General features: G+C 31.6%; 21 protein-coding genes across 26 annotated transcripts; 14 read left to right on the forward strand and 7 right to left on the reverse strand.

The window, feature by feature from the left end:
* Positions 1-2,199: 2,199 nt before the first annotated feature.
* LOC124936573 (protein disulfide isomerase-like 1-4) lies at positions 2,200-8,100 on the forward strand. Its single transcript, XM_047477081.1, has 12 exons — positions 2,200-2,824; positions 2,948-3,077; positions 3,432-3,597; positions 3,829-3,947; positions 4,043-4,123; positions 4,908-4,994; positions 5,102-5,176; positions 5,270-5,338; positions 5,430-5,510; positions 5,600-5,734; positions 7,555-7,608; positions 7,694-8,100. The coding sequence occupies exons 1-12, from the start codon at positions 2,253-2,255 to the stop codon at positions 7,850-7,852; spliced, it is 1,728 nt and encodes a 575-aa protein (XP_047333037.1). The 5' UTR covers positions 2,200-2,252; the 3' UTR covers positions 7,853-8,100.
* Positions 8,101-9,006: 906 nt separating this feature from the next.
* LOC124934020 (serine/threonine-protein kinase GRIK1) lies at positions 9,007-12,386 on the forward strand. 2 transcript variants are annotated; one of them, XM_047474475.1, is made up of 13 exons: positions 9,007-9,324; positions 9,484-9,665; positions 9,777-10,171; positions 10,322-10,396; positions 10,482-10,526; positions 10,605-10,679; positions 10,752-10,839; positions 10,912-11,036; positions 11,242-11,337; positions 11,640-11,706; positions 11,811-11,926; positions 12,011-12,089; positions 12,165-12,386. In XM_047474475.1, the coding sequence occupies exons 3-13, from the start codon at positions 9,788-9,790 to the stop codon at positions 12,269-12,271; spliced, it is 1,257 nt and encodes a 418-aa protein (XP_047330431.1). In that variant the 5' UTR covers positions 9,007-9,324; positions 9,484-9,665; positions 9,777-9,787; the 3' UTR covers positions 12,272-12,386. The 2 variants fall into 2 exon arrangements, with proteins under 2 accessions (XP_047330431.1, XP_047330432.1); XM_047474476.1 differs by lacking the exon at positions 9,484-9,665.
* Positions 12,387-14,199: 1,813 nt separating this feature from the next.
* On the forward strand, positions 14,200-15,593 carry LOC124934487 (probable pyridoxal 5'-phosphate synthase subunit PDX2). The gene is given in 7 exon segments (XM_047475025.1): positions 14,200-14,215; positions 14,323-14,402; positions 14,405-14,452; positions 14,538-14,625; positions 14,708-14,781; positions 14,879-15,147; positions 15,225-15,593. Coding segments are annotated over 7 exon segments (711 nt in total). The 3' UTR covers positions 15,361-15,593.
* Positions 15,594-22,772: 7,179 nt separating this feature from the next.
* Positions 22,773-25,355, reverse strand: LOC124934019 (isovaleryl-CoA dehydrogenase, mitochondrial). The gene is made up of 15 exons (XM_047474474.1): positions 25,160-25,355; positions 24,999-25,082; positions 24,862-24,919; positions 24,654-24,778; positions 24,513-24,557; positions 24,388-24,436; positions 24,192-24,301; positions 24,032-24,108; positions 23,897-23,947; positions 23,756-23,820; positions 23,517-23,671; positions 23,393-23,433; positions 23,188-23,242; positions 23,040-23,096; positions 22,773-22,943 (listed from the first exon to the last, which is right to left on the reverse strand). Exons 1-15 carry the CDS (start codon positions 25,259-25,261, stop codon positions 22,797-22,799), a joined length of 1,221 nt encoding a protein of 406 aa, XP_047330430.1. The 5' UTR covers positions 25,262-25,355; the 3' UTR covers positions 22,773-22,796.
* A 196-nt stretch (positions 25,356-25,551) lies between these two features.
* On the forward strand, positions 25,552-27,560 carry LOC124934018 (ribonuclease 2-like). The gene is made up of 9 exons (XM_047474473.1): positions 25,552-25,843; positions 25,932-25,960; positions 26,059-26,132; positions 26,259-26,360; positions 26,470-26,473; positions 26,682-26,773; positions 26,864-27,025; positions 27,101-27,185; positions 27,360-27,560. Exons 1-9 carry the CDS (start codon positions 25,650-25,652, stop codon positions 27,413-27,415), a joined length of 798 nt encoding a protein of 265 aa, XP_047330429.1. The 5' UTR covers positions 25,552-25,649; the 3' UTR covers positions 27,416-27,560.
* Positions 27,561-31,279: 3,719 nt separating this feature from the next.
* LOC124936669 (DNA-directed RNA polymerase III subunit RPC10-like) lies at positions 31,280-32,041 on the forward strand. The gene is made up of 3 exons (XM_047477187.1): positions 31,280-31,429; positions 31,515-31,605; positions 31,696-32,041. Exons 1-3 carry the CDS (start codon positions 31,316-31,318, stop codon positions 31,824-31,826), a joined length of 336 nt encoding a protein of 111 aa, XP_047333143.1. The 5' UTR covers positions 31,280-31,315; the 3' UTR covers positions 31,827-32,041.
* A 5,343-nt stretch (positions 32,042-37,384) lies between these two features.
* LOC124936880 (3-ketoacyl-CoA synthase 12-like) lies at positions 37,385-39,028 on the reverse strand. Its single transcript, XM_047477410.1, has one exon. The coding sequence runs from the start codon at positions 38,915-38,917 to the stop codon at positions 37,502-37,504; it is 1,416 nt and encodes a 471-aa protein (XP_047333366.1). The 5' UTR covers positions 38,918-39,028; the 3' UTR covers positions 37,385-37,501.
* An 11,577-nt stretch (positions 39,029-50,605) lies between these two features.
* Positions 50,606-51,195, reverse strand: LOC124933989 (histone H2B.2-like). Its single transcript, XM_047474444.1, has one exon. It carries the CDS (start codon positions 51,193-51,195, stop codon positions 50,749-50,751), a length of 447 nt encoding a protein of 148 aa, XP_047330400.1. The 3' UTR covers positions 50,606-50,748.
* A 12,827-nt stretch (positions 51,196-64,022) lies between these two features.
* Positions 64,023-64,695, reverse strand: LOC124933988 (probable histone H2B.1). The gene has a single exon (XM_047474443.1). It carries the CDS (start codon positions 64,620-64,622, stop codon positions 64,173-64,175), a length of 450 nt encoding a protein of 149 aa, XP_047330399.1. The 5' UTR covers positions 64,623-64,695; the 3' UTR covers positions 64,023-64,172.
* Positions 64,696-68,201: 3,506 nt separating this feature from the next.
* On the forward strand, positions 68,202-71,399 carry LOC124934001 (ras-related protein RABE1c-like). 4 transcript variants are annotated; one of them, XM_047474455.1, is made up of 9 exons: positions 68,202-68,344; positions 68,522-68,643; positions 69,471-69,543; positions 69,629-69,729; positions 70,349-70,414; positions 70,615-70,712; positions 70,786-70,848; positions 70,934-71,026; positions 71,097-71,399. In XM_047474455.1, the coding sequence occupies exons 2-9, from the start codon at positions 68,571-68,573 to the stop codon at positions 71,178-71,180; spliced, it is 651 nt and encodes a 216-aa protein (XP_047330411.1). In that variant the 5' UTR covers positions 68,202-68,344; positions 68,522-68,570; the 3' UTR covers positions 71,181-71,399. The 4 variants fall into 4 exon arrangements, with proteins under 4 accessions (XP_047330411.1, XP_047330412.1, XP_047330413.1 ...); XM_047474456.1 differs by having other exon boundaries at positions 68,206-68,344; positions 68,543-68,643; XM_047474454.1 differs by having other exon boundaries at positions 68,233-68,422.
* Positions 71,400-71,602: 203 nt separating this feature from the next.
* On the reverse strand, positions 71,603-72,279 carry LOC124935926 (probable histone H2A.2). Its single transcript, XM_047476368.1, has 2 exons — positions 72,036-72,279; positions 71,603-71,958 (listed from the first exon to the last, which is right to left on the reverse strand). The coding sequence occupies exons 1-2, from the start codon at positions 72,243-72,245 to the stop codon at positions 71,722-71,724; spliced, it is 447 nt and encodes a 148-aa protein (XP_047332324.1). The 5' UTR covers positions 72,246-72,279; the 3' UTR covers positions 71,603-71,721.
* Positions 72,280-76,294: 4,015 nt separating this feature from the next.
* LOC124935886 lies at positions 76,295-78,730 on the forward strand. Of its 2 annotated transcripts, XM_047476319.1 has the most exons (4): positions 76,295-76,824; positions 76,893-77,032; positions 77,827-78,163; positions 78,246-78,730. In XM_047476319.1, exons 3-4 carry the CDS (start codon positions 77,858-77,860, stop codon positions 78,483-78,485), a joined length of 546 nt encoding a protein of 181 aa, XP_047332275.1. In that variant the 5' UTR covers positions 76,295-76,824; positions 76,893-77,032; positions 77,827-77,857; the 3' UTR covers positions 78,486-78,730. The 2 variants fall into 2 exon arrangements, with proteins under 2 accessions (XP_047332275.1, XP_047332274.1); XM_047476318.1 differs by lacking the exon at positions 76,893-77,032 and having other exon boundaries at positions 76,296-76,824.
* A 208-nt stretch (positions 78,731-78,938) lies between these two features.
* LOC124934379 (putative pentatricopeptide repeat-containing protein At5g59900) lies at positions 78,939-81,882 on the reverse strand. The gene has a single exon (XM_047474902.1). The coding sequence runs from the start codon at positions 81,775-81,777 to the stop codon at positions 79,042-79,044; it is 2,736 nt and encodes a 911-aa protein (XP_047330858.1). The 5' UTR covers positions 81,778-81,882; the 3' UTR covers positions 78,939-79,041.
* Positions 81,883-89,662: 7,780 nt separating this feature from the next.
* LOC124936649 (histone H2B-like) lies at positions 89,663-90,425 on the forward strand. Its single transcript, XM_047477166.1, has one exon. The coding sequence runs from the start codon at positions 89,744-89,746 to the stop codon at positions 90,200-90,202; it is 459 nt and encodes a 152-aa protein (XP_047333122.1). The 5' UTR covers positions 89,663-89,743; the 3' UTR covers positions 90,203-90,425.
* A 3,102-nt stretch (positions 90,426-93,527) lies between these two features.
* Positions 93,528-95,171, forward strand: LOC124934488 (EPIDERMAL PATTERNING FACTOR-like protein 6). Its single transcript, XM_047475026.1, has 3 exons — positions 93,528-93,633; positions 93,690-93,781; positions 94,833-95,171. The coding sequence occupies exons 1-3, from the start codon at positions 93,528-93,530 to the stop codon at positions 95,169-95,171; spliced, it is 537 nt and encodes a 178-aa protein (XP_047330982.1).
* A 1,133-nt stretch (positions 95,172-96,304) lies between these two features.
* Positions 96,305-97,802, forward strand: LOC124934489. Its single transcript, XM_047475027.1, has one exon. The coding sequence runs from the start codon at positions 96,305-96,307 to the stop codon at positions 97,733-97,735; it is 1,431 nt and encodes a 476-aa protein (XP_047330983.1). The 3' UTR covers positions 97,736-97,802.
* Positions 97,803-99,567: 1,765 nt separating this feature from the next.
* Positions 99,568-101,960, reverse strand: LOC124937069 (protein DOUBLE-STRAND BREAK FORMATION). The gene is made up of 6 exons (XM_047477579.1): positions 101,907-101,960; positions 101,623-101,830; positions 101,027-101,170; positions 99,949-100,096; positions 99,695-99,874; positions 99,568-99,621 (listed from the first exon to the last, which is right to left on the reverse strand). Exons 1-6 carry the CDS (start codon positions 101,945-101,947, stop codon positions 99,614-99,616), a joined length of 729 nt encoding a protein of 242 aa, XP_047333535.1. The 5' UTR covers positions 101,948-101,960; the 3' UTR covers positions 99,568-99,613.
* Positions 101,961-105,463: 3,503 nt separating this feature from the next.
* Positions 105,464-107,942, forward strand: LOC124935279 (phenylacetaldehyde reductase). Its single transcript, XM_047475725.1, has 6 exons — positions 105,464-105,654; positions 105,742-105,914; positions 106,882-107,067; positions 107,164-107,326; positions 107,397-107,583; positions 107,659-107,942. Exons 1-6 carry the CDS (start codon positions 105,519-105,521, stop codon positions 107,801-107,803), a joined length of 990 nt encoding a protein of 329 aa, XP_047331681.1. The 5' UTR covers positions 105,464-105,518; the 3' UTR covers positions 107,804-107,942.
* Positions 107,943-108,605: 663 nt separating this feature from the next.
* On the forward strand, positions 108,606-110,894 carry LOC124937056 (gamma-interferon-responsive lysosomal thiol protein). The gene is made up of 5 exons (XM_047477565.1): positions 108,606-108,994; positions 109,084-109,149; positions 109,230-109,370; positions 110,348-110,440; positions 110,533-110,894. The coding sequence occupies exons 1-5, from the start codon at positions 108,707-108,709 to the stop codon at positions 110,746-110,748; spliced, it is 804 nt and encodes a 267-aa protein (XP_047333521.1). The 5' UTR covers positions 108,606-108,706; the 3' UTR covers positions 110,749-110,894.
* Positions 110,895-111,978: 1,084 nt separating this feature from the next.
* Positions 111,979-117,627, forward strand: LOC124934246 (ubiquitin-activating enzyme E1 1-like). The gene is made up of 6 exons (XM_047474747.1): positions 111,979-112,396; positions 112,589-112,806; positions 113,526-114,320; positions 114,796-115,664; positions 115,746-116,178; positions 116,792-117,627. Exons 1-6 carry the CDS (start codon positions 111,979-111,981, stop codon positions 117,386-117,388), a joined length of 3,330 nt encoding a protein of 1,109 aa, XP_047330703.1. The 3' UTR covers positions 117,389-117,627.
* Positions 117,628-130,003: 12,376 nt separating this feature from the next.
* Positions 130,004-132,488, forward strand: LOC124934490 (DNA ligase 1-like). The gene is made up of 6 exons (XM_047475028.1): positions 130,004-130,183; positions 130,457-130,648; positions 130,717-131,238; positions 131,305-131,679; positions 131,952-132,170; positions 132,258-132,488. The coding sequence occupies exons 1-6, from the start codon at positions 130,004-130,006 to the stop codon at positions 132,486-132,488; spliced, it is 1,719 nt and encodes a 572-aa protein (XP_047330984.1).
* Positions 132,489-142,201: the final 9,713 nt, after the last annotated feature.

Consider the following 142,201-nt stretch of genomic DNA (forward strand, 5'->3'; position numbering starts at 1 on the left):
CTGTTCTCTTACGTCATCAATGTCAAGTCCAACTCTATTTAACACATTCAGAAGTTACACATCCATCTTCAAAACTCAACCCAATATTCTTCTATTTTTGGTGTCTATCGAATCATCCACGCATCGTAGCACTAGAGACATTTGTTTTATGACTCGCATCTAGAGTACAATCAAGTATTGCTGAAAAATATTTTTTATTTCTAACTTTTGCAATGATTTCCCTTTTCACTTCATTTGTCAAAGTCTCTGTCAACTCATTCTGAATTTTGGGACTTAAATATGTATATTGTGATTCACTTGCTTCACAACGTCGAACATGCTCCTCCATCACTAGATCAAACTCAACAACCATTTCTATCATTTGCAAAAATAGTCCATTGTTCTCGACATAAAGTTTCTCATCATTTCCTCGGAAGGCCAAAGTTTTTTTGGCAAATATTTTTACAATGGAGATTATTCTTGTCAACCATTGCCTCCAATGTTGTCTTTCTTTGTTGATTTGAAGTTGCATATTGTCATCAATTGTTTGATTTTTTTTCAGCCTTTTTTCTATTTCAACCCAAGCAAACATGCAATTCATATAATCTCTACTAACTTAATGATGTTTAAGACTTCTATGTATATTATGCCAGTCTTTGTATCATTCATTACCCGAATTCCCCATTATACTCATCATTTGTTTAGTCTTGAATAAATTACAACAAAAGCAAAATATTTATCTAATGAAGTAGAATATACAAGCCATAGTCTATCAAATGTTTGTCCATTTGATATTATCCGTGTATAATGCGTTGAATCAAAATCCATATTGTTACTATCCTTAAGAAACAAAAAATCATCCACTCTTTTTGAACTCATATGTACCAAGTAATCTCTCAGTTTTTGACTAATGTTATTCCATTGTCTAAGATCCTCCAAATTCTAAGTCGAATTTAATTTTTCATGTCGAGAGTCATTCTCCAAGTTCTCATTCGATTCACCCAAATTGAAAGCCTCAACAATTCTTTATTTTCATAGCGACTTTGTTCTTCAATCACCAAACTATATTTTAATTCCTCGCTTTGTTATGTTATTTCTACTAAAATATTTGTTAATATCACCAGTTTTACTTTGAATTAGTGTCTCCTCCCTTTATTTCAGTTTTCTCTTTTTTGCTCTAAACAAATGTTTAGGAGGTATTTTACACAAAATTAATTCAAGTAGTTACAACAAATTTCTTGCAGTTAACAGATTCTTCTGAAATTAACACAATTTATAATTTCATCATATAAAGATTGAATTCATCTAACTCTTTTTAAACCAAGTTAATTTATTCAACACAACATAACTCAACAACACATTATTCATATCATGGAGCAATAGAAATATAGAACTAGGATTTCATCGTTTCAATAATATATTAGAGCATCTGTTATAATTAATTGCTATGAATTTTATTTTAAATTCTCACCTACACATTCTAAATATTTATTGATAATATAACAAAGAAAAAATATATATAATACAAATAAAGCACTAAAACTTACCTATTTCAAATATTTCATCAAAATCATATACGTTTAAATGACAAAATACTTCTTTATTCAACATGTAAGATCAATAAATTGAAGAATCAAACAAGATTTGAAGTAGATAATCGGATTGAGAATGATTTGAAATTGTTTGATATCTTCGAAGGCAATAAGATGGCCAAATGGAGTCGCGAGCTTTTTACCTCTTATTAAATATAATATAATATATATATATATATATATATATATATATATATATATATATATATTAATATTAAAAAAATTAGGTCCTTGATAGGCGGCAATGTATCTCGCCTCCATTTGCAAATAAATATCTAAGTTAATTAATTTTGTTTTTTAAAATATTCTATTGTATCTTATTTTGTTTACATATTTTAGAATCTATATTTATGTATAGAATAACAAATAAATATTTGTTAATGTAAACACAAATATTAGTATTCCAAATTTGTAAGTTGAGATTCATTTCAAATAATTTATTATTTAATTATTTAACAAACAAATTCAACTTAAATTATTGTAATTTTTTTATAACTTTATTTTAAAATAAAAATAATTCATAAATTTTAATATCATTCTTTATATTAAACATCATAATGAAATTGTAATAGAAAGAAATCATTCTAACGACGTCGTATTGACTGTACATTTCTCACTTAGCTCTCTTGCTTAAACGGCTAAACCCCAGATCTGAACTTCGAAGCTTGAACCCTTACAACAATGGCGAATCGATTACTTCAATTATCAATCTTTACTCTTCTTATCATCTCAATCACATTCTCTCACGCCATTTCCAAAGAATCAAACACTGATGACCTCGACGAAGATCTCAGTTTTCTCGAGCTAGATGACGACGAAGACAGCGAAGTACATTCTCATTCACCTCTCCACACAGATCCGCATAACTCCGATGTAGACGATGACGCCGATTACGACGATGCAGATTTCGAAAATTACGACGACTTTGAGGTCCCACCCAGTTTAGACCACGAGCTAATAAACGTGGACGAGAAGGATGTCGTCGTTTTAAAGGAGAGGAATTTCAGTGACTTCATTGAAAATCATAGGTATGTTATGGTTGAATTTTACGCTCCCTGGTGTGGACATTGTCAATCTCTAGCGCCGGAGTATGCGGCGGCTGCTACTGAACTCATGGGAGAGGAGGTGAAGCTTGCTAAGGTTGATGCGACGGAGGAAAATGATTTGGCTGAGGAGTATGAAGTTCAGGGATTTCCTACTGTTTATTTCTTCATAGATGGTGAACACATGACTTATACCAGTCAAAGAACAAAGTAAAAATCTCCATCCCTCTAAGTGTTTTTGTCATAATCTCAAATGAGAATTTGGTTTAAGTTTGCTATTATTTTGAAGATCATTTGTCCCATTGATGCATTTTTTTTGTAATTTCTATGCAGAGAAGCAATTGTAACTTGGATAAAGAAGAAAATAGGACCAGGTGTGTACAACTTAACCACAATCAAAGATGCAGAGCGTGTATTGACTTCTGAGAGTAAAGTTGTCGTGGGCTTCCTTGATTCTTTGGTGGTATATACTCGATTTTTTCGTGACTTCCCTTTGATTATTAATAGTCTCCAAACATCCAATTTTGTGTTTCTTCCTTCTTGTATCAATTCTGGTTAGTGGTTTAGACGGCTAAATAAATCTTGAGGTTTGTATAAAGTTCTTATACCCATGCTAATCATAGTTTGTCGGATATGCAATTTGACCTTGTAGAATTAGTTTCATGTATTAATGCAAAATTGAATATTTTCTCAGAAAAAATTATGTGCAAGAAGATGAAGTTTAGTCTTAGAGAAATGCTTATATGTTTATTTAATGTCACAGTTGATGTACTAGTAAATAGCTTAGACCTTGTTTCTTGACCCTCCATAATTACAGGGTCCTGAAAGTGAGGAGCTTGCTGCCGCGTCTAAACTTGCTGATGATGTCAACTTTTACCAAACCACAATTCCTGATGTGGCCACAGTTTTCCACATAGACACCAACTCTAAACGCCCTGGTTTGGTCTTGCTGAAGGAGGAGGCAGAAAAATTGAGTTATTTTGGTTAGTGGTTATTATTGGCATCATATTAGAATAATATCTCATAAATATAATATAACTATGAAACGATTGAAGATAATCATATGTGATTGGATTTAATAAGGATACTATTACCTTGTTCTGTCTTATGAATAGATTATATTTATCATGTAAATTAACACATTCTTAATAGCACAATTACTCGTTGGTTTTCTACACATACATTAGTTAACTTAGGCATTGTTGATTATGCAGATGGCAATTTTACCAAGTCTGAAATAGCTGAATTTGTGATTGCCAACAAGATTCCTCTAGTCACCATTTTTAGCAAAGAAAGTGCGCCTATGATTTTTGAGAGTTCTATAAAGAAACAGGTACTATGAATTTTTTATCAGTATCTTTGGTGGTTGAATAAGTCTATGCTGTTATGAGAACATTAATTGCTGACTATTTCAGTTTTCATATGCAGATATTGCTCTTTGCCCCCTTAAATGAGTCAGAAAAGGTTATTCAAACTTTTGAAGATGTTGCTAAATCTTTCAAGGGGAAGGTAATTGACATGCCGTGATGGGAGTTGTTATTTCTCTGGCAAGCACGAGTAAAACAGCATAGTAGTAGGATATGGGTAATCTCCTAGGACTTGTTTGATTTCATCCAAATAACCCCTTATCCCATTATCAATTACTTCATCAACCAAATTACCCTTACTTTTTTTTAACATTTAAATATTAAATACAAAGGATATTTTAGTCATAACTCAAATAATCCACTTTTTCACCAAACAAAGTTTTTTCAAAAATAAATCGGATTATTTGAAGAGAAAAACCTACATCAAACAAGATCCTAAAATTTCAGGACTTTTGTATTTTCTCATCTTCATCTTCATCTTCAGTTATATCCTTGATAGTAAAGTTTAGTCTTCTATGCACAATTTCATATTTAGTTGTTTAGTTAAATTTCTGCATATATTTGGCCTATGATGAGGCCTGGATATCTTCAACATAATTTTCATTTCATTATATATATGTCTATATTCTTGTACTGGTTTTGATGGATGGTAGCTTAATGGTTAACTAGCATAGGCTACTTATAAACTAGGATTTTGTCACAATATGTGTCTCACTCACGGTCTAACTAGAAAATCGCCAAAATTAAAATTGAAAGGGTTTTTCCCCATTTGGTATAAGATTCTTTTTGTATCATGATTAGATTATTTTTTAGATCATGATCCAGTTTCTTGTGTAGTTTTTGTTACTTCGCTTGGAACAAATTATTTTCTTGATGATGATGTAATTATTCAAATAGTAACAGCTAACCATTTTGCTCCTTTGCAGCTTATATTTGTGTATGTGGATATTGATAATGAGGAAGTTGGCAAGCCAGTGGCGGATTATTTTGGTATCACTGGCAATGCTCCAAAAGTAAAGTTCTTTTTCCGACATTGGATTTTGCATGTCAAATTGAGCTAATAATGATTGTTTGAACACAAGATGTACCTTGAGAATAATATTTGATGAATTCCTATCAGATTATCGGATATGCAGTAAATGATGAGGCTAGGAAATTTGTGTTTGATGGTGAAGTAGCAGTCGGTACTATCAAGGTTTCAGTTTTTATTTGATTTTCATGCTCTTCTCATTTACTATCATGCTTAACATTTTATGAAGAATACTAAATCATGTTCTTCTGTCTCTAGGATTTTGCGGCAAATTTCCTGGGAGACAAACTTAAACCCTTTTACAAGTCTGACCCAATTCCTGTGAATGTATGTCATTTTCGATACGTTATTTGGTTGTGTTTCTTGTTGGTATGCTCATCCAATCCATCATTCTCTCTGTTATTATGATGCCATCTAGAATGTTGGGAATGTGAAAGTAGTGGTTGGAAATAATTTTGATGAAATTGTCTTGGACGAATCTAAAGATGTTCTTCTTGAGGTACTCTAAGAAGCTTGTTGTCTTGTCCTAGCATATTTTTCTTCTTTTTATTGGTGACGTGCTAATGCCAAATTAAACCTTCACCACAGCTCTACGCGCCATGGTGTGGGCACTGTCAAGCTCTAGAACCCACGTTCAACAAACTTGCAAAGCATCTTTCTGAAATTGATTCTCTCGTCATTGCGAAAATGGATGGTACGACAAATGAACATCCTAGGGCAAAGGTAATATAACATATCAATGTTTCGACTTTCTATGTTTTAGTATCTGTCTATCAGCAAGTGTTGTTAATTGATTAAAAATAAAGCTTTTTCAAATACTGGAGCTTGTTTGATGAATGGGTATCCAAATAACCCCTAATCCCATCATCAATATAAACTAAAATAATACACTTACTTTATTTTTCATGACATTTTAAAATGTTAAATACAAAGGATATTTTAGTCATTTAACCCAAATAACTAAAATAATCTACTTATTCATGAAACGAGTTTTTTCTTCGAAAAAATCAGATTATTTCCAATAAAAAGGCCTGCATCAAACAAGCTCTAAGTATTTAATAAAGGAAAAGAAGGTTCATTGTTAATAGCAGAAACCAGAAATAATCACTGATTGATTCCAAATAGACACTGATTAGGAGATTTTTTGAAGTGGAATTAAATTCAAACAATCCAAATCATCCCATCAACACAATTATTCCCTTTAAATTCAAATAATGTCAAATCCTATCAACACAATTATTCCCCTTTAAATCACCATTTAAAAAGGCCAAAATACCCTTTTTTTGTATTATTATTATCATTCAAATAAAGTATAATGAAGGGCAAATAGTCTTTTACTATCAAATTATCAATAATCCATTTATCTTTCCAAAAATTGATGATTGATTGCAATCTACAATTAATTTAATCCAAATTAATCTTATGGATTGTTTGTTTTTGGTCTTGCCTATATGTTTTTTTTATAACTACGTGAGTATCTTTTCTCTTTACACTCGTCGTGCTTTTGTCGTTGTGCATAGATGATTATATTCATGGACCTTTTTAAAAATAACAAATATCCAAATAACCCTAAACCAAACAATGCCTAGAAAATACGACACTTGGCACTTGTCTATGGAGGTATTCCCAGTGAGTCTCTTCTCCTTACACTCGTCCATGCTTTTTTTCGTGTGCATGTATGTAATGATTCCTGACCTTTTTAACAATATAACACTATTATCCAAATAACCCTAAATACCAAAACAATGCCCTACGACACTTGGCACTTGTCTATGGAGGTATTCCCATGTGCGTTTTCAACACAACTAGTTACATTTTTCATCATGAATTTGATCTTGGATTATTTGAATAATCAAACTGCAAATAATCATGTTTGATGAATACTCGTAAAAAATCAGTTTTTTAGGTTAAATTATTACTTTAACTACCTTTTTTAATAATTGCCCTAATCATATAAATAGATTTAGGAAATGGTTGATGATTTTATTTTTGGAAACTTTTTTTTTTCAATATCCAAATAACCCTAGACCCTTGTTTGTCAACATCATTGTGGAGGTATCCTATGTGCATTTCAACTCAAATAGTTACATTTTCCTCATGAATCTCACCAAGATCTTGTTTGATCTTGGGTTCATTTGAATAATCAAGGATTATTTTGCTAATAGTCCTATTTGATGTATCCTTGTAAACAATCAGATTTTAGGTTAAATTGCTATTTTACCTTACCTTTTTTAATAATTGCCTAATATATAATAATTAGATTTAGAAAATGGAGGGCATTTTTGGTTGATGTTTATTTTGATTACCTTTGTTTTCCATATCCAATTAGCCCTAGGCCTGTTTGTCAACATCACTGTGGAGGTATTCCCATGTGTGATGGTTACATTTCTTCACGAATGCTCACAAGGTCTTGTTGATCTCGAGTTATTTGAATAACCAACCTATTATCCCGATTGATGTATCCTTCTGAAAAATCAGTTTTTTTAGGTTAAATGAGTACGCATTAATTTCACTCTTTCTAATTTCTGTTTCAAAATTTTCAGGCCGAGGGATTCCCACGTTCTTTTCTTTCCAGCTGGAAACAAGAGTTCAGATCCGTGAGTTAGAAATAATTCCTTTCGTTTATTTTGTGTGTTAACTAACTTCAAAGGTTACTGATGTTTTCTTCTTCTTTCTCGACAGATTGTAGTGGATGCTGAACGAACCGTGGTCTCTCTGTACAAATTTATCAAGAAACATGCATCTAAGCAGTTCAAGCTTCCTCGACCAGAATCAACATCAAAACCCGACATTAATCCCAAAGACATCGTCACTAGTAATGATGCCAAAGACGAGCTCTGAAAATATGAACTGGTAAACCATCAAAAACCGAAGTTTTACTACTAAATAGAATCCACTCAGTTCCTAGAGAAAGTTCAATAGAATTGATTATAGCGAAAACATTTCAATTATTGGTTATTGAATCTCTAGAACATTAGGGTATTAATTAATGTGTATTACTATTTATTTAAGTCCTGTTTGTGTTTTAATGATATTTGGTGGGTCTGTCTATTATTGGCAGTTGAGTTGATCTAATTTCTTACCAGTTATTCAAAGTGGTCCTTAGAAGTCATAACCGCAAGCATGTCTTGATCCTAATACAGTTGTTAGGTATCTGGCTTTATATAACGAATCCTGACCGTTGGATGGTTCATTTTTGACTCACTGTTATTGATGTGATTTTTTTTAATATTTATATAGATTGCATATTTAAATAATATAATTAGATCTCTTATTAATGATCACTAAATTTTAATCATATTCTATTAAATGACATTCAAGTTAATCATCTCTTTATAAAAGAAAGAAAAAAATCAACAAATTTATAGTGTTAGTAATAAAGTTAATTCATCATACAATTAATACAAACTTACAAAAAAAAAAAAAATTCTTATGAATCATTATTATATTAGGATTAGTATTAGTATAATAAAATTATTGGATAAACGTAAATTTTATCCCATTCTATATGAAATAGAGAATAAAATAATTAAATAAATTAATTTTTTTTAAAAACTCGAGGTTATGTAATAATTTTATAATAAAAAAATTCGGGAGGGCTGTCTAGAGGTCTCTTTCGGGAAACTAGTGGAGGTGATCGTTGAATTCATTAATTTTTTAAAAAAAAATTCGAGCTTAATAACGCTAAATTATGTTAGGTTGGTTTGTTGTTGATATTTTTTATGTGTTTTTATTATTCTCTTAAATGGTTATTATCGTTATATTTCGTGTGTACGATGACAATGTGAACATTCGTATTTTTGTATTACTTGTTAAAATAAATTATAATTTACACCATTACATTGACATTTTAAAATAAAAAATTGAGGTAAAATTATTTTTGAGTTGGAAATTAATATAATAAATAATTAAATTAAAATAACTTTAATTTTAGTTGTATCCATATTTTCCCCAAAAAAAATCTTGGTTTCCGTGAGTCAGCCGTTTCTTTTGGTCATCTTGTGAACCCGATTCTCTCAGACCGAACCTGTTCTTGACAACCTCAAAAGAAATTACCTTTTTTTCTGTGTTTCATTCATTATCCCGTCAATTTTTTGTTTGCCGCCCGCCCCCTGTTGTAAAATTTCTCCGATCTAGGGCTTCCCACAATTTAGATACCATTTTGTACAAGCTACATAGCTCATTTCGGTTTTCTTATTTGAAACTTTACGTCAGATCGAAAAGGGTTGATCCGTTTGAAGAAGAAGTTGAGAGATTTAAATTGGTATCTTGATTTAAAGCCTTTTTATGTTACATCTCAAACGGATTTGAAGGTGGGTTTGTTGTATATTATTATTATTATATGATTGAATTTCAATGAGTTAATATCTTCACTGTTGATCTACTGTGATGTGGGCCTAATAAGGTTGAATTCTTTGATTGTTTGATATTTCATTTGGATTTATTACTTATTGTTATTATAATTGTTGAAGGTTAAGTCACCGGTTTATTAAGGGCGGAGGAAGAGGAGAGATTCTCTTGCTCTTGTTGATATAAACTGGAGGAGTTCTTGATGCTGCCATCATTGATTAACTGCTTCTTTCATTTTGCTGAGTGGCATCCAGTTCAATACTGATTTTTTTGTTTTGTTTTGGGCGCTTGAATGTAAAATTAGGTTAGTTTTTGTTTTGTTTTTGCATATATTCTTAGTGTTTTGTGGTGATTCTAGTAAGAACATTCTTGATAAAGGGGACTAACTAATTCAGGTTGTTTTTTGTTTGGTTAGGTTTTGATTTCATGTTGAACAATAAATTTTCTTTAGCAAGAATAACCCAGATGGGCTGTTGTAGTTGTTTTGGATTTGCATTTGAGAGTGAACCGAAAAATGTCTCAAGAACAACAGCACCACGCAGAGACAATTACAATCCCCATGACTATTATAGGCTAGACAAAAACTTTGAAGAGGAAGAAGAAGATGAAGATGATGATGATGATGATGATGAAGAAAAAGATGATGATTTTTCTTATAATGGAAATATAACTGATTCTGGATATGGAGATGATCTTGATATAAAGAGCCCGACTAAACGTTCTGAAGAGATTCTTACATATAGGATAGAAAATGGATTGATTTGTCGCCAATTTCCTGTTAAGAAGACTACTAAACTTGTTCGCTCTGAGGTAATTAATTTCTCTTCATTTGGCCAAACAGTTATGCACCTGATCTATTTGTTCATGTTTAAAATGATATAAATCATGAACTTGATTGCATATTCTTCAGGCTATAGAGTATAGATTTCTTTATTTCTTTTTCGGTTCAATTAAATACAGGATGAATTTGGTAACAAGCTTGTCAATGAATATGTTCGTGAATATAAGATTGGTGCTGGAAGCTATGGGAAAGTGGTAAAAGATCATACTTTATTATTATTATTATTATTGTTATCTTATGTTTTGAAAAGATGGTTTTCCCCTCATTTTGCAATAATAGGTTCTTTACCGAAGCAGTATTGATGGGAAGCATTATGCAATCAAGGTTGTATTTCCTTAGTTTTCTCCCCCTTTACATAATTAGGTATATATATGTATATATATTTAAAATTGTAAATTGCAGGCATTTCACAAGTCGTATTTGTCAAAACTGCGAGTGGCACCTTGCGAAACTGCCATGACAGACGTGTTAAGAGAGGTAGTTATCTTGGCCGGATTCTAATTTTAGTTATTTTTCGTTAATAACTTTTCATATTGTTCTCTGGTTCAGGTATTAATAATGAAGATGTTGGAACATCCTAATATTGTTCATCTGTTTGAGGTTATAGATGATCCAACAATGGACCATTTCTATATGGGTATGTATCTATTATTGTTGTTTGCTTTTCATGTGTTATTATGGGTAGTTATGATTTTTTTTGTTTGTGCAGTTCTTGAATATGTAGAAGGTAAATGGGTTTGCGAGGGTTCTGGTCCACCCGGGGGCATGGGAGAAAACAAAGTACGCAAGTATTTGCGTGATATCGTTTCTGGATTGATCTACCTACATGCTCATGTAAGCCCTGTTTAGAAACACTTTTGTTTCTATTTATGTACTTGAATATGCTTGGAAACAAATTCTTATTATGTTTCTGTATTTGGAATGGTTTCTACATAGAGAAGTGTTTCCAAATGAGGATTTTTTATTTTTGAAATCACCAGCTGAGTATCGAGCTAAGTTGACAAATGTTATTATTAAAAAATATTTTATTTTCATCCAGAATATTGTGCATGGTGATATAAAGCCCGATAATCTCCTGGTCACTGCTTCCGGGAATGTTAAGATTGGGGATTTCAGCGTCAGCCAAGTCTTTGAGGTATATATGTTTTCCTTTTTGAGAAATTTGAGATTTTTGGGCTTAGTATGATTCAGCTTATCCAGTTTATTCGTTAATCTTTTGGGACTTAGTTTGATGCGCTTAATTGCTCAACTTATCTAGAGTTATTTTTCTTGCTTTCAAAATTGTGCAGGCCTGGTGGAGACTCATAGCTCTATCATGAGTTTGAGTCTTCACACTTGGACTGTTTAAAAAAAAAATGTGCAGGCCCATTTGATTCAGCTTATTTGCATTCGCAGCATGTTGCTATTACCTAACTCTTTTGTTGTTGGCAAATATAGGATGAAAATGACGAGCTTCGTCGTTCCCCAGGAACGCCTGTTTTTACTGCACCCGAGTGTTGTTTAGGTAAAAGAAAGAGATGGTTTTCTTTTCTTTTACATTTTCCTTGTATATAGAGAGGTGCGGAGAGTAATCTTTTGTTTTTTTACGGGGATGAAATAAATAAATAGGTATAACATACCATGGAAAGACTGCTGATACGTGGGCAGTTGGAGTTACATTATACTGTATGATATTTGGAAAGTATCCGTTTCTTGCAGAGACTTTGCAGGATACTTATGACAAGGTATTGTTTTTGGTTTGGTTTGGTTTGGTTTGGTTTTTGGTTGTTTTTGAATGCATGTTAACATGTTTTTTTCACTGTGGACAGATTGTTAATGATGTTTTAGTGTTTCCTACAAATATGAACCCTTTATTGAAGAACTTGTTAGAAGGAATTCTCTGCAAAGGTTGGTTTATCATATTTATTTGTTTAGTTTTGTTTATGGGTGAAATGTTGATAAGATTGAGCGATGTCTGTGCAGATCCGGATAAGAGGATGACATTGGCGATTGTGGCTGAGCACCCGTGGGTGATTGGCGAGTATGGACCAATTCCGCAGTATCTTTGCTGGTGTAAGCGGAAGCGATAGACATAATAATAGTGAAAGGATTTTAATTCATTGATTGATAGATTGTGATGAATTTTGCTTCAAAAGATTTATTAGTTTAAACCAATTTCATTTTAGTTTGGTTTTGATTTGACAATCTTGTGTGTGGTTTTTTTTTCACACTTGTATTAAATTTGTTGATTTTGTGGTGATGATTATGTGCATTTATTAGGTTTATATTGAACAAAAATATATTTATTTTTTTAATTAGGATTATGATTAACTATATGACTAATATTTTTCTAAAATATGATGGTTGCAAATTTAATAAAAAAACATCATTTTCAAATATGTTAAATGAAGTCAACTTGATTGTCCAGATGTAGTTTAATTTTATTGTTTTTTTTAATTAATTTTGGCAATTTTTTTCTTCTCTTGATTTTGTTGTTACTAGTATTGTGGGAGATTTGTCTTTTTATGCAAGACAAAAACAAAATAATAATAAAAACAAAGTGATGAAAAAAAATTGGCAAAAAATGTCTTCCAAAAATGATTATGGAGCTGAATAAAAAATGATAATAATATTTTATTTGATTTAGTTAAACTATATATTTTAAGCTAATCATAAAAAATCTTCCTATTTTATTTATCAATTTTAAATATAATTATGATAGTCAATGACCTGATAATTAACATAATATTTTTTTAAATGGTTAAAATATTAAACTAAAATAATTTAAATAATATATATACAATATGATGTTAAGTTTTTTCTTGGTTGATGTTAAGATTTTTTATTTATTTTTTAAAAATTATTATATTACTATCTTATTTATTGTCAATAATTTATTCAATTAATTTAACCATTTAAATACTTTCTTTTTAAAATAAATAAATTATTTTATTATTATATATTAATATATTTTCAGTTTTTTTATAAGAAATTATTATTAATTCCTCAAAATTAACCATTAACATTTTTTAAACAAACTAAGAATATGTTTGAATTAGTATAATTAGTACTGAAATTTTATTTACACTAAAATTGATATAAAATTACAATTGAATTTCTATGTTTGAAAAAACTCTATAATTTAATTCTAATTATTATGTTTTAAAAAGTTATAATAAAAACAATTTAAATATATTATTAAGACATATGTTTGAGAATAACTTGTGTCTAGAGTTTTTATCTATAGTTTGGAAACTCATTAAAAAAACAAAATATAAGTTTGATATATAATTTACCAAATAAAACTATATTGATATTTTAATTTTTTTAATTTAAAAAATAAATATATTTAATCTTCTAAATAAAAAAAAGTTCAAAACATTAATTTATTAAATTAAAAAGGAATATATATATATATATATATATATTTAACTTTATAAATTTTTAAAAAGAAAATGATTAGTTAGGACACTTATATTATTAATAATAATTTGGTTTTTCTTGAATTTAAACAGAGGAGAAGATAATTATGAGTGTCATTTTAATTCTCAAAAAAACAAAAGAATTATTTAAAAACTTTATAAAAAAAATATTAAAATTATAATTTAAAACTAAAAAAAATAGAATTAAAATTTATAAAATTCTATTGATTAAATTTAATAAAATTTCTAATCATAATTTCAATCCTCATGTAAAATTATACTCTAATTCTAATTCATTTTTTTTTTTTTTTTTTTTGATAGTTACCAAAATGCCAACACCATTAACAAATAAATATTAAAATATCTAAATTTATTAAAGATTAATTTATTTGAGTTGGTGGTTACAGAGGAAGTGGTGGGACCAACTCCGATGATAAGACACGTCCTTCTTCTTTGAAAGGCGGCCATGCTTTCTTCAACATAAATCACTGATTCCAAGTGGGCCCAAATTAGGGTTTTCTTTCTTTATTATCTATCATTCTCCTCCCTCTGATTCTTGATTCCGATTCCATCAAGAAAGAAAGAAAGAAAGAGAAATGACAGTAGTTGTTGGTGTTTCTCGCTTTGCAAGGCTCATATAACGAACACATAGCAGGGTTCTTCCTTTTCCTTCTCCTTCTCTTCTCATCTATCTCAGTATTGATTCCAGTTAATTTCAGTCCTTAGGAAACTGGGAGTGAAAGGAGTAGAGATAAAGAAGCCTGAACAACTTGATAATGTCTCGTCCCTTATCATCCCCTGGGTGGAGAGAGCACAACCATGGCCAAACTAGCAGAATATCATAACTTGGTAAATTTCTCATTTTCAAATGGATACCCAATTTCTAGATTCTTTATAATTGTTTGATTTCATTGATTTTTTTGGTTGATTGCAGTTTCCTGCTCTACGAGAATTCGTCAATACAGGAAAACCTGTTTGGGGCACATGTGCAGGGCTTATATTCTTGGCAAATAAAGCTGTTGGTTAGGGGCCTTTTCCTTTCCTTTCATTCATTGATGTTAATCATCCTCTGTCTGTTTATTTATGAATAGAATTTGATTTCAGGTCAAAAACTTGGTGGGCAAGAACTAATAGGTGGTCTTGATTGTACTGTTCATCGTAATTTCTTTGGTAGTCAGGTAGATACAATCAGGAAACAAAAAAGGGATTTTATTTGATTTGATTTAATGAATGGAATGGAATGGAATGGATGAACAAACACTCTTTATTAAACAGATTCAGAGTTTTGAAGCTGAGGTTGAAGTACCGGAGATTGCAGTTAAAGAAGGCGGGCCTCCGACATTTCGTGGAGTGTTCATTCGTGCACCTGGTGTTCTTGAAGTGGGTCCTGATGTTCAAGTGCTAGCTGATTATCCTACTGCAAATGCAAATGCAAATGAAGATGAAAATGATGACAATAAGAAGAAGAAGGTCATAGTTGCTTTGAAGCAAGGGAATTTACTAGCAACTGCATTCCATCCTGAACTAACTTCAGACACTAGATGGTACATTTTCTTTTCTTTTGATTGATGATTCAACATGTAAACTTTGAAACAATTTATTTATTCGATTTTGTATATAGGCATAGCTATTTCTTGAAGATGGTGGTTGAGGATGGAAGAACTTCAATAGCTTCTCATGGTGTTGAAGAAGAATTGAACCTGTTTCAGCAACAACAGTCTAACAAACCCGACTTACCCGACTTGCCAGTATTTTAATCAACAAAGAAGTTCATCATCATCATCTAGAGCATACAATTGTTACTACAAGGTACTTGCTTTATAAATCAAATTAAGAGAATAAAAAAAACTATGATTTTCCTTAAGTTTGATTATCTAATATACTTTTGTTGGGTAGGATTGATTGTTCTGTATAATTAAGATGTTAGGACATTGAGAAACTTATATAGAAGCGAAATGCATCACACATCGAATCATAATTCTCATTTTTATTGTTAGACTTATATCTAACACAACTTTAAAATTTAGTTAGACTTTATCATTAACCAGTTAGGTTAAACAATTTTTAATTACCTTATTACTCCTTTGATAACATTTGTCAATTCTAACTTTTTTTCCAACTAAAAAATTATTACTCCTTTGATACACATTAGTCTTCCTAGGTACATATTTTAGTTAAGTAGTTTCTATAAACTTAAATGTAGACACTAAATTTTTAGTTACTCCAATTTAAATAAAAAAAATTATAATAATAATTTCGACTATTTTAAAATAAAATAAAAAAACCAAACAAATATAAAATTAAAAGTATATGATAGAATAATTATAATATAAAACATAAATGAAAATTATAATATATAATTTTTTTTAATATAATTATTAATTAAATAATATTATTAATAAATATAAAATTAAATATGTTTTTATCAATCTTAATATAATTATTTATTTATACAATTTTGAATTTTAAATATTAATTTAATTATTAACTATAATATTTACATTATTAATAATTTAAATATGAATAATTATATTTTTATAATGTTTTATTGTGAGTAAATTTTAAATATTATATATCTATATATATTCTATATATTATTTATATTTAAATATTAAATAAAATAATAATGTTTTTTAATATAATCTATATTTTATTATGATTATATTAATTTATCTAGTTTTTTTTAATTTAATAAAATCATTTTATAACAAAAAAATTATATAAAAAAATTATTATATTATTCCCTTATTATTCTCTTATTATTCTTTATCTTCATAAATTAAAATTAAAAGAATCATATTATATTTTTTTATATAAAAACAACTATAATAATAAAATATTAAACAAATTAGAAATTAATTAATTTTAATATATATATATATTTAATAAATGCATATTAAGATGATTTATATTGTTTTATTATATAATATAAAAAAATAAAATATTTTAATTATTTATTTAAAGGAATATAATTATTTAATTAGTTTAAATAGAGAAAGATTTATGGTTCTTGTTTATAATTTACTGATTTAGTCTTTTTTATTTGGGTTATATAAATATCTTAAAATAATAAATATAACATTAATAATATAAAACTTATAAATATAAATATTACATTAATTTAAAATTTTAAAATTTAAAATTTTAATTAATAACAATATTTATTATTTTTAATAATATTTTTATTTAAATAATTAAAAATTATAATTATAAAAATTAAATTTGATTACTTTTATAAATAAATATAACTTTAAAAATTAAAAAGTTAAATATATTTATTTTATATAGTTTAAAGTTATAACTAGTTTTAAAAAATTATATAAAATAATAATATTTATTTTTCTAACTATTAATTCAATTTTAATTTTTTCTAATATTTTAACATTTTTCATTTTAATATATAATTTTTTAATTTTAATTAACAAATCTTATTTATTATTTATAGAATGTAATATTAATAAAAATATTTAAAATAATTTTATAAATTATAATTTAATTATAATTTTTTAATGATTTTAAATTACAAATAATGAAATATAGTAATAAAACAAAATTTTATAATTTAGTTATAAAAATTAATTATCATTTAAATTAAAAATTAATTCAAACTATAATATAAATAATTTTATTGAAATCCATAATATATTAATAAAATCAATTTATATAAAATATTTTAAAGTTTTGTTATATTACTATATTTGCATATTTATTGTAATTTAAAATTATTAAAAAATATTATTTTTTTATTTATAATCTGTAAAATTTTTAAAAAAAAATATATTTTTCAAAATTTTATATTTCTAATATTAATTTATATTTACACAAATATTTAAATGTTAAAATTTTTAAATAAAACAAAAAAAGTTATTATATATAGAATAATAATAATATAAAACATAAAAAGAATATAAATATATTTAAAAATCTTATAATATTATTATTAATTAAATAATATTGTATAAATATATAATAAAATATGTTTTTTTATAATTCTTAATATCATTATTATTTATAATTAATTTTAAATATTATAAATAATATTTATATTATTAATAATATAAATATAAATAATTATATTTTTATAATTTTTTTTATCGGAGTTTAAATTGTAAATATTATATATATATATATATATATTATTTGTATTTAAATATTAAATAAAAATTATTATTTTTATATATATAATTTATACTTTTATTATGATTATATTAATTTTATGTTGATTTTTTTTAATTTAATTAAAATTATTTTATAAAAAAAATAAAAATAAATTAAATAAAAATAATTATATTATTAACTTATTATTTTTATCTTCATAAATCAAAATTAAAAGTATCATAATAAGGTTTTTTATATATAAAAAACCAACTATAATAAATAAAATATTAAACAAAATAGAAATTAATTAATTTAATAAATGCATTAAAAATATTTATACAATATATAAAATGTTATATTTATTTCAAATGTTTTTATTTTATATTTAATTATTTAAAATTATTATTAAATTTATAATAAAAAGATTTATAAATATTATATAAAAGATAAAATAAATGTTATATTTTATTTCAAATTAAAAAAAAATATATATTATATATAGAATTGTTTAATACTAAATAAAATTGTATAAAATATTTTAATTTTTTATATTTAACTCTTTAAAATAATAAGAGGTGTGAAGAGAGATTGAACAAAATTCAACAATGTTTAATAATATAATAATGTTTTTTATCACAAATATATATATAAAATTATGCATCATTTTCTCTAACTCAAATTCAAATGTTTTCCCACCAAACTTAATAATAAGATTAAATTTTAAAACTTGTAACTCATAATCTTTAAATTTCACCGCAACAAAGAAATCCCAAACAAAATGTTCATTTTATTATGAAGCAAGTGAATTATATTGTCTATTCATCCTGTCAGTGATCATACATTGAATTTCACTTCTTTTCCCACTAAGACATTGAATAGCTAGTCTACAAAACAATAAAAAAAAATGTATTAAGAGTTATCATAATTGAACATTAACTTTCCACGAAATAAATTGTAGTATCATTCACTTGAAGAGACTTTTCATCAGTACATTATATACCACCGAGCTTAGAAAATAATGGGAAATTTGGAAGTAGAGTTGGGTCCAATTCTCAATCCTTATAACCTTAAGAAATTATAATTAGAATTGAATGATATGTCTTTTAAATTCAAATTTCTCTCTAAATATAATAACTGAATCGAGTAATTTAATTTAAATTCTTATAAATTTGGAATTATAAGTTTGTTAATCCTAACTTGGAAGACTGTAGGTATACATATCCGGGACTTTTCACTTTGAAAAACTAGAATAAACGTAAAAAAAAATTATTTTGAAGATTTAGTGATAGCTGACCATTTGAAAGCTGTATAAACTGAAATTCTCTTATTGAACGACCAAATTGTTCCCTTTGTCGAACATAGGGAAGAACTTCGTCGAGACAGAATTGCATGATTCCTTGGGATCCTCCCGACAGCACCAGCCTCTCTAAATCAAGACCCGGTGTCATAACATAAACTCCTGAAGAAAACAAAATTTAAAACATGAAAATAAAAGATTAAAACATTTTCATTTATTTGATCGTTACACACTCAAAGAATTCGTATGTAATCACGATTACCTTTCCCTTCCCGATCAAGAACATTCTCTTCGGGAACAAAATCAATTCTCAAACATGAGCTCGTTCAGTTTTCACGTAATCATTAACAACAACAAAAAAACATCTTAAATATACAAAACAACAAATTTACATCCGCGTGGCTTCCACGCATACCATGTTTATCCCACTTATGAAAAGTACTGAATCTAGTTACATAATGAAACCCCCGGTTGTTTAAACACATTCTTTCCATTAACAATAATTTCTATGATATTTCAACATAGTACCGGGCATCCTTTTTTCGAAGATGAATGCAATTATCCCTTTAGAGCCAACTGAAACATTTGTTTTCGCGTAAACAATCTCATTATATAAAACAAAGAAAATCAATGACGGTTTATAGCCAATTTCAATAACATATACATTACAGTTTTAAAATTTTGTTCCAAAGTTTGGGCAACCGGACCATTGGTGCACCCCATCTTGTTTCCATTCAAAACATAGCCTCCGTCTATTTGATCAGCTTTGGATTTCATACTAACAACATCAATCAAATCCAGCTGAAAACGCGAAAAAAAAATGTTTCAGCAGCAACAGTCCAACAAGCAGGGGCGGAGCCAGGATTTGAAACCTATTCGGGCTAATTTTTTATTAAAAAAATTTATCCGGGCTAGTTTTGTCGCCAACACCTTTTAGCGACGGGAAATAACCAATACCGTCGTTATTGATTAAATATATATAGTCTGTTTGGGGCTACTTGAACTACCGCCCGGACCGATTTATACTTGGCTCCACCCCTGCTAACAAGTCTGATTTGCCAGTGTTTTAATCAACAAAGAAGTTCATGATCATAACATCATCATAATCTTGAGCTTTTAAAATCAAATTAAGAGAATTAAAAAACTATGGTTTTCCTTAAGTTTGATTCTCTTATATATTTATTGGATAGGATTGATTATTCCATATAATTAAGATGTTAGGACATTGAGAAATAATTAAACTCACCCTTACATATTGAAGTAATTTTACCCTTTTCTAGTCACTATTTCATTACATATTACAACATTTCTAAATATTTCATACATATATACAAACTTAATTTTATTGTCAATTATCTATCTAATTACTCATACATATTCGAATATTGCAAGATGACAATCTCTTTTCAAACATGTAATTTCATTTATAAAGGTAATAATTAATTCTTTTAAAAATGATATACTTATATTTTTACTTAAATTAATAAATAATTGTAAAATTTTATGAAACTTCATCACAAACAACTAAACTTTAAATTTTAGTTTGACTTAATCATTAACTTAACTAGTTAACTTCATCAAATAACTTAAAAATAAATTAATTAATTCCAATATTATTTTTATAATATTTAAATACTTAAAATAATATTTTATAAAAATAATATTGGCAAAAAAAATATTTTTGTGTAATCATAAGTTAATATTTTATTAGATATTTATAAAATAAAATAAATATAATACATACTTTAATATACTTTTTCTTTTATAAATTTTAAACAATTCAAAATTACATTATTTATTTCAAACACAAATTAAAAAAAAATTGAAAAAACAATATATAAATTATTTTTAATATAAAAATTAACATTTATTTAGAATTTAAGAATAATATATATTATTTTATTATATATAATATAAATTTTTATTATTTCTAAAATTAATAAATATTTTAAAATAGTAATATATAATTATTATATTATTAATAAAATAATTTTTTTGTTAACAATTAAATCTAAATTTTAAATAAATGTTTTTAATATAAATTGTATTAATAATTATATATTTAAATATTTTATATAATATGAAAAATTAATTTATTTTCTATAATAATTTATTTATTTTAATAATCTTTAAATCATAAACATAATTTAATTATTAAAATTATATTTTTATATTTTAATTTAGCAAGTTATAATTTAATTTATTAAGTTATGACTTTAAGAATCTAAACCCTAAAATACCAGTAATTGAGTTATTTTAAACTATCTAAATATAATAATAATTATTATTATAATATTATTCATATTTATTTTTAAAAATTGTAATTAAAAATTAATATTAATTGTTTTATAAATAAATATAAATTTTAAAAAGTGAATATTTTAATAATAATTTTAAAAAATTAAAAAATTAAAAATTAAACATATAATATAAAAAAACATTTAAAAATATTATAAATAAAAAGAATTTATTATTTACAATACATAAAATATTTATAAAATATTTGATATAATATTAACTTTTATATAAAATATTAATTTTTTTTTTTCTCTAAAATTTACCTTTTCCAAAAAAAATATTATAAACTTTTTAAAATTTTATTATACAAAATTTATTTAATTATAATTAATAAATTTTGTTTATTATTTAAGAAATATAATAATAAAATATAAAAAGTAAATAAAATACCTAATTTTATATATATGTGAGTCAAAATTTTAATTAATCAATTTTAAAATGAAAATATATAATACATTATAATTTGATAAATTAGAAATAAATAAAATATTAAAATATTTTTATAACAATAATACTAATTAAATTAATTATTTTGAATTTAAATTTTATATTAATAAAATAAAAATAAAAATTATTTATAATATTAAATTATAAATAATTTAAAATTTTGATTAATAAATATTATTAAATTGTTTTATACTATTATTTTTAATGTTAATAGTTTAAAAAATAATAATATAAAACTTATATAAATTTAAAAAATTAAAAATATTATAACAAAATTAAACTTAATTATAAAAATAAAATTTTAAATAAATATAAAATAAGTACATGTTTTTATCACCTTTAATATAATTAATTTAAAATAATATTGTAGTTAATTATTTAAAATAATATTTTCATTATTAAAAATAAAAATATAATAATAATATTTCATAAAATTATTATATTATTTTATTTTCATTTAAAAATTAATTTTTTACTTATATTAAAATAATAATAATATTATTAAATTAATTATACATTTATTGTAATATATATTTAATAATATTTTAAATTTTTAAATATTATATCTTATATTTTAATTCTTTTTAAATATAATATAAAATAAATAAATATTTTTATTTTTTATTTTTTATGTAATTAATTTATATATTTTTAGTATTAAATTAATTTGAACTTAACTAATATAACTAAAACCATTTTATAAGAATATAATATAAAATATTAAATTAAAATAATTAAATTAAAATTATTATATTATTAACTTATTCTTTAATTTAGTATTTTAATATTATCATTTTTTAAATATAAATTTATATAACTGTATTATAGTTTTTTTAAGCAAATCAAATATAATAACAACGATAAATAAAATATAAAACCAATTATAAAAGTTAGAAATTAATATATTTATTCAAAATCCATATTTTTATATATATAATTAAATTTTAGAACTTGTACCTTACCATCTTTAAATTTAACCAAGTGTATAAATATCCAAATAGAAGCTTGGGGAATTATTGTCTATTATAGAAATCGAAACACTTGAATGGTTGTCTATTGATCTTTGAAGAGCTCTCGTCCGATGATCATACGCCGGATTTCACTTGTCCCTGCCCCAATCTCGTATAGTTTTGCATCACGTAAAAGTCGCCCCGTTGAATACTCGTTAACATAACCGTTCCCACCAAGACATTGAATAGCCTACAAAACCAATTGAAAAATGTCAAATAATGTCATATATAGAGTTATCACTAATTGAACATTATTTTTCACATAAATAAATTGCAATTCATTCACCTGAAGAGCAACTTGGGTTGCCCTTTCTGCAGCGCATAGTATAACTCCGGCACAATCCTTTTAAATTACAATCCATGAACCATTAAAATTCATATTATTTTTAGTCTAAAAAAGATTGCAATCAAAAGGAAAAGAAAACCGAGAAAACCTTTGGATCAACTTTCCCGTTATCACAGTCCCTCGCCACAGAATAGACGTAAGCTCTAATACACCACCCAGGTTATAACCATAAATGTCAGTCACAATATAAAAATAACAGGCAAAATTGAAATTATAATTGTTGTCCAATTCTCAATCCTTTTAAATTCAAATTCCTCTTGAAATATAAAAATTATAAAAATTTTAATCATGACCTGGAAGACTGTAGAGAAGTATACATATCAGCAACTTTTCCCTTCACAAACAAGAACCACATAAAATCGAAGAAACGCCAAACAAATATTTCCAAAAATTAAGTGATAGTTCACGATTTGAAACCTGTATAAACTGAAATTCCCCAATTGGACGTCCGAATTGTTCCCTTTGTCGAACATAGGGAAGAACCTCATCGAGACATGATTGCATGATTCCGAGGGGTCCTCCCGACAACACCAGCCTCTCTAAATCAAGACCCGACATCATAACATAAACTCCTGAAGAAAAGAAAAAATAAAAACATTTTCATTTGTTTGCAAATCGTTACTCACATCAACGAATTCTTGAGTCGTCATGAGTACCTTTCCCTTCCCGATCAAGAACATTCTCTTCGGGAACAAAACAATTCTCAAACACGAGTTCACATCTGTTCAGTTTTCATATCATCATCAACAAAAAAAACAACAAATATCTAAAACACACAAAGTAACAAATTTACATACGTGTCGCTTCCTCGCATACCAAGTTTATCCAATTTCTGAGCCGTACTAAATCTACATCATCACAAAATGAAGCCGCGGTTGTTTAAACACAACCTTTCCATTAACAATAATTTCTAAGATATTTCAACATAGTACCCGGGCATCCCTTTTTCGATGATGAATGCAGTTATCCCTTTAGAGCCAGCAGAAACATTCGTTTTCGCATAAACAATCTCATTATATAAAACAAATAAAATCAATGACTGCTTATAGCCAATTTCAATAACATATACATTAAACTTTAGAAATTTTGTACCAAAGTTTGGGCAACTGGACCATTGGTGCACCACATCTTGTTTCCATTCAAAACATAGCCTCCGTCTACTCGATCAGCTTTGCATTTCATACTAACAACATCAGATCCAGCTGAAAACACGCCAAAAAAAACTACCCATGTCATTAAAACCTCTACAAATACAATACAATTCTCAATTTCATCGTATATTAATCACCATTCGGTTCACTCATTGCAAGAGCTCCAATATGCTCCCCACTTATAAGCTTCAACAACAAGAATCAAGACAGCAATTAGCTTAAATTACATAGTTGTTAAGAATATACCACACCATTAAGAAACCTTTGGCAGGTATTTTTGCTTCTGGGCAGAGTTTCCATTCCTGACCTAAAACATGAACATTATTATTGCAGTAAAAACAGAAATTATCTTCTATCTTCTCCAGCAGCAACACAAATCCAACATATTTTAAAGAAATTTTACCAATTGATTGATGCATAGATTAGAATGGGCACCATAAGAAAGCCCAACTGATCCCGAAGCTCGGCTAATTTCTTCCATGGCAATACAGTGATATAAATACCCAAGTCCAAGACCACCATATTCCTCTGAAGTAAATTTCATTCAGTTAAACTAATCCCAAATGAGAGTTTCTACTTTCTACATGAAATCAATCTCTTTTAGTTCATACCTGGAGCAGTAATCCCATGAAGATTAAATTCCCCCATTTTTTCCCACAAATTAACCTCCTAAAATAAGAGAAAATATCAGCCATTTATGATCTTTGATCATTACAGAGTCTAAAGAGAGATGAAGATATCATATAACCTTGGGAAAGTAATTCGTATGATCTATTTTGGCTGCATGAGGAGCTATGTTTTCTTGAGAAAACTGAGCAACACTTTCTTTGAACTAAACAAAACAAAAAACAAAACAGGTCTCAACATCTTACAGAACAAAACCAATCAATCAAAGAGTGAAAAGAGAACCTGTAACTGGGTTTCATCGAAGAGTAAAGAAGTAGAGAAAGCAGCAGCAGCATATTGCGGCTTCTTTCGAAATAGGGTTCTAATACCCAACAATCGCTGCATTCTCTTCAACTATCGAAAACCCAGAAAGCTATGAATCTTGGAACAGAGAAGAATAGAGCCGTATGCTGATTGTAGTAAGGGTGAAGTTCTTTAGATGATCATTACTCCATTAATGGGGATCGTTTAGAAAGGATCCAATTTGACACGTTATTTGTACTTATCCTTAAATCTTGATAATTGAGTCATTTTAAAGTAAAATAAATAGTTAGGCATGATATAGGAGTTGGTGGGTTGGATTGATATTTTTATATTTCTCTCCGTTACTTTCGGAAAGTCTTTCCTTTTCATTCCTTCACGCAATAGCCATAGAGGTCCATATAAGTTTCGTTAGATCTTCTTCAACCTTCGTCAAATCTGAACCAAACAATCGAGAGGGAGAGAAAGGGAAATGGGTTTCTCTTCAATCAGATTTTCTCTTTCTCTAGGAACTGTACTCTTGCTGCTTTGGGTTTCTGATGCTGTATCTAGGGTTGAAGTGGGTCAACAAAGAGAGTTCGATTACTTCCTCTTAGCTCTACAATGGCCAGGAACTATCTGCAGAAGATCCCACCATTGTTGCTCCTCCAACGCTTGTTGCAGAGGGTACTTATTTAAGCTTGCATGTCTTTCTCTTTATCTTTTGAACTTTAACTCAATTCATTCTCATTCTCTGTTTATGATCATTTTCCAGGCAGAATGCTCCAACGGGATTTACAATTCGTATGTGATTTGAAGTTTTGAACTAAGGATTTAACATTTCTATGCTGTACTCTATGATATGTAATAGACTGAGTTGTTCCTATTGATTGTGTTTGCAGATGGATTATGGGCTGATTACAACGATGGGACATGGCCTGCATGCTGCAATGACACTCCTTTTGATCTAAAAAAGGTAATTTTCTTGATCTTCAAGCTTCATTGGTTCATTTGATTTGTGAAGGGAAACAGTTCCCCCAAATAGGGTATTTTATGATAGACAAAGATGGAATTTGATATGAACTTCCTTTTGTTTCTTTAGGTCTCGACATTGATGAGTGATATGGAGAAACATTGGCCTTCTTTAAGCTGTGGTGGGGTTTCAACCTGCCATGGTGGAAAAGGACTTTTTTGGGCTCATGAGGTCATTATTATTGAAAGTCTCTTGGATTTCGCTTATTTTGTACTAAATATATCATAGTACTAACTTTCTTGATTCTTGTCATGGCGAATTGGAATGGATTCACGGGCAGTGGGGTAATTTCTCTTGTCTAGTTCTTTTTTCCAATACAAAATTTGAATGGTTTTAAGTAGCAAGAATTTGACTATGCAATCATAATAGATGTAAAAAGATCATTCCACTGTTGTTCATAGTCTTTCAAATAGGCCTGCTTTAATGGGATTGTTTTGTTCTTCAAATTCATGGGTTCTCGAAAGAATAACATTTTGGATCAATTTGTTGCAGAGAAACATGGGACATGCTCATCTGCAGTTATCCGTGACGAATATGATTACTTTTATACAACACTAAATCTCTTCTTCAAGTATAACGTGACAGTAAGAATTACTACTCAGACCATGTATTTTTCAGTAAATTCCTTGTTGGTTTATGATTTTGATGATGAATATATGTGATGAACACAACAGAAAGTTCTGAATGAGGCTGGATACGTGGCTTCAAACTCGGAAAAATATCCTTTGGGTGGAATCATAACTGAAATTCAAAATGCCTTCCATGCAACTCCATTGATTGTCTGCTCTTCGGGTGCTGTTGAAGAACTGAGGTTATGCTTTTACAAAGATTTCAAGGTAAATTTATAATAAAAAAAATCAACTTCAAATTCAATTGTATAAATGTCTTGAAATCCATTTCATTACCTGCAGCCTCGAGATTGTGTAAAATCTAAGGATATAAATTCAAAGAACACATGCCCGAAGTATGTCAGTCTGCCAGCATCAGTCTCTTTAGGTGAGTAAGCTCCTCTACAATTCAGTTTTTAACTCGCAACATTGATATTGTTCTCGTTTGAATATTTTTATACCCATTTGAAAACACTTTCTGGAGCTGAATCTGAGTGTTTCCAAGGAATTTATCATGTTTTCTCTTTGAAATACATTTTCATGTTTGTTTGTTTGTTTGCAGGGATGGGAAACGATGAGACTGCGCTTCCGTTGTCTCAGGAAGCGAAAACCTTCTGAGAGATAACTGTCGTTTTCTCTCCTGGATGATGTTTCGTTTATTTTCATTTGTAATATTAGTCGGAAACATGGGTGTTTGATGATGGGAAAAACAAATTTCTCAGATTATATTAATATTATGAAATCAAATCACTTCCTCTGTAAATTTTCGAAATTGAAATCAAATGGTTTGAACTTTGAACTCGATTTTATAACACTCTTTCATTGAATTTAGTTGTGTCCATATATAACATATGCATCTAAAACAAATGTGACAACATAATTTCTATTATTTTTGTCTAATTAGGTTGGGCTGGTAATGGATAAAATCTTTTCTTTTGAGAATATTTGTAAGTTATATAGGGATCAAATATCTTGCTTAAGAGGGAAGATTAATTATTAAATTATATTTTAGTTAAACTAAATTTTGTTATAATGAAGGGAAGATTAATTATTAAATTATATTTTTGAAAAAAGATTATATTTTAGTTAAACTAAATTTTGTTATAATGATAGGAAACTGAAAATTTTGATATTTTAATTTTTTTTCATAAAAATATATTATTTTAATTAAAAATAATCTTCTAATTATAAAAAAAGGTTATATATATATAATAAATTTATATCTATAACAAATATATATATTTTTTTAAAATTTTTTATTTATTTTATTTTTTATATTTTATCTATGTCTTTAAAGATTATTATGATATTTAATATATATTAATCATTTAAATAATAATAATAATAAAATAAAATTAAATAATATAATTTAAAAATATTTTTATTAAAATATTTGATAACTTAACTTATCACTTAATTTAATATATTAAAATTTTATTTAATAACATATATTTATAATTTATTGATATAAGTCAAAATATGTTAAAAATAAAAACTAAAATTCATTTTAAAATTGGAAAAAATTAAATACTTCTCTCTCAACCAAATATAACCCTTACAAAAATAATCAAAATATCATCTTTCTAAATTTAATCAAATTATATATATATATATATATATATATATATATATATATATATATATATATATATATATATATATATATATATATATATATTAGGTTAATTAAATTACTGATATATATAAAGATATATATAAAGTTGTATTAATTTTTCTATTTTTTTCCATTTACAAATATAACCCATTTATTTTATTTCTCATAAAATTAATTTAAAAAGATTAATATCATAAAATAAAAATATAATCATATCTAAACTAATTATAAGATAGAAGTGGAAAAAAATGACTATAAATATATATAATTATATTACGTTAATAAATTATTTATATCTTAATTTTAAATTTTATAAAAAAACTAAACAATAAAATTGAATAAAGTTGTATTTATAGATAAAAATAAATATTTTAATTTATAAGTTCCATAATTTGACTATTAAATTATAAATAATAAAATAAAATAAAATAAAAGAACCTCTTACTTCTTTTTAAGGGTGTTTTACAAAAAGGAATTTATGTTTTAAATATTATTAATAATTATAATAAAATAAACTAAAATAAAAATATTATTTATAATATAAGTAAATATAAAAAATAATAATTAATAAAATTATCGTTATAAAAATAAATAAATATTTTTTAATTAAAATATTGAATTATTTTAAAAATATATATATTAAAAATGATTATATATAATAATAATAATATTAAAATTAAATAAAATATATTTAATATATGAGAAATGATTAGGTGAGAGAATTTGGTGAGGGAATGACTTAACATAATCTTCATTGAAAAAATCAAATAATTTTTCTTTTTTCTCTCTTTCCTTTCACTTTTACATTTTACAACTGATTACCTCACCAAATTTTTTCACTAAATTCTCAATCTATCTCTCCTCTAAATATATTATATACTAATAAGTTATATATATTATTAATAAAGAGTATAATAAAAAATAAAAAATTAAATAATATAAGAATAATGTTTACTTAATAGAACTAGTTACTGCTTATCGTATAATACCTTTTATACCATCAACATTATAATAATTAAATTTATTAAAAATGATATATTTAATTTAAATAAGTAAAAAAATTAACAAAAGAGCCCAAATATTTCGGGAAATTTGACGAAGGGTTATTTCCAAGTTTAGCATAGGCTAGATAATTTTTTAAAATTTAACCTTTTGTCAATGGGAAAAGACTCTTTTGCCCCTAAATTAAAAAAATAACATTTTCTCTTTTCTCTTTCCTTCTCTTTCCTTCTCTTTCCTTCCTTTTCCTTCCCCTTCTGTTTTCTCTCCCGGAGCCCCCTCTCCTCTTTTCATATTTTCAAAACAGGAAGCAACAAACGACCATCATCATCTTCTTCTTCTCCTCTCCTCCGACGACGAACCTCTCCTCCTCCGACGAAGCCGAAGGAACCAACTAAGCAACGAACGAACGAAGCAACAGTAAAAACACAATAATCTTGTTTAAAGTTATTATTGAGGTTGAGGGTGAGTTTTCTTCGACGCAACGAAGGTTGAAATGGGAGAATAATTTATGGTTTTAGTGTTTAGTGTTTGGGTTTAGGTTTAGGTTTAAGTTTATTGGCTGACTGAATCGTTTTGGGTTTAAAATGCATCTGTCGAAAGCTGTTGCAGGTTGTCGCAGACGAATGCGCATCTGTCGCAGACGAATGCGCATCTGTCGTCTGCGCCAGATGCGCATTCGTCTGCGACAGATGCGCATTCGTCTGCGACAGCCTGCAACAGCCTTCGACATATGCATTTTCAACCTTCGTTCGTTCGTTGCTTCGGAGAAAACTCACCTTCAACTTCAACCTTCGTTCGTTCTGCTTTTTTCCGTCGTCGGGAGGCGGATAGTCGTCGGGGGAGAGGAGAAGAAGAAGAAGATGATGATGGCTTCGTTCTGAGTTGTTTCGTTGGTTCTTTCAGCTTCGTCGTCGGGGGAGAGGAGAAAAAGAAGAAGATGATGGTGGCGTTGATTCCTTCAGCTTCGTCGTCATCGGTCTTCGAGGGTAGGGGAAGTTGAAAAGAGAGAGGAAAGGGAAAAGAAAAAGGAAATCATTTTTTTTTTAAATAAAGGGCAAAAGTGACATTTTGCCTTGGCAAAAGGTTAAAAATGAAAAAAATTAGTAAAAGCATATAACCCTTATGAAAAAAATTAGTAAAAGCATATAACCCTTATATGTGGTAATAACCCTCCTATGAGGGTTATTTCATCAAATTTCCCAATATTTCGCTATATGAGACTCTCTCTCCCTCTCCATTCTTATAAATCAAGCCCTAATAGAGACTCTGTCTCTCCTTAGAACGAATCTCGCCGGCGCCCATCATATCTCGCCGGCGCCAACAACATCTCGCCGGTTAGCTTGGTTCCTGCGCCCCGATACCCGATACCGATCTCGCCGCGTGATCCGTCCACTGTCTATCCTCCAGGTAACTACTTACGAATCCCAACACATTCTCTAGAGATTCATGAAATAATATCAAGATTATTGTTAGAGTTTTAGAAATCCAATGAAATAAAATTCTCACAGCACTTCTTCACTTCATTCAATTCAATGGCTTGTGGAGTTGTATATTTGTATCTTTGAGTGTTGACATCTTGTTTGATTACTTTAAATGTTAACAGTTGTTCTTCTCATGAGAATTTTAATAGAATTCTTGTCCTAATTTTAATTACCCTGCAAATCAATCTTCAAAAATCCCACTTTCATGGCAATCAAACCCTAAATCTGACCCATTATTTAGGTTTTGTGCTTTAGCTTCTTGATTTTGTTAGTAGACAAACTCGGGGAATTCGAATTACCTAGATGAAGAAATTCTTTAGTATTTTAGTGGGCTTGTTTTATAGGAGACTAATTGTTAGTTCTTTAGTTTCTTCTATGGTTGATAATAAGTTTGAAATTACAGGTGTTGGGTAGAGAAAGATGGAATTTTGTCCCGAATGTGGAATGATGTTGCAATTTCAGTTGCCTAATTTGGGGCGTCCCTCCAGATTCAAGTGTCCAGCATGTCCTTATGTTTATTACTTAGACAAGAATGTAAACACTCTTTCGAAACTGCATCATTTGGTAAAACTCTATTGATGTAGATTTGTTGATTGTTTGTCGCTCTAATTATTTGCAGGTTAAGATAAAGAAAAATATTCATTTGCCTAAGGCATCTGTAGATCCAATCTTCACTCAAGAAGACATAATGAATGGACAAAAAATTGATGGTAGTGTATATAAGACATCCTTATGTTTACATTTTGTTGAATGAGAGGAACAATGTGCTTTTATTTATTATTCTCTTGTTGATTTTGCAGGGCATTGTCTAAATTGCGGTCATGGAAAGTTAGTTTTTCAGGAACTTCAGATTAAGTCAGTTGATGAGCCGATCACAAAGATATATTGGTGTTTGAATGACAAGTGTAAGCACACTTGGCGCGAGGATTGACAGTGGCACGATAACAATCGCTTCTGCTTTTTTAAAGTATTTTTGTTTCGATAAGAACTCTTTAGTTAGTTCAGGTGAAAAGTGTGATATTTCAGAACTTTCCTTACAGCTTACATATTACATTGATAATGTCCTCAATTGAGTTATAATGATAGTTTATCTATCATTATCATTACTATTCGTATAATAAAAATAGAACTTTTTAGTGAAAAAAACGAAATAATTTGATCTATGGATGGTGTCGTGGTGTGGTAATCGAAACTATATTGTGTGGAATCATGTTAAATATTTGACGATACATTCTGTACTTCCTAAATAAACTTATTCAAACCTTGTTTATTCTGTACTTCCTAAATAAACTTATTCAAACCTTGTTTCTCCAATTCTTGGTGTTTCTGTCAAGATAACTTTCTTTCCACTTATGCCCAACACGGATCCCTCCCACCTCATTTGATTGATTTATAATAGACTGACTTTTGGTTTAAGATCATACCAAAAAAAAAAAAATCTTTATAAAAATTAAATTTTTATTTAAAATAAATTAAGTTAAAGTGAAAGATTATTATTATAATGTTGTTAAAATAATAATATTATTTATTAAAATGTTGAAAAGTAATCTAAATATTCCGAATAAAATAAGATATTATTATTTTATTTTTAAATAAGTTTCTTTAAGTTGTTATTCAATTCAATATTCTAATTAATTAATCAATGATTTTAAATATATAATTTGTTTTTTAAAATGATAGGAATATCTTGAAGGTAGAGTTATTGATATTTTCTTTTTGTTATTTTTTTTTATAAAACTTGTTTATATGATTTATAAATATGTATATTATTTTGGCCCTGAAAATATCAAGACTCCCTACTTTTGTAATTTTTTTGCTAAAATCTTATCATTTTTTACTATCTTGGTATATATGGTCTTTTTAAAGGTACAAATATATTGTTAATGTTGATCTATTTAAAAAATATAATTTTTTTCTTAAATTTAATATAAGAAAAATAATGATCAAATATTTATTATAATAATTCACATAATTTTATAAATAATTTATCGCATTGTATTATTATAATTAAAATTTTATAAAATTCTTAGGGTGTGTTTGATAACCCTGGAATTGGAATTGAAATTGGAATTGGAATTGGAGGGTCCAATTTCAATTCTTATGTTTGTTAAACACTTTAATATTAAGAATTGGAATTGGAATTAAAATTTTAATGAAATTCAATATAGCATAATTTGATAGTTTTCAATTTCAATCTTTTTAGGTCCGAATTTTAATTCTAAATTAACACGTTTTTCATGTTTTGGACATGTTTAACACGTTTTTCACACATTAAACATGTTTAATACATTTTTAACACGTTTTTCACATGTTTAATATATTTTCATATTTTGGCACGTTTAATACGTTTTTGGCACGTTTAACACGTTTTTGACACATTTAACACGTTTTTCACGTTCTTGACACGTTTAACATGATTTTCACGTTTTTAACACGTTTTTGACACGTTTAACATGTTTTTGACATGTTTAACACGTTTTTGACACGTTTAACATGTGTTGACACATTTAACACGTTTTTCACGTCCTTGAAAAGTTTAACACGTTTTTAACACATTTAACACGTTTTTCACGTTCTTGACACATTTAACACGTCCTTGACACATTTAACACGTTTAACATGATTTTTACGTTTTTAACACGTTTAACACGTTTTTGACACGTTTAACACATTTTTTTACATTTTGGCACATTTTGCATGTTTTGACACGTTTAACAAGTTTTCACATATTTAACACGTTTTTGAAACGTTTAACACGTTTTTGAAGCGTTTAACACGTTTTCACGTTTTTGACACATTTAACACGTTTTTTTTACGTTTTTGACACATTAACATGTTTTCATATTTTGACACGATTTTGGCATGTTTAACACGTTTAACACGTTTTTGACACATTTAACACGTTTATCACGTCCTTGACACGTTTAACATGTTTTTGACACGTTTAACATGATTTTCACATTTTTAACACGTTTAACACGTTTTTGACACGTTTAACATGTTTTTGGCACGTTTTGACACGTTTTGACACGTTTTTCACGTCCTTGACATGTTTAACACGTTTTTGACACATTCAACATGTTTTTCATGTCCTTGACACATTTAACACGTTTTTGACACATTTAACATGATTTTCATGTTTTTAACACGTTTAACATTTTTAACACGTTTTTTACATTTTGGCACATTTTGCACGTTTTGGCATGTTTAACAAGTTTTTCACATATTTAACACGTTTTTAAAACGTTTAACACGTTTTTTTATGTTTTTGACACGTTCATCATGTTTTCACGTTTTTGACATATCTAACACATTTTATGTTTTTGACACGTTTACAACATTTTTGACACGTTTAACACGTTTTGGCACATTTAGCAAGTTTTTCACATGTTTGAAACGTTTAATACGTTTTTGACACGTTTTTATGTTTTTTACATTTTGGCAAATTTTGCACATTTTGGCGTGTTTAACAAGTTTTTCACATATTTAACACGTTTTGACACGTTTTCACGTTTTTGACACATTTAACACGTTTTTTTACGTTTTTGACACGATTAACACGTTTTTGACATATTTAACACAATTTTTTACGTTTTTGACACGTTTACTTCATTATTTTACACGTTTAACACGTTTTTCACGTTTTGGCACATTTAACAAGATTTTCACATTTTTGGAATGTTTAACACGTTTTTGACACGTTTTCATGATTTTAACACGTTTAAAACATTTTTAACACGTTTAAAACGTTTTTAACACATTAAACACGTTTAACATGTTGACACGTTTCACATTTTTTTTACGTTTTTGACATGTTTGACACATTTTTAACACATTAAACACGTTTTTCACGTTTTGGCACGTTTAAAAAGTTTTTCACTTATTTGGCACGTTTAACACATTTTTGATACATGTAACACATTTTTATGTTTTTGCACGTTTAACACGTTTTAAACCTATCAAAACGTGTGAAAAACATGTTAAATATATTAAAAATGTCAAAATGTGTTAAATGTGCCAAAAATGTGAAAATGTGTAAAAAAAACATGAAAATCGTGTAAAAATATGAAAAACATGTTAAAACGTGTGCAAAACATGAAAAACGTGTGAAAACGTGTATAAACGTGAAAAATATGTTAAAACGTATGAAAACGTGAAAAACCGTGTAAAAAACGTGAAAACGTGTTAAACGTGCCAAAACATGAAAAACATGTTAAACGTGTCAAAAATGTATAAGATGTGTGAAAAACGTGTTAGACATGCCAAAAATGTGTTTAACGTGCCAAAAACGTAAAAAGCATGTTAAACGTGTGAAAAATGTGTTAAATGTGAAAAACGTGTTAAACGTGAAAAATATGTGAAAAACATGTTAAATGTGTCAATATGTGAAAAAACGTGTTAAACATGTCAAAAATGTGTAAAACGTGTTAGACATGCCAAAAACGTGTTAAACGTGTGAAAAACGTGAAAAACATGTTAAAAGTGTAAAAATGTATTAAACATGTTAAAAACGTGTCAAAAACGTTAGAAACGTGTTTAATTTGTTAAAACGTGTGAAAAAATGTTAAACGTATTAAAAATGTCAAAAACGTGAAAAATATGTTAAACGTGTGAAAATGTGTTTGAATTGTGAAAATGTGTTAAACATGTTAAAAACGTGTTAAAAATGTTAAAAACGTGTTAAACATGTTAAAAACGTGTTAAACATGTCAAAAACGTATTAAACGTGCAAAAAATGTGAAAACATATTTAAAAAGTTAACATTTTAAACCAATATTTTATTTTACAAACATATAAATTAGAATTGAATTACAATTCTATCCTTTTCTCAAACATAAAAATTGGAATTAAATTACAATTTCAATTCCTCTCATCAAACAAACACACATAGGTAACTCATCAAAATTCATTTCATAGGTTCGGTGAATGGCGGATCTATTAAGAGGATATGTTGGGCTTAAACCCGACCTACAATAAAAATCATTAATATGTTTTTATATTCAAGTCTCACTTTTTTTTTTCAAGCACCTTTCTTATAATGAATTTTCTTAAAAATAAAAAATGGTCATTTTGTTTATAATATAAAATCAAATATATTTATAATTATAAAAAAAAATAAAAACTCAATTATTAATTTATTATAATTACAAACTTGATATAAATTTATATTTTTTAATATATTAAAACGAAGTCCAGTTGTTGCATTAAATTTTTATGGGGGGTGTAATATTGGCATATTGCTGTATGTACCTAGTGAATTAAATGTTATCTTACCAAACATCTATTCAAAACAATCCCTAAAGATTAAATGAAAATAACTGTACCATAATTTGCTTTACATTTACTCATATTATGTAAGGTACATATTTTCATTTTTATTTTAATCCAAAAAAAAATCATAACCCTCAATTTCAAATTAAACATACTTTTATTCATTGTTTTTGTCATTTAAACTAACTAATAAATTTATAAATATTAATTTTATTTATTTGTTTGTTTGACTATATTATAAAAATATAAAGATCCCCTCTTTTATCATAGATAAAAAAAATATATATAAATATTTTTAGCCTCGCTTAAGTTCTTGGTTTCAGCCTCCTTAAGTCATCGGTTTCAGTACGTTAAGTTCTATTCGTCTAGTTAAATTGATGGAGTGAATTGATAAGTTAAACCGCTAAAAAATAAAAAAATACTCATTTAAAAATACAATAAATTATATGAAATATCTTATCCTAATTCTGATTTATATAGATAATGATAATATTTATTATTATTATTATTCAAACTCAATTAAATAAAATATTATTATTCAAAATTAATATATATATATATGAGAGCGAGAATTATGTATCATGATATCAGGAATGATGTGACAACACGTAATTAGACATTGAAATAAAAAAAATTCTCCTATTAGATTTAAGTCCAATCAGGGATGGTAATAGGGCGGTTCGAGACGGGGAATGCATTTACCATCCCCGTCCCGTTTTTATTTCGGGATTTTTTTTAATATCATCCCCGCTCTGTTCGGTTTTGTTTGGTTTCGGAGAATCCCCACGGGACACCGTTAATAATTATGTTTTATAGTATTCGGGGCATAATCAGGGTGAGATCGGGGCGGGTCGGGACGGAGAACACAAATATCATCTTCTCTCTATCCTCGTTCGGTTTCGAAGGAAAACTATCTCAAACAGGACAATTCGGTTCAATTTTCACGTGACGGTTTTAAATTGTCATCCTTAAGTCCAATCACGCGTTTATACATTATTCTCGATACCATTACCTCAAATTATTGCTCTCTATCATTACTCCCTTTTAAAATGTATAGTTTAAAAGTTAAATAATGTAAAATCAACATTAAAGTATTTAGAAAAGTCCTCAAAAACACTTCAATTTCAAAGATATTTGAAATAAAATAGTACCACCACCATTATTAACTCATTAAAGCACATACCTTCTTGTTGTGTGACATAAATTCATTTAAAATATATATATAATAAAATGTGACAAATGATTACATAGAATATTAAAAATTTATTTAAATGATTATATCATAAAGTTACAAATAAAATATTAGTCATATGAATAAAGAATGAATAATTAATTTCATACTCTAACCTTCATACGATCAAAGGTAACTTCATCTTCTTCGTTGAGCCATCCATACATTTCCATAAATGGATTCTCTACAGATCGAGGCGGATACATATCAATGGATTCATTCCAAACATTACTCCGATCATCATCTTTCAAATCTCTCATCACCTCCCATAAACAACTGTTACATTTGAATCCAGCTCCAAATCCAATCATGAACACCTTATCACTTTTCCTCAACCTCTTCTTCGCTTCCATGTAAGAAAGAACATACCAGAGACTACTCGCAGATGTATTTCCAAATCTATGTAACGTCATCCTCGCAGGCTCTAAATCATACTCATTCAGATTCAAACTCTTTCCAATTCCATCAATAACCGCTTTACCACCTGTATGAAGACAGAAATGATTCACACCAGTTTTCAGATTCACAATCGGACGAAAACCTAAACCTCGTTTTCTAGATCCGTAACCGTAAATCCATTTCCAAGCAAAAGAAGCGATTGAGAATCGGAGAAGTTCACGGATTGGAAGGATGTTTGGTATTATACGTTTCAGATTCTCGATGAATGCTTTCGTTGCTGCTTTTGGTAGATTCCGACCTAGATAGAATCCGATTCTGCCATTATCGTCTTCCTTCTGTAAACAGCATCCGTACGATTCATCTCTACCGCCGTGATGAACTCTGACTAACGATTTCAGTTTCAGCATTGCTTTCTGTTTCAACGATGATTTGTTCGTTAACAGAACAGCGCAACCGCCGAGCCGGAAAAGGCAGTTAGCTAGAATCATTGATCGATCGTTACCGGAGTACCAATTCGGTGTTAGAGATTCAGATGTCACCATTAATGCGAGCTTATCTTTCTCAGATTTGAAAATCGTTTCAATAATGTTAATCGAAATCAAGCTCGCACTGCATCCCATACCGGTGAGATTATACACCTTGATATCTTCTCTCATTTTGTAGCGGTTGATAATACGAGCGGTCAGAGAAGGAACAGCGGCGAGCATTGAGACATTGACGACTAAAACGTCGATTTCTGAAGGAGAAACGTTGGATCTGGTGAGTAATTTGTGGATGATATCATCGAACATGACGTCCATCTCTGATATGATATCATCGGAGGTAGGACAGTTTTCTCTGCCGTGGAAGACCATATTAGGTCCGTAGGTTTGTTCGCCGATGCCGGAGCTGACGATTGCTTTGAGTAGGAATTTGAACTCTTCTAGGCCGATGTTTTTGTTACGCATGACGATATCGCCGGAGAATTTGGTGGTGAGCATTTGGTTGTCGGAGGGTTTGAAACATTGATAATTGAGTATGTAACAGTGACGGTTTCTTCTTTGATTGATGAAGTTGAAGAGGTTGTAGAGAATGTATGTTAATGGAAGAATGTAGAACAGTAGTAGTAGAATTATCTCCATATGAGATGGAAAAAGAGAGAGATCTGGTTGGTTAATGGTTTTAGGGTTTTGCAGAGATTGGGAAGATGATGATGATGAAGAAGAAGATGTAGGCTTCCAATTGGAGGGAAAGCCTCTGCTGGCTATATATTTATGCAGAAAAAATTGGCCACTTTTAGTTTTTTATTTTATTTATTTTCACATGTTCACTTACTTTAATTAAATTTAACATAAAAATAAAATCACAATTTTAATAAATATAATACTTTATACATTTATCTAAATTTTAAATAATTATATTATGAAGTTGGAGCTATGTAGGAGTTTGATTAAGAAGCCATAAATAATTTTTGTATGAATTTAGTATGATAATAAGTTTAGTTGAAATGTATTGTTAGTTAATAAAAATAATTAATTTTTTAAACATAATCTTTTATTTTATGATATAAGAAAACTTTAATACTAATTAGTAATAATCACATTAAAATATTGGGATGAAAACATGAAAAAAGTTCACCCCATTGTTTAAAGTTGTGGTCACAATTTGAATGTTAAGGAATCTATAAATTTACTTCAATTTTTTATAATTAGACTATTTTTTTATATTTCAAAATAAATTAATTTAAAAAATATATATAAAAAACAATAAATTTTCAAAATTATTATTGATCAATATTTTTAAATAAATGTAATTATTTAAATAGCCTAATAAACTAACTAATAATAAATGTGTATGTGTGTGAGATGGTGGGAGTTGGAGTTAGGTCACATCTAGAGGTAAAGTCAAATTTGATATAAGTGTTTTTTTCAAACAAGGTTTGGACTTCAACTGTGGGGTTTAATGATTTTCAAAAGATTCAGCCATTATTGTTTGAAAGGGTTTTCTTTTTTATTATTTTTTTCTTAAATTACTCTTTGTACATTTACTTTTGTTTGAAATATTGATAGACTAAAATTTTGTCGCAAATTAAAAAAAAAAATTATGGGATCCCTCTTGGTAAAAAAAATCTTTTAGAAAGAAAAAAAAAAAAAGATGTGAGGGAAATTTATTGATAGCTCAATAACTTGTCATCCTATTGAATCAAATCAGGAAGATATTGAGATATTTAATGAGAAGTGTGTCACATGTCTACTTTAATTTTTTTCAATTTTAATAATCTAAGTATTGGAGAGTCGACACCTAATTTATAAAAAAAATAGAAAATTAAGATAAATGAGTTCGGCGTTTGGTTACGTGTAAAAAATAATTTTTTAGACGTTATGTCTCACAACGTCACTAAGGTCTCTATTAATTAATTTTGGCCGTTAAATTTCGATCACATAAACCACAAACATACATAAAATAAAGCCAACAAAAACCCAATGAAAAAACTAGTCTAGACAAGACAAAAATATCTATAAAAATAAGTAAAAGGATCGTGGTTAGCCTCCACGGTCGCAAAACCTGATTTCAATCGAGGTGTGAACCCGACTTAGTTGGAATATGCATCCTTGATCGAGCAGCGTGCAGCAGGTGCTCCAATCCTTGATCCTCGGTGTAGCAGGCTTCAATCATCAGACCTCGGGTGCAACAGGCTTCAATCCTCGATCCTTGGGTGTAGTAGGCTTCAATCATCAGTCCTCGGGTACAGTAGGATTCAATCATCGGTCCTAACGGGTGCACAAAGTAGGGTCCTGACTTTCAGCAACAGTAGGTGAAGGCTCTCGGTCAGGGTCTCCTATTGGGTGTAGAAACGTGTGACCAGCAGCAGGTTCGTCTTCTCGGTCTTAAGTGAGCATCGGGTCTTCATTGGGTTCAGAAATATAGCCCTAAGAGGTTAACCTAAGGGTGTAGAAAAATAACAAAAACCTATATATATATATATATATATATCTATATCGGTCTAAGGTGCAATTAAACTTAACTTGGGGTTTTCATCGCTCGGTCGGATGGAAACCTGTAATAGTAGCCCTTGGGTGAACCCCTTCCTCTGTTGGAAGAAGGTTCATCATTGCACTTCGGGTCCATTTTATCGGTCCTAAGCATCAAGAAAATTAATCAAGCACAAAGTCAAACTAGTTTTCTCGGTCATATGTGCGCAGTAACGTCCAGAAGCGTTGGAATCAACAGGAAAGCGTCAATCTCTACGTGTAGAGGAGCTCCTCGGTTGACATATGTGCGTGCTTTAAAGTGCATTTTTCTCAGTCTGATTTTCTTCCAACGCGCTTTAGGGTTCGTTTTTCTGGTCTTATACACCGCTACAACAAAATATATGTTGTTCTTCGGACTTTCTATCCTAACCTAACCCTAACTAACTAGGTTTTTGGTGATGCAAATGAATCCCATGCATGAAATTTTGCAGAATCTTTGTACATTAACAATCAATTATATAATATAAAATTCTAAGTCTAACATTCATAAAAAATAATTAAATTGAACAGTATAAAGCAAGGAATATTTTTTTATGGGTTAGCTTTTTAGGGTTTTATAAAAAAATTCAATCAAAAGTCTCGTATCTAACCTTAAATCTTAATCCTTTCGAGTCAAATCGTTTAAAACATTTATTTATTGTTTTTGACTCAAAAGGATCCAGATTCAAATCTAGATATAAAGTGTTTGACCCCTGGTTTTTCAAATGACTAATTCTTGAGCCAATTTTTTTAAGAAGGTTTTGGGTCAAAGACCCTTTTATAGTTTTAATTTCTAGTTTAATTTATTTTTGTTATTCTTGTTTTATTTATGTACATGATGAGTTTATTTATATATTTACATTGTTAAATGCATAAAGCTAAAACCTAATCTAACAATACATGCATGTAATTACATATTATAATGGAATAGGCAAAGACAAAGCATTTATTATTATGTAAAGACAAAGGTAGATGGAAAGAAAACAAGAACTTACAAAGAGGGTTCTTCTTGATTTTGGGAAAGGTGAATTCTTATGTCCTAAGCAATATTTGTGATCAATAAAATCTAATTAGTGTTTGCTTAGAATTTTTTTTAAAAGGGACAGTCTATGGACGTGAGAGTAGAAAATTCTAGGTCTTTTGCAAGTGCACTAGGTGGTTTAAATAGAGAAATAAAAAAATAAAAAAAACTCTTCTATCCAATGTTCATTTAACTACCTTATAAATTCGGAAATAATTTTTATTTAAACCTATTTTAAAATAGAGTATTCTCCATGACATGTCAAGTATTATCTAATGAGATTTAAGATCCTCTTAAATTTTGATGTAATACTTCTTAAAGCTCTTTTTTCCAAACTAACAGTTAAATACTTTTCACTCTTTCATTGATACCTTCTAAACCCTTTCATTATCTTCATTTGGTTGAAATTTTTGGACATGGTAAATTGCATAAAGTCTATACATTTTTTTTTCATATTCCTTTTTAAAATTAAATAATCTTATTTATTACTAATTTTTGAATTAGATAAATCATTTATAAATATATTTCTGTTAATGTGTAACTGAAAACTTTATTTTAATTAATAAGTTCGGTTGAAATATATTTTATTTATTTAACTAAAATTGATAATATTTAATTATAATTCAATGATATAATAAAAATAATTTATTTTTAAATATAATCTTTTATTATATTTGAATATTTTAATAATAATTAGTAATAATTTAAAAATCATAATATTACTAATGTGTTTGTTCACCTAATGTCACAATTTGAATACTAAAGAATCTCTATAAATTTAAATTAATTCTTTAAAATTATACTACTTTTCGTATTTTAAAATTATTGTTAATTTAAATATATATATATATATAATTAATGTCACATTAGTAATATATATATATATATATATATATATATATATATATATATATATATATATATATATTAACTATCGAAATATAAAACTAAATAATTTCTAGAAGCCTTCTAGAAACAAATTCGACCACAATAAAAAAAAAAATATCTATTCTATAATAATTATATTATTAAAATAATTAATCAAATTTTAAAATATTTTTATTTAAAATTTTATCCTTACAAATAATTAAATTTTCGAAATTACTACTGACCAATATTTTTTAAATAAATATGATTATTTAAACTAGAAATATCCTCGTGCGATGCAAACGGATAAAAATATATTGTTAAAACGTTCCGCGTCATCAAATTTGGTGTTGAACTAAAAATTTAAAGTGTTATTAGTCTAATTGGTTAAAGAGTTGTCCTTGTTTTATTAGGTTGCGAGTTTGAAACATACCGCATTTTTTATTTTATTTTTAACCGTTTTAAGTTTATGGGTAAGTCAACCTAGAATCCGACTAAAGTATTCATTTACTATCACATATATATATATATATATATATATATATATATATCCAAATTAACATTTACTATCACATATATCCAAATTAACCACAGCTCTCTCGACCAGCAATTCGGACACTTTCAAAATTAAGCATCATTATATATTTATATTTATATTTATATATATATATATATATATATATTAGTTAGTTAAAAAGTTGAACTTATATTGTTACAACCTCACGCGTTTATCAAATTTGGTGTTGAATTAAAAATATAAAGTGTTATTAGCTTAGTTGGTTAAAGAATTATACTTGTTTTTGTTAGGCTGCGAGTTCAAAAACATACCTATAACATTTTTTAATTTTATTTTTAACTGTTTAAAGTTTATGGGCGGGTCAACCTAGAATTCGACCCAAATATTCATTTACTCTCACATATATATTCAAATTAATCATATCTCTCAAACCGACAATTCGGACTCTTTTCAAAATTAAACATCATTATATATATATAGATACCTTAAATCAAACTAGCTCTAATAATCAATGTGTGAGACGGTGGGAGTTGGAGTTAGGCCCGCATGTGGTTGAGACAAATTTGATATAAGTGTTTACAAACAAGGTTTGGAGTTTGGACCAAATACTTATTTCGATGGGGTTTAAGGATTTTCAAATGATCTACTCATTATTGTTTGAAATGTTTTATTTATTTATTTTTGTTTGAAATTATTTTTTATATATTTATTTTTGTTTGAAATTATTTTTTATATATTTATTTTTGTTTGAAATAGTTAGACTTTTTAAAATACAAAAATGAAGAATTTAACTCTAAATATGAATAATTATTATTATATAGTTGAAATTTGATCCATTTTGTTAACTAATTTAAAATTAAGAATCGCCTAAGATTCCAACTAGGTTATAGGTTGTGTTTCTCATATTTGAATTAAAACTTATTTTGACTAATAAACATATTTTGTCTTCAATTCAAATTACATTCATTTTCACGTTCAATTCATTTTCACTCTCACTAAGGGGATAGTCGCTCTTTTGGTATAAGTCATGTTTAGCCGATCGATTCAATCATATTACGGATTTTATTTTACAATATTATATTTTATATTTCACTGTATGACTATTGAACATTTTTCTTATCTTTATGAACATTAATATTTTTTTAAATTATTTTTGGGATACAATATGGAGAAGACGAATGAGTAATGATTTTGTTTTACCTCTTAAACATTGTTGTAGGGAATTGGAAAAGAGTATATACATTTTCGTTTTGATTGAGAATGTAGTTGATAAAGTCATCTTAATACAAATGTGAAAGTTTTGCTTGTAGTAGAAGTTTGAAAAATAAATAGAACAAATATAAGAAATTTAAGAAATTTTTGTGTATGCTTTTAATATAAATTAATAATTTTATAACATTTTAAATAATTTTAGATATTTAGAGGATAAAGTCAAACAAGATTAAATATGTAAAAAATAATTTCAATAAAAATAAATATAAAATAAACAAAAATAATGTAAAATAAGATAATTTAAATTAATTAAATATATCCCATCAATCTACCCATCACCCATTTATAACAAAAACTAATTTTAATAAAAATAAATAAATAAAATTTAAATGTTAAGTGAACAAATAGCTATAATTATGATTAACATATATTTTGTTATATTATTTAAATAATTATAAAATTAATTTTAATATTAAATTAAAATAATATTTTCATATTTTATTTGTAATAATATATAGTTAATTTCTGAATTATTGTAATATAATTATTTAAAATGAAGGTCATCTAATAAATAATAACTAATATTATTATATCAAACTAATTAATTTATTGTCAAAATCATGTTTGATTAATAATGTATAAACAAATATTATATATTTTAATTTAATAAAATAACAATTGAATTGAAATAATAAATAAATTGATAATATATTTAAATAAGATAACAAAAATAATTAGACATAAATATATCATTCCAACAATGTAGTTTAAATTAAATAAAAATATTAATATATACTCTTGTAAAATACAATAATGGATATTTATTTATTTTTTGTTTCGATACACCAATCAAATATTAATTTAGGCATTATAGAGCCATTAATCTCACTCTATGATAATTTTTTAGACGGCTTAATATTATTAATTTAAATTTAATTAGATTCAATTAAACTTACACAGATATTTAAATTAATCAGAATTTGTGACCTAATAATTAATATTTAAGTATTAATTAATATATATATATATAATATTCTAGTTTTTAAACTTTATTTTGTTCACTTTGCCAAATAAAATTTATTTGAAAGAAATATTGTTAAGAAATGTAATTAAATATAAATTAAAAATAAAATAAAATATTAATATTAATATATGCTCTTGTAAAAATCAACTATGGATATTTAATTTTTTGTTTTGACACTAATATTATTAGTTTATAGTCAAATATTAGTTTGTAGTCATTATCGAGCCATTAATCTCACTTGTAAAATGATAATTTTTTAGACGACTTAATATTATTAATTTATATTTAATTACATTCAATTAATCAGAATTTGTGACCTAATAATTAATATTTAAGTATTATAATATATATATATATATATATAATATTCTAGTTTTTAAATTTTATTTTGTTCACTTTGCCAAATAATTTTAAACAAATATTGTTAAGAAATGTTTTTTTTTGTTAGAATGATGTGAAATTTTATCAAAAAACATATATTATTATTCTCTTTTGGCTAAAAATGATGCACTTTGATTCTATAATAACTTTTAAAAAGTAATTGTTATGATAATTATGACAAGTTAAATTAATTATAGTTTATTGAATTAAACTTTTTTATTTTGATTTTAATTAAATAATAGTTATCACATATCATTTTAAAAAACAATAAAAAATTTATAAGTGATATTTACACAAGGAATAAAATAAACTAGTATAATTGCATACTATCTTATTATAAATTAATTAAAAATATTGTTTATCAAGGGAGTTCTTATTATGCCATTTCTAAAAGCTCTCAAACAAAAAAATATATATATATATATTAAAATTTAATATTATTATTAAAAAAATCAAATTTTAATAAAATATGAAAAATAAATAAATATAAATATATTTTTATATACTTATTTGTTTTATGACAAAATTAAGATGAAGACAAAAATATAGTCTCCTTATCAAACCGAACCAAATCGTAACAAATTAAACCATTCAAATTAAATAGTATATTATAATTTTCATATATATCTTAAAAACCACTATACTATTAACAAACAAAAAAAAAAAGTTTTAAAGAAATATTTTTACAAAAATATTAAATAATAAATTCATATATATATATATATATATATATATTATTTTCTGTAATAAAAGTTACAGGTAAACAAGGACTATATCAGTCTGGCATCTTATGAAGCAAGATGTGATGGAAAGGAGAGGTGGAGAGGACTTTATTTGAAAATGTTTTTTTAACAAATTTTTAATGTACTTTAATTATTATTATAATCTTAGAGCTAGTTTGATAAAGATTTATTTAAATAAATTTGAATTATTTAAAAAATATGGATGCTTGTTAATTTTGAGGAGAATATATTATTTGGTAAAAAAATTAAAAGTTATTACTATTATAATGATAAAATGATTTTATTTTAATATATAATATTTTTATATTTTTGTTAATTAATAGAGTAATATGATTGATTAGAAGGTTCATGGAATTGATATTTGATTATAATTAGATAAAAAAAAAAATTCAAAGAAGGCTTTATATTTTCTTAAAATATTTTAAATGAGAATGAAATTTAAAAATTAATAAAAAAAAAAAAATCATTTCATTTGTAGACATTGAGCTCAATAAAGGAATTGGTAAGTAAATATGTGTGTTCATTTTATATTTAATTTTATCACTTTTTGTATCACATGACAAACATGAGTTCTTTAATTGAAGTGATCAAATTCAAGCTGGAGTCATATACAATGAATATATTTTTAAAAAAAAAAACATTAGTTGGATATTTTGATATTTTAAAAATTATTATTATTTAATTTTCTATCAAAATATGATATTTTTTTAACATGGATTGTGTAAAAATTATAAATTAAAAAACCCTCTTAGTCATTCTCAAATTAAATTCATATAAAAAACATCATACATTTTGTTTTTATTTTTATATATTTTTAATAACATTACCTGATATTTGCTTGATCTATTTTATTGTAATTTTTTTTTATTAAATTTAGATTTTCTGCAAACTATTGTAATATATTTTTTTATTAAATTTAGATTTTCTTTGTGAATAAAGAAATCGAAAATTGACCACGTACAATTAATGTGACAGATCAATTCAACGTCTAATTAGGTTTGAACGGTCCCTTTCAAAAATAACGTTAATAATATAATTATGTGATAAAGTTGTTTTTCGTTCCATCTTTCTTCTTCTTTGTATGTTTAAGATTTAATTAAAAATTATTGTTATTTATCATCACTAGTTTATAAAGTGAATTATTTCCACTATTTGTCTAATACCTTGTGTAAAATCATCTTAATTGGAAATTAGTTTATTAAAGTTGTTTTTTACAAAATTATCCAAGTTATTTTTAAACTAATGTATTTTAATTAATAATTTCATAAAATATTAATAAACTATAAAATAAGTTTATTGTCTAGATCTTGAATTCTAGATAGTTAATGAATAGACTCTACATTGATTGTTTATATCACAATTTTATAAATTATAATCTTTTAGTTAAGAACCTATTAAGTTATATTTTAAATAAATTAAAATACCTAGTTTGTATGTTAAACATATAAAAAACTAAAACTTTTTTTTTCAAGATAAACATTTTACATTAATATCAAAACTACACTATTTCTTCGATATTTATCATAAATTTACTTAAAAGAATAGGTAAGTTGAAATTCATTTAACCTCATATTTATTAGGATTATTATTTGTTATAGTTTTCACCTCGACATAGGAGGACCACAATATCCCCGATTTATACACATCAAGAGTTTCAACAAGCGCCCTTATAAATTATTCGCGGGCCTGCCTCGGCTTTATTTTCGGAGCCAGCCTGGTTCTTTCAGGCTTCTTAGTAATATATATGTTTGATTTCATGTTGGGCAGATGATGAAATTAATGTTAGAAACAACATCTGCATTATATAGGCACATGCAATTTAGTAGAATGTGATATGGTCCCTTCTCAACCATATAATAGGTCAACTCGGTGATAATATTTAAAGTAACTCGTTATCGATAGAATGTCGCAACCTAAAGATTGTTTGATTTCGATTTTACAAGTAAAGCGATTGGGTTTGAAAAGAGATTGAGGGAAGAAGATACACATGATTAATGTAAAAAAAAAAAAAAATTGCATTTTATAAAAGAGATACAACTATAAAGGAGGTTTGAAATTAAATTAACATTGGTGATACATGTGACAAGGCAAGTGGTGGGAATGCTTTAATTCATTAATGGAAGAAAGAAGGACAACTCTCTTAATGCACGAGAAAGAGAAATCAAAATAATAGTCATCTTTCCATTTAGATATTTTATGTATTTTATTCATAGAATTGTACATATTTACATTAAAGTTTCAATTTTAGTTGGAATCGAATTCAAAATTTATATATTGTAGATAAACTTATTACTACTTAAATAACATTATAAATGTAGTTTATATGAAATAGAATTAGGATAGGGTCTTAAAAAATGATCAATCACATGTAGCTCAAGTAGAGATTAAAATGGTGTAGATCGAAAAAAAAAGCGTTTATCATCTCCAGCTCATTTTACTTTAAAAAAAAAAAATCAATTATCTTTATTAACTCTCGTAGACAATCTCGTATACAACGTCATATCATATTATCGAAAAATAAATTAATTAAATTATATAAACGAATTTTTTAATATTATATATAATATAATATATTACAAAATTATATTATTATAAAAAATTAAACTTTTAAATTATATAATATTAAAATAAATATATATATATATTTGTGATTTTATATATTAATTATGTTTAATAGTGTTCTGATCAGAGTGAGAACATAAATATCATCCCACAAAACAGAAACGAATGGATATCATATATTAATTATGATCTTTATTCACATGTTTTGATGTTCTTAAATTAAAATTTTCTTTTTGAACTATATTTTTTTTTAAACACTAATGGTCTCGGATCATCATGAATCTTTTAAATGATTTTTTTTAGTTTAGAAAATGTTGTCGATAAAGTCATTATCCTCTTTACAGTCTTTTAAGTAAGAATCGAATTCGTAATTTTAAATTATTAAATAAGATTTTTATTTTGAAGTAACATTGTGTTAAAATTTAGTAATTAAACTAATGAAAATTTTAAATGATTATAAACCATATTAACAAATAAGAATGTTTGAATTTTATTATGTAAGTATTTTTTAATGAAAAAAGATAATGAAGTTGGGCCTTTACTTATTAAAGTCTATGCTTCTTGGGCTTTATCATATTGGGTTTTTTTTCTTTAATTAAAGTCATTACACTTATTAGGCTCTTTCTTATTAAACTATATTCACATTCTAGCCCATAGAGTCTGGACTCAAACAAATAATGTAGTTAAATTGTTCAAGTTTTCTTTTAATCTCTAAGACTCTAACCATAATAAAAATAAATAAAAAATAAAAATTCACATTCTTATTCAATTATGAGCTCTCTAATGGCTATTTTAGCATTGGAATGGTGGAGTATTTTAGCTTTCTCTTTAGTCTTCAGACTTTTTTTTAAAACGAAATAATACTTTCAATTTTATTTTTTTTTGTGAGTTTTCTATTAATTATACATTTCAATACGAGTGAATAGCGATCATTTCTTAAATCGCATTAAAAAAAATTAAAACCAAATAATACTTTCTATCTTTGAAATTTCTACTAATCATACCCGAAATCGTGTTTGTGAATAGTTACCATTTTTTAAATCAATGTTTATCTTCTTTTTTTTCAACCAAAGAGACTATATAAAATCTAAAATTCACATTTGACGTTTCATTTTTTTTATAGATTTCTCGATAAGTGAAGAGATTTTTTTGATAACAATTATCGAGAAAGAATCTTGCATTGATCTCTTTATTTGATTTAATAATAATAATTTTTTTAAATAGTTTTATATTTCAATCATGATTTAGAAATAATACAAATAAGACTAAATCCACCTACACAGCTAAAATCACAAATTTTCATATTTTATATAAAATAAAGTATTTATTGAAGATATAATATTCTACCTTTTTGAAAATAATCCATCAATATATAAATATATAAATTATGTTATTTATACTAATTAATATAAAAATATTTCAGCAAGTTTCACAAATTATTCAAGAAACCAAATCATAATCGTTCTTCAAAAACAAAATCGCAAAAATCCAATAGAACAATGACGAAATCTTCATCAAAATGAGCAAATTCAATCTGAGTTTAAAGACAATAAAGCCCTAGATATACATTCAATTAAAGACAAAAAACCATTATCAGCGCAAAAACCCTAACCCTAACCCTAGATTAGGAACAATCTAAGAGCTAGTAAACTTGGTAACAGCCTTAGTACCTTCAGAAACAGCATGCTTAGCCAATTCACCAGGAAGAACAAGCCTAACAGCAGTTTGAATCTCGCGAGAAGTAATCGTAGGTTTCTTATTGTAACGAGCGAGTTTAGAACTTTCCTGAGCGAGTTTCTCGAAGATATCATTGATGAAACTGTTCATGATTCCCATCGCCTTGCTCGAGATCCCGACATCCGGATGAACCTGCTTCAAGACCTTGAAGATGTAGATCTTGTAAGTTTCAATGCTCTTCTTGATCCTCTTCTTCTTCTTGTCTCCTGTAGAAACAGAGCCAAGATCCTTTGGAAGCTTCTTACCGGCGGCCTTTGGAGATTTCTCGGTGACGACGGCGGCGGACTTTTTCTCTTCTGCTGCCGGCTTCTTCGCCGCTGGTTTCTTCTCTGCCTTGGGTGCCATTGACGATGAAAAAACGGTTATTGAGAGAGAAAGTGAAAGGAATAATTAGATATGGGGAAATTTGATAATATGACCCTAATAAGTGAACTATTTTGTTTTTTAACCTCTTTAATTTTGGTTTTGTTTTTTAACCTTTTTTTATAATTTTTTCCAATTATACCCCTGCATAACCTTTTCATTTTTTTTTTTTTTTTTTTTTTTTTTTTTTTTTTTTTCTTTTTCTTTTTCTTTCTTTCTTTCTTTTCTTTTCTTTTCTTTTCTTCTTTTCCCCCGCTTTCCTCTTTCTCCCTTTCCTTCCCTGACCCCCCGACCGTTGCACTCCCTCCCCTCCCTTCTCCCCCGATTTCTTCTTCATCTTCCCTTCCGTTCTTCTTCTCCGTCACCTCCCTCCCCAGCCTTCTTCCGTTTCCGTTTCTCCGCCGACGCCAAGCTCCGCCGACGCCAAGCTTCGCCAAGAAGCCCAACCATTCGTCGATCGCCAAGCCGAACTTCTAGCCAACGGACGATTTGAGGTTAGTTTAGGTTTATAGTTTAGGTTTATTGCTTCGTTCGGTTTGTAATAGTTAGGTTTATAGTTTAGGTATTCGTATATGCTTTCTTGTAATAGTTAGGTTTATAGTTTAGGTATTCGGACGATTTGCTTTGCATGTTTTGCTTATTATGAATATGAATGTTTGTGAATGTTTTGCTTAGCTGGTATAGGGTTTTAGGGTGGTGAACATCAGGGTTTTAGGGTTTAAGTTTAGGTTTAGGGCTTGGCGTGGGGGTTGGGCGTGGGGCGTGGGGGTTGGGCGTGGGGCGTAGGGATTAGGCGTGGGGCTTGGGCGTTAGGCGTGGAAGTTGGGCGTGGGGAGTGGGTTTGGGCGTGGGTCTTGGGCGTGGGGCGTAGGGCTTAGGCGTGGGGCGTGGGGGCTTGGGCGTTGGGCGTGGGCGTTGGGCGTGGGCGTGGGGGGTAGGCGTGGGGGTTAGGCGTGGGGGCTTGGGCGTTGGGCGTTGGGCGTGGGTAGTGGGCGTGGGGCGTGGGCGTTGGGCGTGGGGGTTGGGAGTTGGGCGTAGGGATTAGGCGTTGGGCGTGGGTAGTGGGCGTGGGGCGTGGGCGTTGGGCGTGGGGGTTTGGAGTTGGGCGTGGGGGTTGGGAGTTGGGCGTGGGTAGTGGGCGTGGGGCGTGGGCGTTGGGCGTTGGGCGTGGGGGTTGGGAGTTGGGCGTAGGGATTAGGCGTTGGGCGTGGGGTTGGGCGTGGGGTTGGGCGTTGGGCGTGGGTCTTTGGCGTGGGGCGTGGGGAGTGGGCGTGGGGCGTGGGTAGTGGGCGTGGGGCGTGGGGGTTAGGCGTGGGGCGTGGGGCTTCAATTATTAATATGATTTTATTGTTTTTGATCAACCAAACATTGTGTTTATGATTTTAATGACTGTTTTTGCAGATGGCACCAAAGGAAACCATTGTCAATGATTTTAATGGCCGTGTTTCATGGAAATCCACCGGTCCTAGCTTGGCAAAGATAAAGGAGAGGTTTACTCACCATGATCTTTTGGATAGGGCTTTGCAGACCCAATTCAAGTCTATATTCCAAGCCCCGACATTATTATTTTCAGGAACCATACTCCATCAGATGCTTATCAGAAAAGTCAGTTCAAATTCGAAGGAGATAAGGTTCATGGTCAAAGGTAAGGAGGTCTGCTGGGGCATGAAGGATTATGCATTGGTGACAGGCCTCAACTTTGGCAGATTTCCGTTGGTGGAGGAGGTTGAAGAATGTCCACCCCTTGTCCTCAAATATTTTAACGGTAAAAAGGATGTTAAACTGAAAGAGCTTGAAGACCTTTTCGTCGGATGCTCTGATAAGGAGGATTCATGGAAGATGGGGCTCATATTTCTCATTTACCAGTATCTGTTCGCATCTGATAACAGGAGGAAGATAAGTTTAAGAATCTTTCACATGGTGGAAGACATGGAGATGTTCCTCCAATTTCCATGGGGAAAGGTGTCCTTCAGAGCTACCCTGCAGGGTATTGACAAAGATATCAAATACCTCCGTGGATTATATCTCTCGAAGAAGAAAAACTGGAACAAGAAAGGCGTATGTGATGTCGCTTATACTATACATGGGTTCGCACTAGCATTCCAAGTGTGGACCTATGAGCTTATCGATACATTCGTCCCCAATTTTGCTGAAAAGACACCGGAAGATGATCTTACAAGCCCAAGGATAGTGCTCTATAAATCTTTTAGGAGTTATACCGGACCTGAGGTATCTACAGCCATCCAGGAGTGCACTGTTCGAAGAAGAATTCATGAGTCTGCGGAGGAGAAGCGGATGTACTCTGGGGACGACTTTGAAGATATGACAAACAACATTTATGATGAATTCTTTGAATGTGATACGAGGAAGAGAAAGATTGAGGTTTTTGAAGAAGAAGAAAAACTTGAAAGGACTCCCAAACCGCCGACCAAGAAGAGTAGACATATTAGTCCCAAGGTCCCTGAAGTTAGTGGTGAAACTAGCCAAGAAAGCTCCTCTCATTCAATCCCTTCTGCGACGACTCCTATTCCAACTGTGTCTACATCTTGTGCACCAAATCGAGTGTCTCAAGACTTAACTGCCAAACTTGATGTGCTGACAAATGTTGTGAATGAGATTAAAAAGGATGTGAATGAGATTAAAAGTGAAATCAAGCTCATGAAGGACAATCAAAAACTTATAATCACATTATTGGGGCAAAGAAATGAACAAAAGAATGGTGGAGGAGAAGAAAAAGAAGAGGCAGGTACAGCTGCAATTGATACTCAGAAGAGGACGACAAAGAGAAAGAATGATGATGTTGAGAATAGAACGAAGAGGAAGAATGATGATGTTGATAATGAGAATAGGACGAAGAGGAAGAATGATGAGTTGATGAACTCTAAGAGGAAGAAGACTGAGGATGATGATGAGATTACAAGAAAGAGGAATGAGAGGAAGGAGAGGCGAGAGAGGCTGTTAATCTTATCAAAGAAGAAGATTGCTGATGAGTTGGACAAGAAGAGGAATGCTGAGAAGTTGGCCAAGAAGAGGAAGGCTGAGAAGAGGAAATCGAAAAAGGTACACACCCTAAACCCACACGCCTAAGTCTCATGCCCCACGCCCACTACCCACTCCCCACGCCCACTACCCACGCCCCACGCCCACTACCCACGCCCCACGCCTAATCCCTACGCCCTACGCCCAACCCCCACTCCCAACGCCCAACCCCCACGCCTAACCCCAACGCCCTACCCTCACGCCCCACGCCCAACTCCCAACCCCCACGCCCAACCCCCACGCCCCACGCCCACTCCCCACGCCCCACGCCAAAGACCCACGCCCAACGCCCAACCCCACGCCCAACCCCACGCCCACGCCCTACGCCCAAGCCCCACGCCCACGCCCTACGCCCTACGCCCAAGCCCCACGCCCAACCCCACGCCCACGCCAAAGACCCACGCCCAACGCCCAACCCCACGCCCAACCCCACGCCCACGCCCAACCCCACGCCCACGCCCTACGCCCAAGCCCCACGCCCAACCCCACGCCCACGCCCAACCCCACGCCCAACGCCCAACCCCACGCCCAACTCCAACGCCCACGCCCAACACCCAAGCCCCCACGCCCAAGTCCCAACCCCCACGCCCACACCCACGCCCACACCCAAGACCTCAAAATGTATATTAATCTCATTTCATTTTTGATTTTGCAGAACGATGAGGAGGAGGAGGACGAGTACGAGGACGAGGAGACTGAGGAGGAGGAGACTTTGGAGAAGGACGAGGAGACTGAGGAGGAGGACGAGGAGACTGAGGAGGAGGACGAGGAGACTGAGGAGGAGGACGAGGAGACTAAGGAGAATGACGAGAAGACTGAGGAGGATGACAAGGTATGGTATAGAACGTGCGAATCCCCACGTTCCACAATGTATATATATTAATCTTATTTTTCATTGTGCAGAATGATGATTCGCCCCCCACGCCAAAAACCTCTCGCAAATTGGTTTTTGATGGCTCAGAGGAGAAGAATGATGACGTGCATGAGAATAAGGAGAACAAGGAGAATAAGGAGGTGGAGGAGAACAAGGAGGAGGGGGAGAATAAGGAGGTAGAGGAGAATAAGGAGGAGGAGGTGGAGGTAGAGGGGAATAAGGAGGTGGAGGAGAACAAGGAGGAGGGGGAGAATAAGGAGGTAGAGAAGAATAAGGAGGTGGAGGAGAACAAAGACAAGGAAAAGGAGGCGGAGGTGGAGAAGGAGAAGGAGGTTGAGAAGGAAGCTGAGAAGAATGACAAGGTATTGCACCACGCCCTACATTCCAATTCCACTATGTATATTAATCTAATTTTTTGATTGTACAGGAAGAAGATTTGCCCCATGTTCCAAAGGAGAAGAAAGAGGAGGTGATTGTGGAGACTGAGGAGGAGAAGAAGAAGAAGGAGAAGAATAAGCAGAAGGAGAAGGAGAATGAGGTGAAACAATTGACTCCCTCACAATTTGTTGGTAAAAGTTTTCGGAGAAAGAAGAAGTCGAAACAATTGGGGGAATACACCGACCCTGGTGGGAAAGGGTTTAAACTAAATGATCCGGTTAAGGTTAATCCTTTGTTACGAATTGACGAGGAAAAGATGAAGGAGTTGAAGAAATGGTTAAAGAGTGATGCAAAGGATTTCAAGGAGTTGACGACTTGCTCTGCAGATCGTTCTTTATTCAACAGATTGCTCAAGCCTCAACAATGGTTACACAATACGGTAAGTATTTCTGTTCTCTATTTTTTAAACGCCCAACCCCACGCCCTACCCCCACACCCCACGCCCTACTCCCACGCCCAACGCCCTACCCCCACGCCCAACGCCCAACCCCCACGCCCAAGCCTCTCACCCCACGCCTCACGCCCAACCCCCACGCCCAACGCCCAACCCCCACGCCCAACGCCCAACCCCCACGCCCAACCCCCACGCCCAACGCCCAACCCCCACGCCCAACGCCCAACCCCCACGCCCAACGCCCAACCCCCACGCCCAACCCCCACGCCTCACGCCTAACCCCCACGCCCAACGCCCACTACCCACGCCCAATCCCCACGGCCCACGCCCAACCCCCACGCCCAACGCCCAACCCCCACGCCCAACCCCCACGCCTCACGCCTAACCCCCACGCCCAACGCCCACTACCCACGCCCAATCCCCACGGCCCACGCCCAACCCCCACGCCCAACCCCCACCTAATAATTTTGCTTAATCTATAATTTTTTTCGCAGGAGATAGATGAAATCTGTCATCTACTGAAACGAAGGGCTGAGGAGTTCCCTAAGACATATCCAAGAAATTTCTCAATTGCTGACTCCAATTTATCTCAGAAGATGAGTAATCGCTATGAAGTGTTCACCCCGAATCCTGCAGGCTACAAATTCGACGATCTCATGGAATACGTAATTGGTGAAGGAAGTAATCCTTGGAATATTGTTGATATGATATACGTACCCTTGAACATAAAGCAGAAGCACTGGGTCCTGTGCAAGATTCATCTTCAAGATTGGTGCATATATGTATATGACTGCGAACAGAATATGTTCCCAAAGGATGAATATGACACATTCTTGGAACCAATGTGTGTAATGGTGCCGTACTTGCTTGAACAGGGGTTCAGCACGAGCGATAAACAAAGGTTTCCACAGATCAAATTGGATGCGATGCCATATTCCATAATACCACACCCCATAGTCCCAAAGACAACCAAAAGTGGGGACTGTGGGGTTTTTACTATTATGCATTTGGAATACCTTACTGCCTCATTGGATATATCAAATGTGGTCACTGAAAATATGAATTTTTGGAGAAACAAATGGGCAGTAAGGTTATTCCATCAAATTGTAGACCCTTGATCTAAATTCAATATAAATAGTTATTTTGTTTGCTTCAAATTTCATTCTAAAATTAGTTAATTATTGTTGTCTTTGTTAGATTCAAATGAATGAGATTTTCCAGTAATATGTATAACAAAACCTTAAATTAATTCAAGTAATAATATGTAAAGCTCCAACGCCCACTCCCCACGCCCCACGCCCCACGCCCAACCCCCACGCCCCACGCCCAAGCCCCACGCCCAAGCCCCCACGCCCCACGCCCAAGCCCCACGCCCCACGCCCAAGCCCCACGCCCCACGCCCAACCCCCACGCCCCACGCCCAATCCCACGCCCAACCCCCACGCCCAACGCCTTACCCCCACGCCTAAGCCCCACGCCCCACGCCCTACCCCCACGCCCACACCCCCCCCACGCCCAAGCCCCTACGCCCCACGCCATAGACCCACGCCCCACCCCCACCCCCACGCCCCACGCCTTACCCCCACGCCTAAGCCCCACGCCCCACGCCCTACCCCCACGCCCACACCCCCCCCACGCCCAAGCCCCTACGCCCCACGCCATAGACCCACGCCCCACCCCCACCCCCACGCCCCACGCCCAACCCCCACGCCTAAGCCCCACGCCCCACGCCCTACCCCCACGCCCACACCCCCCCCACGCCCAAGCCCCTACGCCCCACGCCATAGACCCACGCCCCACCCCCACCCCCACCCCCACGCCCAAAGGCCCACGCCCAACCCCCACGCCCCACGCCCAACCCCCACGCCTAATCCCCACGCCCCACGCCCTACCCCCACGCCCACACCCCCCCCCACGCCCAAGCCCCTACGCCCCACGCCATAGACCCACGCCCAAAGGCCCTACGCACAATGGCCCACGCCCAACCCCCACACCCCACGCCAAAGACCCACGCCCCACGCCAAAGACCCACGCCCCACGCCCAAAGGCCCACGCCCTACGCCCAAGCCCCACTTATTGCCTTTGGGCACCTGCACATCAGATATGTTACAACAGAAAAAAAGTCACCTGCACATATACCACCTAGACAAAACTACCACCTACATATATATATAAAACATCATATGGAATAGTCACTAATTCAGTTGGTGCAAAAACTTACAATTTAACAAAAAGATACAATTTAACCAAAAGAAATATTGTCTAGAGAATGTGGCAAAGATGAAGATTGTGAAGGTTGTGCCAATTGTGACGGTTGTGAAGGTTGTGCCACTTGTTGTCTTGAAGTAGATGGTGCAGGCATCACTGCTTTGCATGTTGCCCTGTTATGGCCTCGACCGCCACATGAGTTGCACCGTCTCTGTGGCTTACGAGGCTCACCTTGTGATGGCCTACGCTTTGTTGTTGGCCTACCCTTCTTAACCTTGATTGGGGGTTTTAGACAAACTCGTTCCTTGATATTTTCTGGAATATCCCAAGAACCTTCATCGCAAACTGGATAACATGTATCTACATATGCCATACACCACGCTTCAGTTGTGAAAAACCTGAAAAAAAACATTTAAGTTATATAAATTCAATCTTAGAATTAAACAATGCAATAATTCTCTAACCTTGAGCAGTACTCATAAGGAATAGTTTTCCGAGAACGGGCAGCAGCAAGGGCATGTTTACAAGGAAGACCAGATAGATCAAATACCCTACAAGTACAAGTTCGAGTTTGGAGATCAACTTGAAAATCATGTTCACCGTCATTCACATGAAACTCGAATCTGTTAAGCGGATTAACAGTGTAGAATCTGGCCTTCTCGGCTTGTTCACGTAAGTACTTTTCATAATATTGAGATAAATGTTCTGTGTGGTTAGAAGCTTTTTCTCTTCTATCATGAAACCATTCTTGTAGTGTGATTCGTAAATACTCAGCCAATGTTGATATGGGATATTTCCTAGCATTTCTGCACTGACTATTAAAGCTCTCAGCGTAATTGCTTGTCATTTGATTGTATCGAAAACCAGGAAAAAATGCACGACTCCATCTCTCCAATCCTATCTCTTCCAGATAGACAGCAATACGAGGGTCCTTGGTCTTGATCTTGTCAAAATGGAGTTGAAACTTTGGAACTGTATATGCGCGTGAAGCCATATCAAACTCATCATGGCAGTTATCGGTTTTGAATTTGGCCATAATATTCATTTTGATGTGGTATGTGCATGCCGCGTGATGTGCTTCTGGAAAAACAGCGGACAAAGCATTGGCAATACTTGGGTGTCTATCAGATACGAAGACGAGATCCGGGACTAATCCAATTGCCACTTTTAATTGTTGCATAAAATATGTCCAAGAGTTATTATTCTCCGAATCAACAACGCCAAAAGCAAGGGGAAATAGTTGTTCATTCGCATCCAATGCAATCGCAATCAATAATTGACCTCCAATCTTGTGTTTAAGAAAACTGGCATCGACGGACAATACTGGACGACAATACTTGAAACCTCTGATTGAGCAGCCTAGAGACATGAACATATATCTGAATTGACCATGCTCATCCGTCTGAATGTCAGTTATGGTACCTGGGTTACTCTTCGCCAACATGAACAAATATGATGGCAATTTTCCATATGATTCCTCCACTGTTCCTCGCACTGCCATTAATGCTTGTTCCCTAGACTTCCAAGCCTTATTATATTTCAGCTTAAACCCATAATTTGTCTGCATGTCTTCCATTATTTTCTTAGGCATGTGGTCATGGTGATGGTCCATATACTTACGTTTGATGCACTCCGCAATTACCCATGATGGTGCTTGCCTCACATTCTCTTGCCTCGTCAAAATTGAGCATGTGTGTACATTTAGTAATTTTCGAATCTCAAACATCTCTTGAAATTTCCCTTTCACGGCACGCAACCTCCACTTGCAATTCTCATTCACACATTTCACAAACCAAAGAACTTTTGTTGACTTTTCGATTTTGAATTCAAAATGATTAGCCATCGCATATCTATGCACCCTCAATTGAAGTTCTTTTTTGTTCTCATAAAACGTACCCACTTCCAATCCGTTTTCAAGGGTTAATTGAGCATGTGTTTCAACCGGGATTGGTTCCTCAACATTAATGGATGTTTTCCTCATAGGGGAAGTGGCTGGCCTGGGTTCAAAAGGGGGGGTACTAGCAACCAATTCACTCGGATGAAGAAATGGGACTTGTTGTTCTTCATTTACTGCATCGTGTATGTCATTTTGGGGGAGTGGATCTTCATGCTCAAATTCAGAAACCTCCTCTCTTTGGATTTCATCCGTTGGGTGTGAAGGTTGTGACTTCTCTAGTAAAGATACACAAAGAGGAGTGTTTTGCTCTTGGTGTGAAGTCGAAATATGTTGCACATAGAACATCACATCTTTATCACATCGGATAACAGCAGGAGGAGCTCTTTTAAAAAGACAATTATACTTCACTTTCAACACTAAATCATATCTCACTTTGTCCACGCGAATAGCATCATAGACGATTTCAGTTAATTCTTCATATGTAGTATTTCGGGATAGATGCACACCTACTAAAGAATTTGCTTCAAAAGAACTAACACCTTCATCATCTTTCAGCCACTCACCATCATATAGGACAAAACAGCTAACATATAAATTGGAATCTGCAATTGATAGAAATTTAAATGTTAGTGTACAAAAGAAAACCTACCATAAATGGATCGTTGGGCTTGGGCGTGGGGCGTGGGGGTTGAGCGTGGGGCCTGGGGCGTGGGGCGTGGGTCTTAGGCGAGGGGTGTGAGACTTGGGCGTGGGGTGTGGGCGTGGGGGTGGGGCGTGAGACTTGGGCGTGGGGGTGGGGCGTGGGGAGTGGGTGTGGGGCGTGGGGGATGGGCGTGGGGCGTGGGTATTTGGCGTGGGGCGTGGGGAGTGGGCGTGGGGGCTTGGGCGTTGGGCGTGGGTAGTGGGCGTGGGTTGTGGGCGTGGGGCGTGGGGGTTGGGCGTGGGGCGTGGGGCTTGGGCGTGGGGCGTGAGGAGTGGGCGTGGGGCGTGGGGGTTGGGCGTGGGGCGTGAGGAGTGGGCGTGGGGCGTGGGGGTTGGGCGTGGGGCGTGGGGGTTGGGCGTGGGGCGTGGGTCTTTGGCGTGGGGTGTGGGCGTGGGGCGTGGGGGTTGGGCGTGGGGCGTGGGTCTTTGGCGTGGGGCGTGGGGAGTGGGCGTGGGGCGTGGGGGTTGGGCGTGGGGCGTGGGGCTTGGGCGTGGGGCGTGGGCGTGGGGGTTGGGGCGTGGGAGTAGGGGTTGGGAGTTGGGCGTGGGGCGTGAGGGTAGGGCGTGGGGCGTGGGAGTAGGGCGTGGGGCGTGAGGGTAGGGCGTGGGGCGTGGGGCGTGGGGCGTGGACCGACTTTGACAGCATTTCGTTTACGTATCATTTCCCAGCATTTCCCAGCATTTCAACCATAACATTGACAGACATTCAACCATAACTTGAATGAAATGAGATTGATAGAAATGAACGTACCCATTTAGATGGTCTCGTCGTCGCGGGGTCTTAGTTGGGTCTCAGGCGTCGCGGAGCTGTGTCGTTGGCGTGGCGGCAGTTGACTACGGTGGCTGGCAGTTGGGGGAAGGGAGGGTGGTGGGGTCGCGGTGGAAAGGAAGAAGAAAGGTGATTGGGGAAGAAGGGAATGTTTGGGAAATGGGGGACATGTGGGGGATGGGGGGTGGTGGGGGACCAACGGGAGGGGAGTGAATGAGAGGAGAGAGGGAAAAGAAAAGAAAAGAAAGAAAGAAAAAGAAAGAAAAAAAAAAAAAAAAAAAATTAAAAAATGAAAAGGTTATCAGGGGTATAATTGGAAAAAATTATAAAAAAAGGTTAAAAAACAAAACCAAATTTATTGAGGTTAAAAAACAAAATAGTTAGGTTATTAGGGTCATATTATCAAATTTCCCTTAGATATGAGATTTCTCAAATGCTTGAGGTTGTATTATTATATATAGTATGATTACCGAAATCTTATTGGACAATGGACATTGTTCCGGATCGATGACGTGTCTTACTGATGCACGTTGGTTTTGTTTTTATATCGAGTAGATTAGCTTTTATTTACATTTTTGCTTACATGATTTCTTCGAATAATATTTGGGAAATATTTAAGATTCTCTACCAAAAATAAATATATATATATATATATATATATATTAATCCATTTTTTATAAATAAATAAAAAAATTTAATAATATTGAAAATCTTTTTTATATATATTCTTTACCAAATATATATACTTTTTTTATTTTTTAAAAATATCATAGTAAAATATTAATTTAAATAAAGTAATATTCAAAAATATATCTTAATATATATAAAAATAATAAATTTAATAATTTTTTGTGTGATAATTATTTACTTTCAATAATTTTGTTTTGTTTGATTAAATAATTTTTTTTTTATAAATGTTTAAATACCTTAAAAAGGTACCACTATTTTTATGATAAAATAATTAGTTGTTGAAATTTTGTGTTGTATCATATTGATAAAAGATCATCAAAATTGGGGTATTGGAATTAAACACAGCAATATTTTCATGATCCAATTACTCATAGCTATCAATTCTAAGCAATGAGTTTGCATGACCTTCTTACCCTAAACTAGTATTTATTAAAATCAATCTGGATATCAGCCTCCCAGAAGTCAAGATCATCAGATTGTGTTTAATTCGTTGTCCCATTTTTTAAATCAATTTGACTCTAAGACTTCATTGTGTTTAATTCGTTGTCCCATTTTTAAATCAATTTGACTCTAAGACTTCAATTAGGGTTGCATGTTGCACTGCATTAGCTGGTATTTGCACAGATTAATTTTTTCCTTTCAGGATGGATTTGAGAAAGAAAATAACGTGGCAAATTCTAATTGGCCGAAAAAACAAAAAACAAAAAAATGTCCTCTTTTATCTTTCCTAACAATTTTTTCATTTTCCCCTATCCCTCCTCTTTATTAAAATCCAAAACCATAGTTTACAACTTAACTTGAAATGGAGAGTAAAAACAAGCTTATATCCAAAACAGCAAAAACTAATGTAGTTCAACTATAATTCAAACAAAATCTTGAAACAAATACTAAAAAATGCATAGAAAACTGATCTTTTCATAAGATTAACATTCTCCATTACTTGCTCGCTATCAATGTTGTAATGTCTAAGACATCCATGACAAGAAAATCTAGTTTTTTACAGGAAACATAATTAACAAACACAACAAAGCATGCTTTGTGAATTCATATATAGTCAATTACACAAAGTAATCTACCAACTCTTTGTAGTTTGCATTTGTAAGCCAACCATTTCATAAAACTAAAAATCAGAACAAACAAAGACTGAAATTTGAAAACCTTCATTCTATGAACTCATCGGATCAAGCACATTTTATTGGGCAGCCCCTTTGGAATAAACCAAAACTGAAAATGGTTGATTACAAAACACAGCATTCTTTCTGTCTAATGAAGACATATAAATTTAAAGGAGATACAAGATATGAAGAATTTCAAGAATGAACACATACTATCAAAGAATGAAGAATGTACTTCTTTGCACCCACACTTGTTCAATTACATACCCTGTTGTTTTTTCTTCTGTAAAACTAAAATAAGGAAATAAAACAGTCTAGTCCTAAAGTAAAGGGCATTCCAACCCATACTATCAAAGAATAAGTTTTCCAGCTCAGATTGAATTGCATTTTAATCGGCCAAATGAAATGAAACTATCAATCAATAAAATAATATGCTATTCTTCAAATGTGAACTAGGATCAAGTAAACCAAGGCATTGATATAAAATCATCAAAATTGGGGTTGTCTATAATGGAATTGAACAAAGGCATTATTAAGACTTCCATCTATTGAATGTTATGGTAATTTCTTTATATGAGTAAGCCTTCAATTATTATACATTCAATTGAATCTATTTGAACAAAGGTATCAAATTTCAGGTCACCAACAATTGAACAGATTGGCACCAAATCAAATACAAAGAGTTTTAATAAGAAAGAAATTCCATTTCATAGCAATATCAAGATAATTCATATACATCCAATTAGAAACAAAAGCAACAGAGAAACCCTAACCCCTAATTCTAAATTAGGACATAGATAAAAAGGTAAACCCTAATCCCAATTTGAATTCAATCAAGAGCTAGTGAACTTGGTAACAGCCTTAGTACCTTCAGAAACAGCATGCTTAGCCAATTCACCGGGAAGAACAAGCCTAACAGCAGTTTGAATCTCGCGAGAGGTAATTGTGGGTTTCTTATTGTAACGAGCAAGTTTAGAACTTTCCTGAGCAAGCTTCTCGAATATATCATTGATGAAGCTGTTCATGATTCCCATCGCCTTGCTCGAGATCCCGACGTCAGGATGAACCTGCTTCAAAACCTTGAAGATGTAGATCTTGTACGTTTCAATGCTCTTCTTGTTTCTCTTCTTCTTCTTGTCTCCAGCAGCCGCAGCGCCGACGTCCTTTGGAAGCTTCTTACCGGCCTTTGGCTTCTTCTCCGCCGGAGACTTCTCGGTGACGGCGGACTTCTTCTCTTCTACCGGCTTCTTCTCCGCTGGCTTCTTCTCTGCCTTGGGCGCCATTGATGATGAGATTGGGATAGGGTATGAAAGAGGTTATTAAGAGAGAGAAAGGAATAATGTATTCTTTTTAGAAATGTGTGATTTGAGAAATGATCCAGATTGAATTATATATAGGACAATTAGGGGAATCTTATTGGACAATGAACTCTCACCCGGATCGCTGACATGTCTTGCTATTTTCGTTGATAGTTTTGTATAAGGAGCGTTTATTGAATCATCACGTGGATTGCCATTTTTTATATCATAATTATTTCATTTTATTTTATTTTAATTTAATTGTATAAATATTAGGATTTGTTTTATTGCTAAATTAGGATATATATATATATATATATATATATATATATATATATAATATCCTGATATATTTATTTATATTTTATATTAATTTAAACTGTATATAAACTTATAATAATATAAATTTTTATTTATGTAACCACAACTCACTTATTTGTAAACATTGTTGAGAGGTTCTATTTTCTTAAGTATTTTGTGAAAGATAATTGGAATTAATTTATTGATACCTAAGTTTTTGGGTAATTGTTCATAAATTAGATTGATGCGGTTAATATGCCATACATATTTATGTTAGAAAAATGATAGGGGCAGCGAAAGCAAGGTCACGAATTTTACGTGGTCTACAACGTCGGCATTTAAAATAATAAATAATATAATTTTTCTTTTTTTTATCCGTCATTTTCGGGACGTTTTCTTTCGAAAATAAAAATATTCGGGACATTTTTATCCTGAAAGTTTCAATTTTTTTTTTTTGAATGTTTTTTCTCAAAAATTAAACTTTCAGAGTGTTTTTCTCTGAAAACTTTTTTTTCCTGAATATATATATAAATGCAAATATGGTATGGGCATATAGGATTTGTGGCTTTATATTCTCTATCATTCCTGTTTAGATTACTATATAGTAGACGAGGGGAAATTTGATGAAATGACCTCCATAATAGTTTTATTTCAAAAAAACAATAGGGGTGAGACCTCCATAATAGTTTTATTTCAAAAAAACAATAGGGGTGAGTAAAGTTTGTAAAAGTAACATTTTGCCAGGGGCAAAAGACAATTATACTCTTATTAAAAAAAAATATTTATCTCTTCTCTCCTTTCCCATTCTCTTTCTTCATTTTCTACTGTCATTAACCACCTTCAAGTAACGAGCAAACGAGCCACCTTCAAGCAACGAGCAAATGACCCCCCGACAACGCCGATACGTCCAAACAAACGACGCTGAGATGTCTGCTTCCCCTCTCCACGACGTCTACTTCCTCTTTCCACGACGTCTGCTATCCCCACGACTGTAACATTCCACCGATGGATAAACATTGTTCATAGTGTGTTTATTGATTGTTAGCGCAAACGCATACGACAAATGCATTTTTCGCAGGCGACAAATTCATTTTCGTCTACGGAAAAAATAAATAAATAAATTTTCGTTTACGAAAATACAATTGTCGTTTGCGAAAAATTCATTTGCGCCTTTATTTTTCGTAGGGCGGTGGCGGACCTACAAGGGGACCTTGGGGGTCGTGCCTCCCCCAACCTTAAAATAAAATTATATATATATATATATATATATATATATATATATATATATATTTGATATGTAACTCTTATTGCAGTTGGCTTTGTAACCTAACTGAAAATGAGGTTAGGTGATCAAACCCTAGCCTCACCTTCATTTTTACCTTCATTTTTTATAATATGTGTTTATCTCGTTTTTGTATTTTTGTTCTTATTTATATTTTTTATTTATTTTATATTCTCATAAAACTAAGCTAAAATCTATTAAAATATATTTTCATATTTTTTTATATAGTTAGTATTTTATGAATTTGTTTTTGTGTTGCATTTGATGAAAAATTTATTGGGAATTACAAGAGAGTTGTAACTTTGCCTACAAAAAGGAGATCAAAATATAGTTTAAGCAATGTCATTGATTACGAGTTCGAAAAATTAATTACAAAAATTTAGAGAAGATGGATGAAATGATATTTTGGACCAAGTTAACAGTTTTTGTCAATTACACTCTCGATATTTGATATGAATGAGCATATAATAATTGATAGCAATGGTAGTCGGAGAGTAAAAGGGGAACTCATCACTAATCTTCATCTTTATCGTGTGGAAATCTTTTGTCAAGTATAATAAAAATTATTTCTTATCTATTAATAGTTATTATTTATTATCTATTAATAGTTATTATTTATTATTTAATGTTAGGTGCCTAGGTTGTTGATTTGATTATGCAAGAAATGAATAATCGTTTTTCAGAAGTTAATACAAAATTACTTGGCTACATATCATCTCTTCATCCCAAAAATTCATTTTCCCAATTTGATATTCGTAAACTCATTCGTCTTGCTAAACTTTATCCCGAAAATTTCACAAGCAGTGATTATTTATTTTTGGAACAACAACTTCGGGCTTACTTATTTAATTTGTGGGATGATCCTCAATTTTTTTTTTCAATTGAAGACTTGGGAATTCTTGCTCAGAAATTGGTTGCAACAGAAAAACATATAGTCTTTCCATTGGTTTATCGATTGATAGAGTTGACTTTAATTTTACCAGTTGCAACTGCATCCGTTGAAAAAGTTTTTTTTGCAATGAAGACTGTGAATACTGATTTGCGTAATCGAATGAGAGATGAATGGATGAATGATAGTTTAGTTATATATGTTGAGAAAAATATTTTATCAACAATTGAAAATTAGCCAATATTGCAATATTTTCAACAAATGGAATCTCGTAGAATAAATTTGTCTTATTTTGTACCGACAAATGGACAAGAATAATTTAGTAATTGTGCTTATTAGTATTTTGTAATTGTGTTTGTTAGTATTTTTATGTAATTACCGAGTAAAATTTTAATTAGAAAATGCATTTATTTGATCGCAAAAGAAATGCTACGTTACTATGTATTGGGCTCCCCGAGAAAATATTTTTGAGTCCGCCACTAGCTTGAACGACTCGTTGTCGGGGCCTCGTTGCTCTGAGGGAGGGAAGGTGGTTCGTCCGTTCGTAGCCGAAGAGAAGAGAATGAAAGAAGATAACAAAAGAAGAGAAGAAGAATTATTTTTGCTATATGGGTCTTTTGCCAGGGGCAAAATGTTAGTTTTGCAAACCTTACTCTCCCCTGTTATTTTTTGAAATAAGACTATTATGGAGGTCATTTCGTCAAATTTCCCTAGTAGACTCTCTATTTGAGATAATTTGACGAACCTAAATTATTATTGTTGTCCAATTTGTATTATTTATAATGTTATTATATTATGTTTTGTATTATGATTATATTATGTTTATTGAGATTTGTTCTGCAAATCTGATTGAGTTGTTCGGAGGAGTCGAGGAGAGGGTTAAACGTTTTATCGAAAATTTAAGAACTCGATAATTTATTGAATAACGTAATTTTTTTTTTCATGCTAACTTTCTTGTTGTGTTTAAATTATTTTAGTACATTTAATACAAATGGACCATTTAAAAATTAATAATTGTATAAAAATATTTTATTATAGAATTAATTTAAGTTTCAAACAAGATAATATTGTATAATCGGTATCATTTGAAAATTCTAAAAAACCGAAAGAGATGGGAATGTTAGTAAAAAGAGAAATACTGGAGAGCATCATAGTCACCATGGTCCATTTGTAAGGGAAGTTGGCAGGTTCGGACGGGGAACCGATCATAATCAAGCTCTGTATCGTTTCAATTCGGTAAAAATCATCAAATCTCTCTTTCTCTCTCGATAGATCTTCATCCATGGCTTCTTCTCTTTTCTCGTTTCTGATCCGGTATTGTTTTCCATTTCTAATTCATCTTTCCGATTAATTGTCTTTCCTTTTTCTACTCATGGAATTCCTCATGCTTTCTTGCTTCGTTATTATCTACAGGTATATTTCTCTGTAATTTAGCTCCTACGCCTTCTAAATCGTTTCTTCAATGGCCGCTCCACCAGCAAGGGCTCGTGCTGATTACGATTATCTTATAAAGCTTCTCCTAATTGGTGACAGTGGTATGTTATCCTCTGTTTTCTTCTCTGATTACGTTAGTTTTCATAGATCGCGGTCCCGGAATTTTGAATTCCGACTCACTGCTTTAGTAGATGGTGTTAGTTAGATTATGTTGAAAAAAACGTAGATCCGCATGTTTTATATGCTAATTTTCATTATTTCTGTATGTTAATAGAATCACTCAGCCATCCATTACTCTTTGTATGTCTTAAGATGGAGGCAGTTCAATGATCATGATGGCTTGACTATGTTTAGAGTATGATAGTAATTGTGTCATTTCTGTTTCTGTCATTAGTTAGAACTCTGATGCTTAGCTCAGTGTGAAAATGTTATGATATTGAAGGGGATGGGATAAAAGAATGGACAAAAACCTTAGATGAGAACTTTGGAGACATCCTCCATAGTCGATATCAAACTAGATATATAGATAAGTTCTGCCTTTCAGCTCAATATTCAACATGGTCTTCACCCTAACCTTGTGTCCTAGGAAGAATTGGTTCTAATGACATGCATGTCTTGTGCATCTTTGATTTGGTTGACATAAAGAAAATATGAAGTAAATGAATCAAACTTCAAGTTCAAGATAGATATGTAACTAAGTAGTTCAATCTTTGAGGAGCCTTTCAGCCACATGATTAACTAAGTAGGATTCTAAGTTGTTTCTCTTAGTAGGTACTTTAGTTTAGTGGATGATTATAGAACATCGAAACATATAGTGCCATGCTCAGTCTTCTAAATTTCTCAACATTTTGGATAAATTGAACAAGGATATTGTTATATGAACTGCATCCTCTATTTTCTGTTCATTTTTTTATTTGTGGCGTTGCAGGTGTCGGCAAGAGTTGCCTTCTTCTGCGTTTCTCTGATGGTTCCTTCACTACTAGTTTTATTACAACAATTGGGTGTGTGTTGTCCCCAATGCATCAACGTCATGTACGTTCTTTTTTCATTAAGGTTTTCTTGACCTTCATTTCTTTTCCTCTGTAGAATTGACTTCAAGATCAGAACTATTGAACTAGATGGCAAACGTATCAAACTCCAAATTTGGGATACAGCTGGCCAGGAGCGATTTCGGACCATCACCACAGGTTACATCTTGTTTTGCTGATAGAACCATCATTGAACATATATTGTCATTTAGTGTGCTTGTGAACTTTACCTTTTCATGAATATTGTTCGACCGTTTGGGTCAACCTACAGAATATTAGGCCTTGTTTGATGTGAGTTATCTAGGATTATTAAGTCCAAACAATCCAAAATTCAATCAATAATCTACTGATAAATCACATCCTTCTAATCATCAATCAAAATACCCTATGTTTTAAAAATATCATTATAAATTTATACCCCAAACAAATAACCTTAGATCAAACAAGGCCTTAGGGGTGTTATCCGTGTGTGATATGATATACATTTAAGATACATCAGTAATATACTTTTTGTCTTAGTGTTAAAAGTTTATATTAATTGAGTTGTCGCAAGAACGGCTTCTAATAACACAAATAAAATAGTGTATACATAATTAAAGGAGACCATAATGGGTCCAAACATAAATCTCATTCTTAGACAGGTGTAACTTTTAGTTCTTGATGATATCTCCTTTGTTATTGTGTTTTTGTTTTAAAATCACCTCAAATTGTCTTCTTGTAGAAGTGCAAGTACTTTTCTTTTTTCTAATTTTGTTCTCGACTTTATGGTTTGTCCCAGCTTACTATCGTGGAGCAATGGGAATTCTGTTGGTCTATGATGTCACAGATGAATCTTCTTTTAACAGTAAGTTTTGTTTCAACTTATCATATGCTTTGCTATATTTGGATTTGTAGAATTCTAATTTTATAAAGAATCTGAATTGAATTAGAATTGCAATTTGAAAGTGTGTATGATGAATATTGTTTGTGTCCATTTGGGAAATAATTGGATGAATATTGTTGTTCTAATACTAACAAAAGATTTTTTTCCAAAAAAATAAAAAGACATTAGGAACTGGATTCGCAACATTGAACAGCATGCATCTGACAATGTGAACAAGATACTTGTAGGAAACAAAGCCGACATGGATGAAAGTAAAAGGGTCTGTTTTATTTCAATAATTTCTATTCGTTCATTCATTCATGTAGATAAAAATTCTGAAAATTATTGAACAGGCTGTACCCACTGCGAGGGGACAAGCGCTTGCTGATGAATACGGGATTAAATTCTTTGAGACTGTAAGATCAGATAACTGTTAATTGAATTGAACTTGATTTATTCATCTTTTACATGTGAAAAAAATACATTATTATTATTATCCAGAGTGCGAAAACGAATCTGAATGTGGAGGAAGTTTTCTTTTCAATAGGAAGGGATATAAAGCAAAGGCTGGCTGATACAGATAACAAACAAGATGTAAATAATTAAACACAATTTATTATTTGCAGTCTGTTGTGGGACTAAGTAATATTTTGCTGTATTGCAGGCTCAAACGATCAAGATTCAAAAACACGATGCAGCAGCCGCCGGGCCTGTCCAACTTCCACAGAAATCTGCTTGCTGCGGTTAACGAAAGGGTTCCGAGAGGTGAATTATCGTCGAAGAAGAAGAAGAACAAGGAAGAATATTCTCTGAAGCCTGTATTATTTTCGATAGCATCTGTCTTTGTGTGTTGCTGAAAATAGGATGTTATATGAAAATTTATTGTCATCACAAAATTGGAATTATGTTTTCTAAATGCTTAATTTTCTCAACTTCATGTTATTTTAATCTTACTATTATTATTCTATAGGGAATTGCAACCAAATCATTTATTTTCAATTATAAAACTCAATACTATTTTTGTCAAATATAGCATTGTGTATATTTGAAAACACTCAATCTATTATACAAATTACCAATAAATTCTTGTTTAATGTAAGGTGTTTTATTGATTTTCTTAAGAACAGTCTAATCATTATATCAATCTAATTTTTAATAAGTTACAAGTTTAGAACCGTAAACGAACATTCAAATCGATTAAAAGTATTTGATAATGATATAAAATATAATGAAATTACAGAATAAGAAATGTGACATAAACAAACCCTAATTATATCACTATAAAGTAATTAAGCAACCGCTTTTCCGGCAGCTTTGGTCGGAGATTTCGGTTCCTTAGTAGGCTTATCAGTCTTCTTAGGCAACAAAATCGGGTTAATATTCGGAAGAACACCGCCATAAGAAATCGTAACTCCAGACAACAATTTTCCCAATTCTTCATCATTCCTAATTGCAAGTAAAAGATGTCTAGGTATAATTCTGTTCTTCTTATTATCCCTAGCAGCATTACCAGCCAATTCCAAAACCTACAATTTAAACACAAATTAGTTTCAATTTATTCATCAAATCTAATATATTAACAAATTTCATTAATTGATGATACCTCGGCGGCGAGATACTCAAGAACAGCAGCCAAGTAGACCGGAGCACCGGTTCCGATTCTTTGAGCGTATCTTCCTTTCTTCAAGTAACGACCGATACGGCCGACGGGGAATTGAAGACCTGCTCTGATTGATCTTGTCACTGATTTCTTCCTTGCCTCGCCTCCCTTCCTTCCGGCGGCACCTTTCTTCGACTTTCCGGCGGTTTCCATGATGATGATGATAGAGAGAGATTGAGAATTGAGAAATGAGAAAATGTGATTTATTTGATTTTGAGTTCGTCTGGTTTTATAACTGATGAGCGGGGACTTTATCTATTTTTGACCGTAGATGTTAATCTCATCAATGGTTGTGGTTGATTGGAGTCGATCCGTGTAAATACTATTGACCAATCAGAAACGAGTTTTAAAAGTGGTTTATTTCCTTCTTATTGTATTTCCCGCTTTTTTCCATCACGATTTCTTTTTTAAATTTTCATTTCGTGTTTATTTTTATTTAATTAATTAACATTTCTTTCTAATAGTTTATATATTTAGGTAATTTATAGTGAATTGCTATATTTTTTTATTTTTTTTAAATGACTGTGTGTATTTTTTTTTAAACACAAATTGTGAGGAAACTAATAAGGAATCAAAATTAAGTCTTAATCTTGAAAAACAGCAATAAAACACAATCTCAAATTTCATAAAGAAGTCAACTATAAAACCTTAAAAGTAAAAATAATTTTATTATAAAGAAGTCAACTATAAAACCTTAAAAGTAAAAATAATTTTATGTTTATTACAAAGACCTCAATTTTGTTCATCGAAATACATACAATAAATAGAGTTTCCATTAAATATGATATCACTCCAAACCTGCTCCGTGTAAAAATTTTCGCATTATACTCGGCCCAAATATAATGGATAATAGAGCAAATAAATATTTAAACACACTAGAATAGAACCTATAATCTTTTGTTTTTTTTATCGCCAAATTTATGATTTCTAAACAAACACAAACAATTATGAAGATTTATCTTAGCAAAAAAACAAAAAAAAATATTAAAATTTTGTTTATCCAGAATGTATTAAAACATATAATATACTAGTATAGGGATTTGTAAGAATGGATTTGTTTGAAATTGGAGATAACTCACATCTAAATTGGATTTAGTTGTGGTTAAGGGCTACTAAGACTAGCACCACCTCGTCTCTTTATAAAATAGCCTAAATGTCAATTTGACAAGTAAAATGTACTAAATTATGTAGTTGAGTATTAAAAAAATATTAATATAATTTTATTTTTGTTATGTATAAATGTTTCTAGACAAACCAATTATATATTTGTTTTTGTTAAATTATCTCTATACATTTCAATTAGCTAATACATTATTATTTATTTTTCTTGTGAAAATTTTAAACTTGGATTTTATTTTACATAGCACCATCAATTAAACATGATTTGCTTTTTTATTGTTTTCTTAGTTAGGCCATAAAGTAAATCTAATAATAAATGTTAATTATAATAACTAAAACAAATAAAATGATATTGAATTACCTTGGGCATCAATACACTTCCACATGTTAACATATATTTTTGGGACATATAAGAAGGTTGCATTGCCTATAAAAAAATTTAAAAAAAAAGTAACATTGTGTCAATAGTATTTTTTTTTTGCTGGTGAAATATCAGTGATTATAACTACTTTTAATGTGTACTTTTTTAGCTTGAAAAGGTAGTCTAATGGTTTGTTCGAAATTATTTATAGTCTATTTTTTCACAAGGAATAGTACTTGGGGTGTTAAATGTGGCATCAAAGTTAATATAGTAGTATGAATAAAATATCACAAGGGAGCACTTCTTGAATCTTGTGCAATCGGGTGATAGGAACAAATAGGGGATCAACTCTTGAATCTCACAAAACAAAGTTTCAAGTGAATCAATTTTAGAGTTCTAACCGGGAGATTAGGACTACAAGTCTACAAATGTAGGTGCGATTAAGACGCCGTGTAACTAAGTTGGGGAGATTGTGATGTCTCAAATTGAGAAATCACATTAAATATTAACTTTTTATAAAAGTGAGACTAATAAATTATAAATATTTTCATTTTACCTTTTGAGCTTGGACTATGATATATATTTATTATATATTTTTCGGTGATATTTATAATATATTTTCTCATTGTTGTGGTACCTAGGTTCAAGACGTTACAAATTATAGTAAATATGAACTCTTTATAAGAGCGATGCTAACCGACTATAGATATTTTAATGAATATCTTTTGAGCTTGGGTTGTGGTAGTCCATTAATCTGCTCAAGGTATTTATAGTATATTTTCTCACTGGTAACGTTACCTAAGTTTGGGGAGTTACAAGTATTATTAGAGTCGGCGCGGTGCTAAACACAAAGTATATTGAGGAGCACCTTTTGAATCATACGGGAACAAAATATCATATGAATCATTTATAGAGTTCTAACCGGAAAGACTAAGACTACGAATGAAATCGCGACGAGAATGTCGCGTGACTAAGTTTGGAAGATTGTGATGTTCTATATTAAAATCATAGTAAATATGAACTCCTTATAAGAGTGATACTAAAATATACTAAAATGTTATAGAAATTTTAATTAGTATGTTTTGAGTTTGGATTGTGGTGACTCAATAGTTTGGTTGATATTTAGTATTATTGACTACATAATAGGTATTTCAATTATTAGTTAAAAGTAATGATGTGAAGTTGAGGATAGTCGACAGAACCAGCCCGAGTTTTGGACTGCCCTAGTCCCGATAGAAAAAAATTTATTTTTTGTTGTTGCCCTAAGTCTAGTATTAAAAATTGATAAAAAAATGTTTTTAATGAGATTTAAATTAATAACCAAATAAAAATTCTAAGTTTGTATCTTAAACCACTAAACTACAATATTTATATTTAAAAAATCACAAATTTATCTAAATATCTTATATGTTTTATTAAATGGGCTGGGGAATGAACTGTCTTAGTCCGATGGTTTTGTTGGGCTTATCCAGGGCTGGCTCTAGTTGATAAACACTATTTAGAACGTTTTGTTTTATAATTATTGAGGTATTTTAGAAAAATCCAAGTGAAGAGATATATTATTATTATTTTTTAACTAAGTAAGGATAAATCATGATATTCAATTGCACCTATATGTAACAACATCGAGAAGCATGTCTTCATTAACCATGACCTACCCTTAAGGATAATTTGCATCAAGATTAGGCCCATAATTTGGGTTTGTCCCATTTCAATTATTTAATTTTTCATGCTTTAGGAAAATAGTATCTCTCCATATAAAAAGTTACATATTAATATTATATTATAATTTAAATGATTCAAAAAAAAAAAAAAATAGAAGGATGGGTAAAAGTTATGTTATTAATTCCAAGTATATTAAACCTAATTAAAATGATTTATTAAATTATATATTTTATAGGCTTATTTTATGGTGATATATATTTGTGGAGAAGAATAAATATTTATTAATATTATAGATGGGCTAATAGTTTGATTTTCAACCCATATATATATAGCATACTTATGTTAATATAGGTAGTCTGGTTTATTCACTCTAGAGTTAAAAATCTTGAATAATAATAGTTTCATCAAGAATCCATATTAAGAGATCCAAGAAACAAAGTAAGTTTATTTTCTCAATTATAATTTATTTCGATTTATATAAATTATAAGAATAAATATTTAGATGAATGATTCTAATTTAACATTAATTTTTGTTTTCTTTTATAGATTGAACACAATTCATACATTGAAAGGTAACTTTAATATTTTAAAAATTACATATTATTAATCTTTTATATTTCTTCATACTTCTTATCATGATTACAATTTTCTGTAACAATTACAATTTATTAAAAAATCATCAAAATTTAATGTTATGTGATAAGTTTTTGTTAAGATTAATCTTACTCTATGATTTGCCTTATATTTGTTGATTAAGTCATTATATAATTTTTTAGTTTGATTTAATATTCATATTTTTTAGGTTATTTTCTAAATTATAAAAAAAAAAAAGTGACCTATCAAAAATAAAAATATAATGAAATATTTAAAGATATTTTTGTAGAAATTGGACTGTAGTATTAGAAATTGGGCCCATTAGGTTTATTTATTATTATCCACACGCGCCTGACGAGTCGTGGGGTGTATATTTAAGGTCAACGGCAAAGCGTTGATTTCGGTCCGAATATCGGGCAAACCCGTTCCATATAAATTCGGATCCTTATCCGTCTTCTTCTCTATCGCACCAGAATTGAAATCGTAACGCAGAAATTACTTGAGAGAGAAGAAAACTTGAATCCATAATTTGATTGATCGGAGGAAGGACGAATCACATCGGCCATTGTGCACGATGTTCAATTTCTCCGTTCATCGATCTACGGCGATGTCAATGTTAGGAAATATCGGTTCGTGTTCGCATCGTTGGAAGCAGATCGAGAAATTGATCGGTCATGGTATTCTTAGTTGACAATAACCTTTTTTTCTAGTTTCAATCGTCTTCCTTCTTCTTCTTCTTCTTCTTTCTGTCTCGTTGTTTGTGCGTTCTTCGATCGTTTGTTGCCTGCGTGTTTGAGATACTGTTCTCGAGAAAGCAAGGTGTTGATTCTTGACTAGTTTTTCGATCGGTTGGTTTGAGATTTGCGTTCAATTGGAGTTTTATTTGGATCTCTGTGGAGTGGAGATCGGTTTTGAATTCGATCAGATCTTGTTGCATCTACGTCTTCTTGGTTGATCCAAGCGTGTTTTGTGAACTCATACATAACAAGAAAGGTAAGTTTCATGCTGAATTATGAAACTGGAGTATCTTTGTTTAACCTGATTATTCGAAATACATGCAGTCTGTAGGCTTTTAATTCCATTGGAATAACCTGATTATTCGAAATACATCAAGTGAAACCATAGTATCTTATTTCGTAAGGGTTCTTAAACAATTATATTGATTCAAGCGTGTTTTGTGAACTCATACATAACAAGAAAGGTAAGATTCATGCAGATTTTGCCTGCTGAATTATGCTTACAAACATCTCCACTATGAAACTGGAGATTATTCGAAATACATGCAGTCTGTAGGCTAATAACCTGATTATTCGGAATACATCAAGTGAAACTGTAGTATCTTTGTTTGACTATCTTCTTAAACAATTATATTGATTTTGTTATCATCTGGTCTAATTCCATATGCATGTTCATGTAAAATTAGATTTGTATATGCTGACTCCTGCTTTGATAATCTGATATAGTCTTGTGCCATCATTTATGGTCAGCTATATGCTGGTTTGGTTGCTCTAGCACTTGATAAACCTAGCCATCCCGTTTTCCTGCCATTCTATTCTAACTACAACCAGCTTCAAAACTTCAATATCATTTTAACTGCTATTGTTTGCCATCAAACAACGCATTTGTTTCTTTCTAATGCTATATGCATAATTTGGCATTTGGTTAACTTTATCAAGTTATGACCTCCCATTGCTTAACCATGTAGTATAGAATCCCTTATTCTTTTGATACAAAGAGATAGAAACTAGGGCAAATAAATCTTATGACTAAATATGGGAAAGGGGGTGGAAGATTAGGGTTTAGGGTTATGCATGATAAACTATTGGGTTATTAATTAGAATGGGTGAGTTGTTTGGTTTGGTGTGGTTTCTTTCTTATTCTCTTGAAATTCTAGATATCACATACATAGTGAGCAATTAGTGTACCTTTTCATGGGCTTCTTCATAAATTTGGTAATAGCAGTCTCATGTTGTTTTCGTTTGTATAATTTGACAGGTGGTGGAAGTAGTCTTTGGGGTGTCAAGTAATGGACGTATTAGCTCGTTGTGTTGAACCACCAGTACAAGGAGATTTGCGAAAGTCGTGGAGTAAGTCTAAGTCTAGACATGGCGGGAAAACTCTAGATAATTTTGTGGTGGATTTAGGAAGTGCACTTGAAGATGCTCTAGTATTGTTTTCAACTTCAGAACAAACTGAACAACAAGAAGAGTCTTTAGAATCAAGGGAAGGCGAAAAGATATCTCCAAATACTGCATCTGTTGATGTTGATGATAATATTGATGATGATCAAAGTCCTTTAGATTCTACCTATTCATCATCCTGGACTTTTCATGTAAGTGTTCAAAATAATTTGAATTGATTGGACAGTAGTTTGGTTGATGATTTGAATTATTTGAAAATGTTATTTTTTTCAGGGTAGTAGTAAGAAACTGATATCAGCCATGAAAGGTAGCAGGAGGAAACGAGGTAGAATAGTTGGGAAGCGTAGGGTTTCATGGGCACCCGATGTGTATGATCCGCCGGTTACATCACAATCACACTCGGTTGGGAGCAGCAGCAGCCATAACCAACATTCATCTTCAAGGCACAAAAAGAACAACAACAACAAGAACAAGGCTAAACCTCAGAAGAACAGTAGGAAATCAAAGAGATGATGATTTTGGGTAGTTCTGTTTGGTTTGGTTGTTGTTTCACACTCGTCGCAGGATCTTTTTACTTGTTTGAATAATAAAGTTAGTGCTAGTTATCGTTTTGGATCATATGCTTCTTCTTCTTATGTTTGTTGCTTTAGAGATTCGATAACTAACTGTTTGTTTGTACAGAGGTTGTCTTCATGTTTTTTTAGGTGGTATTTTTTCCTTTTGTTTGGTTGGAATGAAAATAGACCACTTTTACACAATTTCTGACCAAATCATGTTCCATATCTAATAGTTTCTATAAGTGACCTCTTGTATTTTATTTCAGATAGTAAATTTTTGATTTTGATAAACGGCAAATGAACAAATTTACATTAATATCTAAGCTAATAGATGAATTTGAAATCACAAGTTTAAGTAAAAATGAACACTTTTATACTGTCATTGGGAAATAATATCACATTAAATTCAATAATAAAATTATGTGACATTTTGCCCATCCAGTACATATTGTTACATAATGTACCCCAAAAAAAAAATCTACCTATAGGGTAAAAAAAATACAGCGTCTAGTCTAACCACCCGAGATCGGGAGCAATCTTCCCGAGCTACTTCTACATGAAAAAGCATTATATGTAGCCTGATTAGGTTTCAATCCCATTCTCACCATCTCGTCTCGCAATTCAATCGCCTTTGCAATACGCCCCGCAAGACAACAACCGTAAATCAAAATATTATACGCAATTACATCGGGAACAATACGTTTTGTCGTCATCATCTTATTCCACAATTCCAAAGCCTCACTCAAACAGCCATTCTTACAATACTCGAAAATAACGGTTGAGTAGCTTATACAATCTGGACTTATCCCATTCTTTACCATATCCAATAAAATCCCAATTCCTTCCTCAACTCGACCAACTCTACAAAACCCGCGAATCAATATATTGTAAGTGATCGCATTCGCCAAATAATTTCCGATAACAAAACCGTGCAATTCCACTGCCTTGTTAATGCTTCCGTTTTTCGTGAGCCCGTTAAGGAGACAACCGTAGGTGAATTCGTTAGGGGTCGAGCCTGACCTAACCATTTCCTTAAGAAGCTTCTCGGCCGAATCTAGAAACCCTACTTTACACAGTCCGTTTATCAAAGACGTGTATGTAACCGTATTAGGTGCACATCTTTCAGTTACCATTATATCGAGAACTCCATATGCTTTCTTCAAATCTCCTCGTTTGGAATACGTGTCAATCATACCGCTATACGTTATTATGTCGGGTTTTAATCCGCGAACGTGAATCTTCTTCAGCAACTGTAAAAATGTTTGCGCATCGTTTTGTTTAAGAGAGCCGTGGATAAGAACTGAATAGCAAATGAGATCTGCGACCTCCATGTTTCGGAAAAGGGCTAATGCATCTTTCAACCGTCCTTCTTTGCAATAACAATGAAGAAGTTCGGTATAACAAATCTCGTTTAACTTAAATTTACTCTCTCCAAGGCCTTTCACGAGTTTTTCTGCTTCGGAGAGGTTTCCGGTTGAGCAAAGCCCGCCTATGAGAGCCCGATAAGTATAGTTATCTGGTTTAAGTCCATTTCCGACCATTTCGTTAAATAATTCAAAGGCTTTTGAAATTTCGCCATCTTCACAATATCCATCTATCATAACGTTATAAGTTACTGCGTTCGGAATAACACCAGATTCCTTCATTTCTCGAAACATTTTGTCAGCTTCAGTCACCATTTTTGCTCGAAAAAGACCACAAATAAGTGAAGTATATGTGTAGACATTAGGGGATATACCTTTCCCAGTCATCTCATGATACAAGCTAAACGCCTTATCGATATGCCCAAGGTTGACGAATCCACTTATCAACGACGTATAGGTAACTAGATTTGGAGGAACCCCTCGATTATCAATCATTTCCCCGAAGAGTGACTCAGCTAAGCTTAAGTTTCCTGATTTACAATGCCCATTAATTACTGAATTGTAAGTTAATACTGTCGGATTCATGCCCGCCTCTTTCAATTTTCCGAAGAGAACAAATGCCCGTTCGAAAATATTTACTTTACAAAACGAACTTATCATCGTTTCACAAGTAACATCGCTTGGGAGTTGTCCCAAACCCAAACCGTACCTTATCATGTCTTCGGCTTCATCTAAACTTCCATTTTCACATAGACAACAAATCAATGCATTATAAACATGTGAGCTGATAACCGTTAACCCTAATTTCGAAAACTTTGTAACTAAACCGCAAGCATCTAAAAATCTCCCAGTTCTCCTCAACTGGTCAACAAGACAATCCGATGCCTCTCTACTTGGAACAAAACCTAGTTCCAACATCTCGATTGTTAAATCTTCTGCCATTTTCAATTCTTTTATACTGCATAAACCGAATATCAATGTGCAGTATGTCACAATATCGGGTTTCAGATTTAGTCTATTTCTACCCAAATTGTTCTTGATCTCAATCGCCTCCAAGGCTCTATTGCCTTTGCAAAGGCCATGAATGAGGATATTATATGTTACAATATTCAACTCACATACATTTGATTCCTCCATCTCCTTAACCATTTCTTTAGCCCTTTCTAAATCTTGCAATTCGCATAAGCATTTGATTGCTGCAGTTAGCATGAAGGGATCGGGCTGTAAACCTGCAGTTGAAACCTCGTCGAATAGATTCAAAGCAAGTTCAAATTGCTTAGTTCTGATTAGAGCATTCAGAACAGCACTGACTGTTCTGGCCTCGGGTTTAATACTGAAATCCCTCATAAGCCTGACAACAATGACTGAATCCAACACTCTTTTGTAACGAAGATAAGTTTGAACCAGTAAATCAAATCCATACGTAGATGAGAAGTTCGTTTCTCTAAGAGCAACCAAAAGAGACTCAAAAACAAAAATAGGTTCGTTTGAGCCGCGAAGTATGAGCGTTTGTAAAAGGGAAGAAGCCGGCCAAACATGACCGGACTGAATCAAAGAATGAATCAGAATGCAAAACGATGAGGTGCTGTGGTTGAAGTTATGATGGAGGCCTAAAAAGTTGAAGAAACGTAATGCTAACCTGGAATCATCTAGGGTTTGGATTAAAACCTTCTCGACGTGTTGCGGCCTTAAGTTGATTGAAATTGAACGGGCGTTGAAGGCGATTTTCCAGCTTTGTTTGCCTCGGATGATGCCGCAGACGATGGCGACGAAACTATCGTCATCGAATTGGTTGGCGGCATGGACGCTTGTGGAGGTGGAGGCTTGCATGACATTGAGGAGGAAATTGGGTCGTAAGAGAGATCGGCGATGGAGCTGCTTCATCTTGTTGAGATTTGAGACTCATTTGATTTTGAAGAGGAAGAACATTTGTCGATTTGAGAAGAATTAGGGCTCCCATCAATCGGCGATGCCAATTTCTGCAGAGGTGATGAAGCAAACAACATTCATTTCTAAACTAGAGCCCTAGTGTTGTTTAATGCTAATAAACTAAATTGAAACTAATTTACAACATTTATTTATTTTAAATAATTTAATAATTTAACTCAAATACACAAGAGTACAACTCAAAATTTAGGGTCTTTTTTGACTGCGGGTTAAACACATTCTCGGCAAACACATTTATTCATTCAGTTAACCCAAGTTAATTAAACATGTCACTTGACAAGTTGGAACATATAACCCTCAAAAAGGCTTAGAATATCAAACTTTTGTTGCAGTTAAGTTAGAAAGGAGATCAAACTTAAAGTTTGTTGTTAAATACATTAAAAATGACAATTCACATCAAGTTCAGGTTAGCAGGGTGAGATTAGTGAGCCGAGTTATACTAAACTCAAACAGATTGGTTATGTTTAACATAAACATAATCTATTTATTTGTAATTGAATTTAACCCAATCCGACACAATTCGAACTCATCTAATAATTAATATCACATCTCTAATTTATGTAGAATGACATCAACACAATGAAGTTAAATCATAAATCCACTTCATTTCAATTAAGTAGGTAGAAAATGACGAACACAAAACCCTACAAAAGAAAAATGAAAATGAATTGGCGGGTCTATTTTGTATAATTTTAAATTGACCAGATTTTGACATCTATATATATATAATGATGCTTAATTTTTAAAGTGTCCTGATTGCCGGGTCGAGAGTTGTGGTTAATTTGGATACTTGGGTCGGATTGTGGGTTGACCCAGCTTTAAATTTAAAACGGTTAAAAATAAAATTAAAAATGGTAGAGGTATGTTTCGAACTTGCAACCTAACAAAACAAGTACAACTTTTTAACCAACTAGGCTACAAAGACTTTATATTTTAAATTCAACACCAAATTTGATAAACGCGGGACGTTTTAATATTAATATAAGTTTAACTTTTTAACTAACTAATATATATATATATATAATGATGTTGAGTAAATGGATATTTGGGTCGGATTGTGGGTTGACCCACCCATAAACTTAAAACGGTTAAAAATAAAATTAAAAATATTATCCGTAATTTTTTTTCACGGTTTTTTATATTATTAATCGTGCAAATGCACAGGCTAAATGCTAGTTTTTATTAATCACGTTAAATGAGTCGACCAAATTTCGACCCGAACAGAAAAAATAATGACCTAAACCTGGTTTTTTTCGTGTTTGAATAAGTCATGTTTTTGCGTCGGGTCAAGAATTGGTAGAACTAATGTAGATGGACTCGCAAGTTTTTAGTGTTTTTTTAAATCTTTGCATGCATTTTCACTCTTGAGTTGTTTTATTTTTTTTATTTTTTTCAACTATTTTGTGTGTTCTTCACAAAATAAATGGACTAATGGACATTTTTTTTAGTGTTTATCCTTAAAATAAATAAATTATAAAGTGTCTAAGCTACATATTGATTAGGTAGGTTTTTGGTAAGTTTGGTCCATTTGAAAATTTTCTTTAGGCTATACAAGGTTGGAAAACTTGTTTCATATACTGATATTATGTTATTTTTTCGATGGAAGTGAGATTTAATTTATTGGAATATAAGGTTATAAACATTAACAATAATGAATTGGAATATCATCACTGAAGTTTTAAAACATTGTTGTTAGGCCAGACCCAAATACAAATAATGTTGATGGTTAGTGTGAATGAGCGATAATTGGTAAAGAAAGTTAAGGTGTTGTAATTTGTTGAGATTGTTAAGATTTATGCGGGAGATAAACGTATTTTATTTGAAGATCGATAGCAAGCGAAAATAAAATTAATTTTAAAGAGAGATAGTAGGAGAGAGCAATAAAGGAAATAATAGTTTATGTTATTATTTATATATTTTGTATGAGATAACTCAATCGATATATATATAAATTTATGAAACATCGATAATTAACAAAAGTATAAAACTATCCTAATATTCTTCACTTTAAATGTTGTGTTTTCTAAATAAATCATCAATATCCTCCCTTCAAGATTGATAATTTGAATAAAAAGGTTAGACCGGAGATGTTAAAATGTTGAGAAATCAAGAGATTTAGAAATAAAATATCTTATTCGAATTCAATGTTATTTCCTTTGAAGTTCCCCTATTTTGATTATCTCCATTTGCGCATCTTCATTATATAGAGATGAAGTATTAGTTGTATATAGACATATACATTCATTTTATTAGAAATCTTACACCACTAAAATTCTGAAATATTGATACATTATTTGTTATTTCCTTTCATTCTACAATGTCCAATTGACTCCCTTATCTTCTTAAAATTTACTTAACTTGAATTCTCAATGAACATTCAACCAACGTTTTGATGTTGATTTGTTTTTTCTTCTTAACATTTAAAAACATCGTGAATGCTTTGTAAACTGTTGGTAGATAATCTATCATCCTAATCAAAATTTTGACGTTCTCACATGAATCATCTAAGCCTTGCTTATTCTTTTTGTCAATTATGTTTATTATCCAAATCTTTATTGTTCCATCACCAATCCTCAAAGCGCTGCTTTTTTAAGATCCTCAGAAGATATAAGAACAGTCGATGAAACATGTCTTCCTCTTAAATAGTAGAAGACCAAACCAAACCGAATACTAGTACTCCATTCGAGATAGTTTAGTCGAGTAAAAATTGTTGATGTGAGAACAATTGGCTCTTCTCCATGATACAAAAGATTAGTCCGATCATGGTTTTTTGTATATGTCGTTGATTGCTAAAAAATCGTGTTAAATTTTGTTTGTATTGAATTAGGATTTTGACTAACTATTGTTCGACAACGACTTTTATCTTATAAATAATCGGTAACGTTTCGATGTCGTTGAGTATTGATCAATTCACACCATATTGTGTTTTTTTGAGAAAGAAATTTGATATCAACAATTTTTTTTATAAATACTCACTAAGCTTATCATTTACAAACACTAAACAAATTATTAATCTATTTATGAATCAAATCCCTTGAAAACATATCTAAAACCAAACATAATCATCTAAACTAGAACCAAAATATAAAAAAGAGTTGTAAGTGAAATAAATATTTATACATGATTTAGCTTACATATAATATAAGATTGGTTAAAATAAAGAAAATAGTAGTGATAGTCTATCACATCTAGCTAACATTATGTCTAAATCATGTCATAAACATTTATGTAGAAGAAATAATATTCCAAACACATCACATACATGAGGAATTAAAATATCTAGAAACCAAACAATACAATTTAATAAATTACCAATGCACCCTAACAAAACAAAAAATCTTAGTCCTTAAGAGTTGAGACTACATTTCTAAAAAAAAATAAAAAATGAGTTGAGACTACAACCTAGGAATCTAGACAAATATACCATCCAAAATAATTAGATTATTTCGTGGGGGGAAAAACAAATAACCCATAAACCAATAAACAAATACAAAGTAGTGTCCTTAAAAAAATGTATGGATTAATGTATACTATGAAATCATTGAGGTTAGGAATTCCAAGTAATTAGATTTAATATTGTTGAGTAAATATTCTCCGACAATATATTTCAAAGTAAACCAGAAATCCAAACATAAACCAAGACGCATAAGAAGAAGACACAAGATTTGATATCGGAGTTTAGCCCAAATCGGACCTACGTCTCCGTCAAGTTCAGCTTGGAGTTTGATTCCACTATAAAGAAAAATGTATCAGATTACAATCACGCACACACTATCTTTCCTTTCCTACACACCTTTCTTTTCAAAAATTCTTCACACAAAATCTCCCAAGAAAAGTAACCCTCACTCAAGAAAAGAAAAACAGAATGCTCATAAAACTTAACCACCTATCCTTTTATAACAATATAAAATGAATGACTCGATTTTTATTATTAATTAAACCAGACCAAAACACAGTTCAACCCAAAATCAACAAATATCATAATTATAAAATACATTAAGGGTGTGTTTGACAGCCTTGGAATTGGCATTGGAATTGGAATTGGAGGGTCCAATTCCAATTCTTATGTTTGTTAGACACTTTAATATTAAGAATTGGAATTGGAATTAGAATTCCAATGGAATTCAATATAGTGTAATTTGACAGTTCTCAATTCCTATCTTTTTAGGTCGGAATTGTAATTCCAAATTAACACGTTTTTCATGTTTTTGACATTTTTAACACGTTTTTCACACATTAAACACGTTTTATACGTTTTTAACACGTTTTTTACACGTTTAACATATTTTCATATTTTGGCACGTTTAACACGTTTTTGGCACGTTTAACACGTTTTTGGCACGTTTAACACGTTTTTGACACATTTAACACGTTTTTCACGTTCTTGACACGTCTAACACGTTTTTGACACGTTTAACATGATTTTCACGTTTTTAACACGTTTAACACGTTTTTGGCACGTTTAACACGTTTTTGTCACGTTTAACACGTTTTGACACATTTAACACGTTTTTCACGTCCTTGGCATGTTTAACACGTTTTTGACATATTTAACACGTTTTCACGTCTTTAACACGTTTAACACGTTTTTGACATGTTTAACACGTTTTTGACACGTTTAACATGATTTTCACGTTTTTAACACGTTTAACACGTTTTTGACACGTTTGACACGTTTTTTTATGTTTTGACACATTTTGCACGTTTTGGCACGTTTAACAAGTTTTTCACATATTTAACACGTTTTTGACGCGTTTAACACGTTTTTGACACATGTAACACGTTTTTTTTACGTTTTTGACATGTTTAACGTGTTTTCACGTTTTTGACATATTTAACACGTTTTTTTACGTTTTTGACACGTTTACCACATTTTTGACACCTTTTACACGTTTTTCACGTTTTGGCACGTTGAACAAGTTTTTCACATATTTAACACGTTTTTGACACGTTTAACACGTTTTCACGTTTTTGACACATTTAACACATTTTTTTTTACGTTTTTGACACGTTTACCACATTTTTGACACGTTTAATACGTTTTGGCACGTTTAACAAGTTTTTCACATGTTTAACACATTTTTGACACGTTTAACACGTTTTCACGTTTTTGACACATTTACCACATTTTTTTACGTTTTTGACACGTTTAACATGTTTTCACGTTTTTAACACATTTAACACTTTTTTACGTTTTTTACACGTTTACCACATTTTTGACACGTTTAACACGTTTTTCACATTTTGGCATGTTTAACACGTTTTTCACATGTTTGGAACGTTTAACACGTTTTTGACACGTTTTCATATTTTTAACACGTTTAAAACGTTTTTAACATGTTGTTGACACGTTTCACATGTTTTTTACGTTTTAGACACGTTTGACACATTTTTAACACGTTTAACACGTTTAACACGTTTAACACGTTTAACACGTTTAACACGTTTAACACGTGAAAAACGTGAAAACGTGAAAAATGTGAAAAACGTAAAATATGTGAAAAATGTGTTAAAACATGTGAAAAACGTGAAAAACGTGTGAAAATATGTGAAAAACGTGAAAACGTGTGAAAAACGTGTTAAAACGTGTTAAAATATGTAGAAAATGTGAAAACGTTTAAAAACGTGAAAAACGTGTTGAAACGTGTGAAAAACGTGAAAACGTGTAAAACGTAAAAAACGTGTTAAAACGTGTGAGAAATGTGAAAACATGAAAAACGTGTGAATAATGTGTGAAAAACGTGTTGTAATGTGTGAAAAACGTGAAAACGTATTAAAACGTGTAAAAAACGTGAAAACGTGTGAAAACGTGTAAATAAACGTGTGAAAACGTGAAAAACGTGTGAAAAACGTGAAAACGTGAAAAACGTGTGAAAGACGTGAAAAACATGTGGAAAACATTTGAAAAACGTGAAAAACGTGTGAAAAACGTGAAAAACGTGTGAAAAACGTGAAAAATGTGTGAAAAACGTGTTAAAACGTGTGAAAAACGTGTGAAAATGTGAAAAAATGTCAAAAACGTATTAAACGTGTCAAAACGTCAAAACATATTTTAAAAGTTAACATTTTAAACCGATATTTTATTTTACAAACATTGGAATTAGAATTAATTACAATTCTATCATTTTCCCAAACATAGGAATTGGAATTTGAATAACAATTCTATCATTTTTCAAACATAGGAATTGAATTGTAATTCAATGCCAATTCTCATGGAATTGGAATTAGAATTCCAATGCCAATTCCAATTCCAATTCCCCATCATCAAACACACCCTTATATATTTTTTAAACTTACTTTTTCACATGGGACAGGGAGGGACGACAATCTATGGGACTGTTAATCCATACACATATTTGATTCATGAAGAATAATTTGATATAATATACAGATGATCAAATCAGGCCTTTTAATCATATAAGCTTTTATATTCAATGTTGGCTGTTTGAATGTGATTGAAATTTTGCTCAGCCACTCTTGTTTATCGATTTCAAAGCACTACAACTTAACCCAATGAGGTAACCCTTTCGCTAGTATCTAAAACACTAGAAGGAGCTTGACCTACCCCTCTCACCAAGAGAGTAGTATCCATTTTTCGTGTTGAGTCAAGTCCAGAAAGTGGACTTAGTGATTGGGCCACAGTGTTGACCAACCAATACCCAACAATTGAGTCTTAATTGAGATTCATTCATGTGTATAAGGATAAAAATTTGCAATAACAATAATTATCAATACGATTGAACACGCCTTTGATAAAATTCTAACGGTTAATACGTCCCATTCGATTTTTCGAAGAAGATTTAAAATTATGTCTATATGCGTCGAAGATCACTAATTCATAGATAGAGGAATTGCCAAAGCAATCACGGTTAGGTCAGGAGATTTGGTATCTATTGATGGGTCTTTATGAACCAAGATGAATAAATAATTTTGACCCGAAGCAAAATGCCTCAACCTCACACAAACTTGAGTTTTCCGTGTTCGGTTCGTGTCGTATTTTGTGTCGGATCACAATTTGGTAACATTATTATATATGAACTCACATGAGATTTTAGTGTGTTTTTTTTTATGCATTTTCCTTTTGAGTGTTATGGTGTACTATTATTTAAATAGTATTGGATCTTTGTATAATATATATACTATTAGGAGTTCAACATTTAAACATAAAAAGAGATTAATTAATGAAACTACATTTACAAATTGAATGACAAAATGTTTATTAGATTTATTTTTTTCATTACATTTAGTTAAGTTAAATGTTAATGGTTCTTATAATTAAAGTGTTAAATGACTTTGTATTATTTGTTATTTACCTATTTTATGAATTAATAACGTATAACCTGGTATAAATTATTAAAGTAGTTTAATTCTCAAATGTTTTCTATAATTATTTTATTTAACTAAACATTAAATCGATTATTGAATCAATAGTTTGTAGATTTGTATTTTTTATTTTTAAAATTTCATAAACAAAATATTTAAAATGTGTATGTGTAAAAGTTGTTAATTTTAATTATTATTAATATTATTTTATAAACTTATAAATGCTATTTATAATTTAAATTATTATATTTATTTAAACACAAATAATAAAAAATCCGAATTAGCCAATTCATCGATCCGCGTCCAATATCCACGTTCCACGTCATCCTACGTAAAACACTTACTAAAGCAATCATTCTCAGCCGTCCAAATCCTCTCAGAATCTAATACAAAGAACGAAATCTAAGATGCCACGTTATCGATCCGTGTTCATTTCTTTTAACCAATCAAAAACATTTATGACCATCTATATAAACAAAGAACGCAATCAAACCCTAACATCAAAATCATCCATTTCAAGATCCTTTCTTTCAAATCCTTTCATCTTTTTCGTTGAGAATATCTGTATAACCTAATCGAGATGGCACCCAAGGGAGAGAAGAAACCAGCGGAGAAGAAGCCCGTTTCAGAGAAACCAACGGAGGAGAAGAAGTCCGCTGCCGAGAAATCCCCTGCAGAGAAGAAACCCAAGGCCGGAAAGAAGCTCCCTAAGGATAGCAGCGGCGTCGCCGGAGATAAGAAGAAGAAGAGGACGAAAAAGAGCATTGAAACATACAAGATCTATATCTTCAAGGTTTTGAAACAAGTTCATCCTGACGTCGGGATCTCGAGCAAGGCTATGGGGATCATGAACAGTTTCATTAACGATATCTTCGAGAAGTTAGCTCAAGAATCATCAAAACTCGCACGTTACAACAAGAAGCCCACGATTACATCTCGGGAGATTCAAACTGCTGTAAGACTTGTTCTTCCCGGTGAATTGGCTAAACATGCTGTTTCTGAAGGTACCAAGGCGGTGACCAAGTTTACAAGTTCTTAGATTTGTTTTATTGGGAGGTTGTTGGGGTTAATATTAGGGTTATATAAGTATCCATGTTTAACTCACTTATCATCAGTATGTTTGTTTTTGTTTTGTTTATCTGGTGTTTTATAGATCTTAATCGTTTTCTTTGTTCTACTCATGAATTTCAATAGACAAATCTCACTGTTTACCATTATAAATGATTCTGTAATGTTTTAGAACCTGTTAGTTTTGACTGTAAGATGTATCTCTAATCTTTAATTGTAATGTTTACATATCATTTCGGTCTAGTCCTTGGTTTATCTTATTCAATTTTATTGACAGAAGTTGGGTTCTTCAAGATATTGTTGATTTGATATCTCATAGTTATGTTTGAAGATTTGATTTTTCTTTGTTTGATCAACTGACATGTAAACCTAGTAGTATTTGGGTCTTACCATTCTAGTTCTCCCATGTGAAGTTAGTATTATTTGTGTCTATCCATTCGAGTTCTTCACATGGAAAGATAGTAGTATTTTTGTCTGCCGATTCAAGTTCCTTGGCATGTAAAGTTAGTAGTATTTTTGTCTGGTCATTCAAGTATTGACATGTATAGTTAGTATTGGGTCTGGTCATTTGAGTTGTGACATGTATAGTTAGTATTTGGTTTTGTCTATTTGTGTTTTTGACCTTTATAGTTAGTATTTGGGTCTTGTCATCTGAGTTTTGAGCTGTATTGTATAGTTAGTAGTTGGGTCTGGTTATTCAAATATTGACATGTATAGTTAGTGCTTTGGCCTGGTTATTAATGTATTGACATGTGTAGTTAGTGTTTTGGTCTGGCCATTTGAGTTATGACATGTATAGTTAGTATTTGGGTTTGGTCATTTGTTTTTTGCCCTGTATAGTTAGTATTTAGGTCTGTTCGTTCATGTGAGTTCTAAAATTCAGTAGTATATGGGTCTGCCAATTTTCAAGTTCTTGTCATGTATTGTTAGTATTTTGGTCTGACCATTTGAGTTATAATATGTATAGTTGGTATTTGGGTTTGGTCATTTGTGTTTTGACCTGTATAGTTAGTATTTGGGTCTGGTTTTCTGACTTTTTATCTGTATAGTTAGTATTTAAGGGTGCCACAAAACTGATAAAACCCAACTGAACCAATTATAAATCGACTGGCAGGGGCCTTTGCTGTTTAATCCGACAAACTGTATGTATAAATGTTTTGATATATTTTTAAATATGTGTTTTTCTAGCTCATAAAGGATATACAATACCCTTTTAAGTTCAATAGTTGTTTTATTACTTAATACTTAATTAATTTTTTATTTTTAATTTATATTATACATATTTGTCTTTTTTTTTAGTTTATTATATTACACATTTATTATTTTTGAACGATTAGATGGATTTTTTTTTTAACTGATCAAACTAAATTGACGTTTAATTGATTCTTTTGAATCGTATTAAAAAGAAATTTCAATTTTTTTTCTTTTACATTATGACTATATGTATATTTTTTTTGGAAAATAAAGAGGCTCTTTGCAAATATAAACTCAATTTTAATTATTTTCATGTCCATTGTTATATATATATATATATAGAGGCTTTTTTAATATACTGAATAACCCATTATTAATAATGAATTAATCTATTTCTAATAATTATTTTTTTTATAAATTTAACTCATCCAATTAAAATGAGAGATTCTAACCGTGATCTTATTAGGTCAAATACTAAATAATATTTCAGAAAAATAAAAAATCAATTATAAAAAAAGATATAGCTGAACTAATTGGAGGTTGTAAAAATCAAATAATAAGACAGAACTCAATGAGCCTTGTTCCTTCCTTTGTTTAATCCGAGGAAAGGTCCCATTGAGTTCAAAATAATCAGAATATTTTCATAGAGATTTTTTTTTTTTAATGTTTAAAAAAAATCTGAATTAGATTTTACAATAATACTTTTGAATATTAAACTGAATTTGTTAATTCAGAACACAGGTTCCTTTCATCCGGGGTTGAGAAAAAAAAGGATGATTAGGAAAATAATGTTTTTTTTGGGATAAAATAGAAAGATAATAATTTAAAATCCAAAATCAAATAAACTCTTATTTAGAACTATTTTTTAACATTAAAAAAATATATTTCAAATTTAAACAATTAACCAAACCTATAGCTAGTCGAATTGAATTAAACGTCCATTTAAAGGTATGACCAATTAACATTATTACTTTTATCATTACATATTAATAGAAAAATTCAAATCAAGATTTGAGATCAAAATATATTTTTTTGGAAAAAAAGGATTTATAGATAGAAAATGAATATCCAATAATTAATTAGCTAATGTCTAATATTCTTAACATTAGTGACCGACAAAAACATGTTTATGTGGTATAATCTTTCACATCCTACTATGGTCCAAGATTTGATGAGTGAGAAAAATAAAATTACTTCAATCATATGACCCATAATGTAGAAACTCAATTTTCAACCACATGTTCACTTTTTATAGAAAAAATAAACTTTATCCACATATATTTTCTGCACATTATTTATTAAAAAATTTCATCTATTTTACCTATAAAAAAAATCATTTATTTCAGTCACAATTTTTATACTGAATACAAATCACGTGTTACTTTCTTTATTTAGTTTAATAATTTTCAAAATAAATTATGATCATTAAAAAATAACACCAAACAAGAATTGAAATTTTGTTTGATGGTATATAGTATTATGATCTATTTATCATAAATTACATCTATATATATAATTTAGAAAACATCAAAATTAAGATCACAAACTTTATGATTGATAGTCTAAGACAATAAAATCAATTCTCAACTTCATAGTAACTGATTTATTATCTCAATACCTGGTTTATCTAACTTTTTCTGCTAGATGTAGTAAACATCATTATGCATTTTATATATACTTCTCTTTTTGTGCACAACTTGTATTGATAAATAAACAAGACCCATCTCAAATAAACAAAAACCCATGTCAAATAAACAAAAACCCATATGAAAACTCAAAATATTAACAAAACCCATATAAAAGTATGGATTGAAAAAGAGAAAAAAAGAAAAGAAAAAGAGTGGAGTGTTGAAAGGGTATAGGGTTGTATTTATAGTAAGAAGAAAATGAGAGATCTGAATTATCGCTTTTGCCATCGCTGTGTTTAGTTGTTGTCTACAGACGACAATAGGTTAAAGCTGCAAACTGAATCCCTTCTCCAAATATGGAAAAACAGAGGATTATTATTATCTTTTTTCATTATTAATCCCCCCATTTAACACAGATCTAGCTAGATTATAGAGAGATAAAGATAAAGCTTCTACCTTTGCATTCTCATGAAGATGATGATGATGATGAAGATCAAACAACAACATTCCTTGTACTGTTTTCTTCTGATCATCGTTGTTCTTGATGCCGGCGCCGGCGCCGCCACTTCTGTTGTCGACGGTGAGTAATTCCTTAAGATTTCCTTAATAATTTGTTTTTTGATTCATTAATGTTAGTTTCTTCTTCTTCATTATGCTTCCTAGATGCAGATGTTATCTCCATTGGTAATTGCCCGTTGAATACTAGGATTAGCAGATTCTATTATCAGGTCAGTTTGTTGTTTAGTAATTATTTAGGTGAATGTTGTTGAGTTATATATGTTCAACTTAACTAGTAATCAAACAAGGCCTAGCTAGATCAAATCACCTTAAATACCATAATTAGGTCATAACATTACTTACTTGTTAATTTGAGAGATTCTAAGTTATAACTATACAATTAGAAACTTTTTGAGTTTGATTTTTTTTTTTAATTTAGAAAGCTAATATATTTAAAATTTTCAGAATTGAAATCAAGATTTTGAAACTTAAAAACTTGGTTGAGGAAGTGTTTTTTTTTGGGTTTTATTAGATTTTTCCCTATAAATATTGTTTGATAAATAAAAAAAACAGTTTTTTGGGGTTAAAATACCAAAAAGTCTTTTATATCTCTTCTCTTTTTAAGTTAATAAAATATAATTTTAATATTTTAGATAAAAAGAATGATTAAATGAATAATGTAATAATTGAGTTTTTAAGTAAAAATTCTTAAAAAAAAACTTAACAACCAAAGATGAAACAAGCTCTTCATATCATTTATTCATGGGATATGCATAAGTAATGTTCATCTATTATAAACTTAATATACAATTATTATTTTAACTTTAATCCCATTTCATTAATTTTAAGAATTTTTTTTAATTTGAATCGTACATGTAATATTTAAACTTTTAAACACGAGTTTAGCTACTTAAACTAATATAATATGTTATTAAATAATTATTTTAAAACTCAGCACATAATCCACTAGAATAGTTTAAACGAAAAGAGTGAACCCTAAAGAAATAAATATCGGATAATAAGACATACACTTTCTAAATAAATAAAAATCATTTACTTAACACATGATAAAAATACCCTTAAGTAGGCATTAATTGTCTTATACCGCCAGTTATTTGAATAAATTCAAAATAATTTGTAAATTTCCACATCTTAAAATGACAGACTTTAAATTATTGGTGTACTTTATATATAATATATATGGAGTTACAAGAAAGTCATTGATTTGTACTTTGGAATAAAAAAATTGGATTTACATGAAATGAATGACCACATAAACAGGAATACGAAGTGACAGTTGATAATGCCATAATGGAAAAAGCCATTACTACTTCTTCTTCTTCTTCAATGGAGAATCTGAATGAATTTGAGCCCCACTTCAATGGGGAGGATGATGATCAGTCATATCATACTACTACTAGTACAAGTACCCTTCGGCGGAGAAGACGACGGTTTTTGACCGGTTTAGGGTCTTCTCCGCCGCGGTGTCGAACCAAGTGCGGGAAGTGCACCCCTTGCACACCGGTTCATGTTCCTCTCCCGCCGGGAAAGCCTGTCACAGCTGAATATTATCCAGAGGCTTGGAGGTGCAAATGTGGAAACAGGCTTTTCCTACCCTAATTAAATAAATAAAACCCATCAAATTTATTATTATTATTATTGTTCAAAACCTAGCTAAAGATTGAATGGTTACAATTATTGTATTCCATATATAGTGGAAGTAAGATATATTATTATTGTACTTACATATGAAAACTGATTGTTATCTTAGTATAGTTTAAGATATTGATTATAGTGAGTTTTTTTATTATTATAAATATTAGAAATAATCAACCCTATAGTAACATATATTATAAAACAAATGACAAAAAAAAAATTGTTCCTCATTTATAAAACCCTATAGTAACTTTTTATTTCTTTTCTTATTAGTTATAGTTCCACATTTATATTATTAATGGATACAAAGTATAAACAAATGACAAAAATAATCGTGAATAAAAATTTAAAAAGTCATCTCACTCTAAAACTCCCTCTAAGAGGTAATATGAGGAAGTGATTTTTTTATAGGTTTTATCTGTTTTTATTCTAAAGGTGGAAACAATTAATTTTAATTTTTAATTAAAACCCATCAATTTATTTATTTATTATTATTATTATTATTATTATTATTATTATTATTATTATTATTATTCAAACCCGAAGATTGTATGCCTAAATAATTATTGTCTTCATATTATTGTACCTACATATGAAAAACAATTGTGTGAGTGTTTTATTTATTTATATTTGAGTGATTTATTTAATCAAATCTCAACCATTCATTCTACTAAATGAATTTTTTATTTTCTATTTCCTTTCTTATTCTTTGTGTCCCGTACATTCTACTAAATGAAATAATTATTAGATTTTAAATAAAAATTCTTTAAAAAATCCTAAAAACGGAAATATAATTAAATGGATATTTACAAAATCAATATATGATTTTAACGGTTGTTATATGGAGAAGTGAGTCCATTATAAATATGTTATGCATTAAAAGGTCAACAATACCCTTCTTCCCCAAATGCTTTTAGTTTACCTTTCAGTCATTTCACATTCAAATCCCAATCTCAATATAAATGTGAAGAAGCCGTTAAGCGGCCGTTGTCTCATGAGAACTTTCCAATTATACCCCTTTCCGTACAACTGGATTGGCGCCAACTATATATATAAAGAAGAAAACCACCAATCGGAAAAGTACTCACTAACCGCCGATGGATCATAATACAGCCGGAAAACCAAATCTCGCCGGAAACATTCTAGTCCGTCTTCTCTCTTTCATCGTCCTTATATTCCTCGCTAGATTCGCTTACCTGATCACCGTCGTCCGAAGCAATTCCTATTCCGACACTATCATTTACAACTCCGATGATACCGCCGGAAGAAACAACGACGACGACGACAACGATTCTCAGCAAATCGCTTCCGCCGATCGTGTTCTAAGTTACTATTCATCCGTCTTCCAGGATTTGATCGCCGACGGTTTCTTATCACCTGATTCAAAAGCTCTCTGTATAGGAAAAACTCCATCCGGACTCGAAACAATCGCATTGAAACGAATAGGAGTCACCGGATCGGTAGCATTTTCAGAAGCATTTCCTTTCAAAAGAAACAAGTTCGATTTCATCGTCTCTGTTGCGGATAGCGGTTTGGATTCATCGCTTGAGCCTGGGAGATTAGCGTATGAAGTTCTTAGAACGCTGAAGCCAGGAGGTTTCTTCGTTGTCCATACATCGGCGAAAGATGAGTACAGTCTAAATTCATTACTCGACTTATTCAATTCATGCCGGTTCATCAGATCGAGAGAAATCGACGGACTCGATTCGTCGTGGTCGTCTGTCCGTGAGATTGTATTAAAGCGTGAGAACTGGATTCTAAACCATAAGCAAGATTCCAATAAATGCTCTGTTTCACGGCATAAACTGGATTTAGTTAAGAATGCGGAGCCTCTGATATTGGAAGAGCCATTAAAGCCATGGATAACGTTGAAAAGGAATGTAAGAAACATCAACTATTTAACTTCAATAGTCGATATTAGATTCAAGAACAGATACATTTACATCGACGTTGGATCTAGAAACTACGGTTCAAGTATTGGAAGTTGGTTCAGGAAACAATATCCAAAACAGAACAAGACATTTGAAATATACGCAATGGAAGCTGATAAAGCCTTTCACGAAGAATACAAACGGAGGAAGAAGATCACTCTGTTACCCTACGCAGCGTGGGTGAGAAACGAGACCTTGTTCTTCGAAATAAGTCGAGAACAAAGTAGGAAGAATGGGGAAAGAGGACGAGGTATGGGAAGGATACAAGGTGTGCAGTCATCTAGTAATTTCATGGGGGATTCGGAGAAGATTCAGGGAATGGATTTTGCAGAGTGGTTGAAGAAGAGTGTAACGGAGAGGGATTTTGTTGTGATGAAGATGGATGTTGAAGGGACTGAGTTTCATTTGATTCCTAGGTTGGTGGAGAGTGGAGCTATTTGTTTGATTGATGAGATATTTCTTGAATGTCATTATAATCGATGGCAGAGATGTTGCCCTGGAGAAAGGAGTTCTAAGTATGGGAAGACTTATGGAGATTGTTTGGAGCTTTTGAGATCTTTGAGGAAGAGTGGAGTTCTTGTTCATCAGTGGTTTTGATTGACAGGTATGTCTGATTGATTATTCTTTCTCTGTTTAGAAACTGTTGTGAATAATCAAGACAACATTTTTCTTGATGATCATCACTTGGATGAAGGAGGATCTATCTGTTCATTCCTACAATCCTACATGCATATATATATATATATATATATATATATGATGATGATGTTGACGACCATAAATGGATGGCATTTACAAGTGTAAGATCAGTAATTCAAAATCAAGTAATCTGAGATTTATTTGGTCTAATTCATTTTGTAATCAGACCTTTATATTAACTATTTTTTACTTTCACCTACTTATAATTTTGGGTAACTAATCGTAAAAAGAGTTGATATATCTGGCCTCCTTGAGTTTTCGAGTTCAAGCTCGTCATGCGACACATTTTGCGTTTAAATTTTAAGATACGTTTAAACTTTAAAAAAAGGAAAAAAAACAAAACAATAAATAAAAAACAATAAAAGAATTTTAAATGCTAATAAGATTAAACAAGTCTCTTTTTTAAATATCCATAACATTGACGATTCTACTTTTGAAAATTAATTAATAAGATAATGAATTTATAATGTTTATATAAATTAGAACAAGTAAAACAATGAAATGGTAAAAATACTATTTCCTTCCAATATCTATAAAACGCTAGCTTGTGCTTAAAATGATTAACATATATAATAATAAAGATGATTTCTCTTCTCTCGGATGACGTTTGAAATTATGGGATAAAACATAAATTTTGATTAATAGACAAACAGTGAAATAAATTACAAAATTAGGGGTATATCACATCACTAACATAAATGTGTAAGCTTAAGAGCCTAATAGATAGTTCATGCCACAATCCATTAATATCAAAGAAAATAATAATTAATATGTTGTAGGTTGTTATATATATATATATATATATATATATATATATGACAAAAATCTTAATAATTAAACTATGATCCAAAATTTTATTCTTTAGACCGAAATAAACCAAAAGTCACACTATAATCTTCATTATTTTTTTATCACGATGCATGATATATTTGTTAACAAATTGAAAAAAAAAAGAAAAGAAAAAAAGTTTCAGTTTTAATATAAACTATTTTTTTGACTTTTTAAGTAAGTTCAATGTGATTATATATACCTCTATATTAATTTGAAAAAAATCTTAGAAAGGATTAAAATATAAAAATTGCATAAGACTCTCTAAAATACCCAACTCAAAGACCTTCTAGTTTGGGCAATCAAATTAAATACAATATATTAAGCATTTGTGGATTCAATAAGAAAATGATTATGAATTAAATTATAAGAAAATTGTGAAGTAAAAAATGAATATTTGTGAAGGGGATGCGCTGGGGCATCAAGATTGTTCCGTTTTGATTTAAGTTTTTCTATAGTTTGAGTTTTTGGCTAATACAAAATAATCTACTGTCATACAAAAATAGTAGATCAATTAATTAAATTAAATGGCTTCCTATTTTCGAAAATATATATTATAAAAATTGCAAGTGTGGATTAAAATAATTGTTTCAATAAGAACTAATTAAGATGAGAAGAACCTGGCAAAGGCAGGCAGCATAGTTTATTGATTTGAACAGACATCTTTAACAGTCTTGGAGAAGAAAATAAAATGATATTTGCAATCTCCAAGGCAGATGAAACATTAAATGCAGTTTTAATTGGTGATATATATATATATGTATGGAAGATTCGATTCCTTTTTTAATTATTAGATGATCAATGGTTTGAAGAACAGAAACAAACAATTAAAAACCTTGCCAATGACCAAATACATATCATTGAACAAAATTAAAAGAACAAGGGATAATGAACAACTTACCTGAGATTCGAATTCGAATTCAGTAGCGAGTGGTTCTCTTGTTTTCCTTAATTATCTGCACAAAAATATATTTATACATCAACTAATCAAACTAAAGGGAAAGGGAAACAGGGATATATATATATGACCTTTGGATTGATCGAGCTGCTTCATGTTTTGATAATCAACCAATCTTCTCAAGTTACGTCTCTTAATTCCTTCTCTGAACAAACTGCTACCCACAGAAGGTGTTTTTTCATGATCCCGAACTTGCATTTTAATCTTGTCGCTTTCTTTCTTTTTCAGGTACTCTGCTGCTAGCGCCCTCACTGGTTCATCACCAAGACAATGATTTAACATCATATACAAATCAAATCAAATACTAATTGGTGACACCAAGTACCTGATCTAGAAGAAGAAGATGATGCCTCAGCAGCATTTCTAAGTCTCTTAATATTGTTAGTCATTTGAACTTTTTTATAAGAGTCATCATCAGTCATCCCATCAGCCATGTCATCGGTCTCATAGCATGCAAGTGCATTTTCACATGCCTATTGGAGGGAAATCATATCATCCAGATGGAAAAAGAAATATGTGGAAATCTTATCATTAAGATGTCAAAATAAATGTGGAAAGTTGAGCATAATACAGATAAGAAGAGAAAAAAAACATATCTAACTGGTATTTTAAAAGTTCAGAATAACCGAAATTATCTCTGGAATTTTACAGGATGAAAATAAAATCAAGCAATTAAATCTTTATCTTTTTGTTCTAATGAACAAACTAGAGCCAGGAAATCAAATTGAAATTAAAAGAAAACTATAAGAATTTTGAAGTCCAAATACTTGTTAATCTAAATAGAGTCTGACCCTGTTAAAGAATGATTCAAATTAAAATGAATCCTTATCTTCTTATTCTCTTTAGTCCTTTCCAACTTTACTTCTTTATCATATCTAGCTTTGATCTTATTCATAGTTGTTCTTATCTTTAAGATAGTCCAAATCAGATCGTTCTTAGTGAACATGAGACCTTTCGTATATTAGGTAAGAACTTCGTTAGCTACCCTGTTGGGTTCTAAACTCCCTCATTTTTTCTTCACTAAATACTATTATTCCAGATAGATCTTCTTCTTAGATAGTCCTTACTAAATATTTCAGACACTTTCTGATTTTAGGACAAACAAAGAGCACAATAAACCAGTAACAAAGACCAAAGTAAATCCAGCAATTTCATCAAATCAGTGTAAAGATGTTTCCATTCCAGGCATGAACAATACTTTTCATTTCGGATTAGACCATAATTTGTGTAAAATTACAGTTAGATAGGGCAGCAATTTTAACATGAAATTTTGACTTTGTCAATTCTAGGCTAACTAGAACATAAAATATATTATGAACATGTGACTTTCTTCAATTCTGATTTGAGTATACAGGCAAATGACTACACCAGCTTATTTCAAGTAGGCTAAAGAAGGGACTAACCTTTTTAGCAACTTTGTAGAACCCGTTTTTCATTGAATGTTCCGCAAAGGTAACCCATTCTTTTTGCGATACTTGTAATGAACAGTTGCTGCTGGACACAAGGCCCCGCAAAATCAAGCCCTCGTATCTCATAGCTAAACAACTCTGAAACCACAAGATTAATGCATCATCTAGCTGAATAATCACTAGGTTTAATTTTATAACTGCACAGATTTTGCTATACTTTCAAATACTAGTATTGTGCAAATTAACACTCTGTATAATCAATAAATCGGAATATCAAGATATGATCCAGGCGAATGAGCACACTGATTATAAGTTGCGTATTAAGCAAAACTTCTATGTTTTCCACAATTTCTACCGCAGTAAGACCTACAGTTCAATTTATCCCTAGAAAAAAGCACATAATAGAAGGAATGACGGATTTGATACATCAATCAGTACGATTATACTAACTAAACTAAATCAATGAGGTTACTCCAAAGAAGCATTGACATTCATCTGCTTAAAACTAGTAAAAACATTTCATGATTAACTAATGAAAGATACAGCAGAGAAGATGAGAAAAAAAGAACATGAGAGGAAGAAATACATGCCTTGGCATCACCGACTAGGGCAAAAGTACGAACTAGAAATTCAATAACGTAAAGCTTATCCTCAGTTGATCTAGCGGCGGTTTCCTTAATGATGCACATAATCTCGCTCCTCATGAACTCCCTCAAGCAAGACTGCACCTGAAGAGAAGATTCAACATCCTTACAAACAAGGATCGATTCCAAAACTCGCAAGGTTACATCGTCGAATCTGCGTAAATGAAATTGTGTTGTTAAAGAGATGGATGATGTAAGAAGTAGAGATTGTTGAAGATTTCTACTATTACCTTCTTGATTGAACAAGGGAACGAAAGAGAGAGATCTGCATAACGGTTTCAGCTTGTTCCGCCATTTTTGAGGATTTTGGCGGATAGATTTTAAACATTCATCATTAAATACTTCTATTTCTCATTTTACATATATTATTTTTTTTAAATTATTCACAAATTCACATTTATTCTTACATTTTAATTTATGCTTTTTTAAGTTATAATTTTAATATCATTACTAAGTCAAAATTTCTTGATATATATATATATATATATATATATATATATATATATATATATATATATATATATATATATATATATATATATATATATATATATATATATATATATATATATATATATATATATATATATATATATATATATATATATATAATCTTTTTATGAATGATAAGATTTATTGTATTATTAAGGAGAAAAATATGAAAAAATTAGTGTAATTATATATATATAATAATAATTTTACTAATTTTAAATGGATAAATTAATTTTTGTTAGAGTAATTTATTAAGTTAGATATTTTTTAAATATACTTTTATTTAAATTTATAAAAACAAGTGATTATAAATACTTATTATTAAAAAAAAGTTATTAAAAAAAATTGTATTATCCAACCGGGTTAATTTTTATAAAATTAAAACAAAATTATATAATTATTCTGTATAAAATTTAACTGATTAAAATATTATACAAACTTTTATATAAAGATATATAATTAGTTAAATAAGAATAATAACAATTTTTTTAAATAACCAGTATTATTGGGAAATTGGACAAAATGATCCTAAAGAAATATATATTTACATCAGTGTGGCTGATAATTTTTATTGTTCTAGTAACCACTTTATTTTTTAAGACGAAAAATATTTTTTTGCATAACGCGAAGGGATTTTTTTTATATAAATACTTAAATTTTTTCATTTCATCATTTTCTTTCTCTCTCTCACCTCTCTTCCCTCTCTTCTCTTGACAGTACAGTGGCACGGCGGCGGAACTCTAAACCTAAACGAACACATTATACAAATCGACGACGAAAACTCGTTCTAATATCAGGTGATTGGATCGATTTATGTTATTATTTTCATTGTGTTCATCTTTAAACCCTAAATCATGAGATTTTTTTATTGTTTATCTTATTGTTCATCTTGGTTGTTCATCTTGTCGATGATATGTTTGCAGTTGATGATGCTCTGATTCGGTTCCGTTTCAGGGAAGATTCATTTGATTTTCGCGACTTTACGTTTCGCGAAGGCCTTCACGTTTCGCGAAGACCTTCACATTTCGCGAAGGCCCAGACAGTCGATGAGCCATAATTTGTAAGTCAAGAACTTCTTCAGGTCGGTCTCTCTCTCTCCTTCCCTCAATCCGAATTAAGAATCATGTGAATGCTTATTGAATCTTCTTCTTCTAATGATTCATCTTTGATCTCGCCTAGGTTATTTTCGGATTAATTTGTCTTATCATAATGTCTTCTTGCTTGCAGCTTCAATCCCGTGCATTGCTAGTTAGGGCTAGCATTTCTGTACTAGGATCTAGTTGATTATTGAAGAATTCTATCCGTATTCGATCTAGATCATAACCTAATCTCCTTTGTCATGTGTTTTGTTGGTCTCTCTTTGGCAGAAGCAGAAGAAACAAGGTCAATTAGGGCTTGCAAGAGGAAGAAGATGGTGAAAGTATCTACTTTCTTTGGAATGACTGTGGGTGCCTTCCTGGCAATCCATGCCTTAGATGGAAAATAAATATTTTGAGACTTAGATTTGCGAGTTTGTGACGGACGTTATTTTTCAATAATTTCAGGCTGTCATTTGACATTATATGAAAAATGTAGATAATGCTATATTTTGACATTATATGAAATTCAATCTTAAAATCCGATAGATTCGATCAGGATCTCATTTCCATTTCGGAAGATCTTCACACTTTTTAATATATTTATTTTATTTTCTTTCACAATGGTTTATTTGCCGTATTTAAACGACTATTCATTTCATCGACCATCTAAATAATATATATAAATCAAAATCTATAGGAACCCACCACAACACTTTATTTGAAACTGATATTTGTTACATGCATTTTTAACAAAAAATCACAATTCAGTAAGAAAATTGTCTAAAATTTCAACAATGATTTTGTAAGTTATTGGAACATACTATATCTGTAAGAGTATACATCTTTTTCCTGAAGACTGTACTCCTAAAAGAATGAAACTTATATACAAAAGAAGTTGTTTCCTTCCTCTCATGCTGGCAACATCCCATGCCTTGAGAGGTGCAAGCTCACCGGCTTGGGATGCAAAGAAGGATTCGTAACCGGGTGAATCAAATGCAAAACTTGTATGTTTAGATCCCTCTCGAGGAAGCCGTGCCATTGCAAATCTCATCGATTCCTCTAGATTGAACTGGGTAGTACTAACCTCCACCAACCCTATACTGCTACTAATATCTGTTTCATTTGCATGCATTTCCTGAACCATCTGGTGATCATAAGGGAAGGCCAAACATCTTGACAGTTGAGTCAACACTTGTAGAACTGGAAATGGCTACAAATTTATAGATCACCAATGATTGGTAAACTTAAAACACATCCAAGGCCACTATAACTCTCCATTTGAAGAAGTATTTCTTATTCCTTCCTTGTACAATTGAGGGTAATGCTTTGAAAGAGATGCACTCACATCCTATTATAAAACACAAACAGTTTACTTTTCCGGTTCACGATTATCCAAAATAAATAGAATCAGACAGAGGCGAAGATATACCTTGTCAAAAAGTCCAAGAACTAAAACTGGTACTGAAGTGAAGATAACATTATACAAAGACTAGAACGTGAAGGCCATCGCGAAACGTGAAGCCCTTCGCGAAACGTGAAGTCGCGAAAATCAAATGAAGCAATATGAAGCAATATGAACAAATATGAACTAATATGAACAATAAGAACATATTAAATTTATGTAAGGTTAGGGTTTGATTAAGAACAACATAAATCGTTTGAAATGAAGAATAGACAATAAGAACATAAATTGATTTAGGGTTTTTAGATGGAGATACTGGAAACATGAATATAAATCGATTTGGGTTAGGGTTTAAAATGAAGATATGAAAATAATAACATAAATCTGTATTATAAACATCGATTCAGGGATAAAGTTTTCTTATCTTTGTAAATTCAGGGCATAGCCGCAGTCCCCTTAGTCGCCGTAGTCGACCAACAAGAACAGAGAGAGAAGAGAGAGAAACGAAATGAATGAAATGAAAAAATTTGAGTTTATATTTTCACACTGTTCTACTTCGCGAAACGCGAATTCCCTTCGCGTTACGCAAAAAAGGTAATTTCGTCTAAAAAAAATAAAGTAGTCACCAGATCAATTTCAATTATCGAGTGCCCACGGAGGAAATGGCCCTATCTTCGGGATCATTTCGTCCAATTTCCCGTATTATTCCATTATTGTTTTCCTAATAAATTAATTTTACGCTCAAAATAATATTTTCATTATGTTGATAAATATGAATTTTATTTTATTTTTTAACAAAGAGAATCAAACAAGACTGGTAGTGGACTAAAATAAAACTTTGTGAGTGAAGAGCTGAGTATAAGACAAAAATGGCGGGATCAGGATCGGAATCGGAGAGTGGAGAAAAGGTATGCGTCACCGGAGGTAGCGGTTGCATCAGTTCGTATCTCGTGAGCCTCCTTCTCGACCGTGGTTATACTGTTCACGCCACCGTCAAAGATATCAGTGAGAACTCCTTCCTTTTTTCTCCATTTTCACCTCTTTTTCCCAACAGTCACCATCGTTAAGACCTGGATCTGATTGTGTTTGCAGATGATGAGAAGGAAACGAATCACCTTCGAGCTCTACAAGGAGCAGATTCGCGTCTCCATCTATTTCAGATTGATCTCCTTGACTATGACTCCGTCTTCGCCGCCATCAAGGACACCGTTGGCGTCTTTCATCTCGCTTCACCTTGCATTGTCGACAAAGTCCAGGATCCTCAGGTACGTTTCATTGATTTTATCAGTTCTTTCTATGATTCTCTATCCTTGCTCTGATTACTTTTTGAGCTCTAAAGTGTTGATTTGATTTAAGTTAAAGTGAGAATTATCAACTTTACTGTTAATTCTAATGGATTTTATCAATTCTTTCTATGATTCTATTCATACTCTGATTACTTTTTGAGCTCGAAAAAGTGTTGATGTGATTTAAATTAATGTGAGAATGATCAACTTTACTGTTAATTTTCATGGATTTTATCAGTTCTTTCTATGATTCTATCCATGCTCTGATTACTTTTTGAGCTGAAGAATTCGTGTTGATGTGATTTAAGTTAAAGTGAGAATTATCAACCTTACTGTTAATTTTCATGGATTTTATCAGTTTTTTCTATGATTTATCCATGCTCTTATTACTTTTCGAGCTCGAAGAGTTTGTGTTGGATGTGATTTAAGTTAAGGTGAGAATTATCAACTTTACTGTTAATTTTGATGGATTTTATCAGTTTTTTCTATGATTCTATCCATGCTCTTATTACTTTTTGAGCTGAAGAATTCGTGTTGCTGTGATTTAAGTTAAAATGAGAATTATAAACTTTACTGATAATTTTGATGGATTTTATCAGTTCTTTCTATGATTCTATCCTTGCTCCGATTACTTTTTGAGCTCGAAGAATTCTTGTTGATGTGATTTAAGTTTAATTGAGAATTATCAACTTTAGTATTAATTTTCATGGATTTTATCAGTTCTTTCTATGCTTCTATCCATGCTCTGATTACTTTTTGAGCTCGAAGAAGTGTTGATGTGAGTTAAGTTAAAGTGAAAATTATTAACTTTACTGTTAATTTTCATGGATTTTATCAGTTCTTTCTATGATTTATCCATGCTCTGATTACTTTTTGATCTCGAAGAAGTGTTGATGTGATTTAAGTTAAAGTGAGAATTATCAACTTTACTGTTGAGGTTTGACAGAATGAGCTATTGGCTCCGGCAATCAAAGGCACAAACAATGTTCTGACTGCTTCCAAAGAGCTCGGTATAAAACGAGTGGTTGTTACTTCATCAATATCTGCTATCATTCCTAGCCCAAAATGGCCAGCTGATAAGGTGAAGGATGAAAATTGCTGGACAGATGCTGACTACTGCGAGCAGAATGAAGTGAGATTTCTCTCTTTTATTATCTATCCTGAAACTGTATGCGGTTTTGCTCAATTCTACTTTGAAACTGTTCTTTTCTTTGCCTGTTGTATCTAGTTATGGTATTCACTTTCCAAGACTCTGGCTGAGAAATCAACTTGGGAATTTGCGAAAGAAAAAGGTTTGGATGTGGTTGTGGTGAACCCTGGGACAGTTATGGGTCCTAATATTCCTCCATCACTAAACGCAAGCATGTTAATGCTGCTCCGCCTTCTTCAGGGTAAGCCTCGATTGATAAATGCTTATAAATAAAAGTGTTATTTGTTTTATTAAGTCTATATTTGAAATAGGCTGCACAGACACATATGAAGATGTGTTCATGGGATCTGTTCATGTCAAAGATGTAGCTCTAGCGCATATATTGGTTTACGAAAACAAGTCTGCAACTGGAAGACATTTGTGTCTTGAATCAATATCACATTATGGTGATTTTGCATCAAAAGTTGCAGAACTTTATCCCGAGTATAACATACCAAGGTATGTTCTTTAAAGTTATATATATACGAAACTTGGGTATAGCGGTTTTGAATGTTGTTCCGGTTTTGTTGTTAGGCTGCCAAGAGACACTCAACCCGGATTACTAAGGGTGAAGGATGCGGCTAAGAAACTCATGGATCTGGGTCTAGAGTTCATACCAATGGATCAGATTATTAAGGATGCGGTTGAGAGCTTAAAGAGCAAAGGCTTTGTTTCTTAAGGTAAGTTTTTATTGAGGAGTCAAATGCTCTAATGAACAATTTTAAGGCTGTCTATTTTGGGGAGAATTAGAAGAAATGAAATGTGTTTTGTGAATTTAAAATTTTAATGGATTGTTTCCCTCGTCTATGATTATATTATTTACTATGTGAAATTATAATTTCATAGCATAAGAAAAAATAAATTATAATTTCATTTCGGATTAATATTTTTCTTCTTGCTACCATTCCCAGATATGTTCTTTTGGAATTCAAGCCGGCACGGTTTATACATATTTTTTTTAATAAATAATATATATATATATATATATTAAAACAAGTAAAAAACTAGTATTCTATCCGGAGTATTGACCTTCGTTCGAACAACGTCGTTTTAATTGAAAATCGAATCCGTGATCTTTTATCTATTACACACCAACTTTAACCTCTTTAATGGGTCGATTAAATTTTTCATCGTTAAGTACCTTGAAGAGAGCTTGTTCTACTATCGATAATAATAATACTATCGATAATATAATAATAATTATTATGTCGTTAGATAATTTAAGTTAAAATAATTTAAATTTGAATTTTACTTAAAATCGTCTTAATTGAAATGAGAGTACTTCGATCTGAATTATCGTATTATAGGCGGTGATGATATTTCTCGTCCATTTTGTCTCCAATACTATATAAACACAAATAAATATATTTATTTATTATTTTATAATAATTTTTGAATGAAGACTTTTTTTACCGTATCCAAACAGATCTTGTCAAGTTTTGGCCACGAGTAACTTCCACGTTACTTCGTGGATCGGTGTCTCTTCCGCCACGTCTCAGCCACCAACACCACTGTCCCGAGCTCATATCTACGCCGGCAGGAATTCGATTTTCGAAACGGAATTCTCAATCTTCTTCTTCCGATGGCATTGTTTCGCGCCCTCGCTCTTTCTCTCATCATCATCTTCTTTACTATCTCACCGATTCCCGTTAATTCGTCTAGATCCGAAGTCTCCTTATCGCCACACAGTGAAACTTCCGATAAAGTCTCAGTAGGACTGTATTACGAGAGCCTCTGTCCTTACAGCGCTGAATTTATTATCAATAACCTGTCTAAGTTATTCGACAATGGTCTCATATCCATTGTTGATCTCAAGCTCGTTCCTTATGGCAACGCAAAGATCACCAACAACAGCACCATCAATTGTCAGGTTATTCGATAATGGTCTTATATGTATCTGATTGACTGATTGATGAATGGGTCGAAGTGTTTTTGACAGCGTTTTTCTTCTTTATGTAGCATGGGCCATCTGAGTGTTTTTTGAATACAATTGAAGCTTGCGCTATAGACACATGGCCTGATCTGGTATGTTGTTTTAAGTTAATTGTTAGTAATTTCTACATTCTTGATGTTTTGGGTATCTTGTTTCGGTTGGTTTGCTGCAGAATACGCACTTTCCTTTCATCAATTGTGTTGAGAAATTGGTATATGATCGCAAGTTTCCGGAGTGGGATTCGTGTTTTGATGTATTGGGTCTTGATAGAAATCCTGTTGATGAGTGTTACAGCACAGGACATGGAAAAGAGGTGAGTTTAGTATCTTCTTCTCCTCCTCCTCTATTGAATTGCTAAAAAAACAGTGATTTCAAAGATACAAGCTAAAATGAAAATAAGAAAATCAAACAATGATTGATTTCGTTGACAATTATCAAAAGTAGGATTCAAGTAAAAGCTTTAAACTATATCTCTAGCTAAGATCCTGTATAAGCCTATATCGATGCTCTTCATTTTCAAATGAACCCTCTACTTTACTTTTCTCTTCTTTTTTGTTATATCTTTCATATAGGTTAAATCATGGCTATGGTAGAGATGCAACCTAGTTTTGTGTAGTCCTCAGTTCAAGAAACACACCTATGACTAAATCTAGGGTAGAAACATGACTTCAGCCCTGAAAAAAATAGCAACCCTTATTGTCCTCATCAACAAATCTGGTTTCTCATGAGTTGAATCTGCTTATCAACATTTGTGATTTGTCTATGGTTTGAGAAAACTATCAGATTGAGTCAAGAATATGTAGTATGTCCCATAAAGCCTAGAGTTTATCAAGAATAACTCAAAACCTGACAGATAAACATGCATTTAACCTATATGAAAGATAAGTGCAAAATCTCTGCCAGATTGACCTACTGAATGATTCCTAAAATAGTGTAAAGAACTTAGATATGAGGAATAGTTTGCAATGAGAATATTGAGTGGATCTCTATTCGTTTATGATAGTGTTCACTCCTTGTTGGCAAATAGGATGTACATCTCTAATGATGGAATCTTTGATGTTGGCTTCTCCATATAGAAACACTTTTTTCTTTTTGGTTAGATATCTCACTTGGATGTGAATCCAGTTTGGAAACAAAACTTAGGCCTTGTTTGATTTAGGGTTATTTGAATAACCAAGTTACAAAAATCATGTTATTTGAGTACAAAAGATAATACATTAAGGATATTTAGTATTTTAATTAATGATTTGAATGATATGATTGATAGTATGACGTCCTTGTCTTCTGCAGCTTCAACTTGCATATGCAGATGAAACAAGTGCACTCGAGCCCCCACACCAATATGTTCCTTGGGTAGTTGTTAATGGAAACCCACTTTTCGAGGTATGTTTCTAAATGCATTACAACATTTAGTTTTGAATATGGGTAGTTCTAAATGCATAACTTTCAAATTTGTAAATTGACCCATGTTGCAGGATTTTGAGAATTTCATGATCTATATATGTGAAGCTTATACTGGAACATACACTCCTTCAGCTTGCAGCAGCTTAGCCATAACAGAAGAGAAAACTAGGATGAAGGGGGGAAGAACCACTTCTCCAGTTTGCGAGGGTTCGGAGTCGAATCTCTCGAACATGAAATCCCACGTTAATTATTGGGTTAGTCGGATTGCTGCTGTAATGTGGCAATAGTTTGCTCAATCCTGTTGTAAAATATATATATCTTTCTGTTTTAGTGCCAATTAGCTTGTTTATTGTCTTTTTTATTTATTTATTATGTGAAACTTTTGTTGAATTGTTGCCTTATAAGTGGTATCATGATGCAATATGTAGTAAATGTGGATTTTCTTTATTTTTTATTGGGTATATTTAAAATCTGCCATTTTGTTTGTTTTTCATCTCAAATTTTAAATTTCAAACAAGCTTGCAAATGAATTCAATAATAAAATTGTGTTTGTAAAATATTTACTATTTTGTTGTAATTTTGTTTTTATTATTTGGTATAAAATATGTTATGAAATATTTTTAAATAAAAATAATGTTTTTGCTAAATTCTTAAATGAAGTTACGGATTTTTAGATGATTTTTGAGAAAATAAAAATTTCTTAAAACAAACAAGCTTAATTATATAATTTTAAATCACATCTAGTATCTTTTTAATAGTTGAATTATTTAATAATTTAATTAAAAAGAATATTTTATCTTTATAAAATTAAAATATAAAAGATTTTTTAATAATTCATTTTTTTTTTTTTATAAAATAAAATTTTAAATTCATGACCCTTTTTTCTTTTTCAAATAACCCAATATCAAACAATTGCTTGCGTGAGAAGAATACAAAAAAATATAGTCAAAGTTAAAAATATTTAAAGACATTATTAATTTAATATTAAAATAATTGGTAAGATTAATTATTTACTTCTTACATGTCAATGCACTAAACTACTAGTAAAACGTCGTCGTTTAATAAGTTCATTTCAGTGATCACTTTTCTCTAATACACTACATATCCTAAGAGTGGGAAGAGAGAGAGAGATAGGACCCGGATTTCTCTCTCTAAAAACCCTAGAGCAGGCACATCCATAAATAGCAGCCAACACTTAACCCCTTTCGATGGCATAGAATCAAACTCACATAATCAAGAACATTTACGCAAGCTTCCATTTCTTTCCGATTCAAATCCTTCTCGTTGAAGAGCTGTGAAAGGTACGTTCTACCTTCTTTATCGTTCATCTATTCCTACAATCGTTAGAATATTCTTTCTTTTCTTCGCAGCTCTTCATTCGAATCAAGTGATAATGACGATGTATATGCACCTAGCTTTAGGATTTATCTTGATTACACCGATCATTTTGGTATTATGCTGCATGAAGTATACAGATCTTACTTATCTTACCGTTTGTTCTATTATTCAACTTATCTATGGTTTTCTGTAAATTTTTCTCCAGTTTGCTGCACTTTATGCTTCCTAGAAAGAGACCTGTTGAAGGTGAAGTTGTAGAAGGTGGTACTGGTGGTAGCCTTGACCAATTGCTTAACAAGAAACATCGGATCGGTTGCTTTATTTCATCATCTGAGGCTCCATCTGATACACAAACTGCTACCAATCCATCATCTAACAGCGAGAACGCTACTGGAGGTGAAATCGAAATTGACGGCATCACAGGGAATACCAACAGCAGTTTGCCGGTCAGTATGGTGTTAGGCAATGGAAATCCTTCTGATATTGATGAAGATCTTCACAGCAGACAGCTCGCTGTTTATGGTCGCGAGACTATGAGGCGTCTCTTTGCTTCTAATGTACTTATATCTGGAATGCAAGGTCTTGGTGCTGAAATAGGTATGCAGCTAGCTTTGATCTTGCATGCATAGTTATGATTTGGCATAATTTGCAACTGAATGCATTGATAATTTATATATTGCTCGTGATGAGATTACTTGATGATTGATCTTGAGATGAACTCTTTGTGACTTGTACACTCAAGTTTTGATGATAGCTTCTTTTTACTCATTTTGTTTGATTTGTTTGCAGCTAAAAACCTTGTACTTGCTGGTGTAAAGTCTGTGACATTGCACGATGAAGGAACTGTAGAACTGTGGGATTTATCTAGCAGTTTTGTTTTCTCGGAGAATGACGTGGGCAAGAACAGGGCACTTACTTCTGTTCAGAAGCTGCAAGAGCTGAACAATGCTGTGGTCATTTCTACCTTAACCGAACCCTTGACTAAGGAAAAACTCTCTGACTACCAGGTAGTTTACCTTTTATGTTTACATCACTGATATGTTGGCTTCCTTAGTTTTGATTTTTTTTTCCATGATCTCCTTACAAGTTAGTATGGGATTATACTACACATTGCAGGTGTCTCATCTGTTTTATGTAGCTCCCATTCACTCTCTAGGAGTTAACTCTGTTGATAATAGCCTCAGGATGTGCAGTTACTGCTAAACTGTAATTCTCCATTATTTGTTTCTTTTGTTGCATAAATGATAAATTAACCTACTATCTATCTATATACTTCAGATGTTTGCATCACTTTAAATAAACAGACCATGTCAATATAATACATATATATGCATATTTGCATCACATGTTAAATTTTTTTTATTTATTTTTCTATACTAATATAATTAGCTGTATATTTTTCCTTTCAATATGTAGGAGTTATTTAGATTAGTATGGGAATCATCATTCGGAATGGATTTTGTATAGTTTAGTTTGTTCTTTTCTCTTCTTGTTTGTGCTTTTGATCATTTCTTTGCAGTTCATCAAATTTCTTTGTGCTTTCATTTTTTTTTCATGTTTCTTTCTAACATAATTGTAAATGACAAAGTAAGTAGAATGAGAGTTACAGTTCTATCCTGTTTGGCACTTCATGTTTCATTCTAATATAATTGTTTCTTTGTAACATATGACTACGAGGCAATGTATGCTCATTTATGTTAACACATTGCATATTCTGGCATTGCAGGTTGTGATCTTTACTGACATTAGCTTGGAAAAAGCAATTGAGTTTGATGATTTCTGTCATAGTCATCAGCCACCTATTGCCTTCATAAAGACTGAAGTTAGGGGGCTTTTTGGGAGTGTATTCTGTGATTTTGGACCTGGATTTACAGTTTTGGATGTTGATGGTGAGGAACCACATACAGGTATAGTTGCATCGATCAGCAATGATAACCCAGCATTTGTATCATGTGTGGATGATGAAAGGATAGAGTTTCAGGATGGGGATCTTGTTGTGTTTTCTGAAATTAAGGGGATGACAGAACTAAATGATGGAAAGGCAAGAAAGGTCATAAATTCTAGGCCCTATTCATTCTCTCTTGAGGAGGACACAACAAATTTTGGAACATACATAAGGGGTGGCATTGTCACACAGGTAAAGCAGCCCAAGGTGCTCGATTTTAAGCCATTAAAAGAAGCAATTAAAGATCCTGGGGAGTATCTTCTGACTGATTTCGCCAAATTTGATCGACCACCCCTCTTGCATCTGGCATTCCAAGGACTGGACAAATTTGTGTCGGTACAGGGACGCCTCCCTCAGGCTGGTTCAGAGGAGGATGCACAAAAACTGATCTCTTTAGTCTCTGAAATAAATGAAAGTTCAGGAGATGACAAGTTGGCAGATATTAATCCCAAGCTCTTGCGTCACTTCTCATTTGGTTCTCGTGCTGTTCTAAATCCCATGGCTGCCATGTTTGGTGGTATTGTTGGCCAAGAGGCCGTAAAAGCATGTTCTGGGAAATTCCACCCGCTCTTTCAGGTCATATTTTGTTCAGTCTTTAATGCATGTTGAAAATATGATGAGTATCTGAAAACTAGTTATTTCAGATTATTTTTTACATGATTTTTGTACTGATCTAGATTATACTGTATTTGTTTATGCTTAATTTGGTATATATATGCTTCTTTCTCACTTTCAGATTATTTTTTGAATCATGATTAGGAGCTCTTGTTTGATCTTGGGTTAGTTGGAAAAAATCTAGACTATGAAATCATATTTTTTTTATGAAAAGTGGATTATTTGGGTTAAATTACTATAATATCCAATGAATTATTTAAAAGAAATCCAAATAATCCTAGATCAAACAAACTCTCTTTTATTTTTTTGGTCACTGTGAGTTTTTATGAACTCAATGGTAGATGTTTCTGGATCATGATAAATATTATTTTTTGATACATAAACAGCCAGATTATTCAAAATGTCTAAATATTTTTTTATCATCGTGTTGATGCAGTTTCTATACTTTGACTCTATTGAATCACTCCCCAGCGAGCCTGTGGATGCCAGTGATTACAGACCATTGAACAGTCGCTATGATGCACAAATTTCTGTCTTTGGAGCTACCCTCCAAAAGAAATTGGAAGAGGCTCAAGTATTTGTTGTAGGATCAGGTGCATTAGGCTGTGAGTTTCTAAAGAACTTGGCTCTTATGGGAGTTTCATGTGGCAGCCAAGGGAAGCTGACAATCACAGATGATGACGTCATCGAGAAGAGTAACCTCAGTCGTCAGTTTCTTTTCCGTGATTGGAATATTGGTCAGGCAAAATCCACCGTTGCTGCTTCTTCCGCGCTGACAATAAATCCTTCTTTCCGAATTGAAGCGCTTCAGAATCGCGTCGGACCTGAGACTGAGACTGTTTTCAACGACACATTCTGGGAGAATCTGACTGTTGTCGTTAATGCCTTGGACAATGTAACTGCCAGGCTTTATGTTGACCAAAGATGCTTATATTTTCAAAAGCCACTTCTTGAATCGGGAACTTTAGGTGCTAAGTGCAATACTCAAATGGTCATTCCTCATCTGACAGAGAACTATGGTGCATCTAGGGATCCACCTGAGAAACAAGCACCTATGTGTACTGTCCATTCGTTCCCTCACAACATTGACCATTGCTTGACATGGGCTCGATCTGAATTTGAGGGTTTGCTAGAGAAAACCCCTGCAGAAGTTAACGCGTATCTTTCGAATCCATCTGAGTATATATCTTCCATGAAGAGCGCTGGCGATGCTCAGGCTAGAAATAATCTCGAACGTGTTCTTGAATGTCTGGATAGCGACAAATGCGAGTCGTTTCAGGATAGCATCACCTGGGCCCGTTTGAGGTACTGAATTTTGTTTTATTTGGAATTATATTACAACTGTTGTAATAAATAATAAACCACTCTGGGAATGTTTTTTTTCAGGTTTGAAGACTATTTTGCTAACAGGGTGAAACAATTGATTTATACTTTCCCTGAAGAAGCTGCAACTAGTACTGGTGCTCCGTTCTGGTCGGCCCCAAAGCGCTTTCCCACTCCGCTGCAATTCTCGGTTTCTGATCTCAGCCATATAAATTTTATAATGGCGGCTTCTATTCTCCGAGCTGAGACTTTTGGAATTCCAATTCCTGACTGGGCTAATAACCCTAGCAAGTTGGCTGAAGAAGTTGACAAGGTCATGGTCCCTGATTTCCAGCCCAAACAGGGTGTGAAAATTGAAACTGATGAGAAAGCAACCAACCTTTCCAATGCATCCATTGATGACTCTGCTGTTATAGATGAATTAGCCATGAAAATAGAGAAATGCAGAAGCTATCTTCCACAATCGTTCAGAATGAAGCCTGTTCAGTTTGAGAAGGTAAGTCCTTTCCCCTCCTTAGTCTTTAAGCGTCTCTTATTTGTTTCATTAGAAAACCCCGTTAATAAGCCCTTGCTTATATCTACTACCTCTAAATTTTATATTTTGTCAAATTTTAGGATGCCTAAAGCTTTGATCTAGGGTTATTTGAATAAACAGGGTGTTAATATTCAAAAAAACCCTGTTTTGATGTAGGTTATGAAAAAACCAGGCTATTTGTAATTATCTGAGTAAAAAGACATTAGGGGTATATATATAGTGAACAGTTTTTCCACTAAATTTGATTTGGTTTTATATTTTGTCCAATTTAAGGACGCATACGACCTTGTTTTATTAGGAGGGACAATTTTACATATTTCTGTCAAATCCTTCTATTATTAAGTACAGCTGGTACCATTTGATCTAGGTTATTTGAATAATCAAGTGGTTATTCCAACAAATAACCCTGTTTGATCTAGGTTCCAAAGAAAACAGGTTATTTGGAATTATTTGAGTAAAGGACATTAGGGGTATACATATATAATGTACAGTTTTAAATAAAGGACAACTTTGTTATAAGGGTAAAACATTAGTTTCACATTTTCTCATTGATGGATAAAACATTCCAATGCAGGATGATGATACAAACTACCACATGGACATGATAGCGGGTCTTGCAAACATGAGGGCAAGAAACTACAGCGTCCCAGAAGTGGACAAACTGAAAGCCAAGTTCATAGCAGGAAGAATCATACCCGCAATTGCAACCTCAACCGCCATGGCCACAGGCCTTGTTTGTTTGGAGCTTTACAAAGTTCTAGACGGGAGCCACAAAGTGGAAGACTATAGAAACACATTCTCAAACCTAGCACTCCCCCTATTCTCAATGGCTGAACCGGTCCCACCCAAAGTCGAAAAACATAGAGACATGAAATGGACTGTGTGGGACAGGTGGATCGTTAAGGAGAACCCTACGTTAAGGCAACTTCTGAAATGGCTAGCGGATAAGGGTCTGAATGCGTATAGTATTTCGTACGGGAGTAGCTTGCTTTATAATAGTATGTTTCCGAGGCACAAAGATAGGTTGGATAAGACTATGATTGAGTTAGCCAAGGATGTTGCCAAGTCGGAGCAGCCTTCGTACCGTAGGCATTTGGATGTTGTGGTTGCTTGTGAGGACGATGAAGATAATGACATCGATATCCCTCAGATATCCATATATTTTCGCTAGGTTGGTTCGTCGGTTTAGTGCAAGATGAAAACTCGTGTCAGTTGCCTTCTATAATACAACAAACATTTTGAAATTATGTTACTCTCTCATTCTTGAGAGGTGTAACAGTTAACTTTCTTAAATGTTGTTTTTTTTTTCTCTCTTTTGAAGGAGTTTAAGACTTATTTTGCTGCTTTGATAAGCAACGTTATATTTCAATTGAGAATTTCTATTGATGAATGAATTTGAGTTTTTATTAATGCTCTAACTGAATTGATTTCAAAGCATACGTATATATATGTGGAAGTCCTTTTATGCATATAGTCATGTCATAATATTTTAACACAATAATTTTTTTAAGTTTCTTTTATCTCTTTAATTCTTTTTCTAAACACTCCTGGACCATACATAAATTTATTTATTTTATTATTTCTCTTTTTGTCACTTTCATCATCTTAATTTAGCATTTCATGTATTGTGTCTTTTCTAACTCTTATTAATTTTTTTTTGTGCAATAGAATGCCAAAATTTGATTCATTCTTCCTTACTTTTTAATTAAAGAAAAATATTATTTTATCTATAAACAAAAAATCCATTTTTAAACTCAAAATAATATTATCAAAATATTCTTCTTTTACACCAACTTTTCAACTTTTTCAATAATATTAGCAACGAGTTGCCGATGTATAAGAGGCAGGTGAAAGTGTGATTTGGATTTGTGGTTAGTTTGTCGAGTGATAAAAGCCGATAACATTAGGATTAGTGGTTGATTTGCCAAAAATGTCGGTAACAAAGAATCGTACAATCATAAGATTGGATGTCGATTGAGATTGGTCGTTGGTTTGTCGATGAATCAGAGAGTGTAAGTGTAAAAATGTGAGGTTACGAGATGAGAGGTCGATTGGTATTAGTAATTGGTTAACCGATGAATAAGAGGTCAATAACATTGGAATTAGTGGTTAGTTTGTCGATGGATATATAAGAGGTCAATTCAGGCCGATAGTTGATTTGTCGAGGGATAAGAGATGTGTTAAAGTTTGAGGTCACGAGATAGAGATGTCAATTATGATTTTAATGGTTAGTTTGGCGAAGGATAAGAGACGTGTGAAAGTGTGTGGGTCACAATATTAGTAATGAGAGTTATCCATTGAGAAAAAAATATATTTGTAGTTAAATGTGTGACTGAGATGATTGGTTGACCGAAGTGTGAAAGTGAGGTCACAAGATGAGATGTCAATTAGATTGGTGGTTGGTTTGAAAAAAAATGATAAGAAAAGATGTTGGTACTACTATTGAGATAATTGAGTGCATAAGTGCTGTCACAAGATTAATAATATGAGAGGTTTATTTGGTAAAAAAAGATATTTTTGGTTAACCGAGAAATGAGAGTAAGAGTCGAAGAGGAAGAGGTCAATGTTGATTGCTGATGATTTAAAAGAAGTTAAATGAATGTGTTTTACCAAATATGTTAATCTTTTTTTTATGAATAACGAAAACAACATAAATGAAAGAAAGAAGAAGATCACTAGTGAAATATCCTGAATCATTTTTCTGGCTAGAGGTTGTCAAGTAATTGCTGTGAAATATCCTGAATCATTTTTCTGGCTAGAGGTTGTCAAGTAATTGCTGTGGCATACATAAAAACATCACTCATAGTTTCCTTAGAGTACTTAGAGGTTATATTAGAGTATTTTATATGATGTAAGGACCCACTAGATATAATTAGGATCATATGCACATATATGTATTAAAAGACTAAAGAATAAGAAAAGTAACATGCATGCGGATGGCTCCCACCATTAGAATTACGATATTAGAATTATGATATTATATATTATATGAATATGCCCTTTTAATTAGCAGCCTTTTAGAAGGAGTGCCCATGCCTTGTATTTCCTTGTATTTCCCATGCTATGCTATGCCTTTACCAACTATCTCAATTAGCAAGTTTCAAGGACACATGCCATATAAATTAGGCATCCTACATGCTCTACACCTACTATGCCTGAAACCTTATCTTCTTCATAATTAATTCATTCCGTTAGATGATATCAATTTCCCTCCTCATCAAGAAACAAAATCCATCCTTTAGAAGCCATTAAAGAACAATCATCTTTATCCTTTATAGCAAAGATCGACCCTTAATAATTTCGAAATCTAAGGCAAACATTTTTCTAAAATAATCTATAGAAATTCACACGTGCTATATAGTTCATGAATTTTCTATAAAGTATGCATACTTCTTTAAAACATGATTTCATTACATATCAATGTTTTTATTGATGAATATAGTTGAAAACCATGTTTTCCAAAGTATAATATATTTTTATGAAACCCTAATTTTAAGAGTTATGGAATAATGGTGAAAGTATACTGATATATGAGAATTGACGGATGAATACAGGAGAACGGCTAACCAAGATAAACTTTGGTAGTTTAATTTCAAAATGCTAGCTGAGATTCTATGGGATTTGAGTTTCTTAGATGAGCTTTAGAAATATCTACCCAAACTGTAATATGGTCCAACCAACTTGTGGCTTTAGGGATGGACTCCTAATAGTACCTAACCAACTACAACTCAAAACACGTATCCTCACCTTCAGGATCAACTCTAAAAATTTAGGATCAAAATATGTGTTAAAGATGTAATTGTATATTCACTATGATAAAATATTCTAAAAACTCAAATATGGAAACAATGAAGTTTTAACTGTTTGTTTTATTACCAACAATCAATCTTTTTATCCATGAGTTACTCTTTGTATAGAAAGTAAATCATCACAACATTGTTTTGAATACTTAAATTTTTGTTGAGTCTTTGACTTACTATGCTTGTGTGGTGTAGGTACACAGACATGTCTTTTATGTGCTATGTGAAAAGAGACTTGGAGTGGACAATGTGCATGGAATGAGTGTGGGAGGAGAGACAAAGACCGAAGAACCGAATTTTGTAGCATCGCTTTACTAACAAGTGAATTATGTATATAAAACTTGTTAGTACGTAATGATATAAGGGGTACTCTTTAGTTTCCACATACGTGAATGATTTTTGTATATAAGTGTGTAAGCATGTTTTTGTTTCACTCATCTCTATTATAGTATAGAAAATAGAATTAATGATGTTTCAATTCTTATCAAAGTAATGGTCACGATCTTTAGCACTTTCACACTCATACTCCTCCTGTAATTGCACCTCCAAAATATCACCTTCAAGTCTGTAAATTATTTTAATAATGTTCAGCATGAAACTGTTTTCATTATGACTACAATAGTACTGCCAATACGGTCATGAGAGAATAATTATGAGCTAATTATGAATACATTAATGAGATGTATACTTTTAGGATGTATATTTTTATTCATCTTTATAACATGTTAAGTTGATAATAGGATGTATACTTTTATTCTAAGTACAATAGAACCATGAGAAAAGAAACCATAGCCAATGTTGTTGCACCCTCAGATGAGCCAGGCTGAGACAATGTCTTAATGGGGCTAGTAGAAATATTACGGGATCAAAACCGCATACAAAGTGAGCAAATGGGAACAACCACAATAATCATGATGGAGGCCAATCACCCGTGTATAAACAATTTATGGGTTTCAAACCATCAAAATTTAAAGAGAGCACATACCCAATTGTTGCTAAGAAATGGATGCAATCAATGGAGACCATGTTTGATTTTAGGCAAAGTAACAACTCAGACAATGTTATGTGTGCATCCTTTATGTTCAAAGATGATGCACGCATCTGGTGGCAGGGAGCTAAAATCACCCTAGACCTTAACTTAGTGACATCGGAAGGATTTAAAAAGTCTTCTATGGTAATTACTCCACCCTAAATATCAATAAATTGGCTCAGAAATTCCTAGAAATTCGTCAAGAGGATGCCATGATCACTAGAAATGCTACAATGGAGCTGAACCATTTTCTGAAGGGGCTGAACGCTACGATCCGCCGCGATGTCCGATTATGCAATTCATCTACAATGCGAGAAACAATCGATAGGGCTTTAATGGCCGAGAATGATAGACAGAACATTGTAAGGGAAGCACAGTCTCTATCAAGGGAGAAATTTTCAAGGATTGGTGATGAAAATGCCCTTTCAGAAGACATATAATCTGAATGCTTCCCACAGTAGTAAAAAAATACATGACCTGATTGATATCCACAACGCACTCAACAACAACAAAGTAGGATGCAGCCTGGAAAGCCAGCATCATCAGCATACCCTGCTAACATACCAGTCCGTCCCCACCCACACCCACTTGTACTCATTGTGGGAATACCTATGTGAGAAATTACCAGCAAGTTTCAATGTTGGTTATATATGTAAAAAAAAAAGCAAAACATTGAGAAATTACCAGCAAGTTTCAATGTTTGGCTTTAGGGATGAACTCCTAATAGTACCTAATCAAAACACGGATTACTTCTTGTTTTAAATATTTATTATTACTGTTTTAGTTCCTTATTTATTAAATGTATTATAAATAAAATTATATATATTAATAAAAATAATTTATAAAAAAATTTAAAATAAAATGTTTGTTTAAAAATATTTTATTCTAAATTATAGTTGATTTAAATAATTATATAGAATTATATATAAATTAAATTTATTAATATTAAAATAAAATCATATTTTCAATATATTTCTATTTTAAATAAAATCATTAAGTAAAAATGTATAATAATTTTTAAGCATATGAAATCTAATATAAAATTGATGTGGTGTAGTGATATTAATTTTTCCTTAACTAAACAAATATGACTATATTTGATATCTTTATACAAGTTCATAATTAAATATAATATATATTTTAAAAAAATAATAGGATAGAAATAATAAAGTAAATGATGAAATAATTATTAATATAATAAAAAAAATAAAATAAAAGGAGACGAGAGATAATTTATTTTAAATTATTTGTTTCATTTTGTTATTATATGTTAAAAAATGTAATAACTTGATTATATTTTACTTTGTTTGGTATTACTAGAGCTTGGTTTGAATATTTTTTTTTTTCATTTATTTATAATATTTTATTAAAGTGTTGATTTAGGTGAATTAATGTTCTAAAATATTTTTTAATTATGTATATATTATCAGTTTAATAATATTTATTTCTTCAACAAAGTTAATTATGTATAAAATATTTAATGAAGTTAATTTTATTTATTTAAATTTATGTATATATTAAAGAAATCAAATATGTTCACATTTTAAGAGTTTATTAATAATTTAAGAATGTAAGGGCCTTTGAAAATTTGGAATGGTGGGTACTAGCCTCCTGGCCCAACTGATTCTTGGCCCAATTGTTTCCAAAACTGAAAGATAATTTATTCTCTTAATTGTTTGAAATAATGATTAAAACATAAAAAATAACCAAAACAAATAGAATAATCAAGCAAAAAGTTTTATGGACAACATTTTTATTATTATATATCATATCATATTCTAATACATTTTTATTATTAGATATCATAATACTTTCCTGTCTAAATGAGAATCGAACCCGTAATCTTTGGTCCTCTTATTTGTTATCTTAGTTGGGTTATAATTTGTTAATGATTTTTTTTGACCTTAAACATTTGTAACCTTTGAAGATGCTTTTCCAATCTTGGCAATATCCTGAAAATACAAACAATTATAATTAAAATAGAACAAAAAAGAAATTTCATAAAATAAACTTTCAATTATTACTTAGAAATGAACCTTTTTTTATTATTTATTGTAGCATGTCCATGTCTACATTATTGATCCTCCAAGGAATGTGAAATAGCAACAAGTTGCATCCTATCCACTTCATTTCAATTTGATGCTTTTTGAACTTTTCTGTAAAATTGTAAAACATATTAGTCAATATAGTCATTGTGTAGCCATCACATCAACTTAATAAAAATCGAATTAAAAAAAAAAATCGTAATTCTCTACCATCTTCAAAATATTTCACCTATCAAATATAATCTTAACATCATCAACATTCTATAAAAAATGGAAGAAAATGAACTAATTGAGTGACTAAAGAACAAAAGTGTTTTTGTTTCATTAGAGTTTTTTGAAAAATGAGGTAATGAGATGTATATGAGATGAATTATATTGCTCATTGACTACATTATATATACAGTAAATGATAAGCATGAAAAATCATATTTTACTTTTTTAATGATTTATTATTGGAATAATATTATATGCTAATTAATTATAATTAATTAGAATATTATTTCTCTTTTTTAAAATATGATGCTTTTATATAATATTATTGATATGAGATTACATAACAAATAGAGATGTGAGGATATATATACCACAAATAATTAAAATATAGAACTATAATAGAAAAACATAATCAAAAGTTAAAACATTTAAGGAAAAAAATCAATCCATTATGGAGAGATACATACAAAATATTTTTATTTCATTTTTTCCTTAATTAAATGTTTTAAATTTTGAATATATTTTTCTATTTATAATTCTATATTTTAATTGATTTGTGGTATATATCCTCACATCTTTATTTGGTATGTAATATCTTTTAAATAATATTTTATAAGATGCAAGGTATTTTAAAAAAAGAAATAATATAACTAATTATTTAATTAACATCTTATTTCAATAATAAATCATTAAGAAAGTAAAATATGATTTCTCATCTCATATACTTCCCATTATCTCATTTTTCAAAAACTCTCATGAAACAAAAGCACATCTATTTTTTAGGCTCTCAATTAGTTCATTTTCTTCTATTGCTTATAGAAATATTGATAATTGTTGATGATATTAAGGTTATATTTGATAGATGATTTTTTTTTTTGAGAATGATAGAGAATCTCAAAATAAGTAAGAATTTGAAATGGGTTATTGATAGATTTTAATTCTAAATCTATCAATGAAAGATCTTATAATCAAAATACTACAATAAAGAATAATGTATTATTTTATAAAATAATTTATGGTATTTTTTTTTATGTAGAATTATATTCAGAGCATTAAATTTTAAAATAGGGATTTATTATATAAAACCAAATTAAGCCCACCACATTAATATTTAGATTGTTTGAATATAAATATTTGGATTTAAATATTATCTCATTCAATTTTTTATGAAGTGTATATAGGAGATAATTAATATGAAAAGGAATTCAAAAAATATTACAACTATAGAAAAAGGATTTACATAATATAACAATCTTTTCATTTAATTACATTAAGTGCTCTAGATATATATTACTTGACTAATTCCAAATATTTCTTTATCATTGTTAATTTCTTTCTCTTAATTAATTAGATTGAGTAACTTTTTTCTTTTGAAAAAGTTCCATGAATTAACTACAATAATAAAATTATAAACTTGTAATTAAAATAAAATATAAACCAAAGGTAAGGCCACTTAGGTTTTGGGATTAGAATTTATGGGGCAAGGATTTAGGTTAAGTGATTTGTTTTGTTAAATTTTAATAATTCAATAATATATATATAATATTGGTTAAAAAGTACATGAATATTTTTAAAATAAATTAAAATACATATTAATATGCTAAAGCTCATTTGATATTGATTTTATTTTATTATTTTTGGGCTTTATCCAAAAAAAAAATTGGGTTGATAAATGTACTGAGTTTTTTTTGAGGTTTTTAATATAAAATATTAAAATATTTTTTATTATTATTTAAAATATAAATTTAATAAAAGTAGAGTATACATATATTAATTGATAAATTAAATAATTTAATGATTATATTGATAATGATACGACCAAACAAAAATTAAATAATAAAAATAAAATAAATCAAGATGAAAAAAACTTTAAGAATCCAAATTCAGAGAAATTTTGGATATTTGGTTTGACATGACTTTTGAGTTGATAATTTATTTATTTATTTTTCTTAAGTTGATCAATAAAATTAATGGTTAATGGTTGAATCATCCAGTTATTAAATAAATAAAAATGTAATAAAATCGTTCAAACATCATGCTTATATTGGTGTAAAACTTAAAAACAATAAATTTAAACTGATTTTAATATATATATATATATATATATATATATATATATATATATATATATATATATATATATATATGAATTTGCTAAGATCCTTGTTTAATATGTAACCAAATGGAGTTAACTTTGTACCTTTGAGTGTTGTCATTTTATTACGCGATTCAATATTTCAAGAAGCGGAGGATTCAATCAATTTCAACTATTATGTAGATAATATTTTGAATCTACCAAACAAACAAAAATAACTAACCGTGATCGAATTGCTAGAGTAGAGTGCGTTTGGCTCGATCAATTTCAAGTATTTCATCATGAACCGTGTGCTCCAAAATTAATGTCTAATATAATACACAAACATTCATAATAATTAATAATAATTAACGCATGTTATTGATGTTGTTGCGCAAAGTATTTTTTGTCTTGAAGCTACAACATTAACTCAATTGTAAATAGTGGATGTGATATAAGATATTTATCTAGATAATATTTTGAATCAACCATGCTAGAATAGAGGGAGTCTGGAGGGATCGAATCACTTGATGTCAGCATAGTTGTAAGGGAGGAGAAAAGCATGAGACACTTTCTCGCATGAAATGTTTTGTGTGAAACTAAAAATGCGCCGAATATAAAAAGAACCCCTTCCCCTGAACCCCTAGGGTTTGACGGCCCAATAAGAAACAAAATATTAAGTTGTTTGATTAAATTTTAACGCGGTTTGGCGGCCCAACAAAAGATCCAATATTTAATTGTTCGTTAATTTTTAAGTTAAAATTTTATTTTCTTTCTCTTTCTGTACATTTGTAATTTGTTTTAGCACCGTATACCAATATCATGTTCCCTTTTCAACTATTGAAAATGATTTTTTTTTCTATTAAAATCAAAATTTAATTATTATTTTTTAATTATAGAGAATTAGCATGTTGGTGAAAATTGAACTCGTAATCTTTTGGTATTTTAGACGGACTCTAGTCGAATATATTTTTTAATCTTTTATGCAATACATTTTCCTTTACTAATACAAACAAAAGAGTTATATACCAACTGGACATTCTTTTGATATTTGCTCAACAACCTTTACGTTGATTTAGAAAATGAATAACTTGGATTAATTTAGCAAACTATATAAATAATTAGATTTTAATTAGATGGAGAGAGGTTGAGAAATATAAAAGGAATGAGTGCAGCTAGCAAGGGCATACAATTAACATACTAGGCTCGAACTTGAAACCACTAAATGAGGCTCAAACTTTCAACTTTGCCATTAAATGGGGCTTTTGTATAAACGATATTAGTCCATCAAAAATAACGTTGTGAGTCCACAAATAGGAGTATCACAAATAGGGGCCTGAACCGCTGGAGTAGTGATTTCTTGAAGTTAGTCCATGTTAGTGCTACGGTTTGATTTCTTGTTTGCAGGAAGGATCCGTACCATGTTCGAGCATCACCCAAGAAGTGGATATGAACAATCTCTACTTTAGTTGTGTCTGAGGTTCTATCGACCTTAAAAAAACTGCTCTGCTGAAATCAGCCAGCCCTCGACGTCCACTCCATCAAACTTAGAAAAATCAACTTTCGTAAGTCTTGTGGGCGGAACATACGGCCTCTCCCTTTCTGCACCTGATCGTGAAGAACCTATCATAGTTGTTCTTACTTGCCAAGGTATGTAAATGTTCTTCGATGGACCCGACCTTACTCTCCATCCATTTACGTACTTCCAATATCGTCTGGTTCATTGACTCTACTGATACACGCATGGAATCATTATCCGACAGATGTCTTGTTTCGACCATCGTGAATATCGATGGCTCTAATACCACTTGATACACTCTTTAGAAGAAAGATGAGAAAAGAAGACTGGTTCACCCAGCGATAAAGATCAGTGAAGGTTAAAAAGATTAGGGGTGAGGAAAAAGATGAGAAAAATGTTCTTTCATTCAGAAATTACTTGATAGTCATGTAAAGAGAGTCACTGATTATATTCTCAGCATATTCTCAGTACGGTTGTAACAACTTAAGACAACTGGCATAATAGACAGGGCCATAATTTAAGAAAGAAATAAGTTCAGGGACAAAATTAAATAAACATTAAAACAGAAAAGATAATAAAAAGAAAAACAAATGATATTCTTCATCAGGTTACTGTGATGTCGCCATGTGTTAACTCATGGGCCCTTAGATATTAGTTTTGACCAGCTTTCCTAACATTGCTTCCCTCTTCGAACATTCGACGTCCTCGGCGAATTCGACCAGATCTCTTGTTACGTTGACCCCATTCAAGCAGGGAAATTTGATCAAATGACCCTCAAAAGAGGGTCATTCCCATATTTAACCTCCAAAAAAACCATTTTGATTTTTAACCTTTTTTATAAAATTTTCCCCCTTTTACCCTTACTACTTACTAACCTTTTTTTTTCTTTTCCTTTTCTTTTCCTTTTCCTTCTTTTCCCCATTCCCTTTCTTTCTTCCCGTTTTCCTCTTCCCCTGAAGCCCGCGACGACCGTTGGCTTTCCCCGAGCATCCCGACCATTCTTCCGGTCCATTTTTTCCTACCGAGCATCCCGACGATCGCCAAGCACCAGCCGGACGATCTCCAAGCACCAGTCGGACGTTCTTCGTTTCTCGTCTCGTTCGAATCATTCAGAGACTGAGGTTAGTTCTCCTTTCTCATTCTAATCATTCAGTTTAGTTTATGAATTAATGATTACTGCAATGTGCCTAGATTACTGAAGTTTAGTTTAGGGATTGCTTCATTTCGGAAATGCTTAGTTAGTTTAGGGATTTTAATGGTTTTAGTGTTTTAGTTTATGGTTTAGTTAGGTTTGAAATACTTAGTTAGTTCTAGGGTTAGTTTTAATGTTTTAGAATAAGCTGAATGTTTAGTTTGTTGGTTTGTGAACATTTTCACGTGAATGGGGCTTGGGCGTGGGGCGTGGGGCTTGGGCGTGGGGGTTGGCCGTGGGGCGTGGGCGTGGAGCGTGGTGCTTGGGCGTGGGGCTTGAGCGTGGGGTGTGGGGCGTGGGGCGTGGATGCAATTATTAATATGATTTTACTGTTTTTGATCCACCAAACATTGTCTATATGATTTTAATGACTGTTTTTGCAGATGGCACCAAACGAAACCATTCTTAATGATTTTAATTGCCATGTTTCATGGAAATCCACCGGTTCCAGCTTGGCAAAGATAAAGGAGAGGTTTACTCACCATGATCTTTTGGATAGGGCTTTGCAGACCCAATTCAAGTATATATTCCAAGCCCCAACATTATTTTTTTCAAGAACCATACTCCATAAGATGCTTATCAGAAAAGTCAGCTCAAATTCGAAGGAGATAAGGTTCTTGGTCAATGGTAAGGAGGTCTGCTGGGGCATGAAGGATTATGCATTGGTGACAGGCCTCAACTTTGGCAGATTTCCTTTGGTGGAGGAGGTTGAAGAATGTCCACCCCTTGTCCTCAAATATTTTAAGGGTAAAAATGATGTTAGACTGAAAGAGCTTGAAGACATTTTCGTCGCATGCTCTGATAAGGAGGATTCATGGAAGATGGGGCTCATATTTCTCATTTAGCAGTATATGTTCGCATCTGATAATAGGAGGAAGATAAGTTTGAGATTTTTTCACATGGTGGAAGACATGAAGATGTTCCTCCAATTTCCATGGGGAAATGTGTCCTTCAGAGCAACCCTACAGGGTATTGACAAAGATATGAAACACCTCCGTGGGTTATATCTCGCCAAGAAGAAAAACTGGAACAAGAAAAACATATGTGATGTCGCTCATACTTTACATGGGTTCACACTAGCATTCCAAGTGTGGACCTATGAGCTTATCGATACATTCGTCCCCAATTTTGCTGAAAAGACACTGGAAGATGATATTACAAGCCCAAGGATAGTGCTCTATAAATCTTTTAGGAGTTATACCGGACCTGAGGTATCCACAGTCATCCAGAAGTGCACTGTTCAAAGAAAAATTCATGAGTCTACGGAGGAGAAGCGGATGTACTCTAGGGACGACTTTGAAGATATGACAGACAACATTTATAATGAATTCTTTGAATTTGATACGAGGAAGAGAAAGATTGAAGTTTTTGAAGAAGAAGAAAAACATGAAAGGACTCCCAAACCGCCAGCCAAGAAGAGTAGACATATTAGTTCCAAGGTCCCTAAAGTTAATGATGAAACTAGCCAAGAAAGCTCTCATCAAATCCCTTCCGCGACGAATCCTATTTCAAATGATGAAGACAATTCTACATCTTGTGCACCAAATCAAGTGTTTCAAGCCATAACTGCCAAACTTGATGAGCTGACAAATGATGTGAATGAGATTAAAAAGGATGTGAATGAGATTAAAAGTGAAATCAAGCTCATGAAGGAGAATCAACAACTTATAATCACATTATTGGGGCAAATAAATGAACAAAAGAATGGTGGAGGAGAAGAAAAAGAAGAGGCAGGTACTGCTGCACTTGTTACTGAGAAGAGGACGACAAAGAGGAAGAATAATGATCTTGCACTTGTTTAGAAGAGGACGACAAAGAGGAAGAATGATGATGTTGATAATGAGAATAAGACGAAGAGGAAGAATGATGATGTTGATAATGAGAATAGGACGAAGAGGAAGAATGATGAGTTGATGAACTCTAAGAGGAAGAATGACGAGGAGATGAAGAAGAGTAAGGAGGATGATGATGAGATTACGAGAAAGAGGAATGAGAGGAAGGAGAGGCGAGAGAGGCTGACGATTTTGTCCAAGCAGAGAAATGCTGATGAGTTGGCCAAGAAGAGGAATGCTGAGAAAAGGAAGTCGAAAAAGGTATAATTGCACACCCCACGCACAACTCCACGCACACATTTGATCCCCACGCCCAAACCCCACGGCCCACGCCCAAGCCTCACGCCCCACGCCCAAGCCCCACGCCCCACGCCCAACCACCACGCCCCATGCCCAAGCCCCAAGCCCCACGCCCCACGCCCAAGCCCCACGCCCAAGCACCACGCCCCACGCCCAACCCCACGCTCCACGCCCAAGCCCCACGCCCAATACCTCAAAATGTATATTAATCTCATTTCATTTTTGATTTTGCAGAACAATGAGGAGGAGGACGAGGACGAGGAGACTAAGGAGGAGGAGGAGACTTTGGAGAAGGACGAGGAGACTGAGGAGGAGGACGAGGAAACTAAGGAGGAGGATGAGGAGACCGGGGAGGAGGACGAGGAGACCGGGGAGGAGGACGAGGAGACTGAGGAGGAGGACGAGGAGACTGAGGAGAATGACAAGGTATGATATAGAACGTGCCAATCCCCACGTTCCACAATGTATATTAATCTGATTTTTTCATTGTGCAGAACGATGATTTGCGCCCCACGCCAAAAGCCTCTCGCAAATTGAGTTTTGATCGCCTAGAGGAGAAGAATGATGATGTGCACGACAATGATCATGTGCATGACAAGGATCGCCCAGAGGAGGTGGAGGAGGAGAAGAATAAGGAGAAGGAGGTGGAGGCTGAGAAGAATAATGATGATATGCAGGACGAGGATTCGCTCCCTATGCCCCAATCCTCTCCCAAATTGAAGGATGTGGATGAGGATAAGAATAAGGAGAAGGAGGTGCTGGACGAGGAGAACAAAGAGGTGAAGGTAAAAGCTGAGAAGAATAAGGAGAAGGAGGAGAAGAAGAAGAATGATGATGTGCAGGACGAGGATTCGCTCCCTACGCCCCAATCCTCTCCCAAATTGAAGGATGTGGATGAACATAAGAATAAGGAGAATGAGGTGCTGGAGGAGGATAACAAAGAGGTGGAGGTAAAAGCTGAGAAGAATGACAAGGAAAAGAAAGAGGAGGTGGAGGAGGAGACTAAGAATGTCAAGGTATTGCACTACACCCCACGCCCCACGTTCCACAATGTATATTTATCTGATTTTTTGATTGTGCAGGACGAAGATTTGCCCCACGTTCCAAAGGAGAAGAAAGAGGAGGTGAAGGAGGAGAAAAATAAGGAGGAGGAGACTAAGGAGATTGTGAAGGATGTGATTGTGGAGACTGAGGAGAAGAAGAAGAAGAAGGAGAAGAATAAGGAGAATGGGGTGAATGATGTGAAAGAATTGACTCCATCACAATTTGTTGGTACAAGTTTTCAGAGAAAGAAGATGAAGTCGAAACAATTGGGGGATTACACCGACCCTGGTGGGAAAAGGTTTAAACTAAATGATTCGGTTAAGGTTAATCCGATGTTACGAATTGACGAGGAAAAAATGAAGACATTCAAGAAATGGTTAAAGAGTGATGGAAAGGATTTCAAGGATTTGACGGTTTGCGATGGAGATCGTTCTTTATTCAACAGATTGCTCAAGCCTCAAGATTGGTTACACGATAAGATAAGTATTTTTGTTCTTTATTTTTGTTCATTGATTTTGTTCATTGTGTCCCCACGCCCAAGCCCCAAGCCCCACGCTCAAGCCCCACGCACCACGCCCAAGCCCCACGCCCCACGCCCCACGCCCAAGCCTCACGCTCAACCCCCACGCCTAAGCCCCACGCCCCACGCTCAATAATTTTGCTTAATTAATAATTTTTTTCGCAGGAGATAGATGCAATCTGTCATCTAATGAGACGAAGGGTTGCGGAGTTCCCTAAGACATATCCAAGAAATTTCTCAATTGCTGACTCTAAATTCTCTCAGAAGATGATGACTCGCTATGATATGTTTACCCCGAATCCTGCAGACTACCAATTCGAAGATTTCATGGAATACTTAGTTGGTGAAGGAAGTAATCCTTGGAATATTGTTGATATAATATATGTACCTTTGAACCTAAAGTAGAAGCACTGGGTCCTGTGCAAGATTCATCTACAAGATTGGTGCATATACGTATATGACTGCGAACAGAATATGTTCCCAAAGGATGAATATGACGACTTCATGAAACCGATGTGTGTAATGGTGTCGTACTTTCTTGAACAGGGATTCACCATAGGCGATAAGGAAAGGTTTCCACGGATGAAATTGGATAGGATGTCATATTCCATAATACCACACTCAACAGTCCCAAAGACAACCAAAAGTGGGGACTGTGGGGTTTTTACTATTATGCATTTGGAATACCTTACTGCCTTATAGGATATATCAAATGTGGTCACTAAAAATATGAATTTTTGGAGAAACAAATGGGCAGTAAGGTTATTCCATCAAATTGTAGACCCCTAATCTAAATTGAATATAAATAGTTAATTTGTTAATTTGTTGGCTTCAAATTTCATTATTAAATTAGTTAATTATTGTTGTCTTTGTTGGATTCAAATGACTGAGATTTTCCATGTATAACAAAACCTTAAATTAATTCAAAGAATAATATGTAAAGCCCCACGCCCCATGCCCAAGCCCTACGCCTCATGCCCCACGCCCAAGCCCCACGTCCCATGCCCAAGCCCCACGCCCCACGCCAAGTCTCACGCCCCACACTTGATCTCCACGCCCAAGCCCCACACCCCACGCCCCACGCCCACGCCCCACGCCCAAGCCCCACGCTCCACGCCCAAGACCACGCCCAAGCCCATGCCCAAGCCCATGCCAATACCTGCACAAATGTTTCCATAACCTACACATATATAAAACCAACACCTGCACATACATGACATATATTAAAAAACAAACACCTGCACAAAACCACCATATATATATATATATATATATATATATATATATATATATATATATATATATAAAACATCATGTGGAATAGTCACTGATTCAGTTGGTGCAAAAACATACAATTTAACAAAAAGATACAATTTAACCAAAAGAAATATTGTCTAGAGAATGTGGCAAAGATGAAGATGGTGAAGGTTGGGCCAACTGTGACGGTTGTGAAGGTTGTGACACTTGTTGTCTTGAAGTAGATGGTGCAGGCATCACTGCTTTGCATGTTGCCCTATTATGGCCTCGACCGCCACATGAGTTGCACCGTCTTTGTTCCTTACGAGGCTCACCTTGTGATGGCCTACGTTTTGTTGTTGTCCGACCCTTCTTAACCTTGACGGGGGTTTTAGACAAACTCGTTCCTTGATATTTTCTAGAATATCCCAAGAACCTTCATTGCAAACTGGATAACATGTATCTACATATTTCATGCACCACGCTTCAATTGTGAAAAACCTGAAAAAAAAATAATATTTAAGTTATATAAATTCAATCTTAGAATTAAACAATGCAATCATTCTCTAACCTTGAGCATTACTCATATGGAATAGTTTTCCGAGAACGGGCAGCATTAATGGAATGTTTACAAGGAAGACCAGATAGATCAAATACCCTACAAGTACAAGTTTGAGTTTGAAGATCAACTTGAAAATCATGTTCACCGTCATTCACATGAAACTCGAATCTGTTAAGCGGATTAACGTTGTAGAATCTGGCCTTCTCGACTTGTTCACGTAAGAACTTTTCATAATATTGAGATAAATGTTCTGTGTGGTTGGAAGCTTTTTCTCTTCTATCATGAAACCATTCTTGTAGTGTCATTCGTAAATACTCAGCCAATGTTGATATGGGATATTTCCTAGCATTTCTGCACTGACTATTAAAGCTCTCAGCGTAATTGCTTGTCATTTGATTGTATCAAAAACCAGGAAAAAATGCACGACTCCATCTCTCCACTCATATCTGTTCCAGATAGGCAGCAATACGAGGGTCCTTGGTCTTGATCTTGTCAAAATGTTGATGAAACTGTGGCACTATGTATGCGCGTGAAGCCATATCAAACTCATCGTGGCAGTTATCGGTTTTAAATTTTGCCATAATATTCTTTTTGATGTGGTATGTGCATGTTGCGTGATGTGCTTCTGGAAAAATAGCGGACAAAGCATTGGAAATACTTGGGTGTCTATCAGATACGAAGACGAGATCCGGGACTAATCTAATTGCCACTCTTAATTGTTGCATGAAATATGTCCAAGAGTTATTATTCTCCGAATCAACGACGCCAAAAGCAACGGGAAATAGTTGTTCATTCACATCCAATGCAATCACAACCAATAATTGACCTCCAATCTTGTGTTTAAGAAAACTGGCATCGACGCACAATACTGGACGACAATACCTGAAACCTCTGATTGAGCAGCCTAGGGACATGAACATATATCTGAAATGTCCATGCTTATCCGTCTGAATGTCAGTTATGGTACCTGGGTATGATGGTAATTTTCCACATAATTCCTCCATTGTTCCTCGCACTGCCATTAAGGCTTGTTCCCTAGACCTCCAAGCCTTATTATATGTCAGATTAAACTCATAATTTGTCTTCATGTCTTCTATTATTTTCTTAGGCATGTGATCATGGTGATGGTCCATGTACTTACGTTTGATGCACTCTGCAATTACCCATGATGGTGCTTACCTCACATTCTCTTGCCTCGTCAAAATTGAGCATGTGTGTTCATTTACTAATTTTCGAATCTCAAACATCTCTTGAAATTTCCCTTTCACGGCATGCAATATCCACTTGCAATTCTCATTCACACATTTCACAAACCAAAGAACTTTTGTTGACTTTTCGATTTTGAATTCAAAATGATTAGCCATCGCATATCTATGCACCCTCAATTGAAGTTCTTTTTTGTTCTCATAAAACGTACCCACTTCCAATCCATTTTCAAGGGTTAATTAAGCATTTGTTTCAACCTGGATTGGTTCCTCAACATGGATGGATGTTTTCCTCATAGAAGAAGTGATGGCTGACCGGGGTTCAAAAGGGGGAGTACTAACAACCAATTCACTCGGACGCAAACATGGGACTTGTTGTTCTTCATCTTCTGCATGGTGTATGTCATTTTGGGGGCGTGGATCATCATGCTCAAATATAGGGAATTCAGGAACCTCCTCTCTTTGGATTTCATCCGTTGGGTGTGAATGTAGTGATAACAGTAGGAGGAGCTCTTTTAAAAAGACAATTATACTTCACTTTCAACACTAAATCATATCTCACTTTGTCCACACGAATAACATCATAGACAATTTCAGTTAATTCTTCATATACAGTATTTCGGGATAGATGCACACCTACTAAAGAACTTGACTCAAAAGAACTAACACCGTCATCATCTTTTAGCCACTCACCATCATATAGGACAAAACAACTAACATATAAATTGGAATATGCAATTGATAGAAATTTAAATGTTAGTGTAGTAAACAAAACCTACCATAAATGGATCGTGGGGCGTGGGGCTTGAGCGTGGGGCGGGGGGGGGGGGGGCGTGGGGCTTGGGTGTGGGGCGTGGACATGGGGCGTGGACGTGAGGCGTGGACGTGGGGCTTGGACGTGGGGCGTGGGGGTTGGGCATGGGGGTTGGGCGTGGGGTGTATAGTATCATACCCATTTTGACAGCATTTCAAACGTAGCATTTTCCAGCATTTCAACCGTGTGACAACATTTCAACGTGAATGAAATGAGAATGAAAAAAATGAACGTACCCATTTAGATGCTGGTCGGTTGGTCTCGTCGCGGGGTCTTAATTGGGTCTCAGGTATCGTCGTTGGGTCTTTGCGGAACTGTGTCGTCGGTGGTGGCGGCGGTGGCAGTTAGGTATCCCTTGGAGTCCGATGGTTGGCAGTTGGGGGAAGGGAGGGTGGTGGGGTTACGGTGGAAAAAAAGGGGAAGAAGAGAAAGGTGATTGAGTGTGGGAAATGGGGACATGTGGGGACCAACCCGTGAATGAGAGGGAAAGGAAGGAAAAGAAAAGAAAAAGAAAAGAAAAAAGAAAAAAGAAAAGAGAAAAGAAAAAAAAAATGGAAAAGGTTAGTAAGGGTAAAAGGGGAATTTTTTTTATAAAAAAGGTTAAAAATCAAAATGGCTTTATTGGAGGTTAAATATGGGAATGACCCTCTTTTGAGGGTCATTTGATCAAATTCCCCTAGAGCATCCACATCTTCCCATGAGTTTTCGTCGTCATCTCTACCCGCCCATTTCACTAGGACCTCCCGACGATGTTTGTCCTCGATTTGGAGATCTCGCTCAGCTCGAATGGTTTCTGGAAGATTGTCCGGTGTCGTCATTTTAGGTATGACTTCTATGTTTTCTGGTTTCCCTTGATAACGTTTCAACTGAGATATGTGAAATATATTGTGAATTTTTGCTGCCTGCCCTAGATCCAATCGATATGTTACTTCACCGATTTGTCCAGTGACCAGGAATGGACCAAAGAATTTGTGCGACATTTTATGATATTTCTTTTGCACTGACATTTGTCTGTAAGGTTGGAGTTTACCAGCGCCCAATCTCCAATTTCTAACTTGGCATCAGTCCTGTGCTTATCCTGTGACTGCTTCATCCGATTTTGGGCTCTCCCTAGGTGAAACTTGAGCAGTTGAATAATTGCTTCTCTTGTAAGGAGAGTACGATTGACTTCTTCAATCTTCGAGTCACCCGCAAGGTATGGAACATGTATCGGGGGTTTATATCCGTAAATTGCTTCAAATGGTGATACTTGCGTTACAGAGTGATGGTTAGTGTTATACCACCATTCTGCAAGTGGAAGCCACTTGTGCCACTAGTGAGGGCGTTGTCCAACCATACAATGCATATAGGTTCCGAGGCATCGATTCACCATCTCTGTTTGACCATCTGTTTGTGGGTAGTAAGCAGATGACAATGCTTGATGAACCCCTTGGAACTTTAGGAACTCTCGCTAGAAAGAACTAAGGAAGATTTCATCTCTGTCACTAACAATAGACACCGGCATTCCATGGAGTTTAAAGATATTGTCGATAAATACTTCTGCAATTTTCTTGGCTGTGAAAGGGTGCTGGAGGGCTACAAAATGTACCATTTTGGATAAACGATCCACCACTACAAAGATCACTGTTTTCCCGCCTATCATTGGTAAGTGTTCTATAAAGTCCATCGAAATTGATTCCCATAAATCAAATTATTTTTACTTAATGATTTTATTTAAAAATATTTTATTCTAAATTATAGTTGATTTAAGTAATTATATAGAATTATATATAGATTAAATTTATTAATATTAAAATAAAATCATATTTTCAATATATTTCTATTTTAAATAAAACCATTAAGTAAAAATGTATAATGATTTTTAAGCATGTGAAATCTAATATAAAATTGATGTGGTGCAGTGATATTAATTTTTCCTTACACTAAACAAATATGACTATATTTGATATCTTTATACAAGTTCATAATTAAATATAATATATTTTTTTAAAAAATAATAGGATAGAAAAAATAATTTAAATGATGAAATAATTATTAATATAATAAAAAAAATAAAAGGAGACGAGAGATAATTTATTTTAAATTATTTGTTTCATTTTGTTATTATATGTTAAAAATTGTAATAACTTGATTATATTTTACTTTGTTTGGTATTACCAGAGCTTGGTTTGAATATTTTTTTTTTCATTTATTTATAATATTTTATTGAAGTGTTGATTTAGGTAAATTAATGTTCTAAAATATTTTTAATTATGTATATATTATCAGTTTAATAATATTTATTTCTTTAACAAAGTTAACTATGTATAAAATATTTAATGAAGTTAATTTTATTTATTTAAATTTATGTATATTTAAAAAAAAAATTAAATATGTTCACATTTTAAGAGTTTATTAATAATTTAAGAATGTAAGGGCCTTTGAAAACTTGGAATGGGTACTAGCCTCCCGGCCCAACTGATTCTTGGCCCAATTGTTTCCAAAACTGAAAGATAATTTTTTCTCTTAATTGTTTGAAATAATGATTACAACATAAAAAATAACAAAAAAAAAAAATAGAATAATCAGGCCAAAAGTTTTATAGAGAACATTTTTATTATTATATATCATATCATTTTAATACATTTTTATTATTACATATTATATATCACTGTCATGATCTAGATGAGAATCGAACTCGTAATTTTTGGTCCTCTTATTTGTTATTTTAGTTGGATTATAATTTATTTGAAGATTTTTTTTGACATTCAATATTTGTAACCTTTGAAGATGCTTTTCCAATTATATCCTGAAAATACAAACAATTATAATTAAAATAGAACAAAAAGAAATTTCATAAAATAAACTTTCAATTATTACTTAGAGATCAACCTTTTTTTTATTATTCATTGTAGCATGTCCATGTCTACATTATTGATCCTCCAAGGAATGTGAAATAGGAACAAGTTGCATCCTATCCACCTTATTTCAATTTGATGTTTTTTGAACTTTCCTGTAAAATTGTAAAACATATTAGTCAATATAGTAATCGTGTAGCCATCCACATCAACTTAGTAAAAATCGAAATAAAAAAATAATCATACTTATGTCGAGATTTTCTACCAACCTTAAAATTTTTCACCTATCAAATATAATCTTAACATCATCAACAATTATCAACATTTCTATAAGCAATGGAAGAAAATGAACTAATTGAGTGACTAAAGAAGAGAAGTGTTTTAATTTTATGAGAATTTTTTGAAAAATGAGATAATGAAATGTATATGAGATGCGATTGTATTGCTCATTGACTATATTATATATACACTAAAGGATAAGCATGAAAAATCATATTTTACTTTTTTAATGATTTATTATTGGAATAATATTATATGCTAATTAATTAGAATATTATTTCTCTTTTTTTAAAATATGATGCTTCTTATATAATATTATTGATATGAGATTACATAACAAATAGAGATGTGAGGATATATATACCACAATTAATTAAAATATAGAACTATAATAGAAAAACATAATCAAAAGTTAAAATATTTAAGGAAAAAAATAAAAATATTTTAACTTTTGAATATATTTTCTATTTATAATTCTATATTTTAATTGATTTGTAGTATATATCCTCACATCTTTATTTGATATGTAATATCTTTTAAATAATATTTCATAAGCACGGTATTTTAAAAATAGAAATAATCTAACTATTTATTTAATTAGCCTATCTTATTCCAATAATAAATCATTAAGAAAGTAAAATATGATTTCTCATCTCATATATTTATCTCATTTTTCAAAAACTCTCATGAAACAAAAACACATCTCTTCTTTAGTCTCTCAATTAGTTTTTTTTTTTTTTAAATGATAGAAAATCTCGAAATAAGTAAGAATTTGAAATGAGTTATTGATTGATTTTAATTCTAAATCTATCAATGAAAGACCTTATAATCAAAATACTACAATAAAGAATAATGTATTATTTAATAAAATAATCTATGGTATTTTTTTTATGTAGAATTATATCAAGAGCATTAAATTTTAAAATAGGGATTTATTATATAAAACCAAATTAAGCACACCACATTAATATTTAGATTGTTTGAATATAAATATTTGGATTTAAATATTATCTCATTCAATTTTTTATGAAGTGTATATAGGAGATAATTAATATGAAAAGGAATTCAAAAAATATTACAACTATAGAAAAAGGATTTACATAATATAACAATCTTTTCATTTAATTACATTAAGTGCTCTAGATATATATTACTTGACTAATTCCAAATATTTCTTTATCATTGTTAATTTCTTTCTCTTAATTAATTAGATTGAGTAATTTTTTTCTTTTGAAAAAGTTCCATGAACTAACTACAATAATAAAATTATAAACTTATAATTAAGAGAAAATATAAACCAAAGGTAAGGCCACTTAGGTTTGGGATTAGAATTTATGGGGCAAGGATTTAGGTTAAGTGATTTGTGTTGTTAAATTTTAATAATTCAATAATATATTTAATATTGGTTAAAAAGTACATGAATATTTTAAAAATAAATTAAAATACATACTAATATGCTAAAGCTCATTTGATATTGATTTTATTTTATTATTTTTGGGCTTTATCCAAAAGTAATTTGGTTGATAAATGTACTGAGTTTTTTAAATATAAAATATTAAAATATATTTTTTATTTTTTAAAATATAAATTTAATAAAAGTAGAATATAAATATATTAATTGATAAATTAAATGATTTAATGATTATATTTATAATGATGTGACGAGACAAAACACAAATTAAATAATAAAAATGAAATAAATCAAGATAAAAAACTCTAAGAATCCAAATTAAGAGAAATTTTGGATATTTGGTTTGACATACTTTTGAGTTACTTTTGAGTTGGTAATTTATTTATTTATTTTTCTTTAAGTTGATCAATAAAATTAATGGTTAATGGTTGAATCATCCCAGCTATTAAATAAACAAAAATGCAATAAAATCGTTCACACATCATACCTATATTGGTGTAAAACTTAAAAACAATAAATTTAAACTGTATTTTAATATATATATATATATATGAATTTGCTAAGATCCTTGTTTAACATGTAATCAAATGGAGTTGACTTTGTACCTTTGAGGGTTGTCATTTTCTTATGCGATTCAATATTTCAAGAAGCGGAGGATTCAATCAATATCAACTATTCCATCATAAATATTGTGCAGAACTCATACCAGATATTTTTGTAGATAATATTTTGAATCTACCAAACGAACAAAAATAACTAACCGTGATCAAATTGCTATAGTAGAGTGCGTTTGGGGCGGATCTCGATCAATTTCAAGTATTCCATCATGAACCGTGTGCTATAAAATTAGTGTCTAATATAATACACAAACATTCATAATAATTAACACATGTTATTATGTTTTTGCGCAAAGTATTTTTGTCTCGAAACTACAACATTAACTCAATTGTAAATAGTGGATGTGATATAAGATATTTATCTAGATAATATTTTGAATCAACCAAACTAACCAAAAATGAACTAACCCTGATCAAATTGTTGGAGCGATCGAATCACTTGATGTCTACATAGTTGCAAGGCAAGAGAAAAGCATGCGACACTTTCTCGCATGAAATGTTTTGTGCGCAGGGGCGGAGCCACGTAGCGGGCTGGGTTGGGCTGTAGCCCAGTGTAAACTTTTAAAATTATATATAAATATATATTTTATTAAAAACAAGTTAAGGATTGTCCAATTGGACTTGATGTTGAACTATGTAAGTGAGGTCAGGTGATCAAACCCTGGCCTCTACTTTTTTTTATTAGATTTTAAAATTTAATAATTAATTATATTAATATTATTATTATAAATTAATAAAATTTATATATAATTCATAATTATACTATTCTAATTATTTTAAAACTATATTTATATAATAATTATATATTATTTTTTCTATTAATTTCAATATAATTAATAATATAAATTACTTATAAGATAAAGATTAAAATAATAATTTATATAAATATGAAAGTAAAATAGTCTTTTATATTTCATAATTTTAAATATTTTAAAATTTTATAAAAAAAAATATAAATTAATATTTAAAACAACAAGTTAAAAAACGTTATTAATTTGGTTCGACAATTTAAATAATAAAATTGATATCTTATTTATTCTTTTCAAACGGTTTATAGATATTAATATTATATAATAGTTAACGGTTTTGTATTTTTTTTCTTCTTATTTTTATGTTTTCCCCTATATTTTCACAGGGGAATTTGACGAGATGACACTAAAAGATTGTCTTATTTTACATAAGTGCCAACGCATAAAATTAAATGCGTTGGTGACACTTTTTTTTATTACTTTTGAGACGATTTTGCCCTGTCGCGAGACGTCCACAATCGCGAGACGCAATCCCGGTTGTGAGACGCAACCTACATTCGCGAGACGCAACCCCGGTTGCGAGACACAACCAGCATTCGCGAGACGCAATCGGCATTTGCGAGACGCAACCGGCATTCGCGAGACGCAGCCGGTATTCACGAGATGCAACCGGCATTCGCGAGACGCAACCGGCATTCACGAGAC

Source organism: Impatiens glandulifera, chromosome 4, assembly GCF_907164915.1.
Source record: "Impatiens glandulifera chromosome 4, dImpGla2.1, whole genome shotgun sequence".
In the NCBI taxonomy this organism is placed as follows: domain Eukaryota; kingdom Viridiplantae; phylum Streptophyta; class Magnoliopsida; order Ericales; family Balsaminaceae; genus Impatiens; species Impatiens glandulifera.

Excerpts from the sequence above, each read along its gene's own strand:
- LOC124934020 (XM_047474475.1), top strand. The coding sequence starts at position 9,788 with ATGTTGAACAATAAATTTTCTTTAGCAAGAATAACCCAGATGGGCTGT. Across the intron at positions 10,172-10,321 it reads CTAAACTTGTTCGCTCTGAG|GATGAATTTGGTAACAAGCT; the intron begins GTAATTAATTTC and ends AATTAAATACAG. Across the intron at positions 11,707-11,810 it reads TGCACCCGAGTGTTGTTTAG|GTATAACATACCATGGAAAG; the intron begins GTAAAAGAAAGA and ends ATAAATAAATAG.
- LOC124933989 (XM_047474444.1), bottom strand. The coding sequence starts at position 51,195 with ATGGCACCCAAGGCAGAGAAGAAACCAGCGGCGAAGAAGCCGGCAGCA.
- LOC124934379 (XM_047474902.1), bottom strand. The coding sequence starts at position 81,777 with ATGAAGCAGCTCCATCGCCGATCTCTCTTACGACCCAATTTCCTCCTC.
- LOC124936649 (XM_047477166.1), top strand. The coding sequence starts at position 89,744 with ATGGCACCCAAGGGAGAGAAGAAACCAGCGGAGAAGAAGCCCGTTTCA.
- LOC124934001 (XM_047474455.1), top strand. The coding sequence starts at position 68,571 with ATGGCCGCTCCACCAGCAAGGGCTCGTGCTGATTACGATTATCTTATA. Across the intron at positions 69,730-70,348 it reads ATTTCGGACCATCACCACAG|CTTACTATCGTGGAGCAATG; the intron begins GTTACATCTTGT and ends GGTTTGTCCCAG. Across the intron at positions 70,849-70,933 it reads GGATTAAATTCTTTGAGACT|AGTGCGAAAACGAATCTGAA; the intron begins GTAAGATCAGAT and ends ATTATTATCCAG.
- LOC124937069 (XM_047477579.1), bottom strand. The coding sequence starts at position 101,947 with ATGCAGATCTCTCTCTTTCGTTCCCTTGTTCAATCAAGAAG. Across the intron at positions 101,831-101,906 it reads TCCCTTGTTCAATCAAGAAG|ATTCGACGATGTAACCTTGC; the intron begins GTAATAGTAGAA and ends TCATTTACGCAG. Across the intron at positions 101,171-101,622 it reads CCCTAGTCGGTGATGCCAAG|AGTTGTTTAGCTATGAGATA; the intron begins GCATGTATTTCT and ends TTGTGGTTTCAG.
- LOC124935886 (XM_047476319.1), top strand. The coding sequence starts at position 77,858 with ATGGACGTATTAGCTCGTTGTGTTGAACCACCAGTACAAGGAGATTTG. Across the intron at positions 78,164-78,245 it reads CATCATCCTGGACTTTTCAT|GGTAGTAGTAAGAAACTGAT; the intron begins GTAAGTGTTCAA and ends TATTTTTTTCAG.
- LOC124936573 (XM_047477081.1), top strand. The coding sequence starts at position 2,253 with ATGGCGAATCGATTACTTCAATTATCAATCTTTACTCTTCTTATCATC. Across the intron at positions 5,511-5,599 it reads CTAAAGATGTTCTTCTTGAG|CTCTACGCGCCATGGTGTGG; the intron begins GTACTCTAAGAA and ends CCTTCACCACAG. Across the intron at positions 5,735-7,554 it reads ATGAACATCCTAGGGCAAAG|GCCGAGGGATTCCCACGTTC; the intron begins GTAATATAACAT and ends CAAAATTTTCAG.
- LOC124934490 (XM_047475028.1), top strand. The coding sequence starts at position 130,004 with ATGAACTCTAAGAGGAAGAATGACGAGGAGATGAAGAAGAGTAAGGAG. Across the intron at positions 130,184-130,456 it reads AGAAAAGGAAGTCGAAAAAG|AACAATGAGGAGGAGGACGA; the intron begins GTATAATTGCAC and ends TTGATTTTGCAG. Across the intron at positions 131,239-131,304 it reads AGGAGACTAAGAATGTCAAG|GACGAAGATTTGCCCCACGT; the intron begins GTATTGCACTAC and ends TTGATTGTGCAG.
- LOC124934488 (XM_047475026.1), top strand. The coding sequence starts at position 93,528 with ATGATGATGATGATGAAGATCAAACAACAACATTCCTTGTACTGTTTT. Across the intron at positions 93,634-93,689 it reads CGCCACTTCTGTTGTCGACG|TTTCTTCTTCTTCATTATGC; the intron begins GTGAGTAATTCC and ends CATTAATGTTAG. Across the intron at positions 93,782-94,832 it reads TTAGCAGATTCTATTATCAG|GAATACGAAGTGACAGTTGA; the intron begins GTCAGTTTGTTG and ends CCACATAAACAG.
- LOC124933988 (XM_047474443.1), bottom strand. The coding sequence starts at position 64,622 with ATGGCGCCCAAGGCAGAGAAGAAGCCAGCGGAGAAGAAGCCGGTAGAA.
- LOC124934489 (XM_047475027.1), top strand. The coding sequence starts at position 96,305 with ATGGATCATAATACAGCCGGAAAACCAAATCTCGCCGGAAACATTCTA.
- LOC124934246 (XM_047474747.1), top strand. The coding sequence starts at position 111,979 with ATGGTTTTCTGTAAATTTTTCTCCAGTTTGCTGCACTTTATGCTTCCT. Across the intron at positions 112,807-113,525 it reads AAAAACTCTCTGACTACCAG|GTTGTGATCTTTACTGACAT; the intron begins GTAGTTTACCTT and ends CTGGCATTGCAG. Across the intron at positions 114,321-114,795 it reads AATTCCACCCGCTCTTTCAG|TTTCTATACTTTGACTCTAT; the intron begins GTCATATTTTGT and ends GTGTTGATGCAG.
- LOC124935926 (XM_047476368.1), bottom strand. The coding sequence starts at position 72,245 with ATGGAAACCGCCGGAAAGTCGAAGAAAGGTGCCGCCGGAAGGAAGGGA. Across the intron at positions 71,959-72,035 it reads TTGAGTATCTCGCCGCCGAG|GTTTTGGAATTGGCTGGTAA; the intron begins GTATCATCAATT and ends TTTAAATTGTAG.
- LOC124935279 (XM_047475725.1), top strand. The coding sequence starts at position 105,519 with ATGGCGGGATCAGGATCGGAATCGGAGAGTGGAGAAAAGGTATGCGTC. Across the intron at positions 105,915-106,881 it reads ACAAAGTCCAGGATCCTCAG|AATGAGCTATTGGCTCCGGC; the intron begins GTACGTTTCATT and ends GAGGTTTGACAG. Across the intron at positions 107,584-107,658 it reads CCCGAGTATAACATACCAAG|GCTGCCAAGAGACACTCAAC; the intron begins GTATGTTCTTTA and ends TTTTGTTGTTAG.
- LOC124937056 (XM_047477565.1), top strand. The coding sequence starts at position 108,707 with ATGGCATTGTTTCGCGCCCTCGCTCTTTCTCTCATCATCATCTTCTTT. Across the intron at positions 108,995-109,083 it reads ACAGCACCATCAATTGTCAG|CATGGGCCATCTGAGTGTTT; the intron begins GTTATTCGATAA and ends TTCTTTATGTAG. Across the intron at positions 110,441-110,532 it reads ATGGAAACCCACTTTTCGAG|GATTTTGAGAATTTCATGAT; the intron begins GTATGTTTCTAA and ends CCCATGTTGCAG.
- LOC124936880 (XM_047477410.1), bottom strand. The coding sequence starts at position 38,917 with ATGGAGATAATTCTACTACTACTGTTCTACATTCTTCCATTAACATAC.
- LOC124934018 (XM_047474473.1), top strand. The coding sequence starts at position 25,650 with ATGGGTTTCTCTTCAATCAGATTTTCTCTTTCTCTAGGAACTGTACTC. Across the intron at positions 25,844-25,931 it reads TCCAACGCTTGTTGCAGAGG|GCAGAATGCTCCAACGGGAT; the intron begins GTACTTATTTAA and ends ATCATTTTCCAG. Across the intron at positions 25,961-26,058 it reads TCCAACGGGATTTACAATTC|ATGGATTATGGGCTGATTAC; the intron begins GTATGTGATTTG and ends TTGTGTTTGCAG.
- LOC124934019 (XM_047474474.1), bottom strand. The coding sequence starts at position 25,261 with ATGCAGCGATTGTTGGGTATTAGAACCCTATTTCGAAAGAAGCCGCAA. Across the intron at positions 24,558-24,653 it reads ATCTATGCATCAATCAATTG|GTCAGGAATGGAAACTCTGC; the intron begins GTAAAATTTCTT and ends TTCATGTTTTAG. Across the intron at positions 24,302-24,387 it reads TGCAATGAGTGAACCGAATG|CTGGATCTGATGTTGTTAGT; the intron begins GTGATTAATATA and ends GCGTGTTTTCAG.
- LOC124936669 (XM_047477187.1), top strand. The coding sequence starts at position 31,316 with ATGGAATTTTGTCCCGAATGTGGAATGATGTTGCAATTTCAGTTGCCT. Across the intron at positions 31,430-31,514 it reads TTTATTACTTAGACAAGAAT|GTTAAGATAAAGAAAAATAT; the intron begins GTAAACACTCTT and ends AATTATTTGCAG. Across the intron at positions 31,606-31,695 it reads GAATGGACAAAAAATTGATG|GGCATTGTCTAAATTGCGGT; the intron begins GTAGTGTATATA and ends TTGATTTTGCAG.